We start from the raw sequence: 138,280 nt of genomic DNA, 5'->3' as shown, positions 1-138,280 counted from the left end.
TTTGTTTTACTGAGAGTCAATAAACTACTCGATCACCAATAAATTATACGATCATGAGGATAAAAAAGAAATGGATTTCATAATTCTGCTCGTCCCTTATTTCGTTCGTTGTCACTGTTTAAGAGTATACCAAACGTTAATCTCGAGCAACAATGTATAGTGCACAATTGAAGAGCAAACAAGGCCTAAATTTGCAAACAAGGACCTAATAAATATAGGCAAAAGCCATGTGAAGCAAAATGGTCGATTTCAAAAATCGAGTACTGATGAACATGGAAGCAATTTACTACTGTTGTACTTTTTGCTTAGCTTTTGCCCAACTCTTTCATTCAAGAAAGGTAGAAAGGTTGAGTCTTTTTCCCTATTCTCTATCACCCCTTTGGGCCACTTTGTCCTTTTTCCATTTTGGCTAAAATCCTTTTAAATTTCCTCACCTATCACTGTGCTGGGCTTGAAGATTGTGACCTCCATTTTTGTCCCAAAGCCAAAGCCAGCTCCATTCTGCAATGTGAAAGCAACTATAATAAATCAGTTTGTACATCAACATCTCAACTTTTGCCAGAAAATGGGGTGGATTTGGTGTTGATTTGGGTGTTCATGAATAAAGCTCATATGATAGTGAACTTGTCAAGAATGCAATTACATAATCCAACAAGAATGGGCACATTCTAAAACCAGAAATGTCTTAAGACACTGATGAAATGGCATCAATCTGACTTTGATAAGCAGAAAGTGGAGATGAGAGTTATTTAGTAAAAATTAAATGACATCATGAAGCAACCTTACTCTTAGTTGCAGTATGAAGAAAAATGTGTGTTGCATGTCAAGTATGGTCAATTACTCGCAACAAGACAAGTACTGGAGAGGCCAACGTTCTAGATCATTATGGCTTCGTGATGGTGATAGAAATTCTACCTTCTTTCATTGAAGAGCAAGCAATAGAAGAAGCAGAAACACAATAAAGGGCTTGTTAATTAGATGAAGCTGGAGAATGGTCAATTGCACTAACTGCAATTCAAAGTTTTTTATGGTGCGTTTGGATGAGAAAATTATAAAATCCGTAGGAATTTATAAATTATGGAATCTTTAATTCCATCAATCAAAAATTCCATTAATTGCAAATTCTATTGTTTGGTTGCATCTATTTAGGATTTGAAATGTGTAATAAATTAAGAAAGTTTAAAACAAATAAAAAGATAAAATAGAAAAAAAGTCTTGTTTTGGAAATAAAAATTGAATACTACAAAGGAATTCGTAAATGACACCTATTTTGGTGGAAATTGAAGTGAGGAATTTAAATAACGAATTCCTTCGTTTTTTTCCACAGAGAAATTTAAAATTTCCAATCTGATAAGGCCAAACGAGGGAATTGGCTTTTAGGAATTATGAAATCCTCACTTTCAATTAAATTCCATCATTTTTTCTCTCATCCAAACGAGGGAATTGGCTTTTAGGAATTATTTCAAGCAAATCTTCTCAACTGAAGGTACTGATAATGACGCCATTAGGGAAGTCATTGATACTACACCTAGCAAGGTAACGCAGCTTATGAATGATGATTTAGTAAAACAGTACACAGATAAAGAAAGTAAAGCAGCTTTATTCCAAAAGCATCCATAAAAAAGTACAGGACTGGATGGTATGCCTCCCTTCTTCTTCCAAATATATTTGGATGTTGTAAGCCAAGATGTGTGCAGTTGTGCGCAATTTTCTTGAAAAGGGAGAGGTTTGGCTAGAATCACACTTTACACACTTATGTTTAATACCAAAGATCAAAGATCCAAAAAATGCAACACATCTTAGACCTCTTGCTTTATGCATTGTTATATGCAGAATCATTTCCAAGGTGGTGGCTAACAGACTAAAGGTATGGTTGCATGGGATCATCTCCCTTTACAGAATGCATATGTGCCTGGCAGATTAGTTTCAGATAACACCTTGGTTGCAACAAAAGTAGCTCATTTCATGCACCAACTAAGACAACAAGAAACATGTTTTTTGTCATTAAAATTAGATATCACTACGGCATATGATCGTCTAGAATGGAACTTTCTGCATGCCATGTTATCCAAGATTGGTTTTGCTCCTCATGGATCTAAATGGTTATGAATTGTGTTGTTTCTGTAAGATACTCTATTCTTGTGCATGGTGAACCAACTCCCCAAATTGTTCCAACTAGGGGAATTAGACAAGGTGACCCTCTATCACCCTGCCTATTTATTATCTGTGCTAAAGGCTTGTTTGCATTAATTTCTAAAGCTGACAATGCAAATGTTATTTATTTATTTATTTTTTTGAAGGGGTTTGGAACCCAGCCAAGCTGGGAGGCTCATCCCCACGCCTGACTTATTATATTAGAATTAAAAAGTTGCATAGAGGGGGACATGACGCATTGACCTCTAGCAATGTTACAAGCATTCTCATAGAGAACATCCCGAATAATAATAGGAGTCTTATCTAACCAGACATCATTTAGAGCATTATAACTAGCAATGTGTGCTAATCTATGAGCAACACCGTTTGCTTCACGCATAATGTGCCTAAACTGAGATGAGTGAAAAAATGTCAAATATGACTTAAAATCGTCGATAATGCACCCAACCTCAGAAAGGTCATCATGTTCTTGAGACATGGCTGCAATCACGAGTGAACAATCACTCTCCAATTCAGCCTCCGCATAGTCCTGGTGAATGGCCAATAATAGTCCTGCCCTACAAGCCTCCGCTTCCATGTGTAACGCAGAGCAAGCATGAGGAAAATACCTAGCCATTGCAGCCACACAATTACCCTGATCATCCCGGATAACAACCCCAATACCACCAACTCCCAACTCGGGTCGAAAACTACCATCCACATTGACTTTCAGTCGCCCACTCGGAGGATAAGCCCATTTAGTCCGGGCCCTTGTTCTCTTGGTAGACTGAACTGGGTGGACCAATTGATAATCTTGTAGAACCTTCAACGCACTCAGAGCCGTATTCAAAGCATCAAACTGGGTACCTTTCCACACTATGCTATTGCGTTCACACCACAGAGCCCACAAATACATAAAAAACCAATCACACTCATGCACAGCACACACATCCATCACATTCCACACCCAATCTTCTAGAACATTCCCTTGCACCTTAATTGCTTTCAAACCAAGTTTTCCAAATGACCAGAAGCACAATGCAAATGTTATTGCTGGTCTACAAATGTGCCCTCAAGCCCTTACTCTTCACCATTTATTTTTTGAGGATGATAGCTACTGAGGAGGAATGTTTTTAGTGCAGAAAGGTTCTAAATATTTACGAGCAAGCATTAGGACAAAAGTGAATTTTCAAAAGAGCAGCGTTGTGTTTAGCAACAATGTTAAGCAAGAGACGCAGTGTTGAAATTGGCATCCATCCTAGAAGTAAAGTGTGTAAAAAAACATGATAGATATTTATGACTGTCCTTGAAAGAGCAAATCAAAAATTGCTATTTTTGCTTATATAAAGGAGAAGTTTTCCTTGAAACTCATCAACTGGAAGTCCAAAATTCTCAGCTCTGCAGGTGAAGAAATTTTAATCAAAGCTATTGCTCAAACTATGCGTTATATGCCATGAATTGTTATATGTTACCCAAGGGCTTGTGTGTTGACATCCATCAATTGTGTGCATCCTTTTTCTAGGTGTTCTGAGGAGAAGAAAAAAAAATTCATTGGAGGAGCTAGGAAAAGTTGTGTCTTACAAAAGCTAAGAGAGGAATGGGATTCAAAAATATTTATGCATATAACGTAGCAATGCTTGCAAAACAAGGATGGAGACTTGACTCTAATCCTAACTCACTCATTCCTAGATCATATAAGGCTAAATATCACCCAATTGTTGTTTTTGGGAGGCAGAGCAGAGTGACTCACCATCTTTTTTTTTTGGAGAAGTATTCTCAAAGTATTTTGAAAGTATCCTTTTGTGTAAAGTCAGCTTATTGGATTGCTAGAGGAAGTGTGTTTGGCAACACTAGCATCTACATCCAATGGGGACCCTTTTAAAGATTTATGGAAGAGAGTGTGGAAAGACAAGGTGCTTGGTAAAGTTCAAATTTGTATATAGCAAGCATGCAATGACTTACTGCCTACCAGAGCAAAACTGCTCACTAAAGGCTTTCAGGGTGTCACAGATTTCTTGCTTTGTCCTCACCATTTTTAGACAGTGTGCACATCTTTTGTAAGTATCCCATTGCTTCTACTATTCTTTCATCAACTCCCTTTAATACCTAATATTCACTTCAAAAAGTGGATGCTTGATCATGCTGTGAATCTCAAACAAGACATGTTTGAACAACTCTTGAAGGTATTATGGGCAATATATGGAAGAATAGAAACAATAAACTGAGGAATGGAACTTGTCAAATTGCAAATGACATTGTTTTGAGCTCCTTAGCATGGTTGGACGAATTTAAGCAGGCTAGCAGATTGCAAAACTGCCTGTAGTATGTGAGAAGCAGCGTTGGAAGCCTGCTCCTGAAGGAAAGTGGCACTACTAGAATTATGCCATCAGACATCACCACTATTAAATCGGTCGGAATTGCACGCGATGTAAAAAATACATCCTAACATCGGTTTATGAAATATTGATTTCTATTGTGATTATAAACATCGGTCGTTAAATTAACCGATGTGTAAAGTCTCGTTCAAAAATTTTGAAAAATTTGCGGAGGGACTAAGTTAAAAATTTTAGAAACGCGGGGGGACTAAATTTTCATTCCCTCCATTCCTCCAACACTTTAATTTTTTTTCACACTCTGAAACTTTCGAACCGTAATGACTAACTCTCACTCCTTCCAAACCCTACTCTTCCAGCCCACCCCCCCCCCCCCCCCCCCCCCACGCTCTGAATTATGATTATATGGTTGTTTGATATATAAAAATTCGGTTGCTTTTGTAATATGGAATGAGAAATGATGGTGTTGTGCTCATTTGTTGTACATAGGTGGGTTTGCTTTGAAGAGAAAAATTGCAGGACAGTGAGAAGAAGAATTCAGTGTTCAGCACAAGCACCACCTCCAGCTTGGCTAGGAAGTGCTTTTCCGGAGCCGGGCCAGAGGACTTGAGATGGTCCAAAAGCCTAGTTCTGTTGTTGGATCTACTGGTTCCATTGGAACCCAGGTATGACAGAGATCCCTTTCTTTCATTTAATATTTGTTTTGGGATTAAAGATAAAAATGTAAGTGGACAGATTATGGAAATTGCATTAGTTGGTTAAAATCACAATTTCCTGTTTCTACAGACATTGGACATTGTTGCAGAGAACCCGAAAAAATTTAGAGTTGTGGCCCTAGTAGCTGGCTCAAATGTGACTCTTCTTGTTGATCAGGTAATCCATCAGATGGATAAAATTTCATAGAATTTGAAATTTTATTTCTTCCGTCATCAAAATCCATTTTATAATTTGAGTGGCAAAGAGTGGCAAAACTGGACTTGATTCACTCGATAAACTCACTGTGTAATCATCCATCATTACTACTAGTACCCTAGTTGTCTTGAGTTTGGAATTGATATATGTTACATATTTAGCCTGGTGCTGAAAATCCTAATTTGTATTGCACAGGTGAAAAGGTTCAAACCCAAATTAGTTGCAGTTAGAAATGAATCATTAGTTAATGAACTTAAAGAGGCTCTATCTGGTCTAGAAGACAAGCCTGAGATCACTCCTAGGGAGCAAGGAGTCATTGAGGTAGCCTAGCATCTAATTGTTTGTCAAATCACATTTGATGTCCTTATTGTTGCATTCATTGAGTTTCTTGATTCATTGATTCATGGGAACTAGAGTCTCTGACTCCATGATAGCTATTTCATGTATTAATGTGTTTCTTTATGCCATTTGGATAACTGAAAGGTTTGGGTGAATTCCAACTATGAAAAGTTTTGAATAGCACAAGTGTGATGTCATGTGATGGTATGAACTACAAGGACAATTTTCATTATCTCTTATGTGAGGTTGTATAGAAACTATGTTCACATTCGTTTTTTTCCCTGATCTCTGAAGCCATGTTGATAAGATAAACTATATTCACTTTATTTTCCCTTTGGATGTGAGATTTAGGTAATTCAACTTCTGTGCTTTGCTTTGGGGAATGTTCTAGAATTCTGATGTTTATGTATTTTTCTTTTTCAGTTGTCAAGTCCACTATCCAAGGGGCCGCTAAATGTTTAGTCTCAGGACCTTGTGAGGTAATACTTTAGTCACAGTTTATGATTCATGTCATTTTTGTCTTATATTCTACTTTTCAACAGTTTGTATCTCCTAGAAAGAAGTTTCTTACTAAACGTTCTTTTTCATTACTTTAAAACAGGAATGATAGTAGAGGGCTGGATGTTCCATCATCACTAGCTGTGACTGCAGATAAAACTGATGGTACAGTTGCTCTGGTGAAATCAGGTCCTGAGAAAGTTAAAACTACCCCTGCAGGAGAATATCTTACTTCTGCCTTGAATGATTTTGACCCTGAACAACATGACAGTCTTGCTGCCATTTCAGATGGTGCAAACAAACTTTTGATGCTGGTAGGGTTGGTCATTGGCTTTATGTGTTTCATTGATGATAATGTGCAATGATAATGGATGTGGTGTCATAATGAATTTGTTTTTTAAATGAGTTATTACTGGTTCACTTTCATCATATATACCCTTCATTTACCAAAAAGAAAGAAAAAAAAAACATATGATTCATTAACCAAAAAAACGTTACCGCCAAGTTGAGTTGGCTTATCCTCCTTTTTTATTTTTAATTATTTTTGCGGACACAGTGCATCCAGTTCTCATATTGGTAATTTATTTATTATTCTTTCAAGTCTGACGTGCACACATAATCTTTCTTACAGGTTCTGGCTGCAGTAATTAAAGCTGGGGCTTCTAGGGAGCATGAAATACTTGCTGAAATAAGAGATGTTGTTTTCTCTTTTATTCGTAAAATGGAACCGCAGAGGGTAATGGACACCATGCTTGTATCCCGTGTTAGAATTTTGTATATTACATCTTTGCTTGCTAGATCACCAGAGCTGCAGTCCATCAAGGTAATGAAATAAGACAGACGTGAACTTTCAGTTTGTTGCTATGCTTTATTGTTTTTCCCTTTCTCCCTGTATGTGATTTAGTGTTCTACCATTTTTCTATCTTTTTATTTATAGGTTTCTCCCGTTGAGAATTTTCTAGAGAAGGTAATACTGGACGTAGTAGAAGCTCCAGTCGGGGTAGCAGCCCTGGAAGAAGTCCTGTGAGCATATGTGGAGAAACACGAGTTTGTTTCTGATGTAGTGCTGAATGAGGAAGTGTTTAATGATAAGGTTTATACATATATATTTGCATATATATTGCAATTAAACTTGGAGTAGAAACAAGAGTTTGAAATCATGTATATACATTAGTGGCATTCAGAATATTGGTCTTTAATATGTTTAAGGTTACTTATCAACTGTTGTCATTCTGTACTAATATGTAGGCTTTATGCTCAACTTGGAGGGATGATGGGGCGACTGTCTTCTCTTGAGGCTGTGACAAGCAAGCTAAGATGTGGTCCTTGGCTACAAACCAACAATGATTGTTGCTCTGCATGAAGCCCCCATTAAAGACATGGCCGGGATCCCCCATTAAAGAAATTATTGTGGTCCTGTTGTTTGCAGTATTTTCCTACTGCTGCTTCTTATGTGGACTCCAATTTTAATTTTTTTGCTTTATGTACTTGAAAAAGGAAAACAAAAGACATATACTTTGTTTAGTTAGTTAATTTGGTAACTAAATGCTCATTTCTTTATGCAGTCGTTTCTGTGGTAAACATTGCAGTTATTTTCCTAATTAGCCATACTGTCATCCGGTTTGTACGTAGTAGGTTAATTGGGGTTTTATTTTGCCTATTTTGTGAAGTGTCAAGGATAATGATTTATAGTAGCAGCTATATATTTTGTTGATATATCCTCATCTAAAGAACATGATGTCTGTACATAAAGTTTAGATCAATTATAACCATAAAGACTGATGTCCATTGAGAGAAATACATCAGTCTCAAAATGAAAATCGATGTCTCATTAACCACAAGAGATCGAATTATTATGCTGGAACCGATGTGCCACAAACTAGTGTACATCGTGTTTTAGATAGAGATCGATGTCCAGTATAGGTATTGTCATCAATGAAGACTAGAAAACCGATGTGTGAAACAGTATCAGTCATCGTTTTTAAATGAATAACGATGTTAAAATGCATAGTTGCGTTGTATGTTATATATTTCTTTAAGCATTAAAGACAATAAGATGAGGATTTAACAATATTTAAACATACAATTTTTTTATTTTTAAACGTATTTACATCGATTTATAATGAGTAACCGATGTGTATAGTGATACTAGACATCGGCTAAAAACCGATGTCTGGATTTTCCAGACCTTTCTCATCACCCACTAAGACATCAGTCAGGATTCTTTTTCTCATCGGTTTTTGGCCGATGTCTGAGGGCATTTTTCTAGTAGTGTGGAAACTCGATGTTGCTGGCAGTTTTCTATAGCAACAGACAATGGATGACTTGGAGGAGTTCTCAGAGACGATTTGGGGCAGTTTAGAGTTGCCTTTGCTGTTTCGGTTAGGACTGTAGCTATTGCAAAATAGACAGAATTAATGGCCATCAAAGAGGGTCTAAAACTACTTCAATCGTTACAGGTTGGTAATGTGGTCATTGAAACTGATTGCCTTGAGGCTACATATGATATTGCTAATGTTAATTATGAGCTTGGAGCTATTGGAGGTCTAATAGATGACATAAAAATGGCCATGAGTACCATGCAGAATGTTTCAATATGTCATGCTCCAAGAACATGTAATGGAGTGACAAAAGACTAGCTAGTATTGCCTATGAGGCTAGTGATGGTTCCTTTAGTTTGATAACACTCCAGAATGCATTTTGCATGTGTAACAGCTTGATTGTAATTACCTTCATTAAGGTTGCTTAATAAGTCGATCATTTCTTTGATTCAAAAACTATCCCAAACAAATATGGAGTTTTGAAGATCTCACCTACAGAGTGCATCCTTGTGATAAACCAAAATGTAGCATTTTAGCTGCATCCGTCTAGGCAAAGTTCCACCCTAAAATAAATAATAAAGAGAAACAAGAAGAATAAGACCATTAATGGAAAGCCGATTTAACCAAATCTAATAGATATTGATAAGCCGCTTAATGGTCTTCTTCTTCTTTCTCTTTATTTTAAGGAGACACTGCATCAACAAATGCACTTTCAGCAAGTGTCTCTACTTCAGGTCTTCCTCATGAAGAAAACAAATTTCCCTACTTGCATATATCCATTTAAAATATATTATGTGTAATTTACTTTGATGCGCTGAACTTTTTTTTTTTTTTTTTGGATTTTTTTGTATCATAAGAAAACAGTAGGAGGATGATATATTCTTTAACAAATTACATATAAGTTATTGACAAAAGATCTATTTAATTTCTCATTCTAATATTAGACTAGATACACCACCCAAAAAACCCGACTGCCCTTGGTCGAGAGTTTGAGAAATTCGGCTCGTCCGGCGGCGCCCGGATCGGTGGGGTGTCTGCCTCGCCGCTTTTGGACCGCTGTCGGATGGGTGTAGAACGCTACTGCTCGGGGAGTTCAGAGGGAGAGGCTTCAGGCTTATGGTTTGGACGGCGTTGGGTTGGTGCCCAGACGACTTCTCTGGGTGTGAAGGCGTTGTGCAGGGCTCGCGGGATCTGCGTGCGTGCGGCAAGGCTGGTCTGCGGCAAGGTTCTGATGGCTTTGAGTGGCGGTGTGGCTTCTAACGAGCTATGCAGCAGGCGGATCTTGAGGACTCGGGCGGCAGGCGCAGCCGGGTACGGTGGTCTGGAGGGGGGAGTGGGTTCCAGGCGGTGCTGGCTTGTGGCGGAGTTTAGCGGCGCGACTCGTGGCGAGGCTGGCTCGTGGGGTGGCTGGTTCGTGACGGAGCTCGAGGGCGGCGCTGCACAGCCTTTGCAGGCGTGACTCGTGGCGAGCCTGAGAATAATCTCTTTATATTACTTTTTTTTTTTAGAATAATCCGTTTATATTACTTTTTTTTTTCTCTGAGAATAATCCGTTTATGTTACTTTTTTTTTTTCCTTGAGAATAATCCCTTTATGTTACTTCACAAAACCTTACTCTCCTACGACTCTCATCTTATCGTCTAATCCTGTTACTGCACTCGTCCAATCCCGCTACTGCACTCGTTGCACCCATACTCGTTCAGTTCTGCTACTGCACTTGTACTCGTGTTCTGCTACTGCACTCGTCATCGCCTAATCTTGCTACTGCATTCGTCGAATCCCTCTACTGCACTCATTGCACTCATACTTGTCCAGTTCTGCTACTGCACTTGTACTCGTGTTCTGCTACTGCACTCGTCATCGTCCAATCCTGCTACTGCACTCATACTCGTCCAGTTCTGCTACTATACTTGTACTCTTGTTCTGCTACTGCACTCGTCATCGCCTAATCCTGCTACTGCACTCATCCATTTTTTCTATTGCACTCATACTCCTCTAGTTCTGCTACTGCATTTATACTCGTGTTCTGCTACTGCACTCGTCATCGCCTAATCTTGCTATTGCACTCGTCCAATCCCGCTACTGCACTTATACTAGTCCAGTTCTGCTACTGCACTTGTACTCGTGTTCTGCTACTGTACTCGTCATTGCCTAATCCTGCTACTACACTTGTCCAATCCTGCTATTGCACTCATACTCGTCCAGTTCTGCTACTGCACTTGTACTCGTGTTTTGCTACATTTTCTTTTTCTTAATAACACACAACTACATTCCTGAACTATGCTAAGAACATTAATAGGTTCTGCACTTGTACTCGTGTTCTGCTACTGTACTTGTCATTGCCTAATCGGCTAATCCTGCTACTACACTTGTCCAATCCTGCTACTGCACTCATACTCGTCCAGTTCCGCTACTGCACTTGTACTCGTGTTTTGCTACATTTTCTTTTTCTTAATAACACACAACTACATTCCTGAACTATGCTAAGAACATTAATAGGTTCAAATGCAACCGAAAAAAAGCATGAACTGTATGCATAATATAACAAGTAAACCACACTATCATATGGGCATATGAAGTACAAATAATTTTCCATTTTCTTAACAAAAGTTCAAGAACATCAAAGCAACTATTTCAATTCATAACCTTTATACAATTATACAAGAAAAACCAATCCCATTTACCAAACAACCATTACATCCACATAACCTTTATACAATTATACAAGAAAAACCAATCCCATTTACCAAACAACCATTACATCCACATATCCTAAACAAAGCATCAATCTTTCTTCCTCTAAATGACATAAACAATCATTAAAGTTTCATATACTTGTAATTTATCAAGGTCGTTGACCATGGCCTCTCTTAATGGTCTCAGTGAGCTCCAAGAGCCTATCAGCCAGAGTAGACTTGCCGTGATCGACATGGGTGATAATGGAGAAGTTCCTGATCCTCTCAGTAGGGTACTGGTTCAAATCCACGGCGTTTGCTGTTTTGGCGAGAATGGAAGCAAAAAAATTGGCTCAATCTCAAAGTGTCGCCGTCGGAAACCCAGAATAGCTTCCATTGGCTCCTTCACGGCGAGTCGACCTTGCAGAGCGCGAAGACCGAGTCGGCCACCAGGATCGGGCTGCGGGGCTTGGACGGAAGATTGGAAGAGAATTTGAGCCACTGGTTGCCAGCGCCGCCAAAGAAGTAGAGCACGGCAAGCTCAGTGAGGACCATGACGCGGGTGGCGGAGTCAACGAGGACGGAGCCATGCCTTGACCAGGCGGAGCCGAGTTAAGGCAAGGGACGGAAGTGGCGCGTGAGAGGGTTGCAGACGATGGACGAGGGATTCGGCGGGTCGGACTTGGATTAGGATGTGAACGGGTAAAACGGCAGAGAGAAAAAGAGAGATTTTAATCAGTGGCATAAGAGTAAATATTTCATCAAACTAAGCAGTTTTGTCATTTTTCATTAAATTGAGGGTCAGACTTGCATCATTTGGCTTTTAAGCCCGAGCTCATGTTCTTATTTGTATAAGCGTAAATATTTCATCAAACTAAGCAGTTTGATCATTTTTCATTAAATTGAGAGTCAGACTTGCATCATTTGGCTTTTAAGCCTGAGCTCATGTTCTTATTTGTATAAATATTTTTGAAAGTGAGTTCTCTGTGTTTACATCTTTGATCATGTGCTACTATGTAATTTTCTATATATTTTTCCTATGCTTTTTAATGCGAGTGGTAGTTAAAGTTGCACTCCAATGGGTAGTATTTGTGAAGCAATAATGTTGGGAACAATTCTTCTATTTGTTTCAAGTTCAATGTCCACCCTCATGGTTCAGAAAAAGAAAAAAAATTGAAAAACAGAAAAATCTTCAATTGCAGACTAATAGTCAAAATAGTGGAGAGCAATTATAACTCTCGCATATAGATCAACTGATAATATGGTTGGAAAACCTATATATAAGGACCAACTTTATTCACTTGAACTTACAAATAAGACATCCACCAAATCGTTTGTTGAAAAGCAAACAACAAAAACAAAAGAAATCATAAACAGCACCACACAGGCACACATGACATGCACATTAACCCCAAAAAACAGGTTCTTGCCTATGACTTGATCCATGCCATGCAACACAAAGTTAAACTAAGATCGATGCATCTAACTATAAGTCCCGCCAGTCCCATAGCCGGGGGCATTACCACCCACATGGGTGTTATGGGCCGTAGTCCTCCCGGTGCCGGTGCTGGTTCCGATCGGATGTGCGGTGGCAACACCCTCAACCACCTGGCCAGCGGGTTCCCCGGTCCCATGTCCGGGCAGCGCGGACATCTGATTAAACCCGGTTTGCTGCCCAGTAGCCCCGGTGGTTGGATATGTGGCTGTTCCAGCCCCGCTGGTGCTGTATCCCGTCGGCTCAGTGCCGTAGCCTGTGGATCTAGCCGGAGCTGTTCCATGTTTAGCGGCGGTGTTGTGATCCATGGCCTCACGCTTGTGCTGCTCAGCCTCGGCAATCCGCCCTTCTTTCTTTTGAGTTGCCATGTCCTTTTGGATCGGGTCCTGCGCCTTCATCTTCTCCATCTACACATAACCACATCATATCTCTCATCAACGAATGATGCAAATTGATTAAGTATGATATATTCGTCTATAACCTAATAGAGAAAAATACTAAACCTTCTCCTGCATGGTGGCCTTGGTCTTCTCCATACCAGACTTGGCAGAGGCAGCTACGTTGGCCGCAGCTTCCTTGATTGACTGCATTTTCACTTTCTTCTTTTTCTTTAGCTGGAAAAACAAAACTTGTCTGAAAAAGAAAACTGTACGATCAACCAGTTTCCGGTGCACTTCAAATAGGGTTCAGACGATGATCTGGAGTCCTGACGCATGGAAAAATACGCAGACCAGGTGGAGCTTCAAGAGAGCTTCATGGTTCTTGTGTTGACACGAAGAGGACACGTGTCGAAGGATACAAAGATTATAGATTTGGAAGTTTATACAGTTACGACGAGTGTGGCTTAGAAGAAGACGGGACTAGGTATACGTGTTAGGTCTGTAATTTTTTTTTTTTTTTTGGAAACAGGTTCTGTATCTTTTTTTATGGCCATGTATGTTTTTTTTTTTTTTCGATAAGAAAAGAAAAATTACAGCGAAGAACCCCCAAAAGCAACTTCATCCATGAAGGTCAAAATTAAAGGCATGAAGGACTATGATTCCAGCTAACTATGTCAGTGTCATGACCCAAATTAGTAAGAGCATCTGCAACAAAATTCGCCTCACGCCAAACATGCTTGAATTCAATTTCCGAGAAATGAGAAGCCAACATTTTGATGTCAAAAACTAGCATACGAATCTTCCAAGGAACGATGATCTTATTAACATAGTCGATCAGGGTCTTTGAGTTGCCTTCAACTTTAATGCTTGACATACCATGAAGCTGTTCATGTAGGCCTGTTCTTACCAAGTCCAGGTGGCGATTTTAATTCTTCTAAAAAAAAAAAAAAAGGTAGTTGAATGGTAGAATATTTTATTATTATTTGTCATCCTTTCAACTACCTTTTTCATTCTCTCAAAAAAAACAAAAAGGTAGTTGAATGGTAGAATATTTTATTATTATTTGTCCTCCTTTCAACTAACAAAAAAAAAACAAAAAGGTAGTTGAATGGTAGAATATTTTATTATTATTTGTCCTCCTTTCAACTACCTTTTTCATTCTCCAAAAAAAAAACTACCTTTTTCTAAGGATGAATGCGAATTATTTCTTTTTTCCATAATAAAATATCCTATCATTGAACTGCCTGAGTACAATGGTGATAGATAGTGTGAGGTCTAACTAGCTTTTTAAGGATGAATGCGAGTACAGTGGTGATAGAATAATAGATCCTTGTGAGGTATATTTCAGGAACCACTTCGGTACTAGTCTACGACTTAATTTGAAAGATGCAATCATACATGGACACATGAACGCAATAAGGAAATAATGGGGGGTTGGAGGTTCCAACATAATTAATTGCGTGAACTTTCCTTCTAGTTCTGTAATCAATGAACATATGTAATTAAGTTTGGGAAATGGTTTTTTGTTTGGAGAGGGGGTGTCTGGACCTCATAAAGTATGAGAGTAGTTTTGCCACTGTCTATAGGGTCTCTATTCTCACAATAATATTACCCAATGGGTGGTTCTAGTAGGATCTCTAAATTTGATATTTGGACCTCTATTACATATTAAACCTCCAGTTCAATTTTTTTAATACTAAAAAAGCTAAGTGCACCTTCTTAATTTTACTAAAACACCCTTGAACAATTAAATTTATATTTTCAAATTTTTTTTTCTTTCCAACTTTATGAATTCAACCATGGAAAATTTTGTGAGGGAGCTGCCAACATTCTTGGTGTACTTTTAGTGGCGGAACAAGACAATTACAAAGATTTTTTGTTAATCCAGATCATAGTTTTTTTGTTTGTTTGCAATGCGGATGGTTCTAGAAAAGACTTTGGTTCTTAAATAAATAATATATATCGATTAAATCTAATTAAAATGAGTTGATCTTGGATCTTTTGATAATTGAAAAAAAAAAAAAAATAAGACCTTCATCTATCTTTTCTCAATTTTTGTTTTTTGAACAATAAAAGAAATTTTTTCATTGGGTAATTCTAGTTGGACATCCTAATTTTTTCAATTGTTATTAGACTTTGTCAACTAATGTTAAAAGACAAATAAGGATAGAGAGAATAAAAAAAAATACTCTTCTTACCTCCCCCATTAATATAAGTTACCTAAAACAATTAAGTAAAAATAATTAATTTCTATACATGGCCCCCTCATCTAATACAAAAGTAAATTCAAAGCAATCTGATTTAGAATTTTCTTAAACTAAATTGTTGAACATTTTGGTGTAGTTATTATTAATTAAGATCCAACTGGGGGAAACTTTTTTTCATGAGGAAAACCCTAAAATCTAGTAAAGGGATTAAGGAAGAGGTCCACTTCTTCTTTGAAAACTTGGTGGGCAAATGCAAAATGTGCAATAGGGTGTACCATGATATTGAGGCTTGCAACCTTGCGTCTGCAACACCAGCAGAGACTGTTGCAGCATAGCCTATGGCGCGAAAAATGGAACTCAATGGCCCTTTCTTAGGTTTTCAAGGAAATCAGTTCATTGATGGAATTTTTTGATTCCAATGTATTACCACTCCCATGCTACCGCCAGTAGGAAGATCTTTATTTGGTGGAGCTGAATCAAGCAAGACACGCAGACCTGTGGTCATTTGCAGTGCAGACACAAGATCAACTAGTGAGGATGAGTCGTTGACTCTAGTTCCATTAGAAACTGAGAATCAATCCAAGAGGGATTGACCTTTCTCCTCCCCAAAGAAGCTGAAATTTCTTATGTCTAACTTACTGGAAGGAAAAACAAGTCCAGTTGCTTCCACAACAATGAGTCTGTTCTGTTGGAACATCCGGGGAATGGGAAGGGCCCGGACGTTCTGTGATTTGAAGGACTTCCTGTCTGTCCATAAGCCGGATTTAATTTTTCTCATTGAGACGAAGATGACTGAGGCTCAAATGGGGAAGTTGAAAACTCGTTTGAGGATGGATGGGGTTCTCTACGAAGGAAGGAATGAAGATAATGGAGGTGCCCGTGGAGGGTTGTGCTTGTTATGGAATAATAAAGTGTCTGTTAGTTATATTTCTTCTAGTTTTTATTTTATTAATGCAATGGTGACTTGGGAGGATCAGAAAAAATTCGTTTTACTGGGTTTTATGGGCATCCAGAGACTTCTCAGAGACACTTGTCTTGGGATTTATTGCTATCTCTGAGAGGGGATTGCTCGGAACCTTGGTTGTGTTGTGGGGATTTTAACGAGATACTGGATTTTAATGAGAAGATAGGGGCTGTGATGAGGTCTCAACGTCAGATTGATGGCTTTCTTCACGTGGTGGAGGACTGTGGGCTCTATGAGTTTGCTTTTACTAGATTTCAGTATATTGGGGATAATAGAAGGGAGGGGGATGCAAATGTAAAAGAGCGGTTAGATCGTGGATTTGGTAACCTAGCTCTGATTCAACAATGGGGTGGTATTTCTTGTCACCACCTGGTATCAATGTCTTCTGACCATTGTCCTTTACCATTTGAAAATGATCCGCCGATATCTAGTAGAGGAAATTGGAGAAGGAAGAGAAGATTTTTGTTTGAAGATATGTGGTTAACTCATGAAGGGTGTAGGGGTGTGGTAGAGCGGCAATGGTTGTCTGGAGCAAATTCTGTTCTGGGAAGATTAGAACAGGTTGCGGGTGGATTAAAGAGATGGAATCAGGAAACTTTTGGTTCTGTTAAAAACAAGGTGGTCTCTTTGCGTGAGGAGCTTGATGCCTTGCAACGTCAACATCCTACTACTAATATGATATGTAAAAGAAAAGAAGTTGAAAGTTTGCTTGATGGGGTTTGGAGAGGGAAGAATTGATGTGGAAGCAACGAGCTCGAGCTTCTTGGTTCAAGTGTGGGGATAGAAACACTCAGTTTTTTCATCAAACGGTGAAGTAAAGAGGGAGAACAAATCGAATTAGTGGCATCTTGGGAGAAGACAATCGTTGGAGGACTGATGTGCATGAAATTGGACGTGTTTTTGTCTCTTACTTTCGTAATCTTTTCACTTCTGGAGAAGGTTCTATGGGTGAGATGATTTTTAGTGCTGTTACTAGTAGAGTGGATGCACAGTCAAAGGAGAGTCTTAATCGAGTGTATGGTAGGGAGGAGATTGAGCTGGCTTTGAAGGGCATGAATTCAACAAAATCTCTGGGGCCAGACGGTATGCCGGCAAGATTTTTTCAACGGTACGGTTCTGGAATATTGTTGGTAATGATGTGGTGGATGTGTGTCTGAGTTTTCTTAATGGAGATGGTTCTGTCGCTGAATTCAATCATTCACTTATTGCTTTAATTCCAAAGGTACAGAATCCAAAGAAAGTTACGGAGTATCGACCGATTAGCTTGTGTAATGTGGTGTATAAGCTAATTTCGAAGGTTCTTGCTAATAGATTGAAGTCTGTCTTACAGGAAGTAATTGCTGAGAATCAAAGTGTGTTTATGTCTCAACGGCTCATACATGATAATGTCATTGCAGCTTTTGAAATTATTCATTGTTTGAAAAGAAGGGGGAAAGATAGTCGTCAAAAGATTGCTCTTAAGTTGGATATGGCAAAGGTCTATGATCGGGTTGAATGGGGTTTTCTGCAGTGTATGATGGAGGTTATGGGGTTTCCTTATAGATTTATTTTCCTTATTATGGAATGTGTGAAATCAGTGACTTATTCAATTCTGTTGCAAGGAGCTTCTTTTGATAAAATAAAGCCTTCGCGTGGGTTGAGACAAGGGGATCCTATCTCCCCATATCTTTTTTTGCTTGTTGCGGAGGGGTTCTCAGCCTTTATCAGAAAAGCCGAACGGGAGCAGCAAATTCACGGTGTTGCTATAGCTAGAGGTGCACCTTCGGTCTCTCATTTGTTTTATGCAGATGTCAGTCTCTTATTTTGTGATGCTACAGTAACAGATTGTTTGGCTTTAAAGAATATCTTCTCTCTCTATGAAGCGGCCTCAGGGCAAAAGATTAACAGAGATAAGTCGGCGATTTGTTTCAGTCCTCAGACTCTAATGTCTTTAAAGGAAGACTGCAGTGCTATTTTGGACATGCCGGTTGTGCCTTGTCATGAACGTTATCTTGGTCTACCAACTGTCACGGGTAAGGACAAGAAAAAGCTATTTCAATCCTTACCAGATAAAGTTTGGAACCGTGTACATGGATGGGAAAGGAAGCTGCTCTCTAAGGCAGGGAAAGAGGTGCTTATTAAAGCCATGGCACAAGCAATTCCCAATTATACAATGAGTGTTTTTCAATTGCCGGCGGGGACTTGTGATGATATTAAATGTTTAGCAAGATTTTGGTGGGGTAAGGAAGGTGGTAAGGGTATACATTGGCGAAAGTGGGATGATCTTTGTGTCAGCAAAAAGGATGGTGGACTGGGATTTAGAGAATTATCTCTATTTAATCAGGCTCTACTAGGGAAGTAGGGTGGAGGATAATGATGTATCCTGATTCTTTGGTTGCTCGTATGTTGAAAGCGAAGTACTTTTCGTGGGATGATTTTATGGAAGCTGAGCTTGGATCAAGTCCATCGTATTTATGGAGATCTTTTTTATGGGGCAGAGAGTTGCTACGGAAGGGTGTTAGATGGAGGATAGGAGATGGGAAGGATGTCAGAGTGTTTATTGATCCATGGGTGCCAGGTCTGCCAAGTTTCCGCCCAATTCTGAGGCAGGGTGCTCCTTTGTTCTTACGGGTTTCAGACTTGCTGCTCAATAATGGAGGCTGGAACATGGAAGCACTTAACTATTGGTTTACGGAAGATGAGTGTGAAGCAATTAGCAGTATCACAGTGGGAGCTACACGTCGTCCTGATGTGTGTATGTGGAATTATTGTAAAAATGGTAGATACACAGTGAAAAGTGGATATTAGCTAGCATGTGAGGAGTATAGAGAGGAGGCTGCAAATATTGTTCAAGCTCCTAGAAATTTCTGCAAGCATCTATTAAAGCTCAAATTGCCTCCAAAAGTTATTCATTTTCTATAGAGGTGTTCTATGGGGTTTATCCCATGCATGGAGGTCTTACATTGGAAACGGATTGCTCATTCTGCGAGTTGTTTCAGATGCCAGCAGGGAAGAGAGTCGCCTGTACACGCAATATGGAGTTGTTCGAGTTGTGTTGCGGTGTTCGAAAGGGCGGGTTTTTATTCAAAGTTGTCATCTGGTTAGTTCCCTTCTTTTATTCAATTGTTTCATCATGCTCTTTCTACTCTTGGGGAAGAGGAGTTACAGCTTTTTGTTGTGTTGCCGTGGTTAAATTGGCATGAGAGGAATAATTGTTATCATAAGGGCGTTGTTGTGCCTTCTGATATCATTTATGAGAATGAGGTGAAGTTTCTGAAGAGTTTTAAAGAAGCTATGGGCTATCAGGCTAGAGTGGGTCTGGATAGTTTACAGAGGTGGCAGCCTCCTAGATGTGGCCAGCTGAAGGTAAATTGTGATGGGGCAGCTAATGTTAATGATAGATGTTTTGGTGGTGGGGCGATTATAAGGGATGAGTTTGGTTCTTTAATTGTGGCTGGTGGGGAAAAGTTTTAAAACCCAGTGTCCTCCTTGGTGGCTGAATTACTTGCAATTAAGGCCGGTCTAGGTTTGGTGGTAGAACGAAGACTAAGGAATGTAGTGGTGGAGTCTGATTACTTGGAAGCTATTCATCTACTTAATTCAAAAGAGAGTTGTTTGGCCCCTGAAGGAGGACTTGTTGAAGACATTCAAAGTACCATGGCTCTTCTCAATATTACTACCATCTATCATGTTCGACGTGAGGGGAATATGGCTGCTCGTGCAATTGCGAATTATGTAGCTCAAAATAATGGGCGTTTAGTGTGGTTAGAGGTTGGGCCTGATTGGCTCATGTCACTTATCTTTAATGATAAGACTTTAGCCGGGTTATCAGTTAGGGAGTTGAGTATTTCTTCGACTTCGGATTCTAGGGAGGTTGGAGAGTATACATTGTGTTAACCCCATGGTTGTAACGTTTCTGTTTAAGGAATAAATTCGTTTCTTCTTCTCAAAAAAAAAAAGAAGCTTTTTAACTTTTAAGTATTCAAAAAAGTGAATCAGTGGCTTAATAAGTAAGAGAGGTCCAAATATCAAATTTGGAAGTCAAACTAGAACCATGGTTGAGAAAATTTCCTTTCCTTTAAAGAGATAGTACTATGAATTTTTCTATTGGAACCTTCAAATTTACTCACTTGACCTTATATGTTTTTTACACTACCAATCAAATTTTCAAATACAAAATTTACTTACTACACCTCACTAAAGTTCCTTAAATAATTTCACTCATATAATTTGAAAAAAACAACTATTATCTTTAAAATAAAAAACTTAGTCATTTCAATGGTTAATTACTCTATAAATTTTAATTACATGTCTATTCCTTAATCAGACAACATAAATCTCTTATCCAATAAAAAAATCAAAAAAAAATTTCTAATCAGCAAGAAAATAACATGAACTATTCTATAGTTTTTTTAAAAAAAAAAAAACTTTTTTTCTCTTTTAGCTGTGCAAAAAAAAAAAAACATTTTTTTAATGTTTATTTTTTTTTTCTCTTTTTTGTACCTCATGATTAATTATTTAAATTTTTTTTAATTTTTCTTTAATTGCTAGCTCTTTAATTTTTATTATTTATTATTTTTATTTTTTACAAATATAATAGATAGACATTAAATCATACCAACAATAAATGATTTTCTTCACTTCTACTAACATTATGTATCCCAAAGCCCTAAAGAGAGCCGGCGGCGGCTTTTTGAACGATCACTTTCTTCGTCCGGTGGTGGCTTTGGGCTGGCCTTTAGGCCTCGCCGACGCCTCTGCTGGACGGCGATTGCACTATGCAATCGAAGAACTCTTGTGCGGGGGTCACTCGAGGGTTTTTTTGTAGGCTGGTTTTTTTTCGATTTCGGCCTCTGGTGTTGCATTTCAGATTCTGGTGGATTTGCGTTGCAGGTTCGATGGAATCTCAGTTTGGGCTTATTCGATTGAAGACGTTTGTAGGGTTTTATGTGTCAAGATCAACGACGACGTGGGTTGGCAGGGTGCTGGATTGAGGCGGCTTCGGTGTGAGGCAGGTGGAGGCGGCGTGCTCTGCGGTGTGTCGGATAACGGCGGGTCTGGTCCATGGCGAGGATCATAGCGGAGTGGCGTCAAGCGAAGCTTTACTACCATTGCGCGCGGGGTTCAGGGTTGGAGATGGATGCTGGGCTGGAGCCAAGCCTGGCCTGCTGGGCCTTCCTTTAGAGCTTCTTGGATCTAGATATGTTGGGCCGGGGTTTCTAGCCCTAAGCCCAACTCTATGTTTTTAGCTTTTGTCTAATTACACTATTTTCTCTTATCCGTCTGGCCTACAGAATGTTGGTATTCTACATCCAAATAGGAAGAGTTTCTTGATGCACCGTAATTGAGCGCATTGACTTCGGAAGCTTTTCTTTGCTATCATTCCTAGCTAGGATTTCTTGTTCTGATAGGCTCATGAATAAAGGAGTAGAAATATTTCAAGTGTAATGACACCTATTACTCCTAGTGACTCCATCTATGCCATTCTAGCATGTGTTTTGCTATTAATGGAATCATTATATTTACCTCAAAAAAAACAATAAATGATTTTCTTTAGAGGTTTTTGCCGGATTTTTGGTCCCTCGCAAGGCCAGTTGCCTTTATTGTTGTGTGGCACGCAAGGCAGGGTAACCATTACACCTCGACCGGCACCATGGCAGTTGTTGCCTTGTGCTTCTCGTTCATATTCCCATTCCAACCAGGGGCATTCTCGTCCATAAATCAAAAAATCAGAATCCCCATATCCGGGTCCCGCCCACAGTACCACGCACGTGATCCCCACAAAGAGCACCGTCTAACTCTCTTTACAAGAGTCCGAAGTCCAGACAACCTGCACCGTCTAAACTCTAAACCAAACGAACGGCCAGGATCGCATCTCCAATTAAGTTGAGAGCCTGCGGCAGAGCATCGATCGTGTCACGCAAAGCTAGCAGAAACCAACTCAGCCCCCCAATCACTCCGCGCCACGTCAGCCGATAGAAAAGAAAAAGAAAAAAAAAAAAATAGAAATCTCTCACTCCGCAAAACAACCTGTGGTCCAGATACGGGTCCCCCACCAGGCCCACTAACTTATTATTATAATTTATTTTTTCGAGATTCAGAGGAGGGAAGCCACAGCTTAAATAGGAGTGGCCTCAGCTTTCCTTTACCTCAAGGGCCTGGCGCTTCATAACATAGCCACAGCCCAGAGAGAGAGAGAGAGAGAGAGAGTGCGCCGGAGAGCTTCTCTTTCAGGTACCGTCCCTCCCTCACTTTCTTCTTCCTTTTGATTATTGCTATACGATTTTGTTTCTGTAATTATTTGAGAGATTATTAGTCACATTTGGTGCGTCATGATTGTGTGTCATGCCATTATGCAAGTTCCGGCAAATGTTCATATTCCGGTAGCGAATCTCAGCTAGATCTAGGCTATCAACTTTTTGCTCGTAGATTCTTTCTGCAGATTCAGATTATCTGTCCTTTTTCCATGCCGAGATTATATATATATTTTGCTTTTCAGAAAATATGCATTATTTTCGATCTCAACGGCGGGCGAGGTTGATTATTATAATGCAACTAGTATTCCTCTTTTTCTCTATGAAATCATAATATTGAGCTGTTTTAAGTCCGATCTGAGCCAACCCGTCTGGATCTTTTGTCGTGTTGTTCGATTTTATTCTTGAAGATGGCCGCCACGTGATTCCTACATGTCGTCATGCTCAACCTCCTCTGTATTTCTGAAAATTAAAATATAAATTTCTTTTGTTGTTGTTCTCCAAAAATGAAAAATTACGAAAGATTTCTTTCTGGGTTCTTAATTTTTAATACTCTGGCGTTGTTCCGCATCGCCACCTTTCCTTTCAAGTCTTTATATCCGTGTCTTCCGTGAGGATTTTCTGGCCTTTCGTTGTATCTGGGGCAGTTACAGATCTTTAGACACGGACAAAGGAGGGAAGCCCCATATGTGTCTACAATTTTCGGCTGAATATTAGGAAAATAATTAAAGCGTGATTAGGCTTCATTCCAATATTTAGAAAAGTTAACAAAAGGGACTTGGGGGATTATTATGGCACGTTCGGCAGTTTACGCAGTTGGCAAATTGGAATAATAATAATAAGTCAATTCAGGAATAGTTTTAAAGAATGAGTCGTGATTAATCGAAGAAACCATGACTTAGCGTTGAGGTGGCCATGATACAAAACTCATCTCCATTTTGCTTCTCTTTTCAATTTTTGCTTCAGTTTCGTATTAGACTTCTCTTTGTAGAAAGCTTTTCCCATTTCTTTTCTATTTTTCCCTTTCTTTTCATTTAAAATAAGCAAAAGAGGTTGTGTGATATGCCACTCTTGAGTGCATTATTCATAAATTTAAATTCAGTGTTTTCATTTTTCACACTTTTCTTCACCATTATTTTCGGTCCTCCCATTCTTGTCTATGTAGGGCAGCAATTTTTCTTTGGAGAAATTCAGCTCGTGGGTCCTAATTATAAATATCAAAGAAGCTTTTAGAATTGTTAACCATTGCTTTGTTGAGCGGTGTTATCATATAATTAAGTAGTTGTTGTCATTTGTCATTAAATTTATGTATGATAGTGAACGGAAACTGACTGCCATTGCTGGGCCTATATACTTCAAACAGTAGAGGGCGGCCCCATAAGCATGGCCACCCTATGTCTACGGAGGTTCGGTCATTGATGGATGTGTATCAACACGTTTGTTTCGGTTGATTTGAATTTCATGCGTACAACAGTATCACTTTATTATGAGGGCAACAATGTCATGTGGGAATTTCGGGTTGAAGTGGTCAACTTAATCAACTATGAAACTTGAGTAGTGTTGGTAGTCAATTTTCCCAGCTGTAATTGTTGGATCCCAGACCGACACAAACCTAGTATTCTAAGTTTTGAATTTCTGAATCTACCTTTGTAGAAACAATTTATGCTCTCTTTAAAACAAAGAGGAAATTGAAGAAACTCACTGGTAACAACTTGGTTTTGCCGTCTCAGATAACAATAAAACATGGAATGCACAACCTTGTCCTTACGTTTTCACCATAATTTGTTGAGTTGATGTGATCATCGCTCCTCCAGTTGTTTAGTGGATTCTATTGGATATTCCACTTGCCTCTATTTTGGTTTTAATCTTTAACTTTTTTCTCCATTTCTTTTTGAGTGGTTTCCATGTAAAGGGTTGAAGCTCCCCAATATCTTAAATACTCGACCCCATTTGTAGGTTAACTTTTGCTGTGTCGGCTTTTTTGGTGTTTTTCCATCCAGCCAAGAAGGAAATCCAACTAGCGGTAGTCCCTTTCAGGGTCTAAATAGGAAAACAAGGTTGGTGAGGAATAGAATAGTGACCACATAGAGAATCAAAATTAAACTAGTAAAGGTTGCAAATTATTCAGAATTGTTCTAAATAGGAAAACAAGGTTGGTGAGGAATAGAATAGTGACCACATAGAGAATCAAAATTAAACTAGTAAAGGTTACAAATTATTCAGAATTGTTCTATTTTATTATTGTATTTTATGCCATGTCTTTTTTCCTCGTTACTCTATGTAGAAATATTGAGGATTAGGCAAATTATTCTACCTTGTTAATAGAAGTTCAGAAGCAAAAAGTTCATCAGTTCCTTGTAATAAAGCAGTATTGAATTTGTTTCACCCTTTCCTTCTTGGCAGGTTTAGGAACAATGGGTGGTGGTGGAAGAATGTCTGCACCCCCAACTCACAAGAATGCAGAAACTGACAACATCAAGCGAGTGCCACACCTGAAACCTCCGTTCACTCTCGGCCAAGTCAAGAAAGCCATCCCACCTCACTGTTTCCAGCGCTCCGTCGTCCACTCTTTCTCCTATGTCGTCTATGACCTCGCAATTGCCTCCATCTTTTATTACATTGCTTCAAATTACATCAACCACCTCTCGACACCTCTCTCATTCTTGGCATGGCCAATTTACTGGGCTCTTCAGGGCTGTGTCCTAACTGGTGTCTGGGTCATTGCACACGAGTGTGGTCACCATGCCTTTAGTGATTATCAATGGCTCGATGACACAGTTGGCCTAATCCTGCACTCCTGTCTTCTTGTCCCCTACTTCTCTTGGAAGTATAGCCATCGCCGCCACCATTCTAACACAGGTTCCCTTGAGCGAGATGAAGTCTTTGTCCCAAAACAGAAGTCTGCTATGGGATGGTACTCCAAATACCTTAACAACCCACCAGGCAGAGTCCTTGCTCTAACTATCACACTCACTCTTGGCTGGCCTTTGTATTTGGCATTTAATGTTTCTGGAAGGCCCTATGACGGCTTTGCTTGCCACTACCATCCATATGGCCCTATCTACTCCGATCGTGAACGTTTGCAGATATACATTTCGGATGCTGGTGTTCTTGCAGTCTGTTATGGGCTTTACCGTCTTGCTGTTGCAAAAGGGCTTGCCTGGGTCTTGTGCTTCTATGGAGGTCCCTTGTTGGTGGTGAATGCGTTTTTGGTTTTAATCACATATTTGCAGCACACCCACCCTTCATTGCCACACTACGATTCATCCGAATGGGACTGGTTGAGAGGAGCCTTGGCAACTGTTGACAGAGACTATGGAATCTTGAACAAGGTCTTCCATAACATCACAGACACTCATGTCGCTCACCATTTGTTCTCAACCATGCCACATTATCACGCAATGGAGGCCACAAAGGCAATCAAGCCGATATTGGGCGAGTATTATCAGTTCGATGGGACTCCATTTTACAAAGCAATGTGGAGGGAAGCAAAGGAGTGCATCTATGTTGAGCCAGATGAAGTTGATAAGAAAGGTGTCTTCTGGTACAAGAATAAGCTGTGATTCTGATAAAAGTTGTCGAACAAGCTTGTTGGGAAGCTTTAGATTCCAGTCATCAGAACTCAGCTTCCCTGTCTTGATAATGTAGGTTTCTTTCTGCTGTTTTGAACTACTTATCAATTATGATGTGTGGCTTTCAATAATTCTTTTGACCCGTAATTATCGTAGGAACTAAGATTACAAGCTATGGTCTGGCGTATGTTCTTGTCATGAAGGTTGTTTGTTTCTTAAGTATAGAGCTTGCAAGAGGCCTAATCCCAAATGGAACTTGCTTGTCGATCTAAATTTGGAATATGTATACATGGTTGCTAGAAGCTAGCTTTCTTTGTTATTCACGGGAGGAAAATCCACCGAATACACGCAAGACATTTCGTGTTGGTATGGGACACAGGTGCTTCAATGAATCTGTAACTCATATTGATGATCATATCAAGATGGAACTCTGATGACTTTTTAGTTTTCACCCAAAAGTTAAAAACTACTACAACCGAGTTCGTATCAAAGATGAAATAGGACCACATGTTTTATTAGGGCACGCAAATGTCCCCATTCTTCAAAATGCCAACAATTTCTTACGACTGCCCACAAAATTTATAATAAAAAGAAGAAAAAGCTAATTAGTGATGAGCCTGGTGGCCAAGCCCAATACTTATGAAATTCGGTTTCAGGTTAGGTGAAGGTCTAAAGGCCGATCGATCTTATCCCTTAGAATTAGATGTTTTTATCATTAAACTTTTCTGTAATTGAATCCGTTGTCATTGAAGTTCTGAACTTCAATAATGATCAGCTAAGTTCAGACTTGAAAACTAAAAAGATTGGTGTGATGCTTTCGTCCACGGGCTGCAACATCTCCGTTAAATGAGAGCACGTGTATGTGTCATATAGTCGTGTATATTTTCAGAAGTAAAATTGTCTTTCTAGAACTAATCAAAACATTATAGTTAATCAAAATGTACCCTTTTTTTCATTGCAATCTATCAGAAATCTCGTCCATCGAGAGTTCAATAATCAAAACATCAAAAAAATTAGCAGTTACAATGAACGAAAAAGATTGAGAATCTAACTATAATAATTTCTTCTTTGCACATGTTACAGATAAGAGAATTAATTTTAGAGTCGAAATTATGATCAAGCAATTAGTCCCCAGACAACGCAATGATCATGACATATCAGTTAGACACTGAGTCCATGACACCGAAATCCCATCCCCATTAAAGACAGTCGACACTACCATATCTAGAATGATGGATATTGTTCCACAAACAACGCCATAACCATGGCGCGCATACTGTAAGACCACGACAGCACGAGCCCATCCCCATTAGAAGAATCATCTAAAACAAGACCTGACATAAGAGACTTATGTGAACTAACCAAAACATAAACAAAAAAATAGAAAGTCTAGCAACACTAAAAACTAAATTACCTATGCCGCTAGAACCTGCAGATCCCAACTTAAACAAGAGGACGCTAGCCTACTAACAAGCACTAGCATAGAATCATGGAGACACTTCCGCAAATAAACGTCACCATGCATGAAAAAGAAAACTTTGAAGATAGAAGAAATTTAATGTATCCAGCAAATGGGAGTAGGAGTGAAATCCTTTGATCATCTTTAAAATATATATATATCCAGCAAATTTCTTAGTATACCCAGTCCTAAAATATTGTTGTTGGTTTTTCAACTATACCCTTAGAGAAAAAAAAAAATTGCACCCAACAAAGTCACGGGTGGTTGTGCAAAAGTTCTCCCTTCTACTTTTTTTTTTAGAATAATTTGCTCTACCTTAAACGGGAGATAAAAAAAAAAAGAGTATAGATCCCAAAAATTAACTACTTAAGCTTGCTTTTGTGGTATAAACTATAAATTGATGAATCTTTTTGTCAATCTCTACCTCACTCGAGAGGGAGAGTAGATCACTATCAGAAGTAATTCTAATAGGGTTGTTCAAAGAGTTGTTTTTAATGATATTTGTTCATCATTAATCATATATATGATTAGGAGTCTAGTTTGATAGAGTACGTTAACCAATCTCGACTCTTCTTTCGCTTGAGAGAGAGTGGCAGCATGAGTGCTGGCCTGCTGGAGTGCTGGGTGCTAAATTGTTGGATATGAGGTAGTTTTTTTTTTTTTTTTGTCTTTTCCGATCCTTTTTCCTCTCTTCATGATATGAGAATAGGAAAAATGGAGGCTGTCTCAGCACAGCTTCCTCTTTCTCAATTGGGTCCCTCAGAGTTTGGTATTGACGCACAAGTTTGTTTTTATATTTGGCCGGAATGAATGGAGGCTTTGTGGGCTTCTTCTCTTTGTTGTTGGGCGCTATTGAAATCCTGGACTCTGAAGCTTTCAAGCCTTTTTGCTCGGTTTAATTAAGAAAATGAACAAAGCAGTTTTGTTAGGTGTTTGGGTTTGCTGGGTTTAATTAAGAAAAATGTATAACTGAGAGAATTGCTGGGTGTAGTTAGAAATTTAATAATTTTGTTGGGTGCAAAAACTTTGCTGAGTGTACTTAAATATTTGCTGGGTATATTTAGAAAGACCTATGCAATAAAATAGATGAAAAAAAAACTCAATGATGGTCGTTTAACAACACAGAGATGCTCAAGTGTGATTATGTATGGACAAATAATTTACCTCTGAGAATCAGATCACTTGCACTATACGTGCTCCGATTTAGTGGTGACTAACGTACAGGTTGTGGATGAAGTATCAAAATAATTTGGTTTTAAATGTCTGGATACATAACTAGTTGTTCTTAAAATCAAATTACGATTCATTGGATCGCAATGCAAAATGGTTCAAACTCATCTGTGACAAACACTCGATAAGTTAATTAGTAGCTTTCGTAGAAGGTAGACTACTAGCTTCTTCATATGCCTGATGTACATACTCAACTTGGATCGGTCATTTGTTGAAAGACCCCGTATCCCCTCATTGACCGATTTGTTCTCAGGGAATTCTGCAATGTAGCCAATGTACAGGTCGACATCAATGCATATGGGCCGTAGGATGAAGTTCATCTGTGTGGCAAGTATCAATATACGGTCGCACCGTAGAACATCTTAACCCAAGACATGGTTGAGAAAGACCGAGTGATTAGTGGTTTTCAGTATCAACAACGTCTAATGTGCCTGAAGCACTAATAAATCACACACATCATCAATCTGCACATATATACCAATGTCTGGTGTTTCAATCAAATCGATTGATGATCAGTTAATTTGTTTCGCCAAGCATAGAGTAGTGTCTGTCAAGGCACTGGGGCTAAATTAGTACTAGTATTATACACGAGCTTTTCTCAGTATATTCATCAATATGGATCATATATTAGGAAGGCTTTGCTTCAATGTCATGTTTGAGGTCCTTCTCTTTTTCTTTTTTGTTTGGGTTGGTCAAAAAACACGAGGTCTAGCTGAAGTCTGAACAAGAACTAATTAAACGCATTTAATTTGACCGATTTATCTTTAGCTATAAAAAAGTAATTAATGTAATAGTGGTTAATTAAGCTCTCTCTTCTTACTTCGTCAATCTCAACCCTATTAAATCATTGCAACTTACTTGTTCTCCTTTTATTTTGTGAATGTGTCAATTCAAACTTTGGACCTCAGTTCTAGACTTCTAGCATCGATCGATGATGAGAATACCATCATATATGTAATAGTTAGTCGGTCATGTCAAATTACTCACGCAATTAGAAATATGCAAATTAAACATATAAACAGGAAACTTACTAATTAGAAAAGTTATACGATACATTAATATACTGATACATCAAGTAGATTACGTTTTACGGTAGCTATTGGCTTCATAAATTAGTATATTGGTTTGACTTTTCTTTTATTAGTCTACTACTCTACTTTTATATTGAGCTAGCTACTCTACTTATACATCGAACCTAATCTATTTGATGTATCAGTCTATTAATATGCAGTAGACAAACCTTCCTAATCAAGTCATGCATGTATAACTGCTGCAGGTTGAAAGCTGTGTATGAATAAAAATTACGCCCATTGTGTCTTTAAAACTAATTTATTAGCTTATAATAATATCCCATCGAAAATTATGACTTGCATGCGATCGAGGCCAATCTGTTCTCCGTTGATTCAGTTTGAATATCAATCTATTTGCAAGTGTATGGGCATCGATTTTCTAGATGTTAACATTTGGATTTTTACAGCTTAATTTATTTGTACTAATATATTAAGAAAATGGCCGCTAATCGATCACAAGTAGAAGTGATAGAATCAGTCCTGGACCACATGATCGATCCTGAAAGCAACTGATAACAGAGACTTGCAAAAGGTCTTACAGTACTGCAATGTCTACTGATTCTTTCACTGAACTGGTCGAAGATTCTGAAACTTGCATCACCCATAAAAAAGAAACAGTAAAAGTAAAACAATGCATGCATGTTAATTAATATATATTTGGTGCTGTAGTCAAAAACTAGGAATTGATCTCGTGGTGTAAAATTGGTAAACAAACACATGCCCTGAATTAGTCTCTCTCATTATCTTGTTAGAGAGATACTTGTTGATCCTTTTAATTAAATATATTTTAACTAGTAATCTGGTAATTAATTACTTTATTATATTATTTGAAAACTAATTAAGTAATTATAACATTTAAAACACTAATACATATATACTAGGTCAAACATGTCCTATTTCTTATAAAAAAAAATACTAAATCTAATAAATTAATGTCAATCTAGTTCTATAATTTTATTTACGCGATAAATAATTAACGTAAACTCTCAAAATATGTTCTTATTAAAATATGTCAATTGTTAGATCTCTCGATGATTTGATAAGATTTTATACTAGAACGGCAACCAGCAGAATTTCATAAACCACATTTGTGGAATCCCATACTACAATGGACTAGAAATGAATTATTCTCCACTAGGCATACTATTTATCTTGTATGCTCATCACGTTGGCTTGACCTAACAAGGGTTTGGGTCTTCTCTGATCACCCCACTATTGGCTCTATGAGATCTGAAAAGGTATATAGTTGCAGATAATCGAAGAGATGTTGAATTCTTGTAACAGCTGAAAAGATAGTAATTTCAACTAATTGATCAACCACTTCGATCTGTAGCTGCAGATTATATATTAGGGGTCAAATAGGTAAGTAATTTTCATGTAACTAAGAAATTAGAAATGGAATATTAGACCAGCAATGTCTAGAGGAATGGAAATTGAGGAAGACCGGCGACCTGGACAATTTGGGTTTGGATCTTCTCTAGCTCAAATTGTCTGATGGAGCAACCTTATTGTTTGATCATATTTGATTTATTGGTGATCAGAAAGCTAATAATTTTCTCAAGAATTTCCCTTGGTAGTTGGAAGCCTCTAGCCACATGCAGAATTCACAGTAGTCAGAACTGTAATAGCAGAACGTGCCAGTACTAGAGCACTCGATCGTCTCTGCAGGTACCATGTCAGGATAAACAGAAGGATCATATGTGTACGTGCATGTCACAATATTCATGGCTAGCTATTACATTTGTTCTTCCGATCTGTACATATATTCTGCCGCTGGCTAGCTCTCCATATCAGAAATAATTGAGTTCGAAGATGTCACAAATCAAGGCAATGCGTGCGAGACACATGATAAAACCGGGTAAACATGCTTTGTAATTTTGGTGCTAATTAGGTTTAACAGTCTTGCTATCTTTCATCAATATTCAAATTGATGTACTTCTCACAAATAAAGTAGATTACTTTTCATCTCAAGATGGATGATTATATGTGAAAGAGTTGATGATCATTTAGTTGAGTAACTTTATGATTAAAATGATCTAAAATCGCAACTGCTAAACACATCGACTTAATTGTCAAATTCAAAACATAATAATAGAAATTGCAATTTGCATAAAATTAACAAAAACAACTAAGAAGGGCAATTTTTCGTTTCCTCAAGTGCATGTAAAGCCAGCAAGGATCAAGCTAGCTATGAGTACTCATCTTGATTGCCGCTTCCATGGAGACGACGACGACGACGTCAAGGAGTGGCCATGCACTCGCTCCCGCACGTCGACACGTGTCACCTCTTTGATTGAAGGTTTAGATACGCCTGCCATCATATAAATATTGAGTTGGGCCGTGGGCCAGTGGGCCGGCACGAAACCCGTGTGCTCTCTCTCTCTCTCTCTCTCTCTCTCTCACAGATGATGACGGAACACACACACATGGATGCACGAGCACAACCTTCATCACATTCAGATGAGCATCGACAGTTATCGTTCTCTCAGAAAACGAGAATCTCCGCTCCAGCCCCTACATAGTCCATTGATTTAGTTTTAATCTGCCGGCTAATACTATAATAGCCATTCTCCATTTCCTTAATTAATTAGTTCTTTTCTTTATCTCTTAACTCTTATTTACTTATTTCTTCTCTCCACCACACAGGTTTATGCTATCACGGACTATACACATGTATATGGGAAATTATAATCAACATGATGTAATGTTGACAAAGACAAGAAATACAAAGAAACATCGAGTGGGAAAGCTAACTATGTACCCAATAGAAGTAAAAGAAAAAAGTAGAAATGGGGCAACTGATTATCAGAAGCTATTTTAGGGTTTGCGTTCTGAGAAGCATGACTACCTTTTCTGCATGCATATACGAACTATGATCATCATGTAAGAGGTCAGAAAAGTGAAACCATAATATCGATCGTATGGCAGTTATACACTTATACCAATTCTACAAGCACCTATCGTGTGCCATGTGACCATACCTCTTAACCAATTTTAAGCAATTCGATCTCACCAAATATATATTCCATTGATGAATAATGCAACCTTAAATGGGACACTAATAATTAAGTGAAGACATAGTCAACTCATGTATATGAGACACTAAGTGGGTGTTTAATTAAGAATGATCCAAGTTTATTAGGATCGAAAGCTCCATTAGTGAGTCCGGTCAATTTCTTTTAAAACCGGCCGTGGTACCTCTTTCAACTAGTTAATTATGAGATAAGAGCATAGTGACAAATCAATGATACAAAATCAAACATATTCAAGTCCCCTTTCTAGTTCAAGTTTTCTCCCTTGCTATCTCTTGCAAAACCTAGAGGCTAGGGCTTGGTTCTTTTCGGCGCTCTTGCTGCACCTTGCACAATGTGTTTATGTGGTCGCGCTTTTCTCTGCTTTATGGCATCGGATTTTTCTAGTTTTTCGAGTTGTTTTTCATTTCAAGGCTAGACATGATCTCTCAATTTGGGTTTTTTTTTCTTTGCAATGGCTACTAATTAGGACAACCATTTTGGCACGCAATATGTAGGCACTGCACATTTGCCTCTTGCCTTTTGGCATATTGTAAATACATAAGAAAAAAAAAAAAAAAAAAACAAGTACGAGCTCGTTTTCTTTTGGTTCAATTGGATTTTATCCTGGGGAGTTTCTAGCAATTTTTAGATCTTGTAGGGAGGAACGGAAAGTTACAACAAGTTGGAGGATTAATTAGCAAATCATTGTAAAAGTATGAGAATCGGTATTTATTAAATAATTGGTGTGAACTGTGAAACGCGGGATTACGTACGCGTACGTAGTACAATTGTGGAAGGCATGAGCGTGACAGATTTGCCCTTCATGATTGCCCTCCATGACATTGAATTTTAATGGGTATTGGGGAGCATGATCTTTCCAAATTAGGTTATATGGACATTTTCGTGCTGTAATTGAATTATGAGACGATCTCTAATTTTAGTTAAGATAAAAAACAAAAAGAAATAAAAAAATAATATTTTTGATGTTTAACAGGAGTTAATAGAGCGGTGACATAGATGACTAAAGAATCCAAATACAATGGTTAAATTTACAAAACATTCACTTCTAAGTTGTCTCTATACAAAATAGACTAGACGACCAAAAGATGTCAACATCATATAATAGCATAGATTTGCGATACCTGGATAACAAATACACAAGACTCAACAGTCGAACTCGACCTGAATCACATATTTGGATCTAAAAGTCACCCGAATCCCAAATTTGGATAAAGAGTACCCCATAAATCAAGACCCATATTTACCAAAGAAAATGCAAGCACAATGATCGTCTTTGCTATTGATATGAGCACCATCAAATTTTGCATTCTCATGAACGAAAATAAATGATAACATAGTGAATTCGTGACAAATTTATACTTTTGTTAAATCAAAATTTGTAACTAGGTTAGTGGACATTTGAGCATAGTAACCGAGTTTTTTATTCATCTCGTATCGCTTTGTCTATTCACATATATGGTTCACTTGGAGCTTTCGATTTCATGATGTTGCTCAAAAGAGCTATGTACTTTCGTTCACCCTATGTGTTTCGTGAACCTTAAATGTTTAGTTCCAGCCTTACTATTTTTAGTGAGCGTCAACGAGTGTCGGATATTCAATTAGTGAACGTATCCCTATGTACCATTTTTTCTTAGCTGTCTATAGCTAGTAGTGGAAAGGTATGTAATAATCACTCTGGCTTGAGATGAATGAAATTGAGATGTTCTTTATTAAAAAAAAAAAAAAAAAAAAAATTCTATTATGACAATGAGAGCTCACTTTGTCAACCCAAATGAACAAACAATGAAATATATAATAATAATTAACAAATAACATATAAATTTAAAAATTGAAATAAATTAGAAAATTATTTTAGTGGGAAAACCTATTCTCATATTTTAAAACAAATGCCTGCTCACCTAAGAGACAGTTTTTAAGGGACTGTGAGGGACAAGTGAATCTGACGGCTGAAAATAAATGCACAGTTTTAAGTTATTATAATTTCTGATTTTATATTTAATACATGTGGTTAAGATGCATTTGTCCCTCACAGTCCCTTAAAACTATCCCTTAGGTGAGCAAATCTGTTCTAAAACATATTAATCAACTAGTCAATAGGATGCTTTTCGTTTCGCTTCTCATAACCGCTGCTAGGTTTAGCTATATGGTTTCTTTGGGATCAATCACATGAAGTGATTTATTAACCAACATATAATTGATTTATTAACCAACATATTGTGAGTTGAGTTTTCCATTGTTTGTGAATGTTAATTGGCTAGCCAATTGATTAACACATTGTTTATGCTTTATATTTCACTATTTCCGTATCAAAATCTTTTGTTGCTCTTGAAATCATCTGGAGTGCATGCCCAAATTTCATATCAAAATTTTAAAATCGTTCTTAATTCAATAAAATTTGCACTTTCATAACAAGAAATATAAGTGGAGGAACAAATAATGTAACTTAATGACCAAGTTCATTGTAAATGTAGGTCAGGAAAGTTATCAAAACTCAGAGTTAGTTACCATGCATAAAACCAAGAGCTACCAATTAAACTTCTGCACACTGACAGTTCAATAACCAAGAGCTACCAATTAAAATGATTCTACTTTCAATCACCCATCTCTCATCAGAGTTGAAGGAGGAGATTCATGGATGGTTTCTGGTAAGAATAATAAAAAACTACATACATTATTAATGCAAATTGCAACTGGGTGACCCTGATTAATCAAGTTCCAAGTTGAATGGAAAACAAGCCAACAAGGCCTGTTTTGGACTTTTGGTCATTTCATGGAGGAAGAAACATGCTAGTTATTTATACAGGTTACACGTTGTTCCCACAACCCCAAACCTTTGCACTAAACAAACAATACACATACAATATGTATAATTATAATCATGAAATACCAATTTGGATAATGGGGGGACCATTTAATTTCCATTTACTTCATTGACAATACAATTTTGCCAGACAACCCCCACTTTTTTCTTTTCCTTTTTTTTTTTTTTTTTTTAAATCTTGTATTTTTTCCCTTACATTCTTCTGATTTGCCATCCAATTAATTAAATAATATTAATTAACATTTAACACAAAATCCCTCCCCCATATAAGCAAGCATCACCTTCTCCCTTCCAAAAGCAAATAGATACACACACCAACTTCCACAAACCCCGGCCCAGTCTCCCAACCTCTCTCTCTCTCTCTCTCTCTCTCACCATTTCTCTCATGGAGGAGATGATGATGATGAGCAAGAAGCAAACTTGGGGAACAAGTACTCCCAACTCTTGCTCAAATGCTTTGGCCATTCACAGAGACTCACAGACAATATCAAAACCAAAACCCAAAATCAGAATCATCCACATATTTGCACCCGAAATCATCAAGACCGACGTGGCCAATTTCCGGGAGCTAGTCCAGAGACTCACCGGAAAACCATCCGACAACGGCTGCACCAACAACAAGAAGAAGAGGGCGCATGGAGTTCCCAGCAGAGGGTCGGAAGCTCATCATCAGAGAAGTGCATTCATGGCCGAGACCAAGAAAATGGAGCTGATGAGAAGTACCGGAGCCGGTGCCGGGTTCCGGGGGTTGGAACAGTTTCCGAGATCGGAGAGAGTGATCAAGGAAGAAGAGATGATGTGGAATGCGGACAAGTCAGGTGGGTTTTTGGAGAGGTTTGCAGATTTGGAAGGGTTTATACAAGAGCTTGGTGAATTTCCTATGCTACCCAATTTGGATTCTTCTTCTGCTTCAAATTCTCACTTGCTGCATGGTTTTGAAGGCACCCAACTTGTGTAGCTAGCTAGCTAGTAGTACCAGTAATTCATCATCATCAGAATTCAGAAGAAGAAACCATGTAATGAATCTGAAAATGGGTTGTGCCTAATCTCTTGGTTTTAAGTTTTAACTTGACTCTAATATTTGCGGTTCATTTTGCTATGTAAATACAAGGGTTTAAAGTTAATTAAGCATATATACTTTTGGGTACTTCTGGGTTTTGGCAGAGAGAGAGATATTGCAGTTGGCAATCTCCATTTAGAAGTAAACAAGAAGCAAAAGTAGTCATAATATTTCATTTTTCATCTTTCTTTTGCAGTTTTGAATTGAATAATGGTGAACCAGGGTTTTGTTTCTTTCTTTTTGGAGGATAGCTTTCACCCTGCTTCTTCTTTTGTCTCTTGTTAAAATGGGTCTCTCCCCCTCTTTCTCTGTCTCTCTCTCTCAGCCATTTATGGTTTGGAAAACCACTTTTGTATAACATTGGGCAATTGGGACCTGCAAAACCATATAGATGGCTTCCCCTGCAAAACTTATTTGTAATTTTTCATTTGTTTTAATTTTAAATACACAAGTCGTCCCTTCTCATTTTCTCCCATCCTACATGTAGGCATGAAAATTCAGATACACTACTCCAAATTTAGCAGCTTCTGTTGAGAAACTTCCAATATTAGTTTTTGAACACTATTTTGCAATACCCACTTGTTTTTTATAAGAAAAAATATACCGCAATTAATTGATTAAATAAAACCCATTAAAAAGTATAAAAGAGAAGTAGTGACGATTTATATGATTTTTGTTTATGAAAAATCTTCTAATACTATTAGATTTTATCTTCTCAACCATATGTGGATGTACGGAAGGTACATAATATATATACATATAAATCCATATAATATGTATGTTTGTCATTTGGTGCTATAATGTTCAAAAAATCGATAGCCGACAGACGGGCAGTGAAGAGAAAAGCCTAGCACGTAGCCACGTAGGTGCTTAGGAGAGGATTAGGCCGTTATTTTATTATACAACATATAAACAAATATAATTAAGAATAAAAGTAATATTTAATAGTATAACTGATTGAAAACATAGAGATTCATATAATGAGTAATTACATTTAAAAGTCATTTTTAAGTATTTGATAATAAAAAATTATATTTAAATATTTTCTTAAAACTCGACCTACCGAGAAACCGCTCAGATTAATCAAGGCGGCCGCCAAGAGAGATTTTTAGAACACTAGCACCAATATTGCCATGAGCAAATCAAATAGTTGGAACTGTAGATGTTCGATTTCACCAAGAGCTGTGAAATTATTGTCTCTTAATCTATCAGATAAACCCAAGTTTGTCAGTTGACTAAGAAACAGCGGCGGAAAGTCAACATTTTAACTAAATGTTTATTTGCAAATTGTAATATTAATTTCTTAGTGGCATAATTTTACCTCTAATCATTGAATCTAAACTAAATGACAGGAATGACTCAAAGTCTCAAACCACCATTTTTTCAACTATGATGCTGTTATAGTGCACATCTGCCGATCTATAAGTCTATAACGACTGTATGCCAAGAGTTGAGCCTTCAAAGACAACGACCGATACTAGCACCAGGTAGGTGTCCCCTTATGCACATCGGCACTGCTTACTGCCGTATATAACGAGACAATCTTGTATTACCTCTCAGAAAAGCTAGCGTGTCAGAGACTGAGATGGAGTTTCAATGGTATTACGACATTTTACAAACAGAAACGCAGTAATTTTCACTTGATAGAGGAAATACGAAATGCTATATCATCAAACCTTCAATTTATACGTAATTGAATGTCATCACTCTGAGAACAGTTGGCGACTTCCAGTAAAAGAACCATTACCCTAAAGCAATTGATGGGAAAAGAAATGTTAAGCTTCAAATGAGATGAAAGGAGACGTTGAGATTGTTTTTCGGTCAAGGTTAAACAAAGAATATGTACTCCATAAGCTTCAAATGCTCCGCCACATACACACATCAGAAGTACAGGAGGTTTATTGCGAAGAGCAAGTAAGGTTTCCTTGACACAGGCAAAGGAATTGGAAAACCAGCAACATATTAAAAATGAAAATGACAAAAATATTGAGATGTCCTTCCAGGTGATGTAAAGGCAAAAGCTTGTGAGGCTGCAAGAATTGAAACCAGCAAGACAGCAGAGCAGAGCACATCTTAGTCAAACAGCGTGGGTGCAATTTAGTCGAGCATGTTCACACTTCACACCAACCTTTAATATTCCAAAAGTCTCCTTGTTCTTATCCAGTGAATCTCTATTTTATAATTAAGAACACACACATGCTTAAAGACTTTAAGAAGACAACAAACAATTGACTTGAATTTTTACAGAGATGGAACATTTCACACATGTTTTGGTGTTTACTGGTGGCTGGTTGGTTTTTTCCTCATTGCCAGTTACTTAAAAAATTCAGCAAGATATCAAGGGAAATCAGAAGAGGAACAACATCTTATTCAGAGAGAAGGACATGAAATGTAACTATCATTTGAAAGTGAACTATACAAAAATCGAAAAAGTTTAGTTCCCATACATAATAGCACCTTTAGCTCTCATACTCCGTGATGGTTTCTGCCAGGGGAGATGAGGGTGAATCTAACCTTGTAAGTATTTCAGGAACTCCAGCAGCATCTCTTATGATCTGTATTAAATCCAGAAGCAGAATTCAGAACCTGCTAATGTATAACACAATGTGCAGTCATTTCAATATATCAAAAATCAACGTCTGTTCTCTCATGTCTATCACAGAATAATATTTGACCACCTCCATTTATTAGAACCTACAGCCGAAAGACACATGTCCCTGTTTTGTACTTTAAAAACTGGTGCCTCCATATTTTATTGTATATTTAGAGAAAGCATAACTATTACCTCCTAAATCCTGTGCGAAGATTTGTGGGAGAAGTGTGCGTCTTTTGCAGTAGACCAAAGTCTTAGAATCTTGCCGTGCTAAGCAAGATTGATTAAGAGCAATATTTTAGCGGTCAATATATTAATACAACCGCCCAGAAAGAAAATGAAAAGTGATAAGACTTGGAATTGTCATAGGTGGTATATCATCTAAAGACTTAACTAGTAAGTTCTTCCTAAACTACATTTAAATTCCAAGGTTACGCAAAAGTTCAAGGGTAGGGGAGCAAATTTGAACTTACTTCATCTATTATTAATTCTAAGACAATTGCAAAAACAATATCAAGCTCAGCAAACGCTGCAAACCATTGACTTTTTGTGAATATTCTTTCATGCAAAGTCAGACCAACAATATAGTTATCTAGGTAAAATAATGTACATTTTAAAGCTAAAACTAAAATACATAGTGTATAACTCTGACCCTCTATTAGAAAGTATTTGAGGCATTTACAAACCTTTTTACACCACACACAAAATAATAGAACATAATTATAAGTGGAAAACTGAGTGTCAATTATTTCCCACAGCAGAGGAATTGAGTATCCTGTTTTGAAGATCCGCAAAGAAAATTAGAAAAATTTTCCATGACCAAAACAAAATAAATTATTTTATCCCCATCAACAAAGTAACTTCATCATGAACAATTTTTTTATAACTATATTAGTATATTAAAGAAAATAAGTTTAAAACCATAACTGTAGAGTTTTTTGAGTTCCACCAAGTTTGATACGGAAGTCTAAGTTACAGATTAATTATTTTCTATGCACATATCCATTTCAGCTAACCATCAGAAAGATATGAGGCTTAGTTTTACACAGCAAAACGCATGTAATGTTTTTTTTGGTCTGGAAAACACACGTAATGTTTAAAAAATTCAAACTGAACTACAGAAAATAATACTCAGTATAATACTAACCATTATCTCCATATCAAGATAGGAAATCATGAAGAGTCTCTCGAAAGCTCCAGCTGCAGGCACGAAGTAAAACTTAGCATGGATGCATAGTGAAAGGTAGGTGAAAATAGACCAAATTATCATAAAACACAGTTTATTAATGAGGGTGGAAGGTTAAATTGGTATTTTTATCATGTTTTTGACGGAGCATTAGCAGGGACCACGGGTGACACATATAAATGACACTGAAATTTCCAAATAGTAGAACATAGAGCAGTACACTTGGCATGGATTCATAATGAGGACTAGGTTAGCATGGAGGCAAAGATGAGATGAAATCAGTAATGAAAGAGAGCAGAACTCAAATTGCCTCCTTTATCATATTGAATGAACCATTCTAGATAATGTCATAACTTAGGATGGCATTGCATAAAACTGTTACAAAATGACAACACCACACCCACATCCAAACCAAACAAATCATACATTCGATAAATTGTTCATTCGATGTGTGAGCATGCATCTGAATGTCAAAATTGTTCATTTGATGAAAATAAAATATCAACAGCATTTGAAGCCACACAGTTTCAACCTCAACCAAAAGACTACGTCGTCGGGAGAGAAAGTAACATGGGATGGCAGGACGTAGTGGTTCTATGATGAATATTACATGATTATGAGATGAGAGATAGTTGGCTAAAGCCTAAACAGCAATGTGGATAACCTAAAGGCATTTTACATATTGGGCCAGTGGGAAAACTTCATAGATAGACAAACCTCTGTTGAGGCATCATAATATAACACCTACCATTGCCAAGGTTCTTATCAATGATACTGCCCATGAGAAGTTCAATCATTTACCTTCAACACACTTACAAAAGGATGGGGGGAAATGAACATTTATCTTTCAAGAAAAGCAAATGATATAGCTCTGTTAACTTCCCCAACCTAAAATTAATAGTAAAGAACTGACAAGTAATTTTATTGTAAAAGGAAATATATTCCGACTTTTATAATCATATGAATACATAGACAAAATGTTTAACCAAGTCAATAGGCTACAACATTTTCATAAAATTCATAGCAAGAGAATAATGTTTAACCAAGTCTTAAGCAGTAGCCCTAGGAAGACCATGACTAGCATTGGCTTTTTGCAGAAGGAGATTACAAGTATATAATCGATCTAGAAATACAGGATGTGGCTAACCAATGCAAGTGACCAGTGCCGCATAAGAAGCTGAAAAAGGTAGAACCCTTCTGCTTTATGACAACTGTAGGAACTGTAGGAGAAGCACAAAAGGTTCTCTTTTTTGTAACTCTTTATGTGGCATACGAACTCACAAGCATCATTTTATCCTAAGTCGTAAGTTTTTTATGTTTCTTATAATATTCCATAACGTATTACCTGACTGATAAAGAGCATGTAAAGGAGTTAGTCATGAGAAGCTGCGAAAGGTAGAACCTTTTGTGCTTATGACCACAGTAGCACAAGTGCAAAAAGGTTCTACCTTTTCTACCTTTTGCAACTTCTTATGTGGCATGAGAACTCACAAGCATCTTTTTACCCTAAGTAGTCAGTTTCCTAAGATGCGTATGATATTCCATCACATATTACCTGACTGAAAAAGAGCAGATATCAAACATGAAAGGAATTGAATAGAGTTAAGGTTTTCCCAAATTTCCTAAACCATTCTATTACGTAGTACCTGATCACAACAAAGAAGATACTATTCTGACAACACATTTGAGTTAGATACATGATTGCGTAATTAGGTTAGGAAACAAAATAAAGGGAAAGGAAGAATATCAAACTTACATAAAGGAACTCTCAACCCATTGGCGAAGGCATCCCTAATTGGAACAGGAAGCTGTTGCACTGTGTTGACTGCCTGACCAAGTGCACCTTTTAGCTGCTCTGGTATTGTTTCTTCAATAACTGTTGGTGTGTCAAGAATCCCCTCAACATATTCCTCTTTCATTCTAACTGGTCCCTCCACAGACAACTTGGTTGACAGAGAAAATTTGCTTTCTATCTGCAAAGAACCAGAAAGAGCTTCAGAGTGAATGCTCACAAAAGTTTAACTCATCAAACTTAAACAGAATAGACATACAGACGATGTGTGTAAATAATAGGTAACATCATACCTAAATCAACAGTTCAACACTATGTCTTCACTACCTATTATATCACCAAAGTTACTGTTGGACTAATTTCTTCTTATTTTTTTTTTCCTCTCTGTCTTTTCCTTTCATAAGTCTTAAAAATTGAACACAAATATTTATAAAAAGGGACACGATTGAACACAAATTTGCATCTTGTCTTCGTCCTTTTTTTTTGTGATGCTGTACCTAAACGACTTGCACAAGCAAGCCAAATATCTGATGCAAACATGACCAACTCTAGAGCCTAAATATGACCCACTCAAGTTCAGTATCCATTACAAATCATGCTAGAGCTGTGAATATAGATGAGATGTGCATATTTAGAATAAATGATGAGTACTTCTATTTCTATATAGATATATTATAGACAAAATGTAATACCGAGTTCAATATTTTCATGTTTGCTGTAATCTTTGCATTCCCTTCCTTGATGAGCACCTCCATTTTTGACAAACTGGCCACTGTTGAAGGAAATCTCCTGCAGAGAGAGAAATTGCATCAATAAGATAAGATAGCTTTATAGTCAGATAATTGTAGACAAGTAAACTATTTGTGACCTATACTAATCACATTTCCAAAAAATGAAATAATATATATAAGAAGCACTCACTCTAATAGAAATCTAGCAGCAAATAGACCTGGGCTTCCGGACCCAAACCACTCGAAATTCCATCGTCCTTCCAAAAAGGGCGACCTGGGAAGCTGAACGAACAAGTGAACAAGTCATCCAGGGCACATAAAACGTGGGAATGCTTTGTTCAGAAAAGCACTTACGTTGTAGGGCGGGGTGTTGGATTGACCCGCTCCAAAGCAGTAATCCTCTCATTGACATCAATCCGCTGCATGTCTGTCGTCTTTCCAGTGACTAATGCCTCAAAACCCCCAGCATCCTTGAACTGAAACAAAAGGTTTCGGCATTCGACTGTAAGGGTTAGACTATGCCAGACTAAACTGTACTACATGACTAGTCTAACATTTTCTAAAGAAACTGAATGGAGCACTAGTGCTTCAATTTGCATATAAGAGGCGAGTAAAAATATTGTGGTTAGCAGCATAATCTGAAAGTGACAACCAAACGGTACCTCACATTTGCTCATATATTCTCAGTTTAACTCATCCTAAACAAACTAATCAGGCATAGTAATAGAAGAAGATAACAAATTATGAAGTGATTAGATTGAAAGTAATCAAGAATCGTGAAAGTTAAGACTCACGGCGAGAAGCAGTGATTCTTTAGCGGAGAGCCTCTCCATTTCCTTAGCATAGGCGGCCGGAGCTCCGGGGACCGTCTGAACCATTGCTCGGACAACGGACCTCTGGAGACTCCGGCTCCGGTCTCCGGGGAATTTCCGGGCAGACTGCGGCCAGGTGGCGACGGAAACCAGTGAAGTGGTGGTGGTGGTGGAAGAGAGGGAGGAGGACGATGAAGAGGAGGAGCCGATGGCAGAAATCGCAGAGAGGTGGGCCTGTAAGGTCGCCATTGAAGAGAAGAAATTCTATGGGTGATGGGAGAGTGAGAGATGCGTGGGGTGGTGGTGGTTCAAGGGCGCGAGGGAAGCGTGAAGTCAGAGGGAGAGAGAGGGGTATTTTCGTCTTTCAGAAAAATAATATCTTGTTAATTTATTTAATAGCGAAATCGACGACCTGCGTTTTGATCAAAGCCTGTGAATTATGGATGGGTTTGTTGTTACAAGTTACAGAGTTGTGAGTCCACATGAGTGAGCAAGTAACAAGCAAGAAGAAGAAGAAGAAGAAGAAAGAGCCCACCTTACTGCATCCACATGCTCTGTAATACCTTATTTGGCTATGGCATTCAATATGTGACATTACAAGGTAACAACAGTAAGGTAACAAGACTCAGACCAGACACACTCAAACCATTTCTTTATTTTTTTAGCCGAAAAAACCACATGAATTATCTTTTACAATCTTAAATTTCGTTGGCATGTTAAGAAGAAAAAAAAAACACGGAACATGTGAACTCATTCTAGTAAATCTAACTTCTTCTTTTTCGTACACTGTACAACTACATTATTAAACTAATCACTGATGAGCCTCACTTTTAAAAATTTATGACATAAATCTAAGAACGGCAAATGATGGATCCCCATTGGAGATCGGGGCTAGTCCTCCACGGGGATGGGATTGTAGCAAAAAATATCTTAATGGGAAAGGGATGTATCCAAAAGTAATCACTTAATGGGAAAGGGATGCATCAAAAAAATATGAGGTGGATAATGTTGTAGATCAAATTGGAGATGCGGGGTATCGAACCCCGTACCTCTCGCTGCTTCTTGTATCATATAAAAGCCCTACTGAGCCTCTGCTTTAGCTTCCAGTGTGCTTCTCTTTGTTCCCGCCATGGAAATCGATTCGGAGAAGAACCTCCACAGAAAACAAGCCTCCTACATCTCACAGGTCCCTCTCTCTCTCTCTCTCTCTCTCTCTCTCTCTCTCTCCTCCTATACATTCTTGCTCGCACTGTGTAGAAAAAGAGACTAGAAGGGAAGTAAACAACTTAACCTTCTTTCCAGTCTTTTTTCTTCTTCTAGGGTTTCTAAGCTGCAATTCCTCAATTTCCAGCAATTCTTATTAAATTTAATTTGGTGCAGGACGACAAGTTTGTGATGAAAGAGGTGTACCAGGGACAGCAGTACAGTCAAATTTACTTTGCGCGTCTCCATCTGATGAGGACTCTCCTCTATTCCCTTCTCCCCAACTGGAAGCCCCATTTACCAGGTTCTCATTTCCTCTCACACATTATTCGGTTTCGGTTTTTCGGGCTCAAAGGGGTCAAATTTTAGCGCATTGAGTTTGATATTTGCTGTTAATTTTTCTGAATAACTTAACTTTCAGTGATCTGGGCTCTCTGGTAAAATGGTATTTTCATAAGTAGAGGTGTTCTGTGTATGGTGTTGCAGTTTGCACAATTTTGGGATTGGAGGAAGGCAAGGAGTGCACCATTGTTGGAACCCTGTACAAGCACATGAAGCTCAAACCTTCCATTCTTGACGAGTACTCTAAGACGGTGGGTGTACTCGTCCATTCTCAATTTTCCTACTGTGTTTGGTTATCGAGTACTTCATTTTGATTCTTGTATGCTATTATGTTTTATTTAACAGAGATCTGCGGTACCACTTGTCAAGCCTCATAATTTCGTGCACGCCGATGATTATTTGGTTTTGGAGGATGAAAGTGGAAGAGTTAAGCTTGCTGGGACCGTGCTTTCACCTTCTGTATATGTAACAGGTATGTGTCGTCACTTCTGGACTAAAGAGAGAAAGAAACTCTCCCATTTTGTATTTTTTTCAGTGTTGAATCTTGTTTTCGCCCGTGGTTGTTTAACTCACTAGTAGTTACAATTGCTTTCTTTTGGACATTAAGATTAAGTCTGTATGTCGGGTCCTCGAGGAAGCATTTTATCTTTGATCGCATGTTTGTGACATTAATTGAACTGTCCATTTTGATCTGGAAGAGTAAATTTGCTTGACATTATAATACCAATTCACTAAGTTTCAAGCATGCTCATTTTACATTGACGTGCTGATAGGGAATATTGTTGGCTTGCACGGAAAAGAGACCGGTGCAGGTGAATTCTTAGTACTAGATGTTCTCGAAGCTGGCTTACCACCCCAGATTGAGCTGCCACTTAAATCAAGTACAACGTTATTACCTCTCTCTCCTTTCTTTTGTGTTTTTACTTCTTTGCAGTAAAGTTTTCACTTGGACATTTGTTTCTCAAGTCTCCATCTTGTGTTTTATATATAAAAGGTCTATTTACTTTTGGAATCGAACCAGTTAATCTAGTTGATAATACAGACTGTTATTAAGGTGGAAATACATAAACCACTAGAGATCTGCTATTGGTGAGAAATATAATTCTCACTATCAACATCAAATAATGAACAGTCAAATGAAAACAAATAATCATGAACAGGTATAAATGCACAGTTACATGCCCAAATTTCGCTTTACGATTCATATGTTTGGTTTTGGATGATGGAGTGAACACATAAGCAAAAGTGGAATTATGCAAACTTTGTTAGATAGTATTCACTATAATATAAGATATAATAGAAGCTAAAGTCACAGGAAACGTTAACTGAACCTTTGAGTATCAAGTGGAAACTCTTGGCTTCTAGTACCTTTGAAATTTTCTTCACTTTTTCTCAGTTTTGATACAGTTACAATCTTAAGAAATGGACAATTTTTTTCAATCTTCACTTTCAATGATTCTTATGTTCTGGTATCATATATGATTAAAAAATGTTCTAGTATCGATCTGCCATCGTGATGAATATGTTGCCTGTTTCATATATATTTTGACTAATTTCCTCTAGTATATATGTTCTAGCATGTTGCACTATTTCGTATGCCTCACTTTTTGTTTTTTTCTGTTTATCTTTAATTTGTCCGCATGCAGGAGAAGATAAGTATGTTGTTTTTGTGTCTGGGCTTCATGTTGGAAGCAGCTCTTCAAATCCTCTTTTGTTTCAGCTTCTTGTTGATCATATAACAGGACATTTAGGAGATGAGAAGGTTCACGTCCTTTGTCCTTCAAGATCATACACTGTTCATTATGTTCCACACTACTCCTAACATATTATAGTTTTTGGCACATTGGACAGGAACAAAACCTTGCATCGCAAATAGTTCATGTTGTAATTGCTGGAAACTCTGTTGAACTTCCTCGTGGACTTCTTAATGGACAGGTAACACATATAGATGCTGTTGATAATAAGGTAGAATATAACTGTTTAGTGATTGCTTCTAAATTGTAGGAGTGGAGACCAATGTGAATGAGTGTACTTAAGATTTTTTGTCTTCAGAAAAAAAAAAAGATAATAAACTGGAAAGAGCAGTTTTGTAGTTAGTTTATAAGGTGAGATGCATAGGTCCTTTTCCTACAAGCAAAATTAGTGAGATGCCATTTTGTTCATTGTTGGTAGAACTTGGCACCAAAGGATCAATCTAGGCTCTCTTCACCAATTAAGGAGCTGGATATTATGTTGACTCAGGTTCTTTCTATCAGTTTAATTTGTCAATACTTCATCTTTGTTTCTATCATGAATTTTACTGCTTAATTGACTTCACTTATGTCAGATAGCTGCAGGTGTGCCTTTAGATATCATGCCAGGTGTAGATGACCCTGCAAATGCTTCGTTGCCTCAACAGGTTGGATATATGTCCTTGAAAGTATGCATTTTGGTTCATAACTTTGTTTTGCTTCTGATATTCTTTTCCTTTCAGCCTTTAAACAGATGCCTTTTCCCTGGGTCATCAGTTTATAACACGTTTAGATCATGTACTAATCCTCATTCCTTTGATCTTGATGAGATGAGGTACAATATAGAAGTGATTTGACTTTTGGTATTATCTATTAGGTAATTATTTTGACATAGTCATCTTTTGGTTTTCAGATTTGTTGGAACATCAGGGCAAAATATAGATGATCTTGATAGGTATTCAGAAGCAAAGGATAGACTTGAATATCTTGAAAGAACATTGAGGTGGAGGCATCTGGCACCAACAGCACCAAATACTCTTGGTATGAAATCATATATTTTGCTTGTGTAGTTTTGTTAGTCATGCGTTTGATTCAATTTGACATGTTAAAGTTGCTGGTATCTTGAGATAGGATGAGTTCTCTAATTTGAGACCAATCGCTATTATTCAGCAAAATAAATATGGACATGTTTATATACTTAATCTTCCCATAACGTTCTGTTTGAGTTCTTGTGTTATCAAATTCATACTCATGTTAACGTTATGTTCTTTCAGAGTGTTATCCTTTCACAGATAGGGATCCCTTCCTGATGGAGAGCTGTCCTTATGTTTACTTCGTTGGGAATCAGGATAAATATGATAGTCGCTTGGTAAAAGGTATAATCTTTTAACTTCTTTGGATATATTATATATATATTTTTAACTTCGCCGATAGATAAAAACAATTTTCATGCTGGCAAAACTTTTTTAATTTGTTTTTTTTCTTTTCTATCACTTGATTAGTCTACAACGTTTCATGGGCAGGATCTGAAGGGCAGATGGTGAGACTCATTTGCATTCCTAAATTCTGTGAGACAGGAGTTGCTGTTGTGGTAAGCTGCTGTATCTTTGACACATGCTTGAAACTTCTTGACGATTAAGTACTGGCATCAATCTTGATGTTAGACGGGTTCGGCGTGTCTTATGTGTTATAGTGTGTGTCCATTAAGATATCTTGAGACCTTGTGTAAAGTTTATTTAAAGTTGAAAAATTGCAGTTTGAATTATTCTCCAATCATTCTTATGATGGTGTGTTCCCATTTTGCAGCTAAACATGAGAACCCTTGAATGCCATACACTCAGTTTTGGGACTCAATTCTAATAACCTGGTATGAGATTTATCAGGTAGAGTTCTGAATTCTTTAATAATTTAGCTCCAGTCAAATGTTCTATTTACAGATGATCATCAAGATGTGAAAAAGTTATTTAGCAAACTAGAAACATAATCAGCTCTTCCTTGTAATAGGACAACAAACACACTAATAACAGAAGTTGTTGCACAAAAATTACAACTCTGTCATACGCTTTGTCATCTCCAAAATAATACTTTGATCACTGAACTTATTTACAAGTAACCAGACGTATGAAACTATCACACATTGATCACTGAAAAACTTCCTCTCTTTTCTTGGTCTCAGATCACTCAAAACTTGGTTGAATAGATATTGAACTAGTAAGACTTTATCAAAATCGGAATTACTTGTTGAATTTTAACTACTAAGAGGGGGTCATTGTAATCACTGGCATTGTATATGTCAAACTTTAAGAGGGATAGGGGGTGAACAGGCGTTAGCTCTCCATGCGTCATTGCTTCTTTCATTATATGGGGGTGCCAAGATTTTATACTTAATGTGACAATAATATTATGTTGAATTTTTTTGAATTCTGCAACTTTTAGGCACACGATAATTATATTATGTTGAACAGATACGTTGTTGAGATGTGTAATATTGCTCATAAATAGTTTATTAAATCCATTTCAATAGCAACATTCAGCAACTTGTTACCGAATTTCTTAATTAACATTGGAAATATTTAATCTCAGAAACAGTTTTTTAATTAACATTTGAACAGATGTGTTGTTGAAATGTGTAATATTGCTCAGAAATATTTAATTAACATTTGAACAGATATGTTGTTGAAATGTGTAATATTGCTCAGAAACAGTTTTTTAAATCCATTTCAAAACCAACATTCAGCAACTTGTTACCCATTTTCTTAATTAACATTGGAAATATTTAATCTCGTTTTCACCTGTTTGAATGGATTTACATATTCAGTACATGTTCTAACAGCATTTGTGGAAATCCATTGAAGAGGGAGCTGAATGTGATGAATCTGTGGAGCCACAGCCTGAATGTTTATTTTCTTTTATGAACATTTGCTTGTTGAATGAATATCTTATATCATGTAAGTGGGCTTTTGGAGTAGTTATTTATGCATTCCTTTGTAGTAGGGAATCCTAGTAATTGAAGATGTTGATGACGTTTTGAAGAATAGATGTAATTTTTCAATTGGTGTAATATTAACAGACTTTAGTTTTTTAATTTTTTTTCTGTTAACCATTTCGGTTTACTGAAGAGATAGCTTATGTTGGCTTTCCAAGTCTTAGCTTGGTTAACCATTATCATCGAATCTTTCCCCAAACTTCTCATTTCAGATGGTGGCTTGTATGGTCTTCAGCCGCCGTGATTACGGAATGCTCATTTTAAGTTGTTGCTGGAATGAGCATTTAGTAAATGACTGCTGAACAGTACGCCCCAGCAACTCTGCAATTGAGATCTACAATAACGTTGTCAACGAAAATGAGGGAGTCGTTCTGCAAATGATGTTATTCTGTTCAGTTTATCGTTGAGTTCTGGAACGAGTTGTGGGCCTTGTGGTCCAAGTCTCCTGAAACCCATATACTGACCCGACCCAGATCCAACAAGAGGAGACTGCATTATGTGAACATGGGGGGAGCGCATTTTTAAGCCATCAGATTATGTCAAATGGGAATTTATGTACTCTAAAATGTCACATGACAATCATACATACACTGCACTGCACCTTCCCCAACGGCTATATTATCTGCCCATCCCCAATTATTCAAATCATACTCCCTAACCCCAACGGTCCAATATTTCCCCACTTACATTAAGCACCAAAATCACAAACCCCAAATACCCAACTCCTATTGCAACTCACATACTCTCTCAATTTCTCTTTCTCAACACAAATTGAATTTGTAATGGACCCTCCTGCTTCTATTCCTACTTCTGCTGCTGCTACTGCTACTGCCTCTGCTAGTGTTCAACATGTGACCAAGAGGTCTTCAGATGAGCTGCTCAGGAAATTTGCTGATTCCTGCAATGAGGCCGAGGCCTCAGCAAAGAAGAAGGCGATCAGGGCGCTTTCGAAGCAAAGGAAAAGAAGCCGGAAAAGCGGTGAGTTTGATCAGAGTGAGAGTCCATCAAATGGCAAGAGTAGCAGCTTAGTGGAGAGGAGGTCACTGCTTCCTGTTGTTGCTGGGACTAAAAACAAGGGATTGCTGCTTAGGCAGCTTGGGGTTCATGGCAGGTCAAGGGATATCAGGAACAAGTCCCTTTTTGGTACCATTCACAAGGTAAGACTTTCATCATTTCAATTCATGTTTTTCATACAAATCTTTTTGTTAACCTGAAGATGAATTGCAATTGATCTAAGTAGGTTTGTGTATTTTTAACTACCGAGTAACTAGGTTTTAGTTCGGTATAGCAATAAATTTAACCTGAAGATGAATTGCAATTGAATCATATGTTTTACTTCTGTTAAAACGCAGTTAAACAATCACAGCTAAGTTTAAACCATTTCTCAAAGCCAATAATAACCAACTGTGAAAATTGTTTTACCAACTGTACGTTCTACATAATTGGTCTGTAACCCAGTTTTCATTACAATCTCTTGATATTTATTTGGGTCCATCTATTTGTATTGGGTTTTCACCAACCAACACTAGGACCATAGGTCGGGGAATCTAAATGGCCCCAATGTTAGGTACTGAGTGTCAACTTAGTGTCTGCAATATTTATGCAGTTTAGGTCTCGGGAAACAGATTCAAATAGTAATCATACTGCTAAATTACCACCACAATATTCAACTAATTAATGTATTGATCCCCTATAATCAACTGTTAATTATACACCCTTGTTGCATTAGCTGATCAAATGGGCTCTTCTAACTAAAAGAAAAGTATTGCAGGAGTCCTTTGCACCTCTAAGAAGAAATAGGAAGTACTTTTGTAGTCAAAGAATTAGGAAGCACTTTTGTACTCTAAAGCACTAGAAAGCATAAGTACAGCAAGAGCTACCCTCTCCCCAAAATCTGCAGCCTATTCCCCCCATTCATAGGCTAGCAAATAATCTCACCCAAATGCCCCTCTCACTCTTCGAAGTTCGAACTGTGTTGCAGCCTTTTCTATTCTTAAAGCTGTAGTCTGGTCCAATAAGCCAGCTAAGCTATGCCCATCTCCATTTTTATCGACAGGGGAAGAGACAGGAAGAACATAGAAAAAGATGTATAATATGTATTGATGATGAGTTTGATACTTTGATGACTGAAATATATGTTTACAATTGCAAATGGGAAAGGAAAGTCAACTTATATTGATGTCACAGACTTTTAACATTATGGTTTCAACCTTTTTCTTTTTGTTGCATTCATATGTGCAGACTTGGAGGAGGACCATAGAAGGGGCTTCAAAGGTTTTCATGGAGAAGCATTACAATAGGCACAGGCGTTTGATAAATGACATTGTTTAGCTCCACAAACAGTTTTTGACTCTGCTCTTAATTATCAGAAACTTCTATTTAGTAAAGCTCAGTTAGTGTAAATTTACATTCAAATTTGTATTTCTCATTCTTTTTGCATATTGTTTTTCTATACAAGGAATAAAATAAAGCTCAATTCTAGTTCTCACTCAAAACCTCAAGTTGGATACTAGGCTTTTGCTTATGTGGATCCTTGTGTGTCTGTGTATTGCTATTGTGCTCATATCCAAATTACCAATCTTGTTAAAGTAAAAAGTAGCTTGTTAGTGCGAATAATCGCATTTTAACAACCTCGCATTTCATAATGATAGTAGTAAACTAACTTATCTTTTACATAATATCAGATCTGGAGATCTGGAGTTGCAATCTCTACAATCTCATCCTCCCAATAAGTTGAATTTTACATGTGGAGCTTTAATGGGTAAAACCAAAAGCTAAGGACAGAGTTTTAGAGTATCAAAGAATTGTTGCCTCAGACAGTTTAAATTTTTGTGGATTGTGGTAAGCGAAGAGTTTATACTTTTAATATCTAAAGTAATGAAAAATAACATTTACCATAACACGAGTATCTTGACATAATTAATTTTGTAAAACATCAACAACCTTCAACACCCTATGCCATGATTATTCACAAGCATTAAAGTGATTCCCAAAAAATGTGAACATAATAAGTCGCACATCTCAAGTTCCACAACCAGTCTAAAAAACTGGCTTTTTATTTTCTTGAAATATAAAATTTAGACATTTTGAACGAGATGTAATGTAAAGAATGACTTATACACAAACACAATATCAGCACAAAAAATATGAAACCACACTTAAACATTAACCTCTTCTAGAAATACATAGTTGAGACGACCCAAAATCCTCAACCTCTTCTCCATTGTTGGTGGTAGAGTTTTCAACCCACTTTGTTGGCCAAATAAAAAAAAAGGTGGTAGTACTCATACATGTGACATTGACCATGGAACCACACTTAAACATCATGCCCCAACCATATCTCATCTCATCTCAATCTGTGAGCAACACTATCTTTAATGGGGCTTCAACTGTGCCTCTACCATGAATGACTCCCTCCCATGTTTTGGAATTGACCTGAAATAGTGAATGCTGTGACAGCTGAGCCAAGCAAGGCCACCTTGTGAGTGTCTCACAGACCTCATGTGTCTCCTCCTCCTCCTTTCCCCTTTACCATCTTATTTCTTGGAAAACAACATCCTCCTACCTCTGCATTTCCTCCATTCATTTCATTCAATCCCCAAAACAAAGACAAAGCTGGATTTGCTTTCTTCCTGATAAGCTCAGCTCTTACATGGTTGCACTTACTCACTCACACGTGGTGTGGGATCTGCTCGAATATATTGCCAATAAGTCTTTATCTTTTCAATTAAATAAATCTGTGACTTCTTTTCTGGTTTCATATATATATATATATATATTGGGTGTGTGTGTTTGGTGGGGTGGTAAGGCTTTGGTTTCATATATAAGAGGTCAGGAGTTCGAGCCCCCGGTGGGAATGGGGTGGGGTTTTAAAAAAAATAAAAAATAAAAAAATATATATATATAATATATATATATATATATATTAATTTACCATTATAAACACGAACGGTTCTGGTTCGACAGATTTGGTTCGTTCACATGTAAATTGCAGTTTTGGATGCCTTAATGATCATCAATTTGGCTGAAAATTTATAGAGATGATCTATACATTAGGACCTAAAAACTGAACGGTTAAGATGTGAAAATATGGTCGAAAAGTGAGTTAAATATGGAAATCCGTACCTTTTGCTTAGGTACTAATATCCGCACCTGAGAAGAGTTATATATATATATAATTGGAGAAGATAAGTTGTAGAGCTTATGCATCATCATCATGAGATTGAGAAGTGGCTTGCCTGCACATGGGTGCTACTGAAGAGTCTATAAAGAGTTAAAGGCTATTGTTAAAAAGTAAAGAGAAGCTTCATTTCTGGATATAAAAGCTTGAGGGCCATGGCTGTGTCATTGTTTAAGGTCAACAAAGCAATCTGCTAAACCCCATTTATAATAATGTCACCAAGAACAGATCAGAGTTTTGAAATGGTTTATGCCAAATGCTCTGTTTAATAATGATATAAAACAACAATGAGTTTTCATTTCAGATAAAAAAACACAAGAAGCCAATATCAATTGAACAATTTCCTTTTCCATCTATTTCATTTGTCAAGATATTGGACAAAAAAGAAAACAGTTATGTCATGAAAGATTCATTACACACTAATAAGAAATTTTTGCTTACCCTTCACTTCTACTTCTACTTGTCCATCACTTTCTACATTCTAAAATCAGAGTTTGAAATGGTCCATGCCAATTCTGCTCTTTCTTTCTACTAATGTTAGAAAAAAAAAACAAAGAGTTTCTGTTTGAGTAGGAAAAAAAATAAAATAAAGTTAACATCCATTTTGCATTTTCATCAATTTAATTTGTCAAAATCGGACGAGGTCATCTCAAAGGAAAATGATGGATTTTTGGTCTATAGTCTAAACATGGACTTCTTAAAGGTGTTTCTCTTCGTCTCAACTACGATATTGTCGAATTTTGGAGTGTGTGTGACGTTGTTGGCACCAAGTTACATGCACTACTTGTAGATGCAAGTCGCGATGTTGTGGCTGTTGAAGCTGAGGCCATCGTGGTTGGTTAATCTGTCAGGGCTACTGAAGATCTGGGCCAGCACCCTACACCGATGGGAGTTTTTAACTCGATCTCACAAAAGCATATGTTTCCACAATCAAGAGGTATGATAGGTTGATGAGAAGAGAGGTTACCAATGGCCCTTCACGTCTCCCACCTGAAGGGTAAGTATTCGTTGTCGCCTTCAATGACAGCGTTGCCACAATTGAAGCCACCATCTGTTCCATCCGAACCATATATGACAACCACAAGTCACATCGAAAAAACAAGCCTCTGATGAGCAGCCAATACCAAATCCAGCAGCAAGAGTATGCAGAGTGACACCTTTGAGGCATCCCATTTTGAGTCATTGCCACCTATGAGCAACTTGAAGAAGACTTTATAGGTATCTAGATTTTTTTTAGATATAGTGTTTCCATTCACATATCTACATTTAGTATATAGATGTAGATCTCCTCAAATTTTGAAATGATTAACCATAAATTTCACTTTTTTTTTTCCTTTTCTTTTTCTTTTTATTACACAAGTGGTGATATTTTTCATCAAAAAGATATAATTGTCAATTGAAGGTGAATTGCTAAGGAAAAAGAGATGACCCTACTCTTACCCATACAAAAAATAATAATAATAATAAAAAGTTGTGTTTCAGTGGCACACCTGTAATTTGGTCATCCCAGTGGTGTCCTTTCTGTCAAATTTAAACCTTTCAGAAGTGAAAAAAAAAAAACTTAAAAGAAGAGAGTGCCTCTCACACGCTTTCGTCAACTTTGCCATTACTTAGTTTGTGCAACTTCTCTTTGAGTCTTTCCCTCTTCAACACAGAGAGAGAGAGAGAGAGTGGACTCAAAAATTCACCAAGTCCTTGCTTGCCTTGAAAAGACCACAACCCTTTTTCCCTATCCCACCCCATTACTTGACAACCCAAAATCTAGAATTCCAAACTTGGGGTGGTAGTGAGGTTACTTATTAGAGCAAAGCAGTGTGTTGGGTTGTTGGGAAATGAGGGATGTTTTCGTGGCTGGCAAGGATTGCGTGGACGTGTTGGAAGCCGGTGAGGAGATATGCCCGTATGAGTAAAGATGATATTCTTGATGACTCCTCCATTGAAGACCCTCTCGTTTGGTGCAGACCCCTTGACAAGCACGCCTACGGTGAATTCTCCTTCGCTGTCGTTCAGGCCAATGAGGTTCTCGAGGACCAGAGCCAAGTCGAGACCGGAAGGGATGCCACTTTTGTTGGAGTTTATGATGGACATGGCGGACCTGATGCCTCCAGATTCATTTCTGACCATCTCTTTGTCAATCTTATGAGTGAGAGCCGCTCTCTTGTTTGCTTTTTCTTGACAGGGATTTTGTGTGTTTTTCAGACCAGGATTGCCTTCACCTTCTTTTCAATGTGGGTTGTGTTGTTTGATGGTTTTTTTTTTTTATTGGGTTTAAAGCACAGGGTTTGGATTTTTGTGATCATCTTCATTTATGATTGAACCCCTCTCTTCTTCGCTTTTGGGATTTTTCTTCTTGGGATTGGTGGGGTGTTTGTGAACTGCCTCTGTGAATTTGTGTTTTCTTGAAAGCGGTTGTCTGGTTTCTTTACGTGTACTTGGTTTTTAAAGCAGAAATTGGTTTTTTTTTTTTTTTTTTTTCCTCTGATTTTTCTTCCATTCTCTGCATCCAAGACTGGCCCTTTGTCAGACATGTGTGTTTGTCTTGTTATGTGCTGTTGTTTGAGCAAGTTTAATTAGTTTATGTTGATTCATGTGGTGGATCTATTGGAAAGAGGAAGAGAGAATTGGTTCCATCATTCGAAGTAGAGTTATGTGGTGGATCTATTTTGTTGTGCATAGTTGGAGTAGATTTGAATGTTAAATTATGTGATTGGAAAAGAAAAAAACAAAAATTTGTTTGGTACTGCATAAGTATTTTGTGGTAAAAAAGAAAAGTTCAACTATTTTCTTTTCCTTCCACTCCAGACCATTTTAGCTATATCTGATTGTGGAAGGAGAAGAGAAATGCAGTTTCAGAATACATGCATTTGTTTTGTAAATTAAAATATAGCCCTCTGGAATTTCCCTATTGGACATTAGATGCTTTATTTTCTGTATTGTAGGCATCACCCTTTGATTTCTATTGTGATTGAAGTACTTTTGGATTTTTCAAATTGAAACTTATTTAACCGTGTTACAGGACATGCTCGAGAAAAGACAACCATATCTGAAGATATCCTTAGAAGTGCCTTTTCTGCTACCGAGGATGGGTTCCTTACTCTTGTGCGTAGGACTTGTGGAATAAAACCAGTGATTGCAGCAGAAGGTTCTTGTTGTCTGGTTGGAGTTATCTGGAGTGGGACTTTGTATGTTGCTAATCTAGGTGACTCGAGAGCTGTAATTGGTTCTTTAGGTAGATCAAATAAGATAGTTGCCGAACAGCTGAATAGGGAACACAATGCAAGTATGGAGGAGGTTAGACAAGAGCTCAGGTCATTGCATCCGAATGATTCACACATTGTAGTTATGAAGCAGGGAGTTTGGCGTATCAAAGGCATCATACAGGTTTACTACCTTTTTGTCTCTTTCAACTGATTGGCTTGTTTTGATCTAGTTGGTAACTTGTATATATGTGTGATGTTCTTTAATCTATTAGTATTGATACCTGCTTTCCTATTATTTATGCAGTCTGTAAAGTCATTTGATGTATGCTTTCTTCATCCTGCTGGAATGGATACCCAATTTCTAAAACGACTGCCATTGTGATATGTGACTTGAATTTTTCTTGATTGAAATGTTTTGTATGCTTAAGAATTGCAGTAGTATAACTATATTCACAATAGAAATTTGCACGTCCTCTCCAGGCATGTAAGCATGCTGACGAACACAAGTGCATGAAATAGCAGCTATGGTTTGCAATACATCATTTTTGTGTCAATTTGATGATGTTTCTCTTTTCCTGGGTCAAGTGAAATCAATGGTTATTGTGGCATCAATCATGTATCTTTGAGACTTTGCAGGAATATGCTTCATTATAGACCTATATAATGTTTAATATTTTGTTACTCCCTTAAACTACGTATGTAAACAAAATGTTAAGTGGATTCTGACACTGGATTCTCACATTCAGGTGTCTAGATCTATTGGCGATGCTTACTTGAAGAGGCCAGAATTTTCTCTTGATCCTTCATTTCCGAGATTCCAACTTTCTGAACCCCTCGGGCGGCCTGTGCTGTCAGCAGAACCATCTGTATGTACTAGAGTTCTACGACCTGAAGATAGATTTATAATATTTGCATCAGACGGTCTTTGGGAACACATGACTAATCAGGAAGCTGTGGAAATTGTGCATAATAATCCTCGACAAGTATGTAATTTTGTTTTTTGTTTCCTCTTATTGTCTCCCCATTCTTTTCCTTTTATTATTTAGATTTTAATAATGTTTTGTTCTCTTGTTTTTCATAAATGTTAGGGAATTGCAAAGAGACTTCTGAAAGTATGTCTTGGTGAGGCAGGTAGAAAAAGGGATATGACATATGACGACCTTAAGAAGGTTGAAAAGGGTGTCAGGAGGTACTTCCATGATGATATTACGATTGTTGTCATTTTTATAGATCATGATTTACTGGGGAAAACGCAACCTTTACCCGAGCTATCAGTAAGAGGGTTCATTGACACGGTTGGACCATCAAGTTTTAGCATCTTCAAGGATTGATACAAATGTGAAGTCTGGTTCGTAGAGTAAACAACACCCTGTAACTTTATAGCCTAGGTCTTGTTTTAGAAGACCAGGCTCATCAAGGCTCATCAAGTTTTTTTTTTTTTTCTTTATTCAACATTTCTCTTAACATTGGATTGTTTGTTTTTCCAGCTGTTCTTAACACCTTCTGAAAGCTTCTTTATATAAACTGATTTCTTTACATAAAACCATGCACCCTAGGCAAAGCTACGGGCAAGCTTCAAACTTTTTTGGAGTCTGTATACACCCAAAAGTTGTGCAATTTATTTGGTCTTAATAAATGTGTTCTTATTAAGCTTTTCAAGTACTAATAGTGTTGAGTGTGGATCTAGAGATTTATTGGTCATCTTTAGCATATGACCAAGTGAATTCTACTATGATGACTCAGATGGAGAACCAATTGTTTTTTTTTTTTACTTTGTCAAGGAGAATCTAAAAGCTTCCTAGGCCCAAGATAAGCATGTGAAATGCTCCAACTGTGCATTGCAGTACAGTGTCTGGCCACTTTGACAGCTTCGGGGTTCGAACCTAGGTTGGGGAGCACAGAAGTCAAGCTCGTTGATTTTCTGGCTCTCTGTTGTAGCTTGACACTGCTCCATGGATTTCTGCTTAGTGTGCTAAGCACATCTGTCAAAGTTGGCTTATACTCCAAGTTAATGACAAACCTTTCTAGCATGGTTGTCCACAAGTTGTCTGTGCTATGAAACAGATGGCAATCAAGATTCCAAATGGCACTGCATAGATTGAACAAGAATTTGGAATCTTCTTTATGTGTCTTATTGCAAATAATTTGGTTCTAGCAATTTGGAACATATTCAATCAACAATTTGTCTGTTACTTCAGTCCCTGTAAAGATAATATAGAGAAAGACTGTTTTAATATCTGAACAGCAAGAGTCATCAGACATGAAAGGTACTAATTCTCTTGAATCAGACAGAAAATAAACACAAGGAATAAATAATATTGAAGGGGATTTTTGATTCAACCAAACCAAATCAGTACCAATACATAATTTCTCTACAAAGCAGTAACAAAATAATTGAATATTGATCATATTTTGCTCGCCTCCATGCTCATGTCCCAACATAACAAACATAGAGAAATAAACATGAATGAAAATGTAAAATGAATAGGAAAAGAAATTCTGCAACCACTTAAATAGAAGCCTTTTTGTGATACAAAATCTGTTAAGTGTAAATTCTTTGTCCGCCTCTTGCTTCGCGCAATTAGAAGCATTTCCTGTGAACAATTGAGGGGCCAGACTCATCATACTCAGCCTTTGCAATCCACATCTGCACTCACAAAAAAGAATAACTTTCAAGTAAGCATTTTGAAAAATATGTGATGCTGTGATGTGATTCAGAGCTTATTTCATTCAGGAGGTGCTCACGACAGAAAGAATTATCGAATCAAATAAGAACCTAGAAAAATAAGCAAGAATTTTCTGCTATTTTCAATGAGCACATGTTCTCTACCAGTATCTATATTCTGTGCTTTCAAATCTAATTAAAGAGATAACAATGTTGATACTTAATACTCATGGGATTTCAAGTAAATTGTGCAATGGTGTGCCATGTGTAACATGTATCTGCAAACTAGGCGTTATAGTCATCTTACGGTGAGTTTTAACATATAGATGTACAAAAGACGTGGAAGGATGGAAGTTGAACAAGAAATGCATTAGTAGAGTGCCTAAGCAGATGTGCATTTGCACGCAGCACATTACCTGTTGGAAGGTGCTGAGGGATGCCAAAATGGAGCCTCCTATCCAGACACTGTATTTCCTCTCGGGCGGTGCTACGACCTTGATTTTCATGCTACTTGGAGCTAATGCTGTAATCTCTTTGCTCATCCTATCAGCAATTCCAGGGAACATAGTGGAGCCTCCGGAAAGAACAATGTTGCCATAGAGATCCTTCCTGATATCAACATCACACTTCATGATAGAGTTGTATGTGGTTTCATGGATACCAGCAGCTTCCATCCCGATCATGGATGGCTGGAAGAGGACTTCAGGGCATCGGAATCTTTCAGCACCAATCGTGATAACCTGCCCATCAGGTAATTCATAACTCTTCTCAACAGATGAGCTGGTCTTTGCTGTCTCTAGTTCTTGTTCATAGTCTAGAGCAATATAGGCTAATTTCTCCTTCATGTCTCTCACAATTTCCCGCTCAGCAGTAGTGGTGAAAGAGTAACCACGTTCAGTCAAGATTTTCATGAGGGCATCTGTAAGATCACGACCTGCCAGGTCCAAACGAAGGATGGCATGTGGGAGGGCATACCCTTCATATATCGGAACTGTGTGACTCACACCATCCCCAGAGTCAAGAACAATACCTGAACAGCAAAGCATTAGCATGGGAGTTTCATTGAGAGTAGAAAAGATAACTTCTTGAGCTTCAAGAATACACTGTACTTTGCAATAAGCATCTGGATCCTTAAGCTCAAATTATGACATAGATGATAAAGAGTTCTTTTTCCACTGAGCTAAATAATGAATGCATTTATGCAATAAAGGGAAATGGAACTGAAACATATATGGTAAACTTATTTGAGTGTGTTGCCCATCAGATAGCAATACATGAGAGAGAAGAGCTGAGGAACTGAAGATGAATTTGATTCTTCTCCCCCATCATAAGGACATGATCTAATAATGAGGTACATAATAATGAAGTGCATGAATTTATCATTGCTTATAATGTAGGAAAACATAAAATTTAAATTGAATTGGTCTCTGTCTTTATCCATCTTTCTTGTCCTATGAGATCCACTGGCATTGTTTTGGTTACAAGACATTTCCTATAAATGATAATAATATATCATGCATCTTACAAAGAAAACAGTTAATTACTCTATCAAATCGCTTACCAGTTGTACGTCCACTAGCATACAGGGAAAGGACGGCCTGGATTGCAACGTACATAGCAGGAGTGTTGAATGTCTCAAACATAATTTGAGTCATTTTCTCACGGTTGGCCTTGGGGTTAAGGGGTGCTTCTGTGAGGAGAACTGGATGCTCTTCTGGAGCCACACGGAGCTCATTGTAGAATGTGTGATGCCAGATCTTCTCCATATCATCCCAATTGCTAACAATACCATGCTCGATCGGGTATTTCAAAGTCAGAATACCTCTCTTCGATTGAGCCTCATCCCCCACATAGGCGTCCTTCTGTCCCATCCCAACCATCACACCCGTGTGGCGAGGGCGCCCTACAATGCTGGGAAACACAGCTCTTGGAGCATCATCTCCAGCAAATCCTGCCTGCACCACCAAATCAATCAAGATCAGCTTTTAAAATCCCTCTAGGAATAAGAAAAAAAAACCATTTTCCGATCACGTATCACGGGATCAATACCTTGACCATTCCGGTACCATTGTCACAAACAAGGGGCTGAATATCCTCGGATTCTGCCATTTTTTATTGTCTGCTGCCAAAAAAACACAACATTGCATCAAATTATAGTAAACAATTGTTCATCCCTCGGATCACATTCATATCTATGCATCTGATCCAGACTAAATGCTAAACATGCTTGTAACAATCTAATATATCTGTAATCCATGAGAGATTAACAAAACTAAAAAGCAAGCATATTATGCAGATCATCATTAAAACATAAAACCGAAGGAAATATGAATCCAATGCATTTATGAAACAAAACCGAAAACTGTGTATGTTTCTGGGATGATCGCGCAAAACCCCATCACCATTTTCAAGAATCGAACACAACAAACAGCTCAGATTCAAAGGAAAATAAATGAACGCCCAAAAAAAAAAAAAAAAGGGTGTACCTGTGAAAGGAAACGTAATAGTGTTTAGATGTGAGGGGAGAGAAGACAGGAGAGAATAGAATGTTTGGGTTGGGTACCCGCCCTCTGGTTTAAAAAACGGAAGCTTTCCGAAATGAAATTCAGCTTAAATGAACCCCAAATGCCGCGTCTTGGGATCCTGACCGTCTGTGGGAGCATCTCATCAACGGACCCCATGACGGGTCACGTTGATCGTGGAAACAGCTGGCTCACTTTCGGTCTCCGGTACTACGATGACTACTATGCCCCTACTATTTATCATATTGGCCCACTTGTCCTCTCTGTCTATGACAGAGGGCATATTAGGAAACACACCTATATTTTTTTTTTTTTACATCCTCTTTATTGGTCTTGATATCCCAAATACTTGGGATTTAATGAAAGACGCACTATCAATGTGTGGATTATTCTTCAAAAACGGACTGTTACAAATCTATGCCAAGTCCTGATTTTTTAATTTAACTTTTTTAACGATCGATAGGAAGTTCATTTGTTTTAGTGTATAGAATTTTTACAAATTATTTACAGTCATGTTCTTTAAGTAACTAATGTACTCATTGAGTTAATCTTGTTGCTTGCTTTTGATTTAGTTATATGAAGAACAAGTAGTAGTTATAGTTGTGATTTAAAGAAATTTTTAGACTATAGACTTACATTATAGGACATATCTAAAAACGAGTGATTACACATACTCTAACCATTACTACCTAATGGCTCGCTCATTGAACACATTTTTGCTATTTAGATTCTGAATTTCGAAAGCATTTACGAGTTCTTTTTTCTTTATCTTAGGTAAAAAGTTGTGGTGAACCAAGTTCGGTAATAATTTCATTAATTTGGTTTCCGAAAATGCCCTTTGTTATGTGGAGATGCCAAAGAAGGGCAGATCGGTCATGCAAAAATGGTAAATATAGATGGGGTTTTGTTAAAGTGAAGTGTGGGGGGTGGTGGAGGGGTGGGGCTGGGTGGTAGTAATCAATACATGAGAGTATGGGACGGTGCGAAAAAGAGCGAAAGCCAACGGGGCAAAACTGACTTGAGATGATGCCGGCGTGTTTTTCTCACGTGCGGTCACATCCCACACTTGTCCTTCTCCACGTTTCTTTCGAATTTTCCATTTGACCTAACTGAACTGGTCATCAACTCCAACTCCAACTCAACTTAAACTCCATCCTTCATCGACTAGTGTCGTGAAACCCATAACTGCCGGCCAACCTCCTTACAACGTGCTCACTCCTCATCTTCCAACTTAGACCCAGTCTTCTATATAACATTTTCTTCTGTTTAATAACTTGATCTCACAATCCTTGTAACATTATGTTTTTAGAGTAATGAGAGCTCGACTCGCTGCTTCAAACACGAGTGAAATTCAAGTTGTTAAAACTTCACGTCTAACATTATGATGATGATGGATGGGGAGGAGAAAGAGTCTGATTCTCCTAAAGAAATACAAGGTCCTTGAAGAATATGTCGTATTTCTTATCGAATTAATCATATTACAAATGCTACAAAGCTATTTGCACTTTGAGCTGTAGCATCCATCTTACACAGCAATTTTATTCGCATAATTATTGATGAATTTAAGATTTAAACCGAGATGAAAATCACAGAAAGACGAAAGAATATATTGTTACTTTGCTAGAGGCCTAAAGTGATCATACATGGTAAGACCCATTATTAAGAGAGCAATTGGGATCTAATTAGAGATCTTTATCCATGTGAACATCTTTCCTTTTAGGCCGGTCATCATGGCTAATTTGGTCCCTCATGTATGTGCTAAAAGAAACTCTTTTCTTCTCCATAATCCTTTTTTAAAGTATGGCCACCTAATTAGCTACTCAGTTTGCTATGTATTGAACCCATATAATTTCTGGGTGAGAGAGTTCATTAGACATGCTTCTCTGTTTAAAACTTGTGAGCCATGCTTTGTTTCCTTTCATAAAGTCATAATTCATGGGTCCTTATATTATCTAAACTTAAAAGTACCCAATGAAAAGTGTAGCTAAAGCAAAAATGGGGAACGTTCTTGAAATTAATAATGAACTGTATTACCAAAAGCATAACTAAATTCTGACCTGTAAAAGAAGAAAATAAATGATATGACATTCCAGTACACAAACTTTTCTAGTGATGCTAGAAATATTTCATCTTCTAATTTTTAATCTCTATGTATGTATATGTTAGTGATGTATAGTGTAGCTGTCTGTAGTGGACCTGGAATAGATACAACATTCCAGCATCTATTGATTACCGATGTGCCTCTCTCTTTTACTTGTGGCTATCCCAGTTCAATACCATTTGGCATAAAAGCTTACTTTTAAAATGGCAATGATGATTCGATTCAAGGCTTTACCAGTAACCTTCCATTGCTGTTTGGTCATAACTCATAATTGAAGTCATTAGCTGATCAAGGAAAGAACAGTAATTGTTAATCGATTAGGAAACAAACAATCACCAAAGGACTATATGCAATGATGTTGAGTTGTTTGTTCTATAGTTTGATTTAGACTCACCTGGGCACTCATCAGTGGAACTTTGTAGTCCTAATGCTTCACAGTTTCTGTCCCTCTCTGAAACTGATCTTTCCATGAAAAAACTTTCAAAAAACCAAGTAGATATCATTGGAACGACAACAGCTGCCACATTATCCATGCTGCCCTTGTCGAGTGCAGCATTCACGATGCAGTCGGCTAATGAGTATGAACACGGCGAGGAAGAGAACTCCGATCTCCTAGAATCATATCTCCGAGCTTCCCACAATAAATCACAAACATCCTGCAGACTCTGCTTCTCAAAAACTCCATCAGATGCAGCAACCAGATAGGTATCGTTTACAGTCAGGGGTTGCCAGTCGGTCAACTCTGGTGTAGATATAACGCCGAAACTGATGACAGTTGAGTGCAAAAATTGAATTGAGTAAACAACTTGAGACAATAAGTGTAATGGAACACTCCTAAGTAAATGAGAAGGGGCTCTTTCAAAAATACTACAGGATCAAAAGAGGAAATGATACTTTATTTCTTACCCTTACCTTTTGAAGGAAATATCGCCAATAGATCTGGAAATAGCCAGCTGACCATTTACTCGAGGCACACCACCCAATTCCACATAGCCACCAGCAGTTTCCACGCGGAATTTTTCATCATCTCTGTCTGGATGATGATCTCTCGTCAATTCCTTAACAGAAAGCTGCACCAACCCAGAGGAGGAGGAAGCCAATTCAAAGTTTTTCTTATAGTTTCCTAAGGGAGATGATATGGCACCATTACGCCTTTCCCGCCTGTATCTCAAATAAGCGGCTGCAATAAATATCCAAGCACAAGACAATAAATAAATGTTACCCAAAAAGTAATGTGCTTTAAAACAGTAAACAGCTCCATTCCGAGATTAAAACCCTTCTTACCTTTAGCCTCTGCAGGAGATTGAAATTTTTCTGAGCACAGAAAAGCCTTTGAGTCTCCAATATTGGCAACTAAAATATGACCATCAGCAAGTAATATAATCGAGGCTGTAGTACCAGATACAAGATTTTTCCAAGATGCTTCCTTCATAATTCAAATAGGAAAAACATTAACACAAAGGTAAAATGACACAACATCATGCTCAACTATTTGAACCACGCATAGAATCACCAAATTAATTAGAACATTTAACATACCATAGAAAATTTTGCATCAATATCATGAACTGCTCTCAACAATGCTTCTTTCAAAATATCAAAATGACGCGAATCATCAAACTTTGCTTTCAAAGAAGGATTAAACCTGAGAGAAATCATCATAAAACTCAACAACTTTTACCCCCAAAACCTTCTTTGACATGGCATTGAGGCAAAAACATATAGAAATGCACCTTGCAACATCCAATTGATACGATCGGAATACACCATTTGAAGTATAAAGTTCTCCACCAGTTTGCAATATTTCTGTTCTTGAATATTTATTCGATGCATCAGAATAATAAGGTGAATCAAGAAGAAAATAGGTATGCAAAACGAAATACTCCAATAAAAGCTTTGAGGCCATATCACTGGCTTCAGCACCATTATGCCCATCAAAAACAGCCACAATCCCAACTTTAACCTCCTTAATCCCTAATTCACCTGCTCAATCGCAATGTCAATTCAGTAATTTCTTAGCAATACTGCAAATTTGACCCAATTAATTAAGCCAAGAATTGAATGAAGCAAATAACCAGCCCCAAATTCATTACCAGGAAATGGAATACGAAGGTCGAGAGCGCAAAGAGCACGATCCTCGAGGCGGTTTCTCCGACCTCGACGCACGGCGGTCTGGCAACGCTGGAGGGAATCGGCGCGCTTCCAGCGAGGGCATTTTGGGGATTGGAAAACCGCGGGAGCACCGCCTTGTTCGTAAAGCGTCAAACACGTCGACGACGACTCGTCGTAAGAGGCTGCCGACGTCGTCGTAATTAGGGCTAGTATTAAGGAAAAACAGATTAGGCGAACTCCGGAGGAGCTGTCTTCTTCCATGGTGCTTTGGTAACTCATTTCGTGGAAACCAGGACTTCTGGTTAGCGCGGGAAATTGGTGGGTTGCGGGTGTGGTGGTTGAGAGAGGCGGCCCAATTAAGCCCACGATTGAAATCGGAAGTCCGGCTCGGCTCGGCTCGGTTCGGGTTCGGGTTTTAATTTGAATCGGTTGAGAATTGGTGAGGTCAAATTGGACTCCGTTACAAAGTATGACCTCCATCAGGCAATCGAGATTGACCGGATCTCCGACAGGTTTCTATATAATTTGTCAAATGTTTTCATGAGTGTAATTTTCGACAATGACCTTGGAATGCGTTACCTTTGACTCTCCTCCTCAGGATGCTATAGAGGCCTATCTAGCTGATATTGACCAAACGTCTAGGCCACAAAGATCCGAGAGCTCCCACAGAGACTCAAAGAGTAACATATTTCAATATTGAAATAGGCCACAACGTATTTCCAAAAAAAAAAAAAAAAAAAAAAAGGGGCATATAACAACCGAAAGTCAGTCGCTGCTTCAACTAATAATTGAATACAGTCGTGAATGATTTCTCTTCTGAGTACCGTGTCTCAAATTTCAGTTGAATTTGGGGAAGGGAGGCGAGACTAAGAATAGTCTTTATGATACTTGGCCATTCACTTTTGTCTTTTGGCAAGCTTAGATCGATGGCGGACGGTATTGATCAAGAGCTTGTGGACTTCGAAAGTCTGGTAATTCATCTATCTCTCTGTGTCTTTCTGCTTGTCTATCTGGATATATGAGTATGACTATCTATATATATGTATAATTTGAAGTTTTGAACTACAAAATGGATTTTCGATATGTATGTTACTTCAAAAAGGATCTAATTAAAGAGACACAAATGGCTTGCCGGGTTCTGCTCGTTATTTATTTGCTGGTAACTTGGAGTCCAAACCTACTAATTTCCCTGGGATCAGTAAAAAGAAAGCTTAGCCAACAGCATTTGGTCTAATGCTAATATTACTCTTTATTTTTTTCTAAAAGAAGATTATTCTTTATTATAAGTGGATGATTTGCATCAGATGATTCAGATCTATATGTTAATTACATACATATATAGAACAGTACTGATATATATGCCTATATGGTGGTGTTGGTACAATTCACTCTCTGTATGTGGTTTGTTTTCCTCATCTCCTGTTCCTTTTACATGAACAGCACGAAACCGTCAGCATTGGATCCTTTATACATAAACAGCCAGAGAGCGAGATAAGCTTTACCCAAAAGATGTATCGAAAGAAACTTAAGTGGACCACCGAAATCGAAGAAAAGCTCCACAATGTGCGGCCGTGGAACTTGGGCATCTACAGAGTTCCAAATAGACTTCGTCAAGTCAATGAGGATGCCTACAGTCCTCATGTTGTCTCCATCGGTCCTTTCCATCGACACAAGCCTAACCTAGTAGCCATGAGGGAGCACAAGTCGCGTTATGCGCTATATTTCTTTAAGCAAGCACAAGAAATTGCACAAAAACGAGCTCTAAGTTTCAGCTTTGGATCGCGCGAGTCTTCCGAATGCATGAGAGAGTGGGCGACTGCTATTTATGATTCGGACGCAGAGGTTCGTGGAAGCTACGCTGAAGATATGAGCAACATTGATCAGGAGGAACTAGCAGAAATAATGTTGGTCGATGGTTGCTTCTTATTAGAACTTTTCATCAGGTTTTACCTATACGTGCACGGGAAGTTAGAAGGCCCTGAATCTGATCCAATTCTAGAAAGTGCTTGGATGATTGCAGATCTACGGCACGATCTGGCATTGCTTGAAAACCAAATCCCCTTATTTATTATACATGATTTGTATGATGCTATCAGTGGTCATCAGATTCTTGTCGACAATGATTTGCCTCCGCCACATGGTCTTGCTCTTCATTTCTTTCAACCTGTGAGCCTCAAGGCAAGCATTGTAACAGAGTGGAGACATGAGCACAAGCATTTGCTGGATATCTTGCACAAGTTCTATTTCCTTCCGACTAAAACTACGGACTTGTCTATGAGGCTCAATATGGAATTGATCCCTGAGGAGCAGCGTCTTAGGGCAGTCCAAAAGAATAAAGTATGGGGATTCAATTATTGTGCCTCCGAACTTTTGGAATCTGGAGTCGAGTTTGGCATTGGCTCCAGCCAGGACCAGTTGCTAGACATAACTTTCCGTGAGGGAGTAATCAGAATTCCACCACTGTTTATCCACGAGACGACGAGTTCATTGTTGAGGAACCTGATTGCTTATGAGCAATGCAGTCTTAGTAGTACGCATGGCGTTACATCATATGCCTGCCTCATGAAGAGTCTCATCGATTCCTCGCGGGATAGCAATCTGCTTCAGGAGAAGGGGATAACAAAATATCACCACTGGATTGGAGGTGAAGATGAATATTTGACTCAAATATTCAGAAGTATACTAGATGAAGTTGTTGTCAAGGAATTCCATTTTAGAACCTTGTGCGATGAAGTGAATGAATACTGTACGTCCTGGTTTCATCTGAGAAAACTCAAAGTATTTCTGAGGGTGCGGATTCAAAGATATAGGAGGCTCCTTTTCAGCACTTATTTTTCTTCTCCATGGAGTTTCATATCATTCATGGCAGCGCTCACCATTCTCGTTCTCACATCTTTGCAGACATACTATTCCATGCACACAGCTCGTACTATCAATTAAGTATGCATCTGTTTCAAGTATCTCAATCACATATGCAACATTCCAGCATGTCTTGAGCATCCACAAGATCCATTACTACAACACTGTTTCATCAACAAAACGAAATAACACTTCAATACCATTTGGCAGAAAAGCTTACTGTAATAATGATAATCATGATTGGAGTTCAGGGCGTTACCAGTAAACTCCCATGAATTGAATTCATTAGCTGATCAAGGTATGAAAAGTAATTGTAACCGATTAGAAAACAAACATTAACCACCAAAGGACTGCTATATGCAATGATGTCGAGTTGTATGTTCTATAGTTTGATTTAGACTTACCTGAGCATTCATCAGTGGAGCTCTGTAGTCCTAATGCAGAAATATATGCTTCACAGCTTCTATCCCTCTCCAAATTAAACTGATCTTTCCATCAGAAAACTTTCAAAAAACCTAGTAGATATCAATGGAACGACAACAGCTGCCACATTATGCCCATTAAGAAGAAAATAGGTATGCAAAACGAAATACTCCAATAAAAGCTTTGAAGCCATATCACTTGCTTCAGCACCATTATGCCCATCAAAAACAGCCACAATCCCAACTTTAACCTCCCTAATTCACCTGCTCAATCGCGATGTCAATTCAGTAATTTCTTACCACTAATGCAAATTTGACCCAATTAAGCCTACAATTGAATGAATCCAAACCCTAATTAATAACCAGCCCCTAATTCATTACCAGGAAACGGAATGCAAAGGTCGAGAGCGCATAGAGCACGATCCTCGAGGTGGTTTCTCCGATCTCGACGCACGGTGGTGTGGCAACGCCGGAGGGAATCGTCAAGCTTCCAGCGAGGGCATTTTGGGGATTGGAAAACCGCGGGAGCACCGCATTGTCAAACAAGTCGACGACGACTCGTCGTAAGATGCTGCCGTCATCGTCGTAATTAGGGCTAGTATTAAGCAAAAACTGATTAGGCGAACTCCAGAGGAGCTGTCTTCTTCCATGGTGCTCTGGTACCATGCCGCCTCGTGAGATTCGTTATAAGCAAAATTGGGAAAGGAAGAAAATTAAGAGGGTTACTGTTTTGGGGTTTGGTAACTCATTTTATGGAGTGTACTAAAAGATGAGGTTTTGGGGATTGAACCAGGACTTCTGGTTAGCGCGGGAAATGGGTGGGTTGCGGGTGTGGTAGTTGAGAGAGGCGGCCCAATTAAGCCCACGATTGAAATCGGAAGTCTGGCTCGGCTCGGGTTCGAGTTCGGGTTTTATTCGAATTGGTGAGGTCAAATTGGACTCCGTGTGTGTATTTGGATCTCCTCTTTAAGAAGGTTTTTATATGGGGTTTTTTACTTCAACAGTGTCTGAACTCTTAGATGACTTTTAAAATGATACCTGTACTTTAAAAGTGATCAAGGTGACACATGAACTCAAGTTTTCTTATCAACGTCATACCTCCATCAAAATTCTGTTACGGCTGCGTTAAATATGAGCACGTGATGTCCATGTGACTGGAGTTTGAAGGATAAAATTGTCATTTGGCTCTAACTTATAATTAAAAAATGAAATAAAAAGGAAATTTGAAATTCTTCTAACTTGTCGGAAACACCAAAAAAAAAAAAAAAAAAAAAAAAAAAAAAAAGCAAACTTTCCTCTTCCTCGACTACACGAAGAAAACGATGACAAAGCCTCAACCTCTCAACCCCACCTCCTCCACCACCACCACCCAAACCCTAGACGACTACTCCTCCTCCGACTACACCACCATATCCCCGAAATCAACTTGAATCCCGATGATTGGATATTATCTCCCGCGAGTCTGCAGTATCGAACTTCTGAAACAACTGGCCCACTAACTCGAAGGCGACCTTTAAAATGGTTTCGAATCCGTTGAGCATGTTCTGTCCGATTCGGCTCATCCATCATTTTTTTGCTCTCATCCTTTTCGCTATGCACTTTTCAATTTCAACTCTCAAATAGCGGCGATCGAATTATGATTTCTGGAGAAGCTCAAAGCTGGAGGAGTTGTCCAGATTCAAAGATTGGGAATCGGAAATCGGGGATTTTGGGAATGACTTTGGTTTTGATATCAAATCTGATTTCAAAGAGCACGCCGCTCTGTCGTCGAGCACTCTTTGGGCACCAAAGTAAGAGCTGGAAATCCACCTGGCAGTCCGCCCCTATATCAACTATAGCCATTGCTCACCGTAATAATGAGATAACACTCCGATCAAGAACCATCTACCTAAAACCAACAGCCCAATCTGACCTTGCAACGCGGATTAGACAGATTTCAAATCAGAAATCGGTTGAAATCGTTCAAAATGGATTCCGAGTTCTGGACCTCCCGCCTCGCCACCGTGAAACTTCAGTACACGTTGCAGCACCATCACCAGAGCTCCGAGGTCGGCTGAGCATGGATGATTTCGAGGTGGAAGACGAGGTCCGACCCGACTTCCCTTGCCCCATATTGCTACGAGGACTTTGACATCGCGTCGTTGTGTTCGTACCTCGAGGACGAGCACCTGTGCGAATCTAGAGTCATCGTACGTGATTATAAGAGAGATGGTCAAACATGATAATTGAGGGAGGTTAGAGTGAGAGAGAGATTGCATTTGAAGAAGCCGGGAGGCTAAGACGCTAGAGGAAGAAGACGAGAGGTGGAGATGGTAGAAAAAAATTATTAAAAAAAAAAGTAAATACTGTTTAAGTAAATCCAGAATATGTGTCAGGCCCAAACTCTAGGTAACTTACTCTAGTTGTAATAGGGTTTATGTTAGAGATATTCTCCGAGATATTCGTAGATATCCAATCATTGTACGATTATGTTTCCATGTACAACTCTATCTGTCATGCTCGTGATTTTTAACACAAATAAAAATCGATATATAATCTCATAATTATACATGCGTGATGGTTCAGCCATCAATACAAATACCTGGAAAACTTTTTTTTTTCCTTTAAACCAAGTATATTACTGATGCCTTGAACCCACAATATCAATATATACTCGCTACACAGAGTTATATATTACACGAGTTTACAAATTAAATTGCCGCAACAACATAATAAGTAAATGCTCCTTAGAGCTTACTACAAGCTGAAGTCTTAATAACGGTAAAGTCACAAAATTGGCTTCCTACCGTAAAGCTGCGAGTACGCTACTTCAGTTTTCAGCCACGATTACCCTGACCTGCAGAATTAACCCTTACACCATTGAATAGTGCACCGGGTTGCCACACAACAAACCCGGTAAGCTTATGAAAGCTCGTATGAGTAACTCAAAACAACTCACACAAAATCACGGGATAAAACCCGCACAAATCACGAGATAAACCCACACGTTTAAATCAAGAAACAAATCACGAGATAAACTCACACAAATCACGAGATAAACTCACACAAATCACCGGATAAACCCACACGTTTCAATCAAAGAAACAACTCACACAAATCACGAGATAAACCCACATGTTTCAATCAAGAAACAAATCACGGCGGACAGACTAGAGCTCTAACTGATCGTATCCACTAAACCGACCAAAGGTGTGAATTCCCGATTTTTCCCACCCATGATCACATTTCGTGATCCACGATCCTCAACTCGTAAGTCTTTGGATCCACGGTATAAATACCAAAACATTAAAGGAGTCGCACTGGACCCAAAATGTTACACGAATCTAAAATGAAAGATTCCCCGTAATTGATCCCTATCAATTAGTCCCGGTACAAGACCCACATTTAAATAAACCACCCGCGAACTAAAATGTTCCACAATACATGCACAACACTTTTCAAAACAATAGAAATCAATCATTTCACAAAATATTGTTTCACGAAAAGTCACACCCCAAAACAATAAAATGAACGCACCCAAAATTATTGTTTTATCACAACAAATCCACCCACACATATATTTCACGTAAATATTTATATACATAGACATTCACTCAGGAATGCTACTAATACCAACTATAGTTTGCAGTTAACTAAATAACTCTCAAAACGATAAGGTAAACTCGTTTGTAAATGAACATTGTGAGATTACTCACCTCGAAATCCTGCTGCGTCTTCTAAACAGAACCGAACTAACACTCACACCAAGAACTCGTCCAAATCACCTTGAGAAGCACCTAATCACCAATGGTCTCAAATCAGTATACGAATCACCAAGTGATTAAAGTTCGAATCCCCAAATCGAACAACCCTGAAAGTAACGCCAATTGAGGCGAACCCTCATCCAAGACCACCCAAAGTCTTCGGAATGCTCTTATGATCGATGTGACAAAACCACAAGTCGATCAGATAGTCGGATCCTCACGGATCGATAACCAAAACTATCGAAATCACAAAAACCCTAACATTCTCATACGATCTCCAAAAATTACGTATTGTATATCGAAATGCTCATATCGACGAGTAGATCGAAATCAGGAACAGAAACTATCCCTGAGGTGGCCGGAAAACACCACCACAGTGGATGCGGCGCCGCCGGCCCAAAGTCGGAATTTGGCAAAACTTCCAACACAAAAGTTCTTCATCTCAACTCCAATTACAACTTTCATAACTACACCAACATCAAATTATAAACCAATCGATCTAATTTTACCTTAGAACAAATCGGGCCGATTGAAACCCTAGAATTTCAATTCCAAAATTCAACCTCCACACTTTGAATCGATGCAAGCCACCTTGGAGTCGAGATAAGCATCTACGTCCTTTGGGCTCCAAAAGCCCTCAAGAATCACCGACAAAGGTGGCCGGAATCTCCAGTTCCGACGAAGGCGATTTCAGCTCCGTCGCAGCTTCTTCTTGGCCTTGCTGATTCTCCTACGACTCGAATCGTGGAGAACTACTTCCACAGACTTGTAGTCTGTGTTCTAAAACTCGGCCGCCCAGGCCGTTTAGGCAGCACCTAGGCGCTGGGCGGTGAGTCTCCGCCGCGAGTAATGGAAAATCGGTGAAGGTGGGCGGGTTGGAATTAGACGGCCGCCTAGGCGGGCGACTAAGCTTTTGGGCGGGTGGGAAGGCTGCGCCTGGGCAGTGGCTGCAATATATATTCAAGATCGGGTCGAGCTCCGGGACGCTTTGCTCAGAAACCGGGTCTAGCTCCTGTTCTCCGTTGACGTCGACACCAAAAATAAAGTTGAGGTGATCAAGAAAAGATACTTCGGGATAGAGTGGTCAGCCGCGATTTCAAGGGCTTCAATGCAAAATGAATCGACAATCAAAGCCTTGAGCGGCGATTGTGAGAGTGTAATTTGGTAAGCACCAAGGGCAGTTAACAATATGAATTTCTATGCTGGACAAATCAACATGAGGGAGGTGCGGAGGTGGATGACGTGGGAAGCCCACCACTATCTTCTGCCACACTCACTCTGCTTTTTCTTTTTTCCCTTTGTTTAAATTAAATTAATCAATTAATATAACTATTTTCTTTCTCTTTTTGGCTAACGTGAAATGAGCTAGGCGAATTGTGTTGATGGGTTTATCCAATATCATATAAATCATATCATAGACGTGATAGAACTGACTTGAACTGATTATTGTGAGTATTTTTAATCAATTTTATTATTATTTAAGTAATTATATATTCTTATTTATATGATTATATGCTATAAAAATAAATTATAAATTAAAAAATACAAAACCGCCTAGGCGCCGCCTAGCCGCTAATCCATTAGCCACCGCCCGACTAACGCCTAGCGATTTTTCGAACCTTGGTTGTAGAGGAGATTGAGGCGAAGAAAGCCCAATTGGAATAGTGTCTTATGGTGGCCGGACGGCGAAGAAATCGGCCGGCGAAGGTAGAAGAGCAGCTCGGGCTCGGTAGAGAATAAAGAGAAGATTTTTCCGAAAAAGGAAAGTTGGAATTTATGAAATAATTTTCGGAAAAATCCCATATATACCAAAATGAAAACTTTTTCCGAGGGCCATAATTTCTTCATACGAACTCCGATTTCCACGTTCCACATATCCACGAACTCGTATCGATGCGTTCTACGACTTTCGTGAAGGAAGTTTTTAGAGAAACCCAATGAATAAAAAGTCAACATTTGCATCCCCCCTAAAACCATATTTTTCGAATAATAATTCGTCCGAAACACTCCCGCTCCGTCCACGAGCCACGAAACCATTTAATAACCACAAATTAGATTCCGGAAAATCCTCGAAAAATAATAATGAATTTCTGGGGTACTACAGCAGATTCTTCTAATCACACTTAATTGAAAAATGACAATTATGCCCTTACACTAATTAATATAATTACAATCATAACACTCTGATAAGAGAGTGGAGATAATTAAAACTAAAAGAAAAGAAAAGAAAAGAAAAGTTTAAAAAGGAAAAAACACACACTTGTTTATATATATATATATATATATATATATATATATATATATATATATATATATGTTATAAAAAAAAAAAAAAAAAAAGTAATAATAAAAAACCGCCTAGTCCCTGCCTAGGCGTCTGGGTGCTAGGCCCCGAGCTACCACCCGACTAGCGGCTAGCGTTTTTTAGAACCTTGGTCACACGTGTTAGAATTAACGGAGCCGTAACGGAATTTTGACGGAGGTATGACATTGATAAGAAAACTTGAGTCCAGGTATCACCTTGATCACTTTGAAAGTACATGTATCATTTTAAAAGTCCTCGAAGAGTTCAGACACTGTTGAAGTAAAAAACCCTTTCTATATTGTTGAATTTTTTCGTGCGTGCATTTGGATCTCCTCTTAAGGTGTGAGTTTTTGGGCAAAATGGAGCGTATTTGGAGTCCTAAGAGTGTTGTGATTAGTGATCGTGAGGATGACTTTTCTTGTCCACTTCGCTAGCTATGGATCTATGGGATGGTTATTGACACTATGATGGTGCGCTTATACCTATTGGGTCCATGATGGTGTGTTGGAGACTTAGAGGTTTGTCGTTTCCTCCAAGCTCTATTAGGGTTTAGATCTAACTTCACAAGTTTTCTCTAATCATTGTAATTTATCGATCCCTTCATCAAAAAATAAAAAAATATCTTGTTAATGACTAAATTATATATTATATTATATTATACTTATTCGGACATGTTATTAACTTATTATGGATATTCTTAAATCCTTGATGAGTCTGAGCTATATTTATCGTGAATACAACGTGACAGCAGATATTTTAGCAAAAAATAGTGTATACAGTGACTTTTGAATCATTTCATTACCTCTGAGTCTCCTTGAGGGAATGCTATTTAGACCTATATATCTAGCTTATATTGACGAAATCTCTAGGCCAAGAAAATAGGAGAGCTCCCATGTTTAGTTATTTATTTTGTTTTCTTACTTGCTTTCAGGCCTTTTGTAACCAAACAGAAAAAAGAAAAAGGAAAAGAGTGACATATTTCAATATTGAAATAGGCCATAACATTGCCATATACGTATGCAAGTCATATGAAAAAGAACAAATAGGGCATAACAACCGAGAGTCAATCATTTCTTATCCAAAAAAACCGAGTTTCAAATCATTGCTTCCACTAGCTAATAATTGAATTTAGTCGTCAATGATTAGTTTTCATAGTACCGTGTCTAGCCGTATTTATTATCATCCTGAGATTGTCATTTCTCAAAAGTCAGTTCAACTGGAGCAGGGAGGCGAGACTGAGAATAGTGTTTATGATACTTGGCCATTCACATTTGGCAAGCTTAGCTCGATGGCGGACGGTATTGAGGAGCTTGCGGACTACGAAAGTCTGGTAATTCATTTATTTTTCTGCTTCTCTATCTGGATATGAGTTTTTTTTTTTTTTCTCTTTTTTTAAAAGAGGATCAAGGATGAATATGACTATATGTACAATTTAAAGTTTTGAACTACCAAATGGATTTTCGATAAATATGTTACTTTCAAAAGGATCTAAAGAGACACAAATGGGTTGCCGGGTTCTTCTCGTTCTTTCTTTGCTGGTAAGATGGAGTACAAATTATACATATACTAAAAATACGGTTTTACTGACTGAAATTATAATCCTGCCTTTTTTTTTATAATTTTTTTTATGGGAGAACAATTCTGTTTTGTATTTGTAAATTTCTACAAATCATATTCTAAGTAGCGCTGATGTTTTTTAGATTATGAGTATTCATCTATTACATATGAAACTTGGAAAAAAAAAAAACCGCAGCATTGTGCGGGTCAATTTACTAGTCTACTAATAAACCTTGAGATCAGTTAAAAGAAAGCTTAGCCAGCAGCATTTGGTCTAATGCTAATTAACATTGCTCTTTATTATAGGTTGATGATTTGCATCAGATTTTTTTTTTTTTTTTGGTCGAAAAGTAATTATATATATATGCACGCCCTATGTATGTCGTTTGTTTTCCTCATCTCCTGTCCCTTTTACATGAATAGCACGAAACCAAGATCAGCATTGGATCCCTTATACATAAACAGCCAGACAGAGAGATGAGCTTTACCCAAAAGATGTATCGAAAGAAACTTAAATGGACCACGGAAATCGAAGAAAAGCTCCACAATGTGCGGCCGTGGAACTTGAGCATCTACAGAGTTCCAAATAGACTTCGTCAAGTCCATGAGGACGCCTACAGCCCTCATGTTGTCTCCATCGGCCCTTTCCATCGACACAAGCCTAACCTAGTAGCTATGAGAGAGCACAAGTTGCGTTATGCGCTATACTTCTTTAAGCGAGCAAAAGAAATAGCACAAAAACCAGCTCTAAGAGGTTTCAGCTTTGAATCGGGCGAGTCTTCCGAATGCATGAGAGAGTGGGCGACTGCTATTTATGATTCGGACGCAGAGGTTCGTGGAAGCTACGCTGAAGATATCAGCAACATTGATCAGGAGGAACTAGCAGAAATAATGTTGGTCGATGGTTGCTTCTTATTGGAACTTTTCATCAGGTTTTACCTATACGTGCGCGGGAAGTTAGAAGGCCCTGAATCTGATCCAATTCTAGAAAGTGCTTGGATGATTGCAGATCTACGGCACGATCTGGCATTGCTTGAGAACCAAATCCCCTTTTGTATTATACTTGATTTGTATGATGCTATTAGTGGTCATCAGATACTTGTCGACAATGAGTTGCCTCCACCACATGGTCTTGCTCTTCACTTCTTTCAACCTGTGAGCCTCAAGGAAAGCATAGTAACAGAGTGGATACCCGAGTACAAGCATTTGCTGGATATCTTGCACAAGTTCTATTTCCTCCCAACTAAAACTACCGACTTGTCTATGAGGCTCAATATGGAATTGATCCCTGAGGAGCAGCGTCTTAGGGCAGTCCAAAAGAATAAAGTATGGGGATTCAATTATTGTGCCTCCGAACTTTTGGAGTCTGGAGTCGAGTTTGACATTGGCTCCAGCCAGGACCAGTTGCTGGACATAACTTTCCGTGAGGGAGTAATCAGAATTCCACCACTGTTTATTCACGAGACAACGAGTTCATTGCTGAGGAACCTGATTGCTTATGAGCAATGCAGTCTTAGTAGTACGCATGGCGTTACATCACATGCCTGCCTCATGAAGAGTCTCATTGGTTCTTCACGGGATAGCAATCTGCTTCGGGAGAAGGGGATAATCAAATATAACCATTGGAATGGAGATGAAGAGGAATATTTGACTCAAATATTCAAAGGTATACTAGATGAAGTTGTTGTCAAGGAATTCCATTTTAGAACCTTGTGCGGTGAAGTGAATGAGTACTGTACATCCTGGTTTCATCTGAGAAAACTCAAAGTATTTCTGAGGGTGCGGATTCAAAGATATATGAGGCTTCTTTTCAGCACTTATTTTTCTTCTCCTTGGAGTTTCATATCATTCATGGCAGCGCTCACTATTCTCATTCTCACATTTTTGCAGACATACTATTCCATGCACACAGCTCGTACTATTAATTAAGTATTTATGTATCTGTTTTGTTAGTATAGATTTTATTGTATATTGGCATTCCTAATACAAAACCTAGAGTCTTAGGTCTAAGTTAGAAGTGTGCCAATCATTGGAGTGAAGATCTAGTCGAATGAAAAGAAAAAGACTCAATGCTTCAGTTGACTCCTCAAGGTACTTCACAGGTAATTGCATATGCATCTCATACGTTTTGTGTCTTTATGCATACTGGGATTGATGCATGTGTTGCAATCCCGGTTAGGTCAGAATATGTGAGTTGGTCTGTGTTCGATTTCTTTAGTTAGGAGATCTTTTGTGCATTATTGCTGTCAGTCATTAAGTTGTAAAAGGATATTTATTCTACATGATTTGTTCAGTTAAGTCTATCTTTTTCATTGGGGATAAAATCATGTTTATTTGTAGAATATCTTTTTAGGATATGTCCCTTCCATATAAGGAGTCAATTAGGTTTTGGTGTCTTTATTGTCCAAAGTTTTAGGGGGAGTCTGCATATTATAAACAGCAATAAAATGCGTTCATTGGGCTTGCCTTTGATGGGAAAAAGATTGTATTCATCCATTGTGATTTAGAAAAAGGCTTCATTCATCTTTGAATAGTGATGTGCTTCAAATCGTATCAGTAATCTACTTGTTCCATGTTAAAGTAGATTGGTGAGTCAAACACTTTTTCATTTATCAATCATATACTGCATATCAAGTACTCTCGAGGTCAGTTGGAGTTGTTGATGTGCAAAGAAGGTTGAAGGTCGAGGTCAGTACCTGTCAATCCTACCAGTGAGAGCAGTTCATTAGTGGAGAAGATTTACGAAGACGTGATCATACATCCTTCAAGAATGTGTCTAGTAAGTATAGCCGAGGTCAGTGCTATTGGTTGTTTGTAAGAGAACTCGTATCTTTCCATTAAGTGAATTGGTTTTCACTAGGGCTTTAGAGAGTTAAGGCCCCGCAGTTGTTTTCCTCATTTTGAGGTTTTTACTGCGCAAACAATTCTGGTGTCTCTTGATTGCTGTGTGATTGTGTTTACCTTTCTTTTATGCACTTTATCTACACTGCTATATTCAGGGATTCATATCTGTGTTTCAATCCTTTAACGTTTCTTGCTGGAGTTTTTTGTATTAAGAAAAAGTTGTGGTTTCTGTAGGGAAAGCCTATTTACCCCCCTCTAGGCTTTTTAGTTTCATCCCAATATTTTCAATTGGCATCAGAGCGGGTTACTAAGGTTTCTTAGTAAGATTCGTGGGAGGGATGGAACGAGATCGAGCCTTGGGTTCAATCAACAGTCCACCTTGGTTTGATGGGGAAGATTATTCCCAATGGAAAATTATGATGAGAGCATTTTTGTACTCTCAAGATGAAAATATGTGGAAGATTGTTGAGACAGGGTGGGTTCATCCAACCAAACCTGAAAATTCTAAGGCTATTGAGTCTTCGGGGGCCAAAATGATTCCTAAACCAAGGGAAGAGTGGAGTACGGAAGAGGTCCGTGATTGTAATCATGATTTTAAGGCTAGGAATAGTTTATTCACTGCCTTATCAAAAAAGGAAAGGGTTAGGATTAGTCATTGTGAGACTGCCAAGAAAGCTTGGGATCTTCTCCAGGTTACTTATGAGGGCAATAAGAGAGTTAGAGCACAAAAGCTTCAGAGGTTGGTCCTAGAATTTGAGAACATGACAATGGGGAACGATGAGTCAGTTGATGACTTTCATGCTAGACTTATCAATGTGACAAGTCAGTGTCATAGCTTAGGTGACCCGTTTGAAGAACATCGTATTGTTAAGAAGTTCCTTAGATCTCTTCCACCTAGCTTTCAGTCCAAGCAAACAGCCATAGAGGAAGCTCAGGATATTGACACCTATTCTCTAGATGAACTTGTAGGCAATCTCAAAACGTTTGAGATGAGAATTAAACCAGAAAAAAATGTGAAAAATATAGCATTTAACTCTGTCAAAAAGGAAGAAGATGTTGAGGTTAGCACTGAAGATTTGGATTACTTGACAAAACAGTTCAAGAAATTCTTTAAGTCTAGGAACTCCTCTGGTCAAGGGTCAAAAAGTGTTTCTGAGTCTAATTCAAAACAAGGTCAAGCTTCTGACAACTCCTATGGGAGGAACTCCAAAAATAGTAAATATCCCCAAAAGAAAAACTTTAGTGAAAAACCTAAATGTTTTGAGTGTGGTGGGATTGGTCATTTAGCGATTGATTGTGGAAACAAAAGGTACAACTCACGTGTGGGTAAAGCCTTAAGGTCCACTTGGAGTGATAGTGAGTCTGATACTCACTCTGAAAATGAAGAAGAGAACATTGCACTTACCTCAACTCTTCATAATGAATCATCTGATGAATCAGACGATGAGGAGCATTCAGATGAAGCGATGAATGGTAAGTACAAGGAGCTTTATGAAGCCTCAAGACAAATCCTTAAGAAAAATGAAAAATTGAGTGAAGAGATTGTTTTGATTAAGAGAGAGAAAACGGAGGTTGAAGAGAGATTGGAGTCTAGTGTCAAAAAATGGGAGGTTGAAAGGTCTGACTTCGTTAGTCAAATCAAGGTTTTAGAAGAAAATTTGAATGCTCAGGCCACTCTTGCTGGCTCACTTGCTTCTGAAAAATTAAGCCTTGAACTTGAGTTGAAAGAGTCTCAGCAAAAGTTTTCTAAATTCTCAATTGGGTCAGACAAAGTGTCTAGAATGATTGGGATGGGAAAATCTGAAGGTGACAAAAAGGGCATAGGTTTTAGTTCTGGTGAGAGCTCTAAATCTTTGAAATTTGTGAAGAGTTCAGGTTTCCTTCAACCTGAAAATGTCAATGATAGAAGAGGCAGAGAGTTCAGTTCTAGTGAGCATGATAGACATTCAGGTTTAGCAAAGAATTATGTTCTTCCTCAACTTGGATATCATTCTTTGTCTAGAAAGTTCACCCCTATTTGTCACCATTGTGGAACTCCAGGTCACATCAGACCTAAGTGTAACTATCTTCGGAGAAATGCACAAAGGGTCTAGACACCTAGAAAGAGTAATCAAAACCTCTCTCTGCAGACAAAGTTGAAAGAACACTTGAGAGAAATTGGCAGGATTGCTCACTTGGTTTCAATCCCAGCGTCCTGTATGCCTCAGATGAAACAAATTTGGAAAAGAAAAGAATCTCATCACCCTACGTTTTCTCGTACAGGTGATTGAACTTCCCTCTGTGTTTTTGCATAGGTAACATGTTCTATTTTAGTGTCCATGTAGTGTAGATGCATAAGTAAGTGATTTGCTGTTTATTTTTTAGGATTGCATATAGGACTTCAATCCTGAACAGGACTACATCAGTCTAAATGCTTTGTTATTTTTTTTTCAGGATTTTTCATGTCTTTTAAGTTTTGTTTTTCTTAAAGAGTCTTTTCTAGCTGGCATGAGTTGTATGCATTCTATTTTTGAAAAAAAAAAAGAAAAGGTGTTATGTTCATTAGTTCATCTTGCATTCTTTTTTACTTTTTCTTGCATATTGCATTCGCATAGGGGGAGCTTGGTTCAAAGAAGTTTTAATGTTTCAATGATGTATAATCCGCTGCACAATCTTGTTTGGTTATCCTTGTTTGATGGTCACTTGCTTGATGAAATTGGTTGCCATGATGTATTTTGTTGATCAATATTCATTGCTAACTAATTAGTTTTGTGTATCTTGGCTATGCTAATCTATACCATACTATGCTTCATGGGTGTTTTGTTTGTGAGTGTTAAAGTGATGCAGGTCCAACAAATGATAAATGAGACACTCAACTTGTAGATTAATCGGTCTCATGACCTTGTGAAGAAATCGATGATGAACAAGAGTTATAGAAATCAAGATCAAGAATGCCAGATAAGGGGACATGAAGAGGTCATAGATTACGTGGTTATGAACAATTGGAGCAATGAGAGATTTTGGAGGAAGCAAATGGTCAAAGTTTATATGGTCATCCTCCAGGGAAGTAAACTATCTTATCATCTTGTGTGATAATCTGAGTCTCATTAATATAATGATATCTCTAAGAATCCAGTTCAACATTCTTGCATAAAGCACATTGATATGAGAAAACATTTTATTTGTGACATGATTGAGAGATATTTTCTGGAACTTGTGTTCGTGCCTTCCGAACATCAATTGATTGATCTTTCTACAAACCTTTAGACAATGCTCGTGTTGAGTCACCTAGAAATGCTATTGGAGTGTGTTCTCAGGACTGATAGTCTGATACTCTCCCTCAATAGGTTCATCTGCATTTATAGCTTCTGCATGTTCATTGTGTGCCTTCATTTAGATTAGATGAAAAAAAAAAAAAAAATAGTTTCAGCATAATGCAATTGTCTCTACTAGGATTGCATGTGAGATTTCAATCCTGAAGTGCTTGGTGGAAAATTGATCTTAGATTGAGATCGTTGATTCTTGCTCTCCTTTTCGATCGTGGGTCCGGGTTGTAGGGCACTATATGTTCTTCTTTCTACCTTGGGTATTTAGTCAAAGATTAAGGCTAGCTCATTCTTCCAAACTTTGCTATATTCACTTGCACACTTAAGTCTTTTGTGGGGGTAACAACTTGTTCTACGTGATCTGGGATTAGTCCTTCACAAACTATGCTCTTTTTGGTATTCGTAATTCTATGCTCCTTTGAAAAATATATATATATATATATATATATATATATATATATATATATATATATATATATATATATATATATATTCATTGCAATATGGAGCTTGGCCAGGCTATTTCTAAAGTAAACAGGCCTCGGTCGTGACGAACGATATGAGGATTGGGAAGAAACAGGAATGGCTTGGTCTCCCGGTGGTTTATCTTGTTGCTTTTAAACGACTCGAGTTGATGTGTCCTTTGGAGTGTCCTTGTTACACTTAGTGCCCTAAAACCAACTGGTTTGGGAGCCACTGACATAAGGCTCACTATATGAGTCGCAGCACAAAAAGAAAAAGAAAAAAATGTGTCTCTGAATAATGTGTGGAAGGCTTCAAAAGAAAATATATGTACCCACACGGTGATATAAGGAGGACTTGAGGAAAGAAGAGTAGTGTTTGCTGTTGAACCCTAATTCTGGTTGATCCTAGTTTAAGTTGAAGCCCCATATTGACTTCTGTTCACTTTTCCACAAAGTTAAGAGATGCTTTGGCCCAAGTCTGTGTCTAAATGCTTGTTGTTCAAGATTACTGTGTAGTGTTACTTATGCTTGGGTCATTGTTGTCTTTGAGAAGTCATCGAATCACTTTCTCTAAATGCTTTGCTTTTTCTTTTCCTTTCACTTCTGCGACTAATCTCACCTCATTGTGTGTTATCATGATCATGATCTTTTTTTTTATTCATTCTGTCTAGATGAATCGATTACGGGGGAGTATGAGTACTACTTGTTAATTTTCACGTTTCTGGGTGATTCAAAATGAGTGTTGGATGAATGTTGATTGCATCTATATATGAATTGGGAGTTTTGGTACGGTTTCATGCCTCTTAATCAACATGTTCAGGTTTCTTATGGCATCGTTCTCTCATGCGATAGTATTGAATACGGTTCTTGTGGTTTATAGCTCAGAGTTTACCATCTATTGTTCATAGTCTTTCGCTGCATGAGGTGATGGTAATTCTATCTTGTTGGTGCCCTTTGTCATTCCTAGACAAAAAGGGGGAGAAGTTGGGCTAATTCTATGTGTTACATGCTTTTCACTGGTTTGTTTGTTAAAAGTGTTTCAGGAATGATCAATGATGAATTGCATTGAAGAACATCAGTGGTGGATTGGATTGAAGTAGGAAGAGCATAGTTCAAGAGAGTTATTGTTGTCTCTTTGATGTGAGGTCTTTGACAATTGGTGGTTTGTATTAGTGTTTTGTATAGGAATGCCAAAGGGGGAGATTGTTAGTATAGATTTTATTGTATATTGGCATTCCTAATACAAAACCTAGAGTCTTAGGTCTAAGTTAGAAGTGTGCCAATCATTGGAGTGAAGATCTAGTCGAATGAAAAGAAAAAGACTCAATGCTTCAGTTGACTCCTCAAGGTACTTCACAGGTAATTGCATATGCATCTCATACGTTTTGTGTCTTTATGCATACTGGGATTGATGCATGTGTTGCAATCCCGGTTAGGTCAGAATATGTGAGTTGGTCTGTGTTCGATTTCTTTAGTTAGGAGATCTTTTGTGCATTATTGCTGTCAGTCATTAAGTTGTAAAAGGATATTTATTCTACATGATTTGTTCAGTTAAGTCTATCTTTTTCATTGGGGATAAAATCATGTTTATTTGTAGAATATCTTTTTAGGATATGTCCCTTCCATATAAGGAGTCAATTAGGTTTTGGTGTCTTTATTGTCCAAAGTTTTAGGGGGAGTCTGCATATTATAAACAGCAATAAAATGCGTTCATTGGGCTTGCCTTTGATGGGAAAAAGATTGTATTCATCCATTGTGATTTAGAAAAAGGCTTCATTCATCTTTGAATAGTGATGTGCTTCAAATCGTATCAGTAATCTACTTGTTCCATGTTAAAGTAGATTGGTGAGTCAAACACTTTTTCATTTATCAATCATATACTGCATATCAAGTACTCTCGAGGTCAGTTGGAGTTGTTGATGTGCAAAGAAGGTTGAAGGTCGAGGTCAGTACCTGTCAATCCTACCAGTGAGAGCAGTTCATTAGTGGAGAAGATTTACGAAGACGTGATCATACATCCTTCAAGAATGTGTCTAGTAAGTATAGCCGAGGTCAGTGCTATTGGTTGTTTGTAAGAGAACTCGTATCTTTCCATTAAGTGAATTGGTTTTCACTAGGGCTTTAGAGAGTTAAGGCCCCGCAGTTGTTTTCCTCATTTTGAGGTTTTTACTGAGCAAACAATTCTGGTGTCTCTTGATCGCTGTGTGATTGTGTTTACCTTTCTTTTATGCACTTTATCTACACTGCTATATTCAGGGATTCATATCTGTGTTTCAATCCTTTAACGTTTCTTGCTGGAGTTTTTTGTATTAAGAAAAAGTTGTGGTTTCTGTAGGGAAAGCCTATTTACCCCCCTCTAGGCTTTTTAGTTTCATCCCAATATTTTCAATTTCAAACATATCGATCATATATGATCATCAATGTGCAACATTCCAGCAGGTCTTGATCATCCACAAGATCCATTATTACAACACTGTTTCATGACTTCATCGATCAACAAAACCAAATTCCACTTCCATACCATTTGGCAGAAAAGCTTACTGTTATAATGATAATCATGGTTTGAGTTCAGGGCGTTACCAGTAAACTCCCATGAATTGAAGTCATTAGCTGATCAAGGTACGAAAAGTAATTGTAACCGATTAAGAGACAAACATTAACCACCAAAGGACTGCTATATGCAATGATGTTGAGTTGTATGTTCTATAGTTTGACTTAGACTCACCTGAGCATTCATCAGTGGAGCTCTGTAGTCCTAATTAATGCTTCACAGCTTCTATCCCTCTCCAAAACTGATCTTTCCATCAGAAAACTTTCAAAAAACCAAGTAGATAACAATGGAACTACAACAGCTGCCACATTATTCATACTACCCTTTTCAAGTGCAGTATTCAGTATTCACAATGCAGTCGGCTAATGAGTGCAAAAATTGAATTGAGTAAACAATTTGAGACTAGAAGTGTAATTGAACACACCTAACTAAATGAGAAGAGCTTCTTTCAATAGTACTACAGGATCAATTGAGGAAATCATTCTTTCATTTGAACCTCATGTTTTGAAGGAAATATCGCCGATAGATTGGACACACACGGCGATAAGCTTCATCTCTGTAGCGGTCCGCTGTTCGGTTAAACCCTTAAGCCTCAAAATGCCGCCGTCTGGTATCGCCTATTAACAAGTTCTTTTGGTGCACCATTTACAGTTAGGTTTCCGAAACTCATGGCAGCAGACTACAGCGAACTCCATCGAACAAAGTAAGCCTCATCCTTTTCCAAGCTTTCTATTTCAACTTAGATTTTCACTTTTCAGACGCTCTGTATTTGAAAGTTAATAGCTTTCTCGGCTTATTGATGTAATTGGGTTACTTGGTTTTTTTTTTTTTGCTCGGTGAATTAATCGTTTTCATGTTTGGCTTATTTGGTACTTATGCTAATTCTATAGTAGGAAGCTCAGAAGCTGTTGAAAATTGAAAAGTTGGGGGAGTAATTATGGTTGCTAACTTGCTATTGGGTCTGCAGCATTGCCATTGAGACGATCTGGAAGCTCGATGGAGGACAACGGGTCGTATAAACGGGGTAGGAAGAAAATGGGTACGTGTAGAAAGCCTGAAAAGAAAGGTCAAGGTCGGTCCTTTGATGCTTTTTTTTTTGAGAAAATGAGATAACTTCATTCAATTATCATTGGCCAGAAGGCTCGTACATCCAATACTGTCTTACACCAAATTCATAAATGGTCTAAGCTATCAGACAAAGGACAGGTGACCTTCACTGCTAAACACATGCGCTCACTTAGTGAGCCTACATACAAGAGATCAAATCCTCACTACAAACCTCTCTTTGAAAAGTAAACCTAGTCGCCTAGAGACCTCAATTGGTGTACAACTAGAGAGAACTAAGAAGCAAATAGAAAAGAACTTAATTTCAAGTACTAGGCAAGGAGACCCGGGAACCAAAAGCTTCCCTTTGCCCTTATCTCGAGAATCCTCCGTTGTTACTACTCAAGAGGATTTGCTAGAGGCACGAAAGTGCGTAGTTCCCTAACAAATAGAGAGTAATTCTAACCTAGGGTTCCCAAAATTAAACTAAACTAGAAAAAGAAAAAACACAAGGCAGGGCCCAAAAAGGAACCTTAACCCAAACTTCAGCCCAAAAAGGCCCACAGCCAGTGCCCAAGCCCAGAAGGGCAGACCAGAAGGTGGGCCGTACCCAACCCTCCCGGCCCAAGCCGCAGACTGCCTCGCCGCGCCTCCACCTCCGCCTCCTCTGCCTGAGACGAAACCAAAGTCCGATCACCGTCAACCAACCAAAACCCAGCCGGCCGACCACCACCAGACGTCGCCTCCGCCCCTGCAAGGACCCAGCCTACTCCGAACCCCATCCCATCGCCACGAAGCATCCACCACCTGCAACCGGGAGAGAGGAGATAGAACACCCACCGATCTCAACCTCCGAGTCGGAAGCACACCTCCGAACTAGACTACCCGTCCGGCCACCCCCAACGTGCACCGGCTAGGCCAGAAGCCGTCGCCGACGCCGGAGCGCAGCCGGACAGGCACATGTGCAGCCAACGGCGTTCTAGAGAGGGGGGTTCCTCTAGGGTTTCTAGAGAGTGGTTGTGGGATAACCTATAGTCGGTCCTTTGATGCTTGTTTATATAGAATACTGTTAAATCCTAATGAAAGATGGAAAGTCTTGATGAGAAAAGGAGTCTCTTTCCTTATTAACCGAGGTTTCCTAGTGGAATATAGATCATTATATATAAATATTGATGTGCCCAACTATTTTGTTTAAAATTCAGCGTAGAATTTTTGAGCATGCAAAATTAGGGTTTCTGACACATACGTGAGATTTTGGCGATGCGAGGCAAAATTAGGGAATCGACAAAAGTTAAAAGATACTGGCCTGGAAAAGCCCCAGAGTGGGCAAACGATCGTGATACCTGCTCCTCCGACGAAGAAGGGGTTACCATCTTGTACAAATCCTTCCCAACTCGTGATGATGATCCTAGACTACGACGTTTGGCCGAGAGGAGGAGTGTAAAGAGGCGCACCCGCCGTGCCGAGATTGTTGACACAACTGAAGAGGAGGAGGAGGAGGAAGAAGAAGAGGACGCAGAGACTTTGGAGGAAAGAAGAAGAAGGATTAAGGAGAGGTTGCTTCGTCAGAGGGAGCAGGAACAACAACAAGAGGAGTTTAAGACTGATGACTACTCCACGGAAGACGAATCCGATGAGGACTACTCAGAAGAAGAAGAAGAAGAGGATGAGATTGCTGGTGAAGTAGTTACGGTGAAGCCTGTATTTTTGTCCAAGTCCACAAGAGACACGATATTTGAACGTAAGAGACTTGAGGAGGCCGAAGAGCAGGCCCTGGAAGCGAGGAGAAGGGAGCTGGAGGAGAGGAAGAAAGAGACAAGGAGAATGGTGCTTGAAGAGATTCGGAAAGACGAAGAGATTCATAAGGGTTTGATGAATCAGGATTCGGAAAATGATGATGTTGACACTGACAATGATCCTGAGGAGGATACTAAAGCAGCTTGGAAGGCAAGAGAGAGGGCCAGGCTCAAGAAGGAGAGGGCAGCAAGGGAAGTAGTCATTTTGAAGGAGATAGAGAAGATGAATGATCAAGAGAGGAGGGAGTACTGGGAGAGGAAGAATCCTCCCTCACCTCCTGCGCCACAGCCCCGAAAGAGGAAGCTTAAGTTCATGCAGAGAGATCACCACAGGGGAGCTTTCTTCCGTTCGGACTCTGATGATGAAGATGGCGTTTTAGGAAGAGATTATTCTGCCCCAGCCGGAGAGGATAAGATGGATAAAACAAGACTGCCCAAGGTGATGCAGGTCAAGAATTTCGGGCGTAGGGGAAGGGCTAAATGGACTCATCTTGTCAATGAGGATACTACTGATTGGAACAGCCCGTGGATGTGGAATGATCGTCAAAGGTCAAGGTATAACGTGAAAATGGCAGCCATGAATGCACCAATAGCAAGACCAAAAGGAAACAAGAGATTGAGGTTCTCTGTGAAGGAAGATGAACTTTAATGTGTGGTTGCCATTCTCTTTATTGGAATTTATGTAGTAGGGGTGGATTTGATCATTTAAGTATCCTGTGAGGCTAATTTCCTTGCTGGCAGAGTTGTCCGCTTTGGCTAGCTCTTTCAAGCTTCGCTCACTCAGCCTATATGAGGTTGCTATTTTTCATTATATATAGCTACAATTTCGATCCCTAAATAAAGAATGAATGTTTGGTTAGTTTTTGAACTTCTGTTACGAATATCTTCCATTCTAGTAAGCTTGTAGTGGATCAATTCGTGCAGGGAAGCTGCCTGATGCTAAAGATTTATAGGTGAGCTCTTAGATTTTTATATATATAATTATATATATTCTCTGTATAGCATGCAAGTTAATGACAAAAATACACGTAATACAATTAGGTTCTGCATTTTCTGTTCAATCGCTCTGCAGTTTACAGGTTTTGGTTACTTTCAGCTGATTATCATAGAAAACACCCTGAATTGGTGTTAGTAGATGATCTTGTGAATCGTCTCTATTGAACCAAAAGAAGACCCTAAAATTATTAATTGTTTCTTGGTTGTGCTTTTAGAAGTGTCAGTCTTTAGAGGCGATTGTCAGGGGGGTGTACATTATTTGTTTTCAAACTTAGTGTTACCTTTACATTACATTTCACTTTTGTACATTATTTAGTCAATGAACCTTGCTGAGTATTACCTTGTCTGTCCAGCCATGCCAGAACTGTTGCATTCAGCTGTGTTGGCCGTTCAGAACGGACAATCTGAAGGAAATAGCTTGTCCTCTATCCAGAGATTGGTGATCGATATTAGAACAGCATTAGTAAACACTCTGGGGTTCAGCCTTCTGATTCTAATAATTAATGTTGGGCAATTTCCTTTTAGCAAAACTATAGTCAGACCTAAACATATTGTTTGTATTGAGGAAGTAATTGAGATTTGGTCTATGATGTGTTTCAGGAAAAAGACAAACAAATTTGTGTAAGATTGTTAAACGCTCTGAATGACTGCATAGAGGTTCATCGGATTTTATTTACTGAAGTTTTGCTATTTTAAAGATTCTTTTTTCTGTTCCCCTTCTCTTGATCCGATGGTAATATACAAGTATATATTTTCTTTCCCTTAAGTTCTCCAGTTCTCTTGTTACTGATGCACAGTTGAGGACGGTTGTGGAGGGGATGCAATGATGCATTCATCTTGGAAACTGGACATAGCAGACAGACAGGAAGCAGAGAGCTGTGAAACTGGAGAGCAGGAAAACGAGAAAAAGCAAGAAGAAATCATTATTTAAGTGGGTTTAGGAACTTTTCCCTTAGAATATATTTTGTTTCTAGCTTCAGATATGTTTTCTTCTGTCAACAGGTTAGAACTTGCTTGCCTACATTGCTCGAAAGACTCCAGGCTGCTTTCTTGCCTCATTTTGAATCTTTGATGATGTTATATAAAAAATAACAAACATGTGGGTAAGTAACAATCATGTACTCTTCTCTACCACAGTAAAACTAAATAAATGAAGTTGTTTGGTAAGTTGTCTACAGGATCAAAGTCTTTGTATCTCAATATGATAGTTCATGAATAAATTGTTTTTGTTATGTTGTATCTGGTAATTGGATGGATCTTCTGCACTTGATCAAAGTCTTTGTATCTCAATATGATAGTTCATGAAGCTTTATGTGTGTGTGTTTGTATCTACATATATTTCCTTGTTGACGCACACCTGAAATGTAGTCCAATAGTCCGAACCATCCTATTTGCAGGTCCCGTTATAATAATCATTTCTGCAAGAAATTAACTGAATCAAAAACCATTTAGACATTTGCTTATCAGCTTCACTATTTCAGTGATCATTAGAAGCATTTTAATTGTCTAATTATATCATCAAATTTAGATGACTAAACAATTTACAATGGTATATATCTTTGCAAGGATATCCTTCAATGAAGAACTGAAGTATGGGTTGCTCATTGAGATACAAATCTTGGTAGTTCCAACAATGTGAAATGTGGATATCCTCCTTAGAGAATTCTTTTGTAAATGTATATGTATATATACATGGCGAAAATCTGTCGTTCGGGTGCATCAGTTCATGCTGTGGTAGAGTAATAGTAGAGATTGGTCTGCCATTAATGTGTTGCTGCATTAATACACTGAACGGGAACCCCATGCATGTGTGTGTGTGTTACACTATTCCACACACATGAAATTGTTCAAGTGCAGACTATACATATATGAACCTGAACTGGCCTATATATACATTATCTGAGAATATCACAGTAGGTTGTCTACAAGAAAACTAATTAAGAAGAAAATGGATAGGAAATCACTTTCGTTGCTATTGTTCTTTATAAAAATCCATTTATGTGGTACTGTAAGTTGTTCAGACTAGACATAATAATTCGGTCAAATATGCATTTCAAAAGTATGGTTTCCATAAACATATTGGTATTCAATTTAGATCTTGATGACCATAGAACTTCTGGTAGTCGACTTTTCTGAACCTGTAGTCTTGTGGTTTAATGCAGGGTTATGATCATACAGCTAAGGAAGAGATTACTGCCTTTTCATTTGTTAATGATGTCGCGTGGCACTGCCATGAAGCTGCTTATTATAAGTGTGTTCATTTCCCTCGATATGCCCTGTTTTAACTCATAACCAATATATGTGCCTTATGAAGGTTTTATACCTATTTTGAGGAACAGGTACTGTGATATGTATCACCTGAATTATTTCCTTATGTAGAAAACAGAGCCTCTTATATCCTTAGGTGAGTACATTTTTGCGTAGGTGGTGTTTTGAGTGTAGCATCACCTGAGTTATTTCCTTTTACTCATATTATACGTGTGAAAGTTTGTCTAATTAAATTTAGTGTGGTTGTACATATAACTTATAGTTCCTTATCTCTAGAATCTATCGAAGATGAAGGCAAAGAAGCTTTTCAATCACGTTAATTAATAGCTCAGAGTATGCAAGCTGCGTTTACTAATTGCCGCTGCAAATAGCAATGACGACGCCACCAATGACATCGGTGACGTTGCCTTCGTTTAGCTGTCGCCGTTGGTATGTTGCAATGGCAATTTGGTTTTTTGCAATGGCCTTGCGCCGTGGCCACTGGAAGTTATACCTAAACCAACGCCAAATTACCCTCAACTACAATTGCCTTGTCTATTGGGCATTTGGGCATGACTCTAGCAAATAACACGTATGAGAAAAGTCTGTCTTGCTCACCTAAGGGACTGTGATGAGACAAAATGCATCTCAACCAATTATTAAATTGAAATTTAAAAACTAAGTTTATAACAAATTAATAAAATAAGTTATTAGATTCGGAAACCTCAGCAAGTAAGCAATAGACCAAAAGGCTAGCTACTCCAAACTCAGTTGAACAACTAAATGAATCAAATAACATGAATGACACGTTTATTTATTTGAAATGAAGAAATTAATAAATCAGAGTTGAGAGGAATTAATTCCTAAATCCAACTCCCTTAGTTTTGAACTCCAGCTTGATTTTTTTAATTTTTTTTTATTTTATATTTTATTATGGATGACAGTGTAACTCCCCACGCCACCCCACCCTTGATTCTCCTGTTTCAGAATCAATTAGCTCATTCCAAGTAAGTAACGTGTCATCAACTCATCATGTGAGAACAAACCATCTCCCCCACCATTGTGTGGCAACCCCCTCCTTCAAACTATGTTAAAATTAATTTTGATGGTTCTGGCCACAGAAGCTCTACTGCTGAAGGTTTCATAATCCATAATGCTAATGGAAAACTCCTTTTTGCGGCAACAAGAGGCTATGGGAGCACTACAGTTCTAGTAGCTGAGGCGACTGCCTTGAGAAACAGCCTTGCTAGTGCACTACAACTCAACTATTTACATGCTGTAGTAGAAGGAGATTCAAAGCTTGTAATTGATGCAGTCAAAGGTGTGATCCAACCCCCTTGGAGAATTACAAAGATTGTTCAAGACATTCGACAGTTAGCCACCAGATTTTCCTCAATTTCCTTCAAACATATGTTCGAGAAATGCTTCAAATGCCTTACTGTTTGATGTTGTAAACAATAGATTTTTTTTTTGAGAAAATAGATAACTTCATTCATTTATCCATGGCCAGAAGGCACGTACATCAAATGCTGTCTTACACCAAAATCATAAATGGTATAAGCTACCAGACAAAGGACATGTGACCCTCACTGTTAACACATTCACTCACTTATTGAGCCTAACCACAAGAAAGAAAATCCTCCCTACCAACTTCCCATGAAGTAGTAATCTAGCCGCCTAGAGACCTCAATTGGTGTACAACTAGAGAAACTAAGATGAAAGTAATAGAAGACTCAACTTCGAGTATTAGGCAAGGAAACCTAGAAAAGCCTAAAGCTTTCCCTTGCCCTTGTCGCTAGGGCTGGGATCAATACCAGTAACTGCAGGGTAAGAGAGTCGTAAAGCAGCGACATTCGGCTTCTTGCTAGGGCGATGATTCTTGTTCCTACTCCCAAGTAGCTTGCCCGACTTCTTCTTCAACATCACCAGAGTGACATCCATCCAGGTACAAAGGAGGTGAGCCTTGAAGGCTGTAGGGTTGACCGGTCGGCAGGTCAGAGGCTTCCCAATCAGAAAAGATTTAGAAGACCGACGAACAGGGCCGCCACCAATTCTCCCCAGATCAGGAGCACTACCTCCCTCTGCAAGCGCAAGGGAGGCAGCGCAGCTAGCGGTGATAGCATCAATGGAGGCCATGTGGCTGAGTGAGGGTTGAGGGTGAGAGATGTAGAGAAGAAAGCTAGGAGAAGAGGAGGCGAGGGCACCGTAGAGAGCTAGGGTGAGAGAGAAAAATCTCTCCTAGGATTTTTTTTTTTTGTTGTAAACAATAGATGCCATAGAGATTTCCGTTGTTAATTATAGTCTTTTAATAAAAAAAACAAAAAAATATCCTCATCATCATGTGACTATGTTCATGTGACTGTGAGAACCTTGGACCAAACCTAACCGTATCTTGTGGTTGGAATGTGGAAACTGGGAACCCAATATGTAATGCCCATTTCGAGTCGGGTCATCTGGTTATCACATAGAAGGTTTTCCCAATAATAGTCGGCGTAGCGTAAGCGTAGCTCCAGGGCCGTGGGGCTTGACCTCTGCTACTTTCCCCCCATCTCTCTCTCTGAGCTCTCGAGTCTCATCAATTCTCAGAAAAAAAAAAAAATGAACAGCGCGATGAAAACGGCTCTCCTAAACTCAAAACTGAACTACTCGATTTATGTGAGGAGTGCCCTGTTTCATTCAACCCCTGTGTTGGATCGTAAAAGACGCAACAACAACTGGGAATCATTTGTAAGCCGTCTCTCTGCATTCATCTATGTTTATATAGTTCTGGGTTATTTTGCATTTTGTTTAAGGATTATAATCTCTGCTAAAGTTTAATCCTTTTGGCGATTTGGCTATGCCACGATCAGAATTTTTGGTTTTGTTTCTTGCATTGATTGGTTTACTTCCTGTTCTGGGTTTGGCTGTGAAAAGCATGTGGAAAAAGTAATGGTTTCATTTGGTATTGGTAATTTGCTAAAGGAGAATGTGGCTTAACAGGGTTCAATTGTTTATTAGCTGCTTATTGGTGGACTTTTTAGCCCAAGTTCATTGATTTTCTGCATTTTCTCTCGAATTAATTTAAGCATTATGCTGAAAATTCAAGCTTTCTTAATCAAATAGAGTTTGCCACATTTCTGCCTTACTAGCTTCTGCATTCACTAACGTAGATATCTCACTTTTAGTTGATTGGAAATTACTAAAGAATGACATTGAGTGAGAATATAAAAACTTTGAAATGCTGCTTAGATTTTAGTTGTGTTGACATTCTCCATGAGTGTTAGTTTGTTACCATGTGTATGCGGAAAAAAAAAAAAAAGTCTATCTGTCTTATGATTTTGTAGTCCTAGAATTTTTGTTCTTTTCCTATCCATTCCCCCCCCCCCCTTCCAATAGTGGTACATTTTGTGGAGTGTTAGGTAAGAAGTTGCGGTGACATTTTGAGAAGGGGACTGTATAAGTTCTTTTAGTGTGTCAAATTCAAATATCAATTCCTGGTTATCAAGGGTAAAGTTGAATAATGTGACTATTGGATTTCAGATTCAATGGCAAAGTAGCAAACCTGATGATTGCATTGACAAACTATCAATCATTAACTTCTAATCTTGACTTTAGAAATGTGATGTAGTTTGTTTGTTCATAAAGACCAGCAGAACAGATTTGTTACCATTTTAGGTAGCTTTCTCAAAAGGAACTTTGATACTTGTGAAATTGAAATATCTGGTCAGGTAATAGATAGAGTGATCTTTGGTTTTTATATTACTTTATACTCGCAGAATCCTAATGTCCTTTTAGTTATCCACATCTGCCGTGCAGTTCAAATCGTTATCTTTTGTCATCATGCAACTTCTCTACTCAGTTTCCTATTTTGTGGGGGTGGGGGAGCACGTTCCGGTTTAACAATATTCTTTTGTAGTATTTGTAACCGTACTTATCTTGCTAAAATTTTATCCAGGATTTTGATTGTTGCTACTGAGATATAATACACATCTCTAAACATGCTTTGCAAATCTCTTACATTAGGGAGTGAATCCAGAGATATTAGGTTTTAGAAAACAACTGGAAAAGGACACAGTTTGAATGACATCTTCAATGAAATATTAATATATAGTACATTTAGGGTTTAGATTGTTACTAACAGCTTTATTTATGAGAGATTACCAACTAAATGTATATCCAGCAACCAACATAACATCACACTATGACATTCTCCCACACTCTTAAATCACATACAGCTGACAGCTCTACCAAGATGGGTCCGACAAATACCTCACTTCTGTTAATGTGCTCTTTGTTATATTGTTTCTTTTCATTAGTTACTACTTAGACATTTAGTTGGCTGTTAGTAACGCTGGAGGCTTTCATAAAAATGTTGGTGTTAATCTTTCATACATGTCTGATTATCAGGTAACTGGCCAATTTGTTGCATGAAGGGGACTTTAATTGTCGTTAGGTTGCAGATAGATTTGTTTTCTATAGATATATGGGATGTCTCAAATTTTTAGCTTCATTCGTGTTCTTTTATTTCGTTTGGAATTACAATACTTTATACTCTCTTTTCTTCTTTCTGATAGCAATTGAAAATTATGTCAATTACTTATAACTGTTTATTTCCAGAGAAACCACAACTATTCAAAAAGGTCCAGAAGGATACATGCAAAACAAACATTATTGCGCAATGTCAATGATTATGCAGACTTCCTATTTCAGGTTCCCCGTCCTTGTTGTTAACTCTTTTCAAATTGCAATTGGCAAGAATACCTGTTATTATCGCATTCATTGTTAAGCATTTAGATCGGTTGGCCCGTGTAAATTTTGTTCCAGAAATTTTTAAATTGTCAATTGCTGTAGATTATTTTGAAGTTTCTGTGTTTTTCTTCTTAGTGGTGTCTCTTGTTGGACATGACTGTACTTTATAGTTTGGCTTCTTTTCATCCCAGTAATGACTTGCATATCTCATAGATTGCTCATGTTTTAAACTATTTTTTTTGGTCAACTTATGTTTTTAATATTGTTCTGGGCATTTCTTATGTATGCATAGGTGATTAATTAGTGACCTTTTGCAAAATTTGTCTTCTTTCTGTTTTTTGATTGTCTTTTATGTATCTTTTGAATGTTGCAGAAATGGCAGAATCCGTATGATTTGAACGAGCCATCTTCAAATAGAGGCACTTCATGGTTTAAAAAGCAATACTCAGCGAAGGGCTCCAAAAAGAAATGGGGAAGCAATCAAGGAGCCTCCAGCTGGGGCAGAAGTAAGTACTCATGCAATAAAAGACATGTAGCTAAAATTATGAATGTGAATGACCTATATGATAATTCGGGTCTTCTCAGTTGTTCCATCTTGGAAACATCTTTCACCAAATTTAATAGGAACATTGCGTGGTGGGAAATGTTTTCATGTGGGGTTAAAGTGCACTTTTGGTTGACAAAGACCACTGGTGTATGTTTGTTGGGGTTTTCCTTGTGCATCATCTCTTATATATCAGGGTTCTAAATAGGCACTTTACATCCTTGCATGATTGATGCATTTGTCTTGATTACATTTCATCATCCTTGAAGTTCTACATAATCTAAGTGCATTCGGAACACTATGTCAGGAGGTTTCGAGTTTTGTGAAGATTATGTAGATGTAGAGACCATTTTCCAGTCCAGGTTTGGTGGGAGCGGATTCTTTTACTGGTCATTTGTTAATGAAGATGATTCACAGCGGAGAAGCTCTTCAAATTACTCTAATCACTCTGGGAGATCATGGAGTTGGAGACATCGTAATGAGGAACAATACGAATCTGAGTCTGACGATTCGGAGTCAGATGAGAGGTTAGCCCTTGGATTGAGTGCTGCAGGCCCTCTGAAACTTGAAGATGTCAAAAATGCGTGAGTTATTTTAGCAGGATCTCCTTGTTTTACCTCTTTCTCCTTTTGTGCGCTCACATATGTTGGTGTTTCCTTATCATCTAATCCCTTCACACTTTCACAATTTCAGATATCGAACCTGTGCACTGAAATGGCATCCAGATCGTCACCAGGGCTCTTCCAAGGTATCAGCATGCTCTAACCATTCATTAGGAATCTTCATATATTGAATCTTGGCAGATGCTAGGGCCATTAGCCCATGCAGGCGTGGTGACTGCCAGACACTGATGCGTGTGGTTCCCTTTGTGGGGCATATATGTTTAGTTGGAAGTCACTCATGTGGCTCCAACGGCTTTGCGAAGCTCAGTTAATTGAATTTGTTATGTTAAATATCATGAGTAGTTAAGTGAGAAAGTGGATTGCCTTGTCATTATAGAATTCGCAAGTTGTACTATTTTTCCAGTGGTAAAGTGGAATATATCATGGGTACAATCTGTTACCTGACTCAAATCATTTGCATTTAACTTGTGGTATTGCAGGCTGCTGCAGAGGAAAAGTTCAAGCATTGCAGCGCAGCTTATCAATCTTTATGTGATAAATTGGCTGTGAATTGAGGATTCCCCAACTCTACTAGTTTGGTTAAACTGCAGATGCTATTAGTCTGGTAGATGTAACATATCATCGCAACTGAATGAAGATGTAGTTCTTTTAGGCTTGAACCCCAGATGACCTTCGGAAGGTTGGTAGATCTACCTTTAGGGTCACCATGGGAAAAGGTAACTGAAATTCATAGTTGAAATCTTTTAATGAAACAGCCAGAGAATAGGGATGCCTCTATGTTGGTCGAAGGGGCAGCAGGCTGGTGCAATAATCATCCAATGGTGGCGGTAGCAGGCGACTTTTCATTGCTAGAAGTATGGAGGCATTCTTTTAATTCATATGTTTATTGAGGTTGTAACAATAATTGTACTTTTCCTTATTTTCAACAAGGTATAAAATATCGATCTTGGTGAATCATTGAGAAATTTACCGAAATAAAAACAGGTGGAAATATGGAAATATCAGTATCAACAGAAGGTCAAATACATAATACAGATGTTGTTAAGAAAAATGTGTACTATACCAGGAAACTCTCAACCGAAACCAAAAAAGTATATATAGATGGGATGTTTTTGCTTTCTCAATTTAAACAAATCCTAGTTGTTGGCTTAACCAGGTCATAATGTCCAGAATCTTGCTGGTTTGCAATTTGTTGCTGCTAGATTTTTCAAAGTCGTTTTGTTTCAAGTCATGAGCTTCATTTCTCCTGCAATATCAATTGTTTTGTTTCAACTCAGATTTACAACGACTGATTTTAGTCGAACTCACTCTCTTTCTAATCCTTAATTGTCTTAAGCTTCCTCTCGTGTAATTTTGGTCCTTTTACAAAAACAAAAGTTTCGGTCATTTTACAAAAAAACGAAAGTTTACCCATGTCTAGGTTTGAGTCCCACTTCCACCAGTTTGTGGCCGACAGGTTTTTAGAGCTTTCACTCCTTTTAGGTTTGTACCCCATGTTGCAGGAGATTAGTCTGACTTTATTGGGATACTCTCGTAGACCTCAGTTTCGAATACCGATTGGATATGTGTGTCACTAACTTACTAACGTAACCGAAGTGGTAAAAAAAAAAGTTTAGTAGGTGAATAAAACTCGCTCAAATTGACCGAGTTAACGCGGGACACCACTCCATTCTGGACAAAAGCGATAGCATCTGAAAAATACCGAATACGATGCAGCTCACTCTTTTTTCTGAATTCTCTTGTTTCTCTCTAAGAATTGGATTCGATTCTCTGGTCCAATATCTTGGTCAAATTTGCTGTTACTAAAAATAAATATCATATAATGCTCAAAACCATACAGATCTTGGGCTCTTCATCTGGGTTGGTCAAGCCCCAAACTACTAGTTGTTGTAGACTCTCCTTCATTTCTTCCATCTCCACCAAACCTTTCTCTTCTTGTTCAAGGCCAACCAATTTGCTATTTCCGGGGCCCTCAGCTCGCCGGACTCGTTTCAGAGCTTTCAGCATGTCCTCGGCTCATTCCGGGTCAAACCCAGCTGCCCCTTCTTCTTCCTCTTCTTCTTCATCATCATCAACTGTGGTTCAGTCAGTTGTAAGTTTCTTCTGGTCTGAATTCAATTTCAAAGTAATGGGTTTGATACAGAATTTTGGTTTTGCAACAATTGGGGAAACTTTTGGTTCACTTGTTCATTTCACTTGGATAATTCTGTTACAGCACTCCAGAAACACAATTGACCTGACATACTCTCAGGCTGTGATACATATTAAGCATTTGAATTTTGTTTAATTTATTATGTGGTACTGTATTCTTTACAGATTTAGTTTCTGTTGTTGTGAAGGGCAATGCTCGTAAGATCAATTTCTGCCAGTGGTGCGGTGGTGCAACAAAGCATGAGGTACCTGATGGAGAGGAGAAAATAAGAGCTATTTGCACAGTTTGTGACAGGATTGCCTATGAGAACCCAAAAATGGTATGCTGTTTAAACTAGAGTTTGCTTTGCAAATGGAAATTTCATTGAGTTATGCAACTGCCAATCAAGGAATACATTATTCTGTTTTTGTTTGATTGAATATCTTGGGTGGGTTTGCACTTGATGCATTATAATTGTCAGAGTCTGTTTATTAGGATTTACATTAACGCGAGACAGTATCAGTTAAAGAATCTCGTATATGATATTCAAAGACTAATGTTTTTCTTTTGTCTCCATGTACCTTCTTGCTATCAATACGATTATGGTTAAGGTAGATGGTAGGATATTGTGTAGTAGTAGTTTTGTGGCAACTTTAATATTTGTTCCAGTTCCATGTGTGTTTTGCTGTCACTTGAGATTTATATTGTAGACTACGTTGTATGCATTCAAACTTGACTTAATTTATTAATCACTATTTTTCATTTTTTTTTTTAGAACTTAATATTGTGTGGAATATATGCTACTACAAGCTTTTGTTGATTCTGATATGATGGAAAATTAAGGTTAACTATGCCATTCCTTTACGTCTTTAACTCATTAATTTTAGAATTTTATAAAGGCTACCCTGTTTTTCAACTCAGCATTGCTTCTTAGGATCTTATGCTGTTATTCTCAAAAAAAAAAGAAAAAAAAAGAGGATCTTATGCTGTAAAAGATATTGAATGCATGTGTGGCCTTCGCTTACATATTATTGTTGTAAGTCTTGTTATATTATTAACCGTCTGGTCTGCTTCGTTTTCCTTCTTTTGCAAATGTTAAATTTTAGAAGAAACAAATTAGAATTCAAACGGAGGGAAAAAGCTTTAAATGTTGGATGTACTGTGACGTTCAGAAACTTATGCTAATCTGTGTTTTGGTCCTTATTACGAGCTGTGCTATGCACAGTTGAATAGTTTGTTTTCCTTCAAATGTGACATTAATTTTGATATTGTCTGCTCAACTGATGTTTATAGGTTGTGGGATGTTTGATTGAGCATGATAACATGGTTCTACTTTGCAAGAGGAACATTCAACCATCATATGGTCTCTGGTATGTTTGCTAACGAATGAAGTATTTATTTTGGAAAGGCCGAATGGCCAACTGATTTGGGCATTTTTGGAATAGAATTATGTCTAAGCAACCTGGGGTACTAGCAACTTTTTGTTATAATGAATGTACCATCTTGTAGTTGAGGTTTATCATCATAGTAATTGTTGGTTATTTAGGACTCTTCCAGCAGGTTACCTAGAAATTGGGGAATCAGCTGCAGAAGGAGCAATAAGGGAAACCTGGGAAGAAGCATGTGCAGAAGTTGAAATTGTATCACCTTTTGCTCAGTTGGACATCCCTCTAATAGGCCAGGTAAGTGGGGGAGCTTCTCTTTATTTATATAGAATTTCTTTCTTCACTTTCAAAATTTTGTACACTTGGTAAAGATGCTTTTGTGTTTCTTTGAGCAGACTTACATAATTTTCTTAGCAAGGCTGAAGAAAGCCCAGTTTTCACCAGGTCCAGAATCATCAGAATGCCGACTGTTTGCACTTGATGATATACCTTTTGATTCTCTGTCATTCTCGTCAATGGTAGTTACTTTAAAATTGGTATGGGCTTCTTTTGAACAACCTACAACACCTATTCAATTACTAGACATTATTTCTGTCACAGTTTCTTACCTTTTATGGGCTTATGGCTGCAGTATGCTGAAGATGTGAAGGCCGGGAAAGTTAAGTTCCACTATGGAACCATTAATAAAAGGTATGTTCAATTATATGATTTTCCAGGTATAAAAGAGTACAACGTTTGCAATTTCTGCTGTTCTAGGGATAAAAATGATTCATTGGCATTTGGCAAGACAAAGGACAAAAAAAGTCCAACCACATCTAGAATTGAATTAGACATTATTGAGTAGTTCAAATTTGATTGTTGTAAATCTTCCAGTGCTGAATATCAAGTAAGTGCTATTGTATGCTTGAATCTTGATGTTTATTTTCAGGCCCGGCACAAGTCCTTCTGACATTAATGCCTATACTTTGGATCATCATATGCAGTCCTGACAAGATGGTAATTTTTATTTATTTATGTTTTTGTATTCCCTTGCCCACCATACAATTATGTTGATTTCTGGAGCAATGGGTTAGTGTACTCCTTTAATTCCAACCTGTAGTTATGGATGTGGCCATGTATTTGTTGTGGTCTGCACATAAGTTTCCTTATGTTTTGTAAAGTTCACTATCTCAATTTCATCTCTTGTACTTCTCAATGATAGACCCACATTTTTTATTTTGATAATGTCACTGTTTACAGGTTTCCGAACCCATCTGGTCTGATAATTGGAGTTGAACTTTAAGCACAATGGAGAAGTCGGGGGTGTAATCTATGTTGAGAAATGGAAGTCAGTATCTCCAACTCCAGAATCTGTTGTATAGGCATTCATTCTCTTATTCCGAATTCCTCATAGTGCCAAGTGAATCAGCCACACAGTTGATGTGCATAATTTCAGCACCTGAAGAGGATGGTTCTACTTATTCTTCAGTTGCGTGTCAAATTCCTTCTCACGTAGAGAACCAAATTGTAATAACAAGGACCAGCTATTCAAAAATCAATGAAAATTTTTCTCCATCAGTTATTAGTTATTTTCTTGTACATAACATATATTTGATTACTCTATATATATGTAGCTGATTCTCATGTTCAGTATGAGTTTTCCATCCGAGCTTGAATTTGTGATAAGAGTAACTTTGGAGTTCCTTATCTAAAACATTAAACTGAGTTTCCCATTCAAGCTTATTTTCATTTTTTTCTGCAAAACAAGTAAACTGTTTTGCAATCTGAAACGCTACTTGCTTTATTTTTTGACTTTGTCAAGAGGAACCCAAAGGCTTCCTAGACCTAAGATAAACCCCTTCGGCGCATGTGAAATGCTCCAACTGTGCATTGCAGTACTGTGAAGCGCTACTTGCTAAATGCCTTTAAAAAGCCAAGCAATCTGAAACAATTTGCCATAAACGCAAATAATTTATAGCAGGGAGTTTAGAATATGAAAAATTTGACTTGTTTGATCATTTTTACGGGGAAGTTTCACAGTAGATTAATGTACTGATATATCAAGAAGACTTAATTCAATACAGAGATAGATTTAGTTCGACATAGAAATAGAGTAATCTCATACTAGTCTACCTCTGAATCGACTTAACGTATCCTTCGTGCATTTACCAAGATCAGTCTGAGCCGTTGATCAGCAATCAGGCGGCAGGTAACCCAATACTTTTCGATTTTCTTGGAACAAGTCTCTGCTACTAGCCTAGTCCTCAACAGTCAACACCGTTTACTTGACTTTGAGACTTTTGAGTTTCCAATTAGGGTTCCGAAATAAATATGAATCTCAGACTTGAATCCCATCCCTAAATTTCAAACCAGAAGACTCCCCTTTCATGGAAAAGAGCAACTCCTTCAAAGGCTCCCAGAGTCCATGGAGCTCCGATTTCGGCCTGGGCGCCACCGATCGGAGGCTCGCGTTTTCCCGCCAAGCCTCGTTGCACCAATACCACGACCCCCCGCACACGCCGCGCTCCATCAATCTCAACGACTCGTCGACGCCGTTTCTGTCCCGGAGCGTCTCCAGTATCGACGTCCCGCCGGCGGCCGAAGAAAACGACAAGCTTTTTTTCGGCGAAGGAGGAGTTTCGGCCGAGAAACTAACCTTTTTGACGATATTCGAATCGGTCTTTCGGATCCTGAGGTCCGGAAATCGGTATATGAAGAGACTGTTCCTCTTGATTTCGCTCAACGTGGCTTATTCTACTGCCGAGTTGTGTATTGGACTCTTCACCGGACGTGTAGGTCGGTAAAAATTTGTGATTCGTTACCTATTGTTCTATGTAATTTTGTGATATGATTTACATTTGGATTGCTTCTGTGGTGTGTTTTCAGGTTTGGTGTCAGATGCATTTCATTTAACTTTTGGGTGTGGCTTGTTGACGTTTTCGCTGTTCGCAATGGCGGCTTCTCGAAAGAAGCCTGATGGAATTTACACTTACGGGTGAGATTGTTATGTCCTGTATCACTGGAAATGGAAATGGAAATGGTGAATTGTTTTTTTTTTTTTTGCTGATAAGATTTCGGGATGTTTTGGATTTGAGAATCATGTGTGTGCTGTGTTTTCCATTTGTTCTCTAAAAACAGGTACAAGAGGCTTGAAGTTTTGTCAGCTTTTACCAATGCTGTAAGTATTTCACATTTCTTTTCTCTTGCCTCCCACTTTTCTTATAATTCTGCAAACTTTGTTTTTTCATGGTAAGCTATGTAGTTTCTCTAGTATAGGTAATGGCGCGTCTCTTATTAGTATATGGATAATATGGTTAGATTAGTTTTACTCCTGCCTTACTATGCCTGTTGTCCTATATTTAATTCTTCCGGTACGTGATTCTTTCACTTGAGCTCCAATTTATGGCAATTCTTGATACACTTTTTTTTATCTTCATACTTGTGGATATTGCATATCTTCCTCTTACATGGCTGTTTAATTTTGTAAGCACTCATTTTCTAGGCATTGTCTCATTTTTGAAAGTCTGTAGAACAATCTCTTAACAACCAATAATTAGTAAAATTTCATAATTTGCAATGCAATGCCATTATTTGAACTTGATTAAGATGTTTTTCTGGTCACATTTAGATGGAAGCTTTTTCTTTGATCCACATTTGTTTTCACTTTTGAGCTCTTAAAGATCTTATCTTGTTGTATCGGAAGAGATTCCCCTCTTTTTCTCTTTTGGTTATAAGTATTGAATAACTTGGCTTCCATGCATCCTCGGCTAATATGTGGACTTTGTTTTGATTCTGCTACACATTTAGACAGCTGTTTCTTTTGTTTATGTCATTCTCGTTGGCTGTAGAAGCGCTTCACGCATTCATACAGGATGAATCTGAGCACAAGTAAGTTGGTCATGCTTACTATAATGATCTGATATATTTTGCATCTAAATGTACTTGTTCCACTGATAAAACTGTACTTGTTCCAAGTTTTGTGCCAATTGGACTAAATTCTTCTCGTAGTTGTTGTATTTCTTTATATACACTTCATATTTCTTGGGTCACCATTTCATATGCTTTCAGTTTTGTTCTGAAATTTGCATTTCATGAGACTCCAGATGCCTGTTTTGTCTTTTTTTGCAAAAGCCTGTCTAGATTCGCGTGTTTGATATGTATCTGTAACTGAAACTGAGGTGTATGGCAATGACTAGGTACTTGTGCATATGCTTTATGTGCTTGGTCGTTTTGTGGGCCAATCTATCTATTCATCATCTTCTGTATATATGTAAACATCAGTAGATGAATTTCCATGCTAGAAATTGTTTGCTTTCTCATTGATTCTAGGATTCCTTCTGATGAATTTTATTATCTGTTAATTTTCTGGTTATAGGCATTACTTGATTGTTTCGGCAGTGACAAATCTACTGGTGAATCTTATTGGTGTTTGGTTCTTCAGAAATTATGCTCGTATCAATCTTGGTAAGTTTTCAGCTTAGTTTATGTATTGTGTGGAGACCTGCTTTTGACTTGACCTGGCTCTATGAAATTCCTTGGATTTGAAACCTACTTGACTCTAATGCATCTCATTGCAATTTGATTGGATAAAAGATTGCACATAATGGGCTTAGTATATCCTCGGTGCTAATACAGCTAGGTTAAACCTCGGAACAAAGGCCCTGAAAAGTACCACTTAAAGTGATAGGAAGGTATTAGCGAATGCATGGGATGTTATCAGTATGCGTTGAATATCAATAATTCTGTGCACTTAGGAGGGTATGAACATCTGAAGATGAGATGTTTGGTGGATTAGCGGTATCTAAAAAGAATATAAAAAAAAAGAGAGAGATGTTTTTCACCTCTTGTACATTTTCTTATTTAGCATACATATATGTCTTGCAGTTTACAGGAATGCCGAAGATATGAACAACCACTCAGTTTGTCTGCACGTTCTTGCAGATTCCATTCGCAGGTAGAATATACTCTATTCTTGCCTTGATCCGCCAACTCTTTCTATAGTAAACTAATTGCCTTTGTGTGCCTGCATGCTCTATATATTTTTCTCTTATGTAAACTTCCATCTGATCTGGTGTATCGAATATGTTTCCCAGTGCAGGGTTGATACTGGCATCCTGGTTTCTGTCTCTTGGGTAAAGACTACTTCCTTTCTACCTTATCTCTTTGTTTCCTTGGTTGATTTTTCTTCCTCACCTAAGATCTGTTTTCAAATATTCAGGGTTCAGAATGCAGAAGTTTTGTGTTTTGGACTAGTTGCAGTTGCAGTTTTTATGCTTGTAATGCCACTCTTTAGAGCAACTGGTGGTATTCTGCTCCAAATGGCACCACCAAACGTTCCAACTTCAGCATTGAGCAAATGCTGGCGACAGGTTGTATATGATTATATAAGAAGCTTTATTAGTAAATGGATTTTCCAATATTTAGCATTACTTATTCTATATTCTTCTTAGATTACTGCCCGCGAAGATGTTTCTGAAGTTTCTCAGGCTCGGTTTTGGGAAGTTGTTCCTGGTCATGTTGTCGGCTCACTCTCAGTACAGGTAAGAGACTACTGAAAACCAAGTTCTATGTTCAGTGCATGTGGATGATTGCAATTATTATGTACAATTTTACATGTTCTCTTCTGGGTAATAATTTTCTACCTTTTCTACCTTTAATGGCCGATGATGCTAATTCTAACAGGTCAAGAAGGGGATAGATGATCGCCCGGTTCTTCAATTGGTGCATGGGTTGTACCACGATTTGGGAATACAGGATTTGACCGTGCAAACTGACTATGTCTGAGATTTTTTGTTTCTGGCTTATGCATTGAATTTGTTGTTGGTAAAAATCATATCGAATTGGAGTGTTATAGGTTTTTTTTCTTGGTAAAGTCTTGAGATATAGATTGTTCTCACGTTGTTTCAAACCATGGCATCACCGGTAGAAGGTAACCAAAATATATCCTGTTATAAAAGAGAGGAATTCGATCTGATCCATGTCACTGTAATTTGGTGTAATCAATATCGTTCTCCTTCATTTTAGAATTATTTGGGCAAAGTTCATAATAGTGAGAAAATTGAAAGACCATCTCTTGTAGCCGCAAGTATAAATCATTACTCTGTAACCATAGATGGAGCCATTACTAATTTGAAAAATCAGTATTATATTATCCTCCTCGTCAGACCTGAAGATTTTCCGAGTGGAGTCTAAAAATACTGATAACATTTATAGAGTTGATCTGTTGCAAAGCCTACCTCTATTAATGTTATCAGTGTTTGCAGGGAAGGAGAAAACTTATATGTATTTCTTCAGATAGGTATAGCTAGTCTGATTCTTATGGTATTTGCAGTAGAAAAAGGGGCAGGACACATCGTTGTACTCTATACAAGACCTCACATATTTTGGCTACTCACAATGAACAAATTAACAGTCGTCTTTGTTAACAATTGAACAGTTGAATTTCAGAATGTCTAATTGTCTATAACTTGGTAGATTCCTCTGATGATAATGAACATAGAAATTTTCTTCAAATCCCAAGTACAATCTACACCCAAATTTTAAGAAACATCAAATTTTATTGAACCCAAAGACCTAAAGAAAAGTATTTTCTTAGCTTCTTTGTTGAACTGGGCAAACTTCTGTCACAATAATGTATAACTGTGTGCTTTTCTAAATGAAACACAACTAATTTCTTCCTCAGAAAAGAGAATAAAGAAATCATAAAGTAAAATGTAACAATGGAAAAACATACTTCACTATCGTGAGCACTTGTGTAAGATGCTGAAACATGAATGCATCACACTGAAATTTCCACTTGCTCTGGTCACATTTTTCAGTTTCCGGGCTTCAGCCAGACTCCAGTCTCATCGCATGGGAAGAAAGTGGTCTTAGGGCATCTAAATTTCTCCACATAATTCAATTTTGGAAATGCTGACTGGAGGTCATTCCAATCCATCTTTAGTTCACTCAAGAACTTCAAACGCAATATCTCAACTGTCCACTTGTCACTCTCCTGAACTTGACCTAGACTTTGGAGCTGTCCCCCTCTAATGTAGAGTTTTTCCAGCTTCTTGAGCATTCCGGGAGTCAACCAAGTCGGTGCTTTCATATGAGGGTAGCATTGCAAGTCCAGTTTCTCAAGTGCTTCAAAATGTTCCCGAATCCTCGGAGCCAATATAGCCCTTCGCTTGAAGGTTAATGACCTTGCCGGGGTTTTTGGCACATGATTTTGAATGCCATTAGCATCATCTTCATTTCTGTTACCTCCACTGGCATCCGTTGTGCTTGCTGTTTTTGGTTGTGCTCCAACATTGTCCTGCTTCCTATCCTTATTTTGGCGGTTGGCAAGAAATTCTACTCCTCCCCATGCTATTGTTAGCTTTTGAAGCGAACCAAATCCTTGTAAAACGGTTAGCTCTTCTTCGTTGGGAAAATCCTCCCTGCTTGTGTTCATTGTCAATTTTTTCAACTTTTGCAATCCTGACAAATCATGCAGAGTACATGAAGTGTTCTCCTTGTGATCACCAATTATGAACCCCTTAAGAACTTCGAGTTCTGAGAGCGATCTGATCCCCTTAGGCATACGATCCAGCAAGTAACACTCGGACATATCCAAGTGTGTGAGCTTCTTAAGCAAGCTTATTTTTTTCGGAAGCACCTCTAGACTGTGACATGCTCCAAGATCCAAGATCTTCAAACAAACAAGCTTGCATAATGAATCAGGCAGCTCCATGATCCCCGATATTCCTCGAAGGCTGAGAAACCTCAAACGTGTCATAAATTTCAACCCTTCCAAGAAATTGCTGTCAACTAGTTCAATGTGATGTTTAGCCCTGCTGTGCCACCTTCCAAGATAAAGAACCTTCACATTCTTCAACTTGGACCATTCCACTTGGGAAAAATTCGGATAAGAATCGTTCACATTGAATACAGTCTGCAGTTTTTCTAATTCCTCCTCTTTTTTATTTGCCAATTTCAGTTGAAAACCACTTACCAAACACGCGCGATAAGACCTTGAAAATTCAGTAGTTGGTCTCCCTTTGTCATCAAAATCTAAGAACTCAACGTCTTTGGCAATCCGAATCACCGCTGAACGAATTAGAGGGTGCATTTTAAAACTCTGCACGTCTGATCTCCGCTTCTTCTTGACCGGTTCAATGCAGCCCTTCACTGTTAAGTCTTCAAATATTCCATCAGCAATTTCCTCCACCGTCTTTTCACCATCAACTGGAGGGTAGAGGATCTCTTCTCCAACCCACCAATGTACCAAACGCCTCTTCTTTAGAACCTCATTCGCCGGAAACACCGAGAAACTCAGCAAGCAGAGCTTTGCAGTAACACCAAGACTGTTATAAACATCATGAAAGTCTTTAAAAGCCTGGCTTTTATAGAACACCTCACTTGAGTGTAAGCCAAGCAATCGATTGAGATGCTCGTCTCCACCCGAATGAATGCTGGACAGTTGAAAAGTACTGGACCTGTCCAACAACAGTTTGTGCGGTGATGGAAGTAGCAGCTTCAGTTTGATGATAACCTCACCAAGCACTCCAAGCTTGGGCTTAAATTGCTTTGCAAGCGGCTCGTGGAAGCCGGTCTGCGTTCCTGCAGGAGGCTCCAAAAGCTGCTCCAGGCTGTGTTCTGGTTGCTGGAGAACCTTGAAAAGATCACTTGTGCTTTTTTCAAAAGTGTCCAATCCGGTGAAAACTTGCTTGATAAAAATGAGGTCTTTGCGTAGCTTTTCCATTTCAGTGGTAAGTTTGTCTCTCTCATCCTTGTCGGCGTGGTTATCGGAAAGGTAACCCTTGGCTAGCGTACCCTTGGCTTTGTTGAGATGCTCGATGAGTCTGGGAATGAGGGTCTCTCTGACATACTCAATGGTCAAGATTTTTTCCGAGGTTAGAGACGCCTCCATATATAGGTAGCTTCAAGAAAAGAATTTGAAGTAAATGTCTAAGTTGGGTGCAAGATTCTAATTACTAAATAAGTCATAATGCATGTGTTTATCAAACACAAAAAGCAACAGCAATCAAACAAAGAATGAAGCATAAAATGAATTAGATAAAGGAGAGCGATTACAAATCTGATCGATGAGTTGGCTCACTGGAATAAACTTAACCACTACAAGTAACTTATTAAGTGGCAGAATTTGTTATGTCCGTTAACGTCTGAGCTAGCTATTGCAGTGTACGTTTCTTTTCTTTTCTTTTTTGCTACATAATTGTATCACATACTATATTTGTCAGGTTCAGATTCCATGCATTTATGTAGAGGCACTCCATGAGACATAAAAGTCACAAAACACAACAAAACAAATGTGCAAGTCCTAGAATCCTAAAATCATTCATCAAATGATGAAAGACTGGATATGTAAGTAATATAACCACATTGGTTCTTTCTAAATAACTATTTGTTGTCAGTTGTCTGTACCAATTCTTTGATATGAGCATAAACTCAATTATTTTTGTGTGACATTGTAGGACAGATTAAGTGAGAGAACTCACCAATTGATTTTTGATTCCGGAATGGAATTAAAAATCTGCTACATGCATACTCGAGTTCACTTCTGTTCCTTTCTCATCCCCATCTTTTTCCTTTGCTCCTCCTCTTTCTTTACTTCTCCTGGAAACAGAGAAGAAAAAAAAATTGGAAAACTTGTTATTTAGTCATGTATCATGGAGTTAAATTTAGGAATGCCAAAATTCCATAATTAATTCAACAGAGTGCCCCGTTTTGATTGAGATGATAGCTTCCTTAATGCTTTATATGGTTCAGGGTCAGTAAGGCTCTAACATAAATGATGTGAGTTTTCTGGAACAAGATCTTCAAGAAGCTCTCTCCTCCGCCCCCACCCCCAACAACCTAGCAGATAATATTAGTAGAAATGAAGGCAACTTCTCAATAGTGGGAACAAAATTTCATAACTGAAAATGGGCATTTTCCGGAAGAAACTTCACGATGGAAGAAATGAAAGTTTTGGAGGATCAACATTGGAGCAACACCAACCCCTATTACTGTTAGCAGAAGAAAAGAATTCAAATATATATATATATACACACACACACACACACACACACACACACATTGGAATTTGTAGTCTCAAGTTCATGCGATTTTCTTGTTATGAAGGCACATGGATATGGAACACCAAATTAATAATTAACAAACCAACAGAAAATAAAAGCATAAAATGAAAATCAAGAAGAAATATAAAGAAAAACCTGAGGGGTGAAGTTGTAACTAAGAAATCAGAAAACCGATCTGTGGCCGGAGAGACTAATGAGTGTTTCCTGTTAAATTTTGATCGATCGAGCTGATAGCCAGCACTTCTCAGCCATGCTAGAGGATTTTAAATATAGGAAGGGGGGGTCCCTGAGAAAATATGTATGGGTTTCAGACAGCTTTGATCAAATCGTCAACCATTTGTTTGTCTGATTACCTACCTATATAATATATATAGTACAATCACTATCATTTTTTTCTCTCTCTAAGCACTCCAATCTGAACTCTCTCTCTCTCTAAAAAGGTAAAAGGAATGAATCTAATAAATGAGAACATTCTGTGGGATGTCACTCTCAAGTCTCTACGAAAGCCAACTAAGACAATTATTCTTTTCAGTGACTAATCTACTTTGCTTTGCTAATTCTTTACTTCTCTCGGGAGCAAAGAGTCAGCTAGAGAAGGGTTTCTTTCAGTCTCCCTCCCTAACGTTTTCCATTCTACGTACTCTTTTCTTTACTTCTCTTGGTTTCAGTGCTCTCCAAGAAACAAAGCATATACTCTTCCGTGCATATACACATGCATAAAGGATGCTTTCGGTTTAAGCATTCTGTTATTCATTACTTCTCTCAACGGCAAAGAATCCAACGAATGTTTTGGTTAATTTGTTAGATCCCTTATAGAAGTATTGCATTCTTGATGCTTACTTACAACTGGTTCAATTCTTGGTTCGATAATATTTATACTTTGATTCTCAATAAAGAAAAGAACACTACTACGTACTTAACGGACCCTGCACACATGCATATTCCATTGTACAGTGAATGACTTTCAATACCGTATAATGTGTATAGAAGAATTAAAACTGAAATAAAATCTTCCCTGCAGCTTATACGTACAGTTTCAAGTGAAAATTATTACTGAATTCACAGTAAGAGATAATTGGAGAAGGAGATGGAACATGTCGAAGTTCTACCGTTCCATTGGGGAAATGGTATGCCTATTGTCATGGTTGTGGTATTGATAGTACTCTACCAACTATTCGCTTCAGCTGTATGAAAGTGATGCGCGACTTCCATCTGTGTATTTCATGTGTCAGACTACTGCATACTATAAGGCATAGATACGACAATCATCCTCTCAAGGTCACCAAATAGAGAGGTACAAACGAGCAGCTAGGTAAATATTATTGCAAAATATGCGAAGGAGAACGAGATCCGCAGCGTTGGTTCTACTTCTGCAATGAATGTGACTTTGATTGCCATGTTCACTGCATTATTGGGAGGTATCCTCAAGTCAAGTTAGGAGAAGTTACAAGCATGATGCTAATGACCAACAACACCTTGTCACCCTGGTCGATAATAAAAAGAGCCCTATTCCTTTTGATAGGAGAGAAAACATTTTTCCTTATGAGCAGCGTGGTAAACCTTGCGAAGGATTGGTCTCTGAATGTTCTCGATCAGTGTTATGTAAACATCCATCACAAGGGATTGTGTGAGAAAAATTGTAACTTATCGATCCCAGCAGAATACATCTATGCATGCATGGGAGTTTCAAATTAATATGTCTAATTGCTTTAGCTTGTTCAGTAAGGAAACGAAACACTTACTCTTTAATAATGATCGGAAACTTGCAGATGATAACCCAACAATACTGTGACTAATTTAACTGACAGAAAACAATTAAATACTTACTAGTATTTGCGTCATTTGCAATTTGACAAAGTTGACAAATGATGGTCAATAAAGATGTTAATTAGCCACCACTTTTGCTGAGCAATTAATCATAAGCATGAAGTTGAGAAAAAAGGAAAAAAAAAAAAAGTTAGATCGAAGTTGATCTAAAACATTATTTGTTTGAAGTTTCCACGTACAAGGCTTTAGCAAGATCAAATTACTTGGTCTAAAACTAGGATATTTATTTAAAGATGAACTTATAAAGCACAAACAACTTCAAAGGTAAAAAACAATGAAAATTGACAAGCACTTAAATTACTGGGGTATTATGATTCCTTGATGGTTTCTAGCTTCTAGTACGCTCTTCTTCCTCCTGCATTGCACGCCCCATCATTTTTGCAGCCAACGGAAGGCCACCACATTTTTGTTTTACTTCTGATTTTAGTTCTTCCAAGATTGAGGGAATGGTAGGTAACAGATATTCGTCAACCGAGTCTTTGAATATTGCCCAGCAGCTTTCAGTGTCCAACATGGGCTCAAGGTGATGTATATTTTCCTTCCCAACCATCATATTTCCTATGTCTTCATTTCTGCTTGTAACTATGACTCTTCCTCCACTGCCTTTTGGAAATCCAAATGCGAAACTGTCACCCCATTTCTTATCATGAGTCAAACTGGAATCCAACTCTTTATACCATGAGTCTGTCTCCCTAGCATCATCAAGCACAATTAGATACCTCTTGCCCAACAATTGCAGATAAAGAGCACATAGCAGTCCTTCTAGGCCAGGTTTTACATCACAAATCGACTTGACTATTGCCTCTTCGACTCCAAGGTACCTCAACATTCTTTTGACAATTGCTAATTTAAGATCCTCATCCTCGTCGTCATCCGGGTGTCTGGCCATGCATACCCAGATCCTTGGATTGAAGTTGTTTTTCACTTCATCTTTGTTGAACATCAGTTGGCAAAGCGTTGTCTTTCCTATACCATCCCTGCCTACAATGCCTATTGCCTTGAACTGATGAACATCACTTCCTTTCTTGAGAAGCAAGTTTTCCATGGACAACACCTCATCATCAAGTCCATAAACCTTTGTTGCATCTACTGCACGAGTAGTCCATCTCAAAATGTCTCTATCATGTGAGCTTGAATCACCATTAATACGTTGTTCATTAATGTCTCGATTTGATGCATCCTTCGTAATGGCCTGGAGATCCCTCTTGATCTGTCTTAAGTCTCTCCGGATTCTGTTAATAGTAATTAGCTCCTCCGGAGAGTTGAAACCATGTTTTCTTGATAGCATCTTGCAGTCGGTCAAAAGATTGTTGAGCTTGTAAAGCTTGTCCCTGAAATTGGTTGCACTCGGAAACTTGACTATTGCAGGCGTGGATGAGCTGAACATGTCTTTTAGCAATCTCTTTATCTCTTGAAATTGGTTGTACCTTGGAATCTTGGAGATGCTTTTGTCCTTCATATCAAGGCCGTCCAGGAACTTGTCTTTCAAGTGCAGTTCCATTTCTTGAGCCATTGGACCAGTCTCTGCAACAACACTCTTTTCTTTACTCAAAGTTGAAATAGCAAGTAGAATACATAAACTTTTTTTTTTCATCAGTAATTAGTTTTTCTTTAGAACTTGGTGACTTGAAACGAGTGTAACTCGTATGTTAATATAATTGCTGCTCCAAAATCAGGTGGAAAGGCTGATGTCTAAGATGCATGCATGCATAATTCATAAGCACAAACATAAAGATAAAGAAGACTGAGAGAAACCTACTGGCTTGTGATGGACTCGGAAATAAAAGTCTGAAACAAGAACGAAGCTGTACAATGGACTAATGAGAGTGCATTCCTGTTGATAGAGCTGATATGATGCGTCTCATATCACTTCTCTGAATCTCTGCCATTCTGTCTCAGTTGTGAATATAGAAGATTAACAGAACTAAAGGCCAACAGTTTGGAAACATGGTGGCCAAGTCAATTATCATGAAGTCATGAAAAGGAAAAGGGAAGGAATATGGCTTGAGTGAGCTTAATCTGCACTCAAACTAAACCCATAAAGTACATATAGGATCTTTGCTTTAATTATTATATATTGTTGGGTTAGTTAAATAGGTGTCAGAAGATTTGGATCTTCAGAGAAGCTAGACTTATAAAATATGATAGTTAGGAAAGAGTACAGCCCCGGTCATCTAAGTACGTGAGAGACAATTAAATTTCGATCAGCTTTTAAATTTAATACATGTGACTGAGATTTACTTGTTTTTCACGGTCTCTCGAAAACCGTCCCTTAATTAGGTAAACATGTCTGTGAAAGAAAATATATTTGACAACTTTGCTCCCATCAGAGTCTCTGAAAGCTAGCTAGTTTAATATCACAAGACGTCGTTGTTGACCACAAACATATCTAGAAAAGAAAAAGATTGTGGTTTTAGCATGGCGTGGTAGGGTTCATTATTAGGATTGGGGGCCCAAAAGCCCATGAGCGCTCGCTTTGCCCATTATGTTTCCATAAAGTCTGCTTGACCGATCTTATAAGCCCAACCCGAAAACTCATTCAATGTTAGTATTAATATTTTTTTACATAGTTATTAGTTGAAAATGTGGACTAATTATTGCATTAGACCATAATATTTTAATTTTGTATTCTATCTTGTCTATCGTTAACCACAAAAGAGATAATTCATAGCTTTTTTATACTTTTTCAAATACAAATAAATATATTAAATATAATGACCTTGTCTACCCAAATAATTTGGCCCAAAAAAGCACGTAAGGCCCTGATTCATTGGTGGGCCCGGGCTTTTTAAATAAACAATCCTGCCCTGCCCCGGCCCGAAAATTTGAACAATGGCCCTGCCCAATGATCACTCCTTCATGGTGGTAAAAAAGCAGCAGGGCCAATTTCAATAAAAATAAAAAGGCAGCAGGGCAATCCTGATCGATCAATTGAATTTCGCAGAAGAGGTTAAAATCGAATTGAATGGGGATCGCCGTAGCCGGAGGAGGACGGTTAACTGATGGTGCAAGCTCCCCCGCCATAAATTATGTGGATTCTGTATCTCTCCTAGACTCCTACAACCAATAATTCTTCTTGTGCCTTTATATTTATCTTCTGCATTTTCTTTCTCCTACAGCCTTTTACATTTATCAAGGATGGAGGCTTATTCCTATGCCTTTGGTAGGTAAGTGCAAAAACAAAAATTTCCTTCTTTGTGGGTTAAGAGTCCTAGTTGTCACTAACTCACTATTATTAAATCGATGGGAATAAGTTTTCCTTGCACAACCAGGATTAAGGGTAAGGGTGCCCATGTATGTATTAAATATTCTCCAACCTATCCAGGGAACGTAGGACCCTGCTACCAATTATATTCTGTACTATAATGCTAATGTTCTTTCGCTAACAACCATATTGCTTGCCAACTACTGCAGGAGCGGCGAGTAGTGTTTCTGGAAGGCTTGGTAGCAAATTTGAGCAATCACAATCAAATGTCCCTCGCGCTGTAGGGGAATGCAGGGGAGGCCAATCTTGGTATGTATTTCTGCTGCAGTTTATGTTTTAGTGATTCAATTAGCTTGTACATTGACTGCTCTATAATTTACATGGTTGTCTTGTTTAGGAGAAGGAAGACATTCTCTTGCGGTCTTACCTCCATTAGTGCATCTAATTAGCAGCTAAGGAAATGCCGACTGTTAGTCTAGTTTTGAGTTGATTAAAGATTGTTATTGTAAGATAATGGACATAAGTAGATACCTTCGTGCAACTTCAACTATGACTTGATATGCATCGAAGACGACAAAAAATATCATCCGGATTTTTGCGGAGACCTGAATTTTTGTGATTGTGCTTGATATTGATACAATTTACTTGACATCATTGATTTCCTTGCGTATACGTCACTCATTGATGATTGTTTGTACTATCCAGAGATTTCTGGCATTGGTGTGTCCACTAGTTTTCTCTTTATATCAAATTTAGAGCTCTCCACCTTATTTTTGCATCCAAGGACTGGCTACGTGAATTTTTCTTTGAATACAAGAAATTTAACAACTAAAACTATCAAGCAGAAATTATTTAAGCTCAAAGTGAAAGATAACAATTATACACTTGAAATTCTGTTATCTAGATAGTAGATATACAGAAAAAGTGCTGATGTTACAATTTTACATGTACACAAAATATGTGAAGCAAAAAAGAAAAAGAAATTCAATCCACATAACAACTAAGATAATAAAATACGCTATACACACTTCAATATTGATAAGGACACATCCTGTAATCCAGAAAAGTGCTGCTGAATCCACCAGTGCTCAATAATTCCAATCACAGAAGAGCAGGGATTTACCTGTAGCTTTTTGGTTGATTCATCTTCCAGAGAGTTCTGTGAATGTAGTAACCTGACTTCCATCCAAAGTTGTCTCTTGGAATGATGGAGGCATGGCTGGCCACACAAAAACAGGTCCTTCGGTGGGCGACAATAGTGGATCTGCTTCCCTTTAAGAACGTTAATGACAATTCTCATGGAAGGCCTCTGATGTGGATTAGGATGGCAGCATGCTAATCCCAGAATCAGCACACATGCCATATCATGCTTACCAATATCTCTATCCAATCTCGAGTCGACAACTTCAAGGATCGTTCCCTAATACACTATGCTATTGTTGTAGTTGTTCTGCTCGTTTTGATTACCAGGCCTTCTTCTGCAGAAAACTTCTAGCACAAGAACACCAAATGCATAAACATCTGTTTCAACAGTAGCCCTTCCTGTTAGAAATGTTTCTGGAGCCATATAACCTGGTATTCCTGCAATCTCTTTGGTGGAGTGGTGAGTTAACTCACTTTGCTGAATGGTTCGAGCCAGTCCAAAGTCTCCCAGCCTGGGGATGAAATCCAAGTCTAACATGATATTGCTGGCTTTTATATATGTCCCGGTGATGTACTTTCTTCTCGCATCCAGTGTGAAGATAATCTAACGATTGAGCAACCCTACCTATTATGGTGTGCCTTCTTTCCCAGCTCAGAGTTGATTGTTCTATTCCCTTGCGCAAATTCTCATCCCAGAATATGAATCTGTCTGGGTTTCCATTTTGCATGAACTCATAGACAATAAGAAGCTCATGGCTTTCATAGCACCATCCAATTAATTAGACCAAATTTTTGTGATGGAGGCTTCCGATTGTTGTTACTTCTGCTATGAATTCTTGCTTGCCTTGACATGAATCCTTTGAGACTCTCTTGACCGCTATCTCTTTATTTTCTAGGATTCCCTTGTAGACTGTTCCAAAGCCACCTTGTCCAAGCTTGTTCTTAAGATGAAATTCTTCTGTTGCTGTCTGAAGTTCTTTCGGTTTGAATTTCTTTGGAACCATAGAATTGCTTTGAATCTCTTCTTCAATCCTCGGATATGCATCCTCCAGTTGCGCCTTTTAACTTTTTGTTTTCCAGTCCAAGTAAGGAGTAACTCCTGATAGCAAAAAATCTCCTATGGCTGCTGACACTGTAATCCAAACCCACAATAGGTCTGAATTTTCGTTTATATGTGAAGAGTGGAAGTCCCAGGACTATATGCAATTTAGATCAGTGTTATTTCCAGTTGAACCTGAAAAATCCCACAAAAACCTTCTCTGGAAGATAAGCTGAGAGATCGAGAGGGAGAGACAAAACCGGATTCTTCATTTCCTCCACGGTTTTATTGGTGAAGGAAATAAAGACAGTGATATTCTGGCTTTGGCTGTCATATTGACTGTCTCTGTGTAATCGCTTCTGCTCGAAGGATTAACATCATAGCTAATCAAAGGCACTAGTTTGATTGAATAAATGCTATTAACATCCAAGCCGACGTGGTTGTCATCAAAATCTTCAGAGTAACTCTTGATTGTGTCAAATTCTACTGCCACTACTTTGGCTTGGGGTAGATCGATCCAATGGAATTTGCATTTACAATTCCAAGCCATTTTCCATCACGTACTCTTCTCAGGAAGACTATGACTGATTAAGATACAGGCCAAGCCTTCAGCACCCGGATTAGTTCTGGGAGCGATATTATGCACAAAGGTTGCACTAAAAGATGCTTTGGTCTCAAGACCACCTTTACTTTTCCTATGAAGCTGTAATGGAGTTTTATAAAAAGCATTCCAGATTGATTCATGATGGAAGAGACACTAACATCAGGAGTGACTTGGATTGCACTTTTAACTATTTGTGAATTGTGAAGAATAAAATTATTCGAATCTTTTTCTCGAAATATTGGGTAGCTGAAGTTCAAGCATGCTGCTGGAGTAAGAGCACCACACAAGAGGGCTAAGAGGAATACAAACATTTTTATTAAAGAAAACTGCAACCAGCCCAAGAACATTAGACTGTATAGACTTGAAGGACTGTGCACAAGAAGGAAGAAGGTGAGCTTCTATGGTTCAAGAATACACATTCTTTTGCGAGATATTTAAGGTACTTAATTTATGCCAGACTGATTAGTGATAGGTATCAAGTGAATTGTTTTGTCTTTTTGCAAGTTCTTGTCTAAATGCGTACAATGCTGTTGTAGTACTATCTTATATTCCTTTTTTTTTTTTTATATATAATTTTTATCGCAACTTAACATGAACTTAGAAGTATTCTGTTGTACATATACACCATCATGGTTGTGCAATTGTGATTGCTTGAAGATTTGTAAAATATTATGTGTTTTATGTTTAATTATCTATAGAAGGAACAATGATCGGTAAAAATTTGCTGCTCTTATTGTCAACTGGTTTTGCTTCCAAATTCTACTTTCTACCATTTGTTATGATTTTGAAATTCATGTGTAAACACTAGAACAAAACTGGAGGAAATGTGGAAATTGGGACAGTTTTGTTTTTTTCGATGACAGAAATTGGGGCAGTTGGTGTTCATATCTCCCTCAAACAAACACCAAGTGTGGGTATTGTTAATACTTTCTTTCCTGCAAAACATGTACACTACTACAGGGCCCAAGCTTTTAATGAATTCATATATTTTCATTTTTTTTATTGATGAGAGGGTGTTTATAAAATTTTATATTGAAGTTGATGGGAAACAGAGCCTGCCTGACATCCATTTCTTTTTCTCTCATCTCTTCTCTTTCCTCTTTGTTCTCGATCTCATCTTCTTCCCTTCTCCTTGAAGAACTCACCGAAACCATCAATCCATCCATCTCTCTTCTCTCATCCTTTCCCTTCAGTTACAGATTTAAATGCTGGAAATTATATTGGTTTCATCTTTTCCCTTGCTTTTTAATTACCTTGTACGTTTTGGTTGTTATAGTGAGGAAGCTAGTGGGTGGATTCAACGCGAAGGTAGTCGTGCATTCTCCGCCTCCTAGATCTGGGACAACTCAGCAGCAAAACTATTGTTCTTAACTGTATGATATCAGATTTGGGAAGTCTTGTACAGATCAGATTCTTTGCTCTGTACGTAGATGTATTCAGTTTGCCAACCTGTTTGATTTTGAAGGTCACAGGATGCTCAAGGCCTCTAGCTTTGTGGAACTCCTCGTATGATCAGTGCGACGATTGAAGGCCTTGCTCGGTTGGCTTATGACCTTGTTTCAACTGCTAGCAATTTGCTACATTTCTTTTAGATCTGAACAATTGTTTATTGGGCCAAAAATAAACACCGAGTTTTGTTTTTAAAGTCAAAACCAATCTCCAATGCTTTTCTCTTGAGTTAGTTAATTAACTCCCTCTCTATTTTTATGTATATGCAAGGATCGCCGTCATGATGATGCGACCAAGTTAAACCGGAAGAACCTCAACCGGAAGCTGGTTTCAGTGTTTCAATAAAGTATTGGTCTATGCCTATCATCTCTAATCCAAGATCTCAAGTGTTTCATCACTTGAGTAGGATGGCAGTGACTGAACCCAAGAAGAACATCATTCACACCGATCAAGATATTAGCCATCCATCCCCAGAAAGATGAAATAAAATGAACAAGATCAAAGATAGCAGCCATCCATCCCATCCCAAGAAGACTCGATATTGGACCAGAAGCAATTAAAAGAAAAAGAAAAAAAAAGAAGTAATTATAATAATGATCTACCCACATTGCTGCTGTTAGTGGTCCCAGTATGTCAGAGCTTCTTCAGAGAAGCCACACACAACCCAAGTTAATCGAGAGACTATTTAACGTGGCTGCACTGCTGCAGCGTGGCTGTGGCTGTTAGACACACACGTGTGTCCTTTGAGGTAATTTTCTCACACGTGTGTGTGGCTTTTGCCCATAAATGTATGTAGTGGTGAAATGCATATTGTGAACATGAGAAAATCTACGAGGAAGTCCAAAACCTGATACCAACTCTGAAAACAGAAACGGACGAGAATACACACACACATATTTAGACATACACATACACCAAAGGAGAAACACCTTCTAGTATATAGTTCTTACAATATAAGCCATATATGTCAAGCTAGGTACCAATGAAACTCCTACAACGGTCGACTTGAAATCCATATAAAACTTTAATATCGTGTAACTCATGCTATACTTTGTAACACTGGATGCTGTGCAAGAGCCTTGTAAGTCTGCAAATTTTCTATCTAACAAAAAACTACGTCCCAGGAAAGAAAGGAAAAAGGAAAAGACATATTCACATTGCCTGCATCCTGCAAGCAAATGAGCTGTTATATAACTTCACGAAAATTTAGTTACAAGATCAAATATTAATGAGTTCCGAAGAAGGCGCTTAGAAGAATGGTTGAAAATCCACATATATATATGAAAAAAAAAATTAGTTATTTTTTGATTCTGATGTGAGATTTTTCTGGTTATTGTTTCTGAGACATACCCTTAACTCCAATGATCACAATAGGAAATTAGTAAAGGCTTAGCTAGCTAGGTCAGTCTGGTTTTCATGTGATTCCTGGTTAGATTGTAAGGAATTTTAAGTCCTTTGAAACTTTAGGGTAATGCACTCTAGTGTATAGCTTGGTACAAATGCAATTATCTTCAAAGTTGACATGCGTCAAAGACCACAAATTTTTTTCCATCCTATCATGTAAGCTTTTATTTGGACTTGCATATAACACAGAATTCATCAAGCACATGCATTTAAAGTTTAATTAAGAACAAGAATTAAAGTTTGTACATTGACTACTATCCGGATCATATTACAATTAGGAAAGTGAATAAATATTGTAATATGTGGAAATCTAATTAAGATGTGAAGTAATATTCACATGAGCATAATATCTAGTAATGTTTGCAGATTAGAGACTAACCATATGCAATTAGGATTCCTCAATGGGTAAGGATCCTTAAGCATTGTCTCCTATAAATAACATGGTCCCTGCCTTCACAATACACACAAGCATTATACTATCCCCATTATAGAGAGTATTGGAGAAAGGCAGAAGATCAAGTTATCGGCTTCGACACAATGGCGTCTTCTTCATCAAGTAAGTATTCCGGAATCATTGGCCTCTGTTTGATATATCTATGTTTGTGTTCTTATGGTGATATGCTATTTCAAAGGATTATTTTACATTTGGTATCAGAGCCCTAGCATGTTTGCCTAGGAACCAACCAAAGTAATTTTTAAGCATGCCAAAAGTTTTTGTCAAGAAACAAAGAAAAAAAAAAAAAAAAAAAAAAAAAAAAAAGGAGGAAATATTTTTTGTGTTGGGCTTGTAAAGAATTAAATAAATAATCCGGAAGCCCACCATTAACCTTAAACCCGAAATCTCAGCCTTAATCAAGAACAACGGCAAAAGATAGTTTTTTCTCGACCGTTGACAACAAAAGAAGGAGGGGCTGAGGAATTCCTTTCCTCTGAAAGTTTTTCAATTCAAAACCCGATTGTTCCTTGCTTGAATTATGAATGCGATGTCGAATTTTGTCTGCCATAACCTTGATTGCAGGTTGCTGTGCTTAAGGTACGCAAACTAAACTCTAGATTTTAATTTGATAATTTATGCAAATTTATGGGATTGTGTTTATGTTGTTGGTTATAATGATTCGTTTGTTGTGATTGGATTGATGGGCTGTTTCTTAATTGCTGCTTTAATTATAATCACGGATAGAAGCTTAGGATTGCAGGAACCTTAGAATCCTATGAATTTTTTTTTCCAACAACTGAAGTTCTTATCCCTTAAAGGATTCGTGCAGATACATATGTTTTTATTCATATGAGCGAAATTTTTTTTTTTTCAAAATCAAGTTTAATTTCCGCTGCAATACAGTTTTTCAAAATCAATTTTATGCTTGTATGAACAAAACAGTGAAACATTCTTGATCCAATTGAGAAGTTTTGATAAAATTTTCAGCCAAAGCAGTTAGTTTTGTTAAGATTTCTCAAAAACTACAGATATAAGGATCAAGGTTGCAGGGATGTACAAAGCTATTAGATGTTCTTCCAAAGAAGGTTCTAAAATTCTTAATAGATGTTGTACATAACTGGCACATTGCAGAAACTTTAAAACACATAAGGAAAGAATAATTTCCTAAGGCCAAAGCTAGGAAGTTATTCATAAAAAAATTGATGTTTTAAGACCTCTGGTGGTGTGATAAAGAACATAAGGGTTGGTTGTACTTCTTGCTCAAATGTGTTGTGCAGCTAACAAAAATTGCAGAATGGGGTTGTTATAAAGATTGATTGCTTGTATGATTGTTTTCCATGCTTATGTGTTATTGACGTATGTATGTAAAATCTAAAGAAACATGCATAATTGTTAGGCTAAAATAGGTACTTATGCTAGTTTATTTCTATTTTCAGCCATCAACCCTGCTACCATGAATCTCACCATTGAGACCTTGACTGGAAATAATTTTAAGAAGTGGAAGAATGACCTAGAAATTTATCTAGGTGTGTGGGATTTAGACTTAGCTCTCAGAGAACCCAGACCAGTTATTGTGACCACCAGTACTAGAGCTGAAAAAGACAAAGCAGAAAAATGGGACAGAGATAATAGATTGAGCTTAAAAATTATGCAGAAAGCTATGACAGAAACAACAAGGGGAGGGATTCCAGTGTGTAATACAGCTACAGAATATCTTGAGGCTATAGAGGAGAAATATAAAGAGAGTGATAAAGCCGAAACAGCAAACCATTTGAATTCTCTAATGACCTTGAAATTTGATGGAGTTAGTAGTGTTAGGGAGCACTGCTTGAAGATGATAGATGTAGCCAACAAACTGAAAGCATTAGAGTCCCCTATAGCTGATCCTATGCTAGTACACATGATCCTGATGTCTCTGCCTCCTCAGTATAGTCAACTTATCACAACCTACAACACTCAGAGGGAAAAATGGAGTATAAATGAGCTGATTTCGATTTGTGCGCAAGAAGAGAGTAGGATTAAGAAAGAAAAGGGAAAAGGTGTGGCTACTGTAAACCTAGTGAATAAAGAGGAAACCAAAACTGTTCACCAAAAGAAGTCTTCTAATTCATCAAAGAAATTCCATAAGGGCTCTACTTCCGCTGGAGGATCTCACTCACTGAAAGTAAATAAGAATCCAACAGTCTTCAAGTGCTATTTTTGTGATAAGGTAGGGCATCTGAAAAGGAACTGTCACAAGTATAAGGGATGGTTGTCTAAAAAAGGTAATAAAATCTGTTTTGCTTGTTTTGAGTCTAACTTAGTTAATGTTCCATTAGATTCTTGGTGGCTAGATTCAGGGTCCCCTATTCACATAGCTAATTCTTTGCAGGGATTCATAAGAAGGAGGGCACCAAGTAGGGCTGAAAAGAACCTGTTCGTAGGCAATGGGATGAGAGTCGCAGTAGAAGCCATAGGAGATGTCAGACTTAGATTAGGACCTGATTTTGTTTTAGAATTAAACAATGTTTTTTATGTACCTTCCATGAGAAGGAATTTGATTTCTTGTTCACAACTTGTTGAAGCTGATTTCAGCTATTTCGTTAATAAAATTGAGTGGATTTTGTTTTACAACAATGCTCCTGTTGGTAAAGCTTTTATTGTGCATGGTTTATGGCAATTGACTTGTTCTTATGTCTCTGAAACTTTTCTTGTTGAAAACTCAGGAGTTAAAAGGAATTTTGTGAATGAAAAATCTTCAAACCTTTGGCATAAAAGACTTGGTCACATATCTAAAGAAAGAATTCAGAAGTTAGTCAAAGAAAACATTTTGCCTGATCTAAATTTTGCAGATTTAAATGTGTGTGTAGACTGCATTAAGGGAAAACTAACAAATAGCAGTAAGAAGGGTTCAACTAAAAGTCAGAATTTGTTAGAAATAATACACACAGACATCTCAGGGCCCTACTCCCCCCAAACCATATGTCGAAACCAGTATTTTATAACCTTTATAGATGATTTTTCTAGGTTTTGTTATGTCTACCTAATTTCGGAAAAGAGTCAAGCACTTGAAGTATTTAAAATTTTTAAGAATGAGGTTGAGAATCAGTTGGAAAAGAAAATAAAGATAGTGAGATCCGATAGAGGAGGTGAGTACTATGGAAAATACGATGAAACAGGACAACATAAGGGACCTTTTGCACTTTATTTAGAAGAGTGTGGCATCGTAGCTCAATATACAACACCAGGGACACCACAGCAAAACGGGGTAGCAGAGAGAAGAAATAGAACACTAGTAAACATGGTGAGGAGTATGATGTGCACTACAGGGTTGCCGAGATTTTTATGGGGAGATGCTTTAAAAACAGCAAATTATATTCTGAATAGAGTCCCTAGTAAAGCTGTAGATAAAACTCCTTTTGAGTTATGGACAGGGAGAAAGCCTAGTTTAATGCATTTGCATGTCTGGGGGTGTAAAGCTGAAGCAAAACCGTATGATCCTCAGTTGAAAAAGCTAGATTCTAGAACTGTCAGTGGCTACTTTATAGGATATCCAGACAAATCAAAAGGTTTTAGATTTTATTGTCCTAACTACCATCTTAGAATAATAGAAACGAGGAATGCAAAATTTATTGAAGACACTGAAGCTACACAGAGAGAAGATATGAGTGATTTTCTTTTGGAAGAAGAGGAAGCTGTTGCTAGAACCTTATCAGAAAACAATCAGCAAAATTTTGTGTTGCCTGCACCTTTCCCTATTACAACAAGAATTGATAACTTTGAAGAGATCCCTGAACATGCTGAAAATCCACCTCAAGTTCAGATACCAGATCCAGTAATTGCACCGAATCCTCCACCAAGTCAGCAACCTCCAGAGCATCCTCAACCATCTATTCAGCCACAAATGCCAATTCAACCCTTGAGACAATCGCAGAGAGTTAGGAGACCAGCAATCTCAAGTGATTATGTCCTTTACCTTCAAGAAAAAGATTTTGACATAGGAGAGGAAGATGATCCACTAAGTTTTAAGCAAGCTGTTGAAAGTGTGCATGCCAAGAAGTGGCAGGAAGCAATGGAAGCAGAGTTACAGTCAATGTATGAGAATGAAGTATGGGAATTAGTTGAGCCTCCTCCTGGTATCAAAACAATAGGCTGCAAGTGGGTATATAAAACAAAGAAAAATTCAGATGGGAGCATAGAAAGACATAAAGCCAGACTTGTAGCTAAGGGGTTTACGCAGAGAGAGGGAATAGATTATAATGAGACCTTCTCACCTGTTTCAACTAAAGACTCTTTCAGAATAATTATGGCCTTAGTTGCACATTTTAACATGGAACTGCATCAGATGGATGTTAAAACTGCTTTCCTGAATGGTGAATTGTATGAAGATATTTATATGAGGCAGCCTGAGGGTTTTATTGGTGAAGGCAGTGAGCACTTAGTGTGTAAACTTAATAAATCTATCTATGGTTTAAAGCAAGCGTCTAGACAGTGGTATCTCAAGTTCGATTCAATAATGGTGTCACATGGTTTTGTCGAAAATCCACTAGATGAGTGTGTATACCTGAAAATTAGTGGGAGCAAGTTTATTTTCTTGGTTCTATATGTCGATGACATTCTTCTTGCCAGCAGTGACTTATCTCTTTTACATCAAACAAAAGACTTTTTATCTAGAAACTTTGAGATGAAGGATTTAGGTGAAGCCTCCTATGTACTTGGTATCGAAATCTGCAGAGATAGAAAGAAGGGTCTTTTAGGTTTGTCTCAGAAAAATTACATAGACAAAGTTCTTAAAAGATTTAAAATGGATAAGTGTGCTCCAGGGGATGCTCCTATGACTAAGGGTGATTTGCTGCATAAAGATCAGTGTCCCAGGAATAATTTAGAACAAGAATCCATGAAAGATAAACCCTATGCCTCACTTGTTGGGAGCCTGATGTATGCTCAGGTTTGTACTAGGCCTGATATTGCTTATTCTGTTGGAATGTTGGGTAGATTTCAAACAAACCCAGGTCATGCACATTGGGTGGCTGGAAAGAAAGTCTTAAGATACTTGCAGGGCACTAGAGACCATCTTTTAGTGTATAAAAGAATTGAAAATCAAGAACTGGAAGTGATAGGATATTCAGATGCTGACTATATAGGGAAAAATAAGTCCAAAACTCAGAAAAAGTCCACATCTGGTTTTGTGTTTATGCTTGCAGGTGGCGCAATTTCTTGGAAATCTGTAAAACAGACTTGTGTGACTACATCTACGATGCATGCTGAGTTCATTGCATTATATGAAGCCACTATACATGCTGTGTGGCTTAGAAACTTTATCAAAGCCATTAGAGTAATGGATTCCATTCACAGACCCTTGCAGATTTATTGTGATAATAGTGCAGCAGTGTTCTTTTCAAAGAACAATAAGAGATCCTCAAAAACTAAGTTTGTAGATCCTAAGCATCTTCTGGTTCGAGAGAAAGTGAAGCATGATGAAATTGTAGTTGATCATATTAGTGGAGATAACATGTTAGCAGACCCTTTTACAAAACCCTTAGCAATTGGGGTTTTTAAGGAACATGTTATGAATATGGGATTGATTCAGTCATTTGACATGGCTTGAATCAGTGGGAGCTTGAGAGAAGCTCAGTTTTGTAATTTTTCTTTTGGTTTCTGTTTGTAACCTCTTGAATGCCATAATAGACAATATTTCCAGATTTATTAAAGTCAATATACATGAATTAATGTCTCAGATTCTTATGTTTTATGATTGCTGCAGCATATGATTGTTTGATAAGTATGTACATGTACTAGTTTTTCGGATGTTTGATAAATGCATCCATGATATTAGATCTATTTGGCTGTTTGATATGTTTTGACAGTTGCAGAAGATCTTGGTTCTCTTTATGAGAAATAGCAGACTTCTCACGAAGTATAAAGAATGATTCTGCAAGTGCAGAATAAAGGAGGACCTTATGTGGAAATTCAGGTACTTTCATTCACAATGCAGTATTCCACATGATTGTATTATGCTGTTGGTGGTTTATGTGATTACAACTCTGTTTCTAGTGATTATAGAAAACTGGCATTGCTGATTTAGATGCAAGTTTTTCTTTAGTTCTGCTACAGTGGTTGTGATCATATTAACCTTGAAATTAGATTGTAGAAATGTACAATATCAGTGATCACAAAAGAGGTTCTTGTCATTGCAGTTGCTTGATGAACCAATATGAAAGTCCAAGTGGGAGAATGTAAGCTTTTATTTGGACTTGCATATAACACAGAATTCATCAAGCACATGCATTTAAAGTTTAATTAAGAACAAGAATTAAAGTTTGTACATTGACTACTATCCGGATCATATTACAATTAGGAAAGTGAATAAATATTGTAATATGTGGAAATCTAATTAAGATGTGAAGTAATATTCACATGAGCATAATATCTAGTAATGTTTGCAGATTAGAGACTAACCATATGCAATTAGGATTCCTCAATGGGTAAGGATCCTTAAGCATTGTCTCCTATAAATAACATGGTCCCTGCCTTCACAATACACACAAGCATTATACTATCCCCATTATAGAGAGTATTGGAGAAAGGCAGAAGATCAAGTTATCGGCTTCGACACAATGGCGTCTTCTTCATCAAGTAAGTATTCCGGAATCATTGGCCTCTGTTTGATATATCTATGTTTGTGTTCTTATGGTGATATGCTATTTCAAAGGATTATTTTACATATCATTCCCCTGACCTGAATTATTACAAAACTACTGTTTTGGATTGATACAAACGTTTGACATTGCAATCTGAAAGCATAAATTTATATGACCAATCACAACGATATGTTACTGTTCCTCGCATTTGTTTATTTGTACCATCCAGAGATTACTGCTATTGGTGTGTCCATTAGCATTCCTTTATGTCAAATTTAAAACTTTCTAATCATATAGCTCTTTTGGCTTTTAGGACGATGTGTCCTTCTGTTTAATTAGGTCATCAACCCGCCACCTTGCTCCTTGTTACACATTTTAGTCTTTGATGCTGCTACGGAACCAATTCCCCTTTCTTTGTTTGTAATTTGTTTTTGTTTCCCATTTTGTTCCCTGTACGTTCTCTTTCAGGTCTAGAGAAAGTTTTGATTGCCCCAAAAAAAAAAAAAAAAACAAAACACACACACACACCTTTTTAATCATTTAATGACTGACACCGGTATATAATTTCATTTTTTTTAGGAGACTGATTCCTATAAAATTATAATTTTTATTATATGATATTTTACAAATGAAGCAAAAAAACAGTGACTAATTTAAGTTGAAGGAAAAATATGCAATTTTGCTTACAATTCTGTTCATCTTGATACTACAGAAACGTACTGTTACTGGACCTACTAGTGTACAAAATATAGCTTACAGTAAATGTATCGACAGGAGAAAGTGAGAAATAGGTATGGTATACTGTACATACCTAGAGATGTTCTATTGCACTGCGGACAAACATGTAATCCAGAAAGTATTGCTAAATTCACAAGTTCACAAGAATATGACACAGACAAAAGAGCAAGGTTTCACTTTTAAGCTTAGGCTGATTCATCTTCCAGAGATTTCTGTGAATGGAGTAAGTCGACCTCCATCTAAATCAGATTCTGTGTCCTTTTTGAATGATGGAGGCATGGATGGCCATACAAAAGCCGGTCTTTCAGTTGGCAACGATGGTGGATCTGCTTCCCTTGTAAGAACCTTCAGGACAGTTCTCATGGAAGGCCTCTGATGTGGGTTGGGATGGCAACAGGCTAACCCCAAAGTCAGCACGGACACCATATCATCCTCATCAGTGTCTCCATCCAATCTTGAGTCCACAGCATCAAGGATCTTTCCCCTGCTGTAAAGATCCCATAGCCAATAAACTATGCTATTATTGTAGTTACTCTGCTCAAGTTGATTTCCAGCTGGCCTTCTTCCACAGACGACTTCTAGCACAAGAACACCAAATGCATAGACATCTGTTTCAACTGTAGCCCTTGCTGTAAGAAATGTTTCTGGAGCCATATAACCTAGTGTTCCTGCAATCTCTTTGGTGGAGTGGTGAGTTACTTCACTTTGCTGAAGTGTACGAGCTAGTCCAAAGTCTCCCAGCCGTGCAGTGAAATCCGAGTCTAACATGATATTGCTGGCTTTTATGTCTCGGTGGAGTACTCTCTTCTCGCATCCATTGTGAAGATAATCTAGTGCCTGAGCTACCCCGCTTATGATGCTGTGCCTTCTCTTCCAGCTCAGTGGTGGTTCCTCCATCTCTCTGCCTAACTTGTCATTCCCAAATAGGAATCTGTCAAGGCTTCCATTTGGCATCAACTCATACACAATAAGAAGCTCATGGCTTTCATAGCACCATCCAATCAATTTAACCAAATTTTTGTGACGAAGACTGCCTATTGTGGTGACTTCTGCTATGAATTCTTGCTTGCCTTGACGTGAATCCTTTGAGACTCTCTTGACTGCTATCTCTTTATTTCCCAAGAGTCCCTTATATACTGTTCCAAAGCCACCTTTTCCAAGCTTGTTCTTTGGATTGAACCTGCCTGTTGCTTTTTGAAGTTCTTTCAGTTTGAATTTTTTTGGAGCCATGGCAGTGCTTTGAATCTCATCTTCTATCCCGGGAAATGCATCCTCCAGTAATTTATTTTCACGCTGTCTTCTCCAGTAGAAGTAAGAAGCAACTCCTGCTAGGAGGACCATTACTGCTGCTGCTGGGATTGCTATCCAAACCCACAGAAGGTTTGGATTTTCATCTATATGTGAAGAGGTGAAGTTCCAAGACTGTATGCAATTCAATTGAGTGTTGTTGCCCGTGGAAGCTGAGAATCCCACATAAACCTTCTCCGGAAGATAGTCAGAGAGATCAAGAGGAAGGGACAGAACTTGATCCTTCATTTGCTCCCCAGTTTCCTTGGTGTGGAAGACAAATATGGTGAGGTTCTGGCTGTCATACTGAATTGTCACTGCATAACTGACACTGCTTGAAAGCCTGATGCCATATCTTGTCAAACTCTCTTGTTTGAGAGAGTAAATGCTATTTACATCCACACCCACATGGTTGTCATCGAGATCTTGCTCGTAGCTTTTACTTGTGTCAAACTCTACCGCCACAATTTTGGCTCGATCAGATCCATTGGAATTTGCATTTACAATTCCAAGCCATTGTCCATTGCTATTCTCCGGAAGAGTAGAGTTGGCAGTTAAGATAAAGGCCAGGCCTTCAGCACCCGGATTGGTTTTGTTACTGATGTTAATATTGAACATAGTGCTAAAGGATGCTTTGTTCCGACGACCATCTCCCCACAACCTGAATCGCTTCTTATATAGAAACCTTCCAGATTCGTTGTTGATGGAAGCATGAGTAGCATCATGAGTGACTTGGATGGCATTTAAATATATGCTTGAATTTGTGGATAGGATAAAATCCTTTTCATCCACTTTGTCTTGAAATGTTGGATAGCTGAAATTCAAGCACCCTGCTCGAATAAGAGCACAACACAAAAGAGCTAGTAAGAATGCAAAGGTTTGAAGTGAATAAAACTGCATCCTGCTCATTTGCTCAGGAAGATGAAGCTTGAGAGACAACAAAGATGGTGAGTTTGGTGAGTTTCAAAGGTTCAAAGAAGATACATTCCTTTGCAAGATATATAAGGTGAATGGGTCAAACTAATGACTTGTATAAGGAGAAAATTTCTCTATTTTCTCCAATTCTATTTTCGAATATGTTTTTTTATTTTATTTTATTTTTTTATGGGTATTATGGTATATGACAAAAATACCATGAGCTTGGATGTGTATTATTATAGATATATTTAGAATATGGGATTTGTAATATATTACTTGTTATGAATTCAGGCTGCATGCAGAATCTATTTGGATCGAGCTATTCAGCACCAAAGATTTGCTACATGTACAGTGAGTAGCCTTTATTATCAATCTTTTGCGCGCTGCACAATCTCATCATCCATAACAACTTTAGAAATGATTTAATTTGTCTGTTAACTCATATTTCGATAGACTAGACAACAAGAATACATATTTTAATCACATTTAAGGAGAATCTGGTTATTGAAAATGTCAAGATCAATAGGGAAAGTTCATACCAATATTTTAAAAGGCGCGCCTGAGGCTCAAAAGACGCGAGGCGCATGAGAAAATGAGTGTGTTTTGCTGGCGAGGTACAGAGGCGGTGAAGGCGCAGATCAAGGCGGCGAAGGCACCAAAAACAAGTCTAGAGGCGTTCAACGCGGACGCTCAGAATTTTTTATTTATTTATTATTTTTTTTATAACACCAAAACGACGTCGTTTTGGTGTTTTGAGAACTAAAACTCCTTTAGGTCTCGAGCTGAAGTCATTTTCGACTTCCTTCAGCCTCCATCAAAACTCCGACTCCTTCACTTCCATATCCCAATTCCCAAGCAGCAAATTTGATAAAATGATCAAGGGCCCATTGGTTTTCTCAAGAATTTCGCTCTAAAGGAGGCTGTTTGCAGAATTGGAGCAAGAAATTTTCTCACTTTCAAAGTTGTAGTTCGATTTGAAGAGTTTAAGAATTTTTTATCAATTTGATGTTGCGATCCAACTTTGTTTTTCTTGTCGGATTTTTGTTAGGCTAGAATCAATTCGATGTTAAAGCCTTGCTAATCTAATCGTAGATAGATAGCGGTAAATTTTCTGATTATATGAAATTTCTCTGTTGAAGACTAGAGATGCTGTTGAAGCTAGTAGATGCAAAGAATGACAATTGAAATTGGAGTTTTCACAGGATATTCTCTTCTACTCACTACGCTTAATTACAATTCCTGAGGTCAGTTTATAAGTTTTCAATCTGCCTCATTGTCATGATAGAACTAGTCCAACCCATGTTTATGGTCAAAGTATATAAAAGGTTATCTGGACTGAGCAACTGTTTGGGGTTTGTCTATCTATTAAAGATTGAGTTCATCGGAATAAACTCAGCAGAGGACGATAGGGTTTGGTCAGGGTCATGGGGTGGGTCCAAATGTTGAGCATGGAGTTGAGAGCTGTCTGTATAAACCCAAGGGATATCCCTCCTGTCAAGGTGGAGATAGACCTTGTTGCAGATTGTAGCCATAGATATAAATCAAAGGATTCAGCAGTGGCAGCTAGGATATTCATCTTAACTAGTTTACTCTCTTAGCATATATGAAATAGTTGGTTATAACTATTTACATACAATGTGCTAGTCTTTGGTCAATTTATGGTTGAATCATACAATAGTTGAATGTGTTAGTCTTTGGTCTTTGGTGAATGTGCTAGTCTTTGGTCAATTTACATATAATAGTTGAATCATATGGTTTTAGTACTTGCTTATTATGAATTGATGACAATTTATCATGTTTTTTTTGTTACAATACATGTTCTATATACAAGACTAATAATTACATAAATACAGCTCATTTATACGTAAGGCTTATGCCTTACGCCTCAAGGCGAACGCCTTGTTGAGGGTCTCTCGAAAACGCCTCGGCTACGCCTCAGCCTTTTAAAACATTGGTTCATACCAATTGCATCAAAACAGTCTAATCCTAAAAATACATAAAATTCCTAAATAAACAAAAAATGACAAACATACCGGGAGAAACATCTACAATTTCAAACGTTGATCAATATAACCACAAGTTGAGTTGGTAAGCAGCTGGTATGAATATTTTCCTGGACTTGGAATTGTATTCACACACAGAGGCATATATATATATATATATATATATATATATATATATATATATATATATATATATATATATATATAAGGCCCTTCTAGTGAGGGATCCTTTTTTTTAATTTTTTTTAGGGATAGGGCATTAGACTAACTTTTCGATCATATTTTGGCATCTCAACCGTTCAGTTTTTAGGTCTTAATGTGTAGATCACCTCTGCAAATTTTCAGCCAAATTGATTATCGTTAAGGCATTCAAAACTGCGATTTACAATTATTTGTATGAACGGTTCAGGTTGGACAGATTCGGTTCGTCCATTAATTTAATCTGGTTTGATACCTTAACGTTCACCGATTTGACTGAAAATTTGCAGAGGTGATCTACACATTAGGACCTAAAAACTGAACGGTTGAAATTGCAAAATGTAATCGAAAAGTTGGTCTAATGCCCTATCCCTAGAAAAGACCAAAAAAAGAATCCCTTAGTGGAAGGGTCGTCATATATATATATATATATATATATATATATATATATAACAATTATACATACACATATAAGTTGCAGTATGGTGATTGGATGATCAGGAGAATTTGTTTGTATATTATTCTACATTCATCAGGCTGCTGATGAATTGTTACACCATTTGCAGAGATTTTATTGTTTGAAGATTCCATCAACTTCAAAGTTGGTTTAATTTGTTACAACAAGAATTAAATCATTTTAAGAATCTAGCTAGAACATAAAACCCTTGTTATGACCAAGTCAATGAATATATGGTCATTGAAAATTAGAAATCAACAACGAAAGTTCAATGCGACTCGCTTCATAATGACAAAAATGAAAATTCATCGTCATTTAACATATTATAGACATATAAAAAAGGGACAAATAAACAAGTATATACATCTCTAGTTTCAGACTAAGCACAAGTCCACCTTGGCGGTCTTAATTGAATACTGTAGTAGAATCTCAGAGAAATTTCTGCATGAGGATTTGTCAATGTTATTCTGATTTGTGTTTTGTTTCCATGCAAGTTAAGGTCTCTTTCAAACGAAACTGCCTCGAAATTAATAAATTTAAGGAAAATTTTCAGTTTACTACGTACTCTGTACTCAACATCATATTAGTCATTCCCCTTTCAATTTCATCAGCAACAAATTTACTGTGCCGTCCAATTTGAACGTTTACTTTGACGGAGGGGCCCACTCAAAGGGCTAAATTTGTCATTTCATATAATTTCTTAAAAAACAAAAAACAAAAAATCTAATCAAAGGACACCATTCCTCCATCTCCACCCACCTCTCCCCCGACTCTCAGATCAACACCTTGGCCTTGCTGGAGCTCTCCAAGGTCGTTCTCCTCTTACCTCGCCTCAAGCCCAATCCCGACTCCTCCTCCTCTGTTGCCGCTTCTCCTGCCAAAATATTGAAGCCTGATTGGCTTTCCAAGCACCGGACCAAATTCCCCGCCGTCGCCGCCTACCTCATCTTCTCAGATCGAGTCTCCAACGATCCGACCCAGTGGCTCGAGCTCTCATTTGAAAATCTCCAGGGACTCATCCGCAGCCGGAGCATCAAGATGGTGGACCATCTTAAGGTTGAAGAATCATCAGTGCCAATGACTTGAACACCTCAGCTGCAATGTTGGCATGGTCTCCAACCTCAGGCTTGGACACCTTAAGCAAAACCCTAGAGCACAAATCAGTCAACTTCAGGCTTCAAACTATCCGGAAACAGATCCAAATGAACCAAATCCATCACAAGTTTCAATTTTTCAAGCACCGAAAACAAAACCCTAACATCAAACTCCCTCTCTTCGCTCTCTCAATCCTCACTATTCTTCAATCCCTTGTGACCCGATTCAGCGCGGCGGCGCTTCAGCGACTGGCAAATCGACTGGAGGAGAGAGAAAAATGCCATGGGAGTGAAGAGAGTGCAAATTGGGGAATTGGGGGAGAGGAGGAGAGAGAGGTAGAGCTTGGAGGCGGAGAGAGTGAAATGGGTTGGGCGCATCCATGGCGGTGGCGATGGGGAGGACCAGATTGGAGAGGGAGAGGGACTTGGCGGCGAGCTCGTCGGAGAAGCGGTTCATGCGGTCGGGATCATTGGCGTCGAAAAGGATTTGGAGGTCGGAGAGAGTGGAATTGGAGATGGGTTGGGATTGGGTATTGGTGTTGATATGAGGGTCGAGGGAGAGGAGGTGGGTGGAGATGGAGGAATGGGGTCCTTCGATTAGATTTTTTTTTTTTAGAAAAATTATGTGAAATGACAAATTTAGCCCTTTAAGTGGACCCCTCCGTCAAAGTAAACGTTCAAATTGGACGGAATAGTAAAATTTGTACATGGCTAATCGAAATTGAAGGCACAGGGGTGTTGCTGATGAAATTGAAATGGGAGAGACTAACATGATGTTGAGTGCAAACCACCGGGTTGTAAACTAAAAATTTTCTTAAATTTAAAGTCATTTAGCAATAAGGTGATCTGGTGTTGCTTTCTTCCCATGTGCAAAGTCTTCCGCACTATTAACCAAATACTCACGTTAATTAATGCAGAGCTGAGCCATCTTATTAGAAAACATTAAAATTATAAAGAAAAGATTACAAAATTATTACGACCGCACTTTAGTTTTACAAGAAATTGCTAAATTGTCAATGCACTTTAGTCTCAGCAAAATGACACCGTAAATTAAGTTAGAAATAGTACAATACTGTCAGAATGCTTTTAATGGATCTACGAGGAAGTGATCAACTGGACTGCAATATTATATGCATGCATGGTCCCAAAGAATTAACATTGCGTACGTGGAGGGCCGAGGACTCAAGGTACAAATCTTTTTGCAGTTAAGCAAAGGCAAATTCCATTGAAAAAAAAATAGAATAGAAAAAGCAAAGGCACATTCGATTTTATATATGCTACAGGTAAGAATGATTTGTGCTCAATCTAGCCATTGTCAAAGTCTTTAGTTTTCAGTGTCTAGACATAAATAAATAATACAATTAGCTTTACTTCAAACA

General features: G+C 38.0%; 17 protein-coding genes, 2 long non-coding RNA genes and 1 pseudogene across 31 annotated transcripts; 12 read left to right on the top strand and 8 right to left on the bottom strand.

Annotated features, from left to right (window-relative positions):
• Positions 1-4,996: 4,996 nt before the first annotated feature.
• Positions 4,997-7,901, top strand: LOC133723780 (uncharacterized). 2 transcript variants are annotated; one of them, XR_009853266.1, is made up of 8 exons: positions 4,997-5,131; positions 5,253-5,339; positions 5,574-5,699; positions 6,141-6,196; positions 6,319-6,529; positions 6,847-7,038; positions 7,153-7,308; positions 7,464-7,900. It is a non-coding gene; the product is annotated as an uncharacterized LOC133723780 (long non-coding RNA). The 2 variants fall into 2 exon arrangements; XR_009853265.1 differs by having other exon boundaries at positions 7,153-7,901.
• Positions 7,902-12,418: 4,517 nt separating this feature from the next.
• On the bottom strand, positions 12,419-13,367 carry LOC133723586 (late embryogenesis abundant protein 46). Its single transcript, XM_062150449.1, has 2 exons — positions 13,210-13,367; positions 12,419-13,113 (listed from the first exon to the last, which is right to left on the bottom strand). The coding sequence occupies exons 1-2, from the start codon at positions 13,294-13,296 to the stop codon at positions 12,694-12,696; spliced, it is 507 nt and encodes a 168-aa protein (XP_062006433.1). The 5' UTR covers positions 13,297-13,367; the 3' UTR covers positions 12,419-12,693.
• Positions 13,368-22,332: 8,965 nt separating this feature from the next.
• Positions 22,333-26,381, top strand: LOC133719902 (delta(12)-fatty-acid desaturase FAD2). 3 transcript variants are annotated; one of them, XR_009851537.1, is made up of 3 exons: positions 22,333-22,470; positions 24,894-26,134; positions 26,219-26,381. XR_009851537.1 is itself a non-coding variant. In XM_062146092.1 (2 exons), the coding sequence occupies exon 2, from the start codon at positions 24,905-24,907 to the stop codon at positions 26,051-26,053; it is 1,149 nt and encodes a 382-aa protein (XP_062002076.1). In that variant the 5' UTR covers positions 22,333-22,470; positions 24,894-24,904; the 3' UTR covers positions 26,054-26,193. The 3 variants fall into 3 exon arrangements, 2 of the variants coding, with proteins under 2 accessions (XP_062002076.1, XP_062002077.1); XM_062146092.1 differs by lacking the exon at positions 26,219-26,381 and having other exon boundaries at positions 24,894-26,193; XM_062146093.1 differs by lacking the exons at positions 22,333-22,470; positions 26,219-26,381 and adding an exon at positions 24,524-24,547 and having other exon boundaries at positions 24,894-26,193.
• A 9,595-nt stretch (positions 26,382-35,976) lies between these two features.
• Positions 35,977-36,810, top strand: LOC133722180 (VQ motif-containing protein 25). Its single transcript, XM_062149001.1, has one exon. It carries the CDS (start codon positions 36,063-36,065, stop codon positions 36,633-36,635), a length of 573 nt encoding a protein of 190 aa, XP_062004985.1. The 5' UTR covers positions 35,977-36,062; the 3' UTR covers positions 36,636-36,810.
• Positions 36,811-39,074: 2,264 nt separating this feature from the next.
• Positions 39,075-44,211, bottom strand: LOC133721956 (probable plastid-lipid-associated protein 13, chloroplastic). The gene is made up of 7 exons (XM_062148734.1): positions 43,834-44,211; positions 43,394-43,515; positions 43,230-43,313; positions 43,001-43,097; positions 42,273-42,489; positions 40,478-40,530; positions 39,075-39,292 (listed from the first exon to the last, which is right to left on the bottom strand). Exons 1-7 carry the CDS (start codon positions 44,098-44,100, stop codon positions 39,197-39,199), a joined length of 936 nt encoding a protein of 311 aa, XP_062004718.1. The 5' UTR covers positions 44,101-44,211; the 3' UTR covers positions 39,075-39,196.
• Positions 44,212-44,878: 667 nt separating this feature from the next.
• Positions 44,879-50,211, top strand: LOC133720710 (DNA polymerase delta small subunit). Of its 6 annotated transcripts, none has more exons than XM_062147151.1 (15): positions 44,879-45,037; positions 45,232-45,358; positions 45,541-45,647; positions 45,742-45,868; positions 46,170-46,277; positions 47,043-47,158; positions 47,248-47,331; positions 47,569-47,637; positions 47,723-47,794; positions 47,870-47,961; positions 48,040-48,167; positions 48,401-48,502; positions 48,650-48,717; positions 48,933-48,993; positions 49,982-50,211. In XM_062147151.1, the coding sequence occupies exons 1-14, from the start codon at positions 44,981-44,983 to the stop codon at positions 48,984-48,986; spliced, it is 1,311 nt and encodes a 436-aa protein (XP_062003135.1). In that variant the 5' UTR covers positions 44,879-44,980; the 3' UTR covers positions 48,987-48,993; positions 49,982-50,211. The 6 variants fall into 6 exon arrangements, with proteins under 6 accessions (XP_062003135.1, XP_062003133.1, XP_062003134.1 ...); XM_062147149.1 differs by having other exon boundaries at positions 49,960-50,211; XM_062147150.1 differs by having other exon boundaries at positions 49,945-50,211.
• A 552-nt stretch (positions 50,212-50,763) lies between these two features.
• Positions 50,764-52,618, top strand: LOC133722654 (uncharacterized). Its single transcript, XM_062149525.1, has 2 exons — positions 50,764-51,269; positions 52,354-52,618. Exons 1-2 carry the CDS (start codon positions 50,895-50,897, stop codon positions 52,441-52,443), a joined length of 465 nt encoding a protein of 154 aa, XP_062005509.1. The 5' UTR covers positions 50,764-50,894; the 3' UTR covers positions 52,444-52,618.
• A 3,270-nt stretch (positions 52,619-55,888) lies between these two features.
• Positions 55,889-59,142, top strand: LOC133720711 (probable protein phosphatase 2C 68). Its single transcript, XM_062147152.1, has 4 exons — positions 55,889-56,435; positions 57,309-57,673; positions 58,239-58,475; positions 58,581-59,142. The coding sequence occupies exons 1-4, from the start codon at positions 56,132-56,134 to the stop codon at positions 58,821-58,823; spliced, it is 1,149 nt and encodes a 382-aa protein (XP_062003136.1). The 5' UTR covers positions 55,889-56,131; the 3' UTR covers positions 58,824-59,142.
• A 659-nt stretch (positions 59,143-59,801) lies between these two features.
• Positions 59,802-62,783, bottom strand: LOC133720712 (actin-like). Of its 2 annotated transcripts, none has more exons than XM_062147153.1 (5): positions 62,644-62,783; positions 62,207-62,276; positions 61,719-62,112; positions 60,574-61,187; positions 59,802-60,139 (listed from the first exon to the last, which is right to left on the bottom strand). In XM_062147153.1, exons 2-5 carry the CDS (start codon positions 62,264-62,266, stop codon positions 60,074-60,076), a joined length of 1,134 nt encoding a protein of 377 aa, XP_062003137.1. In that variant the 5' UTR covers positions 62,267-62,276; positions 62,644-62,783; the 3' UTR covers positions 59,802-60,073. The 2 variants fall into 2 exon arrangements, with proteins under 2 accessions (XP_062003137.1, XP_062003139.1); XM_062147155.1 differs by having other exon boundaries at positions 62,207-62,279; positions 62,644-62,734.
• A 1,881-nt stretch (positions 62,784-64,664) lies between these two features.
• Positions 64,665-67,184, bottom strand: LOC133720709 (probable protein phosphatase 2C 51). Its single transcript, XM_062147144.1, has 7 exons — positions 66,874-67,184; positions 66,514-66,763; positions 66,320-66,425; positions 66,065-66,206; positions 65,693-65,960; positions 65,175-65,545; positions 64,665-65,064 (listed from the first exon to the last, which is right to left on the bottom strand). The coding sequence occupies exons 1-7, from the start codon at positions 67,169-67,171 to the stop codon at positions 65,039-65,041; spliced, it is 1,461 nt and encodes a 486-aa protein (XP_062003128.1). The 5' UTR covers positions 67,172-67,184; the 3' UTR covers positions 64,665-65,038.
• Positions 67,185-67,721: 537 nt separating this feature from the next.
• LOC133720862 (UPF0481 protein At3g47200-like) lies at positions 67,722-70,152 on the top strand. The gene is made up of 2 exons (XM_062147339.1): positions 67,722-67,863; positions 68,333-70,152. The coding sequence occupies exons 1-2, from the start codon at positions 67,774-67,776 to the stop codon at positions 69,830-69,832; spliced, it is 1,590 nt and encodes a 529-aa protein (XP_062003323.1). The 5' UTR covers positions 67,722-67,773; the 3' UTR covers positions 69,833-70,152.
• A 7,241-nt stretch (positions 70,153-77,393) lies between these two features.
• LOC133723614 (uncharacterized) lies at positions 77,394-87,886 on the top strand. The gene is made up of 3 exons (XR_009853150.1): positions 77,394-77,551; positions 87,594-87,645; positions 87,833-87,886. It is a non-coding gene; the product is annotated as an uncharacterized LOC133723614 (long non-coding RNA).
• A 1,199-nt stretch (positions 87,887-89,085) lies between these two features.
• On the top strand, positions 89,086-90,489 carry LOC133723045 (uncharacterized). Its single transcript, XM_062149882.1, has 2 exons — positions 89,086-89,097; positions 89,238-90,489. The coding sequence occupies exons 1-2, from the start codon at positions 89,086-89,088 to the stop codon at positions 90,429-90,431; spliced, it is 1,206 nt and encodes a 401-aa protein (XP_062005866.1). The 3' UTR covers positions 90,432-90,489.
• Positions 90,490-95,401: 4,912 nt separating this feature from the next.
• Positions 95,402-99,877, top strand: LOC133723606 (uncharacterized). Of its 3 annotated transcripts, none has more exons than XM_062150493.1 (6): positions 95,404-95,752; positions 97,622-97,714; positions 98,127-98,259; positions 98,608-98,881; positions 98,991-99,045; positions 99,400-99,877. In XM_062150493.1, exons 1-6 carry the CDS (start codon positions 95,624-95,626, stop codon positions 99,472-99,474), a joined length of 759 nt encoding a protein of 252 aa, XP_062006477.1. In that variant the 5' UTR covers positions 95,404-95,623; the 3' UTR covers positions 99,475-99,877. The 3 variants fall into 3 exon arrangements, with proteins under 3 accessions (XP_062006478.1, XP_062006477.1, XP_062006476.1); XM_062150492.1 differs by having other exon boundaries at positions 95,407-95,752; positions 98,605-98,881; XM_062150494.1 differs by lacking the exon at positions 97,622-97,714 and having other exon boundaries at positions 95,402-95,752; positions 98,605-98,881.
• Positions 99,878-100,573: 696 nt separating this feature from the next.
• Positions 100,574-104,065, top strand: LOC133721098 (nudix hydrolase 23, chloroplastic). Its single transcript, XM_062147622.1, has 8 exons — positions 100,574-101,012; positions 101,260-101,391; positions 102,345-102,421; positions 102,598-102,733; positions 102,832-102,972; positions 103,068-103,126; positions 103,365-103,432; positions 103,676-104,065. Exons 1-7 carry the CDS (start codon positions 100,743-100,745, stop codon positions 103,423-103,425), a joined length of 876 nt encoding a protein of 291 aa, XP_062003606.1. The 5' UTR covers positions 100,574-100,742; the 3' UTR covers positions 103,426-103,432; positions 103,676-104,065.
• Positions 104,066-104,669: 604 nt separating this feature from the next.
• Positions 104,670-108,391, top strand: LOC133722196 (metal tolerance protein C2). The gene is made up of 10 exons (XM_062149017.1): positions 104,670-105,211; positions 105,302-105,410; positions 105,554-105,593; positions 106,227-106,303; positions 106,791-106,879; positions 107,300-107,369; positions 107,509-107,547; positions 107,634-107,784; positions 107,866-107,955; positions 108,098-108,391. Exons 1-10 carry the CDS (start codon positions 104,803-104,805, stop codon positions 108,197-108,199), a joined length of 1,176 nt encoding a protein of 391 aa, XP_062005001.1. The 5' UTR covers positions 104,670-104,802; the 3' UTR covers positions 108,200-108,391.
• A 483-nt stretch (positions 108,392-108,874) lies between these two features.
• LOC133721775 (uncharacterized) lies at positions 108,875-112,849 on the bottom strand. Its single transcript, XM_062148504.1, has 3 exons — positions 112,615-112,849; positions 111,898-112,015; positions 108,875-111,318 (listed from the first exon to the last, which is right to left on the bottom strand). The coding sequence occupies exon 3, from the start codon at positions 111,306-111,308 to the stop codon at positions 109,230-109,232; it is 2,079 nt and encodes a 692-aa protein (XP_062004488.1). The 5' UTR covers positions 111,309-111,318; positions 111,898-112,015; positions 112,615-112,849; the 3' UTR covers positions 108,875-109,229.
• A 1,587-nt stretch (positions 112,850-114,436) lies between these two features.
• Positions 114,437-116,236, bottom strand: LOC133722427 (probable disease resistance protein At5g45490). Of its 2 annotated transcripts, none has more exons than XM_062149324.1 (2): positions 116,062-116,236; positions 114,437-115,830 (listed from the first exon to the last, which is right to left on the bottom strand). In XM_062149324.1, exon 2 carries the CDS (start codon positions 115,817-115,819, stop codon positions 114,635-114,637), a length of 1,185 nt encoding a protein of 394 aa, XP_062005308.1. In that variant the 5' UTR covers positions 115,820-115,830; positions 116,062-116,236; the 3' UTR covers positions 114,437-114,634. The 2 variants fall into 2 exon arrangements, with proteins under 2 accessions (XP_062005308.1, XP_062005307.1); XM_062149323.1 differs by having other exon boundaries at positions 116,066-116,236.
• Positions 116,237-118,629: 2,393 nt separating this feature from the next.
• On the bottom strand, positions 118,630-120,608 carry LOC133723044 (probable L-type lectin-domain containing receptor kinase S.5; annotated as a pseudogene).
• A 10,338-nt stretch (positions 120,609-130,946) lies between these two features.
• LOC133722581 (probable L-type lectin-domain containing receptor kinase S.5) lies at positions 130,947-133,402 on the bottom strand. Its single transcript, XM_062149459.1, has one exon. The coding sequence runs from the start codon at positions 133,138-133,140 to the stop codon at positions 131,140-131,142; it is 2,001 nt and encodes a 666-aa protein (XP_062005443.1). The 5' UTR covers positions 133,141-133,402; the 3' UTR covers positions 130,947-131,139.
• Between the last annotated feature and the right edge of the window lie 4,878 nt (positions 133,403-138,280).

This window comes from Rosa rugosa, chromosome 7, assembly GCF_958449725.1.
Source record: "Rosa rugosa chromosome 7, drRosRugo1.1, whole genome shotgun sequence".
NCBI classification, from domain to species: Eukaryota; Viridiplantae; Streptophyta; class Magnoliopsida; order Rosales; family Rosaceae; genus Rosa; species Rosa rugosa.
Note: the sequence above shows the minus strand (reverse complement) of the source record. Positions and strands in the feature narration are given on the sequence as shown.

What these genes read in the sequence shown, in the direction of transcription:
- LOC133723586 (XM_062150449.1), bottom strand. Translation starts at nt 13,296, where the DNA reads ATGCAGTCAATCAAGGAAGCTGCGGCCAACGTAGCTGCCTCTGCCAAG. An exon ending in AGGCCACCATGCAGGAGAAG is followed by an intron (nt 13,114 to 13,209) that starts GTTTAGTATTTT and finishes GGTTATGTGTAG; the next exon opens with ATGGAGAAGATGAAGGCGCA.
- LOC133719902 (XM_062146092.1), top strand. Translation starts at nt 24,905, where the DNA reads ATGGGTGGTGGTGGAAGAATGTCTGCACCCCCAACTCACAAGAATGCA.
- LOC133722180 (XM_062149001.1), top strand. Translation starts at nt 36,063, where the DNA reads ATGGAGGAGATGATGATGATGAGCAAGAAGCAAACTTGGGGAACAAGT.
- LOC133721956 (XM_062148734.1), bottom strand. Translation starts at nt 44,100, where the DNA reads ATGGCGACCTTACAGGCCCACCTCTCTGCGATTTCTGCCATCGGCTCC. An exon ending in AAGAATCACTGCTTCTCGCC is followed by an intron (nt 43,516 to 43,833) that starts GTGAGTCTTAAC and finishes CTTTTGTTTCAG; the next exon opens with TTCAAGGATGCTGGGGGTTT. An exon ending in GCTGCTAGATTTCTATTAGA is followed by an intron (nt 43,098 to 43,229) that starts GTGAGTGCTTCT and finishes CTCTCTCTGCAG; the next exon opens with GAGATTTCCTTCAACAGTGG.
- LOC133720710 (XM_062147151.1), top strand. Translation starts at nt 44,981, where the DNA reads ATGGAAATCGATTCGGAGAAGAACCTCCACAGAAAACAAGCCTCCTAC. An exon ending in TGAGCTGCCACTTAAATCAA is followed by an intron (nt 46,278 to 47,042) that starts GTACAACGTTAT and finishes GTCCGCATGCAG; the next exon opens with GAGAAGATAAGTATGTTGTT. An exon ending in TTTGATCTTGATGAGATGAG is followed by an intron (nt 47,962 to 48,039) that starts GTACAATATAGA and finishes TTTGGTTTTCAG; the next exon opens with ATTTGTTGGAACATCAGGGC.
- LOC133722654 (XM_062149525.1), top strand. Translation starts at nt 50,895, where the DNA reads ATGGACCCTCCTGCTTCTATTCCTACTTCTGCTGCTGCTACTGCTACT. An exon ending in TTTTTGGTACCATTCACAAG is followed by an intron (nt 51,270 to 52,353) that starts GTAAGACTTTCA and finishes TCATATGTGCAG; the next exon opens with ACTTGGAGGAGGACCATAGA.
- LOC133720711 (XM_062147152.1), top strand. Translation starts at nt 56,132, where the DNA reads ATGTTTTCGTGGCTGGCAAGGATTGCGTGGACGTGTTGGAAGCCGGTG. An exon ending in TCTCTTTGTCAATCTTATGA is followed by an intron (nt 56,436 to 57,308) that starts GTGAGAGCCGCT and finishes ACCGTGTTACAG; the next exon opens with GACATGCTCGAGAAAAGACA. An exon ending in TGCATAATAATCCTCGACAA is followed by an intron (nt 58,476 to 58,580) that starts GTATGTAATTTT and finishes CATAAATGTTAG; the next exon opens with GGAATTGCAAAGAGACTTCT.
- LOC133720712 (XM_062147153.1), bottom strand. Translation starts at nt 62,266, where the DNA reads ATGGCAGAATCCGAGGATATTCAGCCCCTTGTTTGTGACAATGGTACC. An exon ending in ATGGTACCGGAATGGTCAAG is followed by an intron (nt 62,113 to 62,206) that starts GTATTGATCCCG and finishes TTGGTGGTGCAG; the next exon opens with GCAGGATTTGCTGGAGATGA. An exon ending in TGCTAGTGGACGTACAACTG is followed by an intron (nt 61,188 to 61,718) that starts GTAAGCGATTTG and finishes TTTGCTGTTCAG; the next exon opens with GTATTGTTCTTGACTCTGGG.
- LOC133720709 (XM_062147144.1), bottom strand. Translation starts at nt 67,171, where the DNA reads ATGAGTTACCAAAGCACCATGGAAGAAGACAGCTCCTCCGGAGTTCGC. An exon ending in TTGATGCAAAATTTTCTATG is followed by an intron (nt 66,207 to 66,319) that starts GTATGTTAAATG and finishes TGAATTATGAAG; the next exon opens with GAAGCATCTTGGAAAAATCT. An exon ending in TTCCACTGATGAGTGCCCAG is followed by an intron (nt 65,065 to 65,174) that starts GTGAGTCTAAAT and finishes TTCCTTGATCAG; the next exon opens with CTAATGACTTCAATTATGAG.
- LOC133720862 (XM_062147339.1), top strand. Translation starts at nt 67,774, where the DNA reads ATGATACTTGGCCATTCACTTTTGTCTTTTGGCAAGCTTAGATCGATG. An exon ending in TTGTGGACTTCGAAAGTCTG is followed by an intron (nt 67,864 to 68,332) that starts GTAATTCATCTA and finishes TTACATGAACAG; the next exon opens with CACGAAACCGTCAGCATTGG.
- LOC133723606 (XM_062150492.1), top strand. Translation starts at nt 95,624, where the DNA reads ATGAACAGCGCGATGAAAACGGCTCTCCTAAACTCAAAACTGAACTAC. An exon ending in ATGCAGACTTCCTATTTCAG is followed by an intron (nt 97,715 to 98,126) that starts GTTCCCCGTCCT and finishes TGAATGTTGCAG; the next exon opens with AAATGGCAGAATCCGTATGA. An exon ending in CTTGAAGATGTCAAAAATGC is followed by an intron (nt 98,882 to 98,990) that starts GTGAGTTATTTT and finishes TCACAATTTCAG; the next exon opens with ATATCGAACCTGTGCACTGA.
- LOC133721098 (XM_062147622.1), top strand. Translation starts at nt 100,743, where the DNA reads ATGCTCAAAACCATACAGATCTTGGGCTCTTCATCTGGGTTGGTCAAG. An exon ending in CCTATGAGAACCCAAAAATG is followed by an intron (nt 101,392 to 102,344) that starts GTATGCTGTTTA and finishes TGATGTTTATAG; the next exon opens with GTTGTGGGATGTTTGATTGA. An exon ending in TATGGAACCATTAATAAAAG is followed by an intron (nt 103,127 to 103,364) that starts GTATGTTCAATT and finishes GTTTATTTTCAG; the next exon opens with GCCCGGCACAAGTCCTTCTG.
- LOC133722196 (XM_062149017.1), top strand. Translation starts at nt 104,803, where the DNA reads ATGGAAAAGAGCAACTCCTTCAAAGGCTCCCAGAGTCCATGGAGCTCC. An exon ending in ACTCTTCACCGGACGTGTAG is followed by an intron (nt 105,212 to 105,301) that starts GTCGGTAAAAAT and finishes GTGTGTTTTCAG; the next exon opens with GTTTGGTGTCAGATGCATTT. An exon ending in TGTCAGCTTTTACCAATGCT is followed by an intron (nt 105,594 to 106,226) that starts GTAAGTATTTCA and finishes ACATTTAGACAG; the next exon opens with CTGTTTCTTTTGTTTATGTC.
- LOC133721775 (XM_062148504.1), bottom strand. Translation starts at nt 111,308, where the DNA reads ATGGAGGCGTCTCTAACCTCGGAAAAAATCTTGACCATTGAGTATGTC.
- LOC133722427 (XM_062149324.1), bottom strand. Translation starts at nt 115,819, where the DNA reads ATGGCTCAAGAAATGGAACTGCACTTGAAAGACAAGTTCCTGGACGGC.
- LOC133722581 (XM_062149459.1), bottom strand. Translation starts at nt 133,140, where the DNA reads ATGAGCAGGATGCAGTTTTATTCACTTCAAACCTTTGCATTCTTACTA.